The sequence below is a fragment of the Anolis sagrei genome, chromosome Y, assembly GCF_037176765.1.
Source record: "Anolis sagrei isolate rAnoSag1 chromosome Y, rAnoSag1.mat, whole genome shotgun sequence".
Lineage (NCBI taxonomy): Eukaryota > Metazoa > Chordata > Lepidosauria > Squamata > Dactyloidae > Anolis > Anolis sagrei.
In genome coordinates this window covers 31,513,614-31,657,792 of record NC_090035.1, presented here as the reverse complement: position 1 = coordinate 31,657,792, position 144,179 = coordinate 31,513,614, and the positions used below count along the sequence as shown (strand labels likewise).

The 144,179-nt window shown below is 43.0% G+C and overlaps 1 protein-coding gene across 1 annotated transcript; it reads right to left on the bottom strand.

Annotated features, from left to right (window-relative positions):
* Positions 1 to 23,673: 23,673 nt before the first annotated feature.
* On the bottom strand, positions 23,674 to 91,266 carry LOC137095078 (nuclear transcription factor Y subunit gamma-like). The gene is made up of 9 exons (XM_067461290.1): positions 91,157 to 91,266; positions 65,568 to 65,639; positions 64,151 to 64,264; positions 62,609 to 62,704; positions 55,810 to 55,977; positions 54,941 to 55,099; positions 30,412 to 30,519; positions 28,168 to 28,227; positions 23,674 to 23,891 (listed from the first exon to the last, which is right to left on the bottom strand). The coding sequence occupies exons 1-9, from the start codon at positions 91,256 to 91,258 to the stop codon at positions 23,772 to 23,774; spliced, it is 999 nt and encodes a 332-aa protein (XP_067317391.1). The 5' UTR covers positions 91,259 to 91,266; the 3' UTR covers positions 23,674 to 23,771.
* Positions 91,267 to 144,179: the final 52,913 nt, after the last annotated feature.

Here is a 144,179-nt window from a genome sequence, read left to right as displayed (position 1 = left end):
ATAATACACATTGCACCTTGGTCAACAATGCATGCCAACATGGAGACGCTTACAATAATGTTTTAAGGCTTTGTACAGTTTTTATATTCTTATATTGTATGTTAATGTTTTTAACAGTATTTCATTATTGTTTTATTTGGTATAATTGTCAAGGTATCGAATTGTTGCCAATTGTGAACTGCTCTGAGTCACCTCTGGGCTGAGAGGGGCAGTATATAAATAAATAAATAAATAATAAACATATGATGCACTGCATATCAATATAGGTCACACCAATGTGCATTGTACAATAGGGTTCACTGTATATCAATGTATATTGATCCCAATTCACAATGTGTAATCTTGTCAGTACCCCTTTCTGTCACTTCACCATTCAATAAAGGGGTTTCTTAGGGTGCATCTACACTGTAGAATTAATCTGGTTTGACACCACTTTAACTGCCATAGTCCAATGCTATGGAGTTGTAGCTTCACCAGCGTTCTCTGCCCAAGAATGCTAATAACTCTCCAAACTACAACTCCCAGGACCCCATAGCATTGTGGTTGACAGGAAAAGAGATTTAAAGATGGGCTCAAAGCCAACCTTAAAAACTCTGGCATAGACACTGAGAACTGGGAAGCCCTGGCCCTTAAGAGCTCCAGCTGGAGGACTTCCGGGTGGATGGCATGGCGGCAGGACGGGCACTCTGAGAGCTCTCGAGTGCCATCACCTTTGCGACCGGGTAGAGCCTCTCTGAGGCTCCCTCTGCCAGGTGGAAAAGACCTGGCAGACTGCTAAACCCACAGGGCACCATCCGATGGTCTAGGAGACCCCCTCCCCTCAAGGGCGAGGGTCCACGGACCCGGGAACTCTGGTGCCCACAGGGCAAGCGGGCCGCTAAAGAGATAGCGCCGGTAGTATAACCGGCTCACTGCTGGCCGCCTCCACTTTCAAGAAAAGAAAGGATAAGCAGCACAAAGTGAGTATTTAAAAGAAAGAATCTCTTATTTGAAGATCAAATAGCTTCCTGGGAAGGATAAGAACTAATTACCCCTACGGAGGGGACAGAAATTAAAAGAAATAATCTAATTGGAAAAGACCCTGAATTGATTAATGCAGCTTTCTCCAAAAGTAAAGGAAAGATAATTAGTAAAGGCAAGAAGCAGAAGAGAAATTTCTGTTAAAAATAAAGGCTTACAGAAGTAAACTTGGAAAGGTGGAGGGGGGAGACAGAGAAAGACAAAGAGACATCTTGGAAAAATACTGACCTTGAGAGAGGATTTGTTTTGTCTACGCTCCCTCCTTCCCAAAGCAAAGTTACAAGAAAGTGTATGTGGCTAGAGAGTCAACTCACTGACCGGCGAAAGAAAACAGGAAACAGGAAGCTGCAGCCAGAAGAAGCAAGACCATAGAGAACAGGAAACAGGAAACAAGAAGATAGAGGGACAAACCTGATTACAGAGAAGATTCCTAGACAATAAGGAAGCTGGAAATACAAATATAAGTATAAAGTAATTCCATCTAATAGAAAAGCCACACAAAATAAAATAAGTAAATAAGTAAATAAATACCTAACAAATACAAACACAGACAACATCAACCAATAATAATTAAAAAAAGTAATAGGCGGAGTGACGGAGCGACGGAGTGACGGGGACGGAGACGGAGGAGGCGACGGGGACAGAGGAGGCGACGGAGACGGAGTGAAGAGGATCGGCGCGGCAAGGGACGGCGAGGGACAGAAGTTTAAAGGAGCGAGGGGTGAAAAGTGAGGGCGAGCGACGGACGACGGACAACAGGACAACAGGACTGACGGACTGAAGGGGACGACGGAGGAGATCCAAAGCGCTGACGACAGACCGAGCAAAATTAAAGAAATTGGTGCATAGCAGGGGAGCAACGGAGAGGTGTTTTGGGTGAAGAATAGAAGAAAGAAGATAAATTAAAGACCCTAATATTAACTGAATTTTTCCTATCAATTCCAATTGACTCAGCCAACTTCAATTAATTGACATATTTAAAAGTGAATGAAACAATTAAATTAATGAAATAATTAAAATCAAGGTAATCAAGGTAATTAAGTCAATTGGAACTATAAGAATTAATTATTGTAATATAAATACTGTACCTTAGCAAAAGTCCACAAAATTGGGACTCTAAAAATTACACCAATTACTAGATAAATCAATTTGCATATTTTTGAATTTATTAATAAACTTAAAGAAATTCATACAAATTACAACTCTGTAACATACAGCTATTAAATCAAGTAATATATTAACTGAATACAATTAACTGAAAGACAAAATGACCACACCAAAGACAAAACCGGAAAAAGAAAAAGAAGAACCAAAACTACCACAAAGAAAAAATTCTCTTCCAGACAATCCGAATCTAAAAGATATCTTGAAAGAAATACTAAGAATATCTGAAAGTCAAAAAGTAGCCCAAGAAAATCAGACAAAGTTTCAGGAAAAAATGCTGGAGATGAAAAATGAGATCTCAAATGAATTAAGTGAAATGAAAAAAAATTATAATTCAGTACAACTTGATATCAATGTAATTAAACAGGATAAACAAGAACTAAAACAACAACAAGACATACTGCAAGAAAAAGTGAAGACCTTAGAGGCTACTTGTAGCAAACTTGAAGCAAGGCAAGAGAAATTAGAACAAAAAGAGACTGAATTTCAATTACGATTCAGAAATATAGAGGAAGAACCGAAAGAAAACATAAGAAGCAAGATCTGTAAAATAATAGCTGATCTCTTAGAAGCTACAGAAGAAGACATTTCAGACGATATTGAGAAATCATACAGAATAATGACAAGTTATGCCAAAAAACATAAAGTGGCCCGTGACGTTATAGTGCACTTCTCCAGAAGAAGCTTGAGGGAAGAAATACTGAGGGAAAATAACAAGAACCCCCAGTCCTATAAAGGGAAGAAAATCCTTATTCTGAAAGAATACCCAATAAGCACGCTGATGAAGAGAAAGAAATACCAGTTCCTAGCGGATGAATTAAAGAAGAATCAGATCCGATTTAGATGGGAAAGATCAGAAGGAATGATGGTAACATATAAAGAGGAAAGCCCAAGAATGCTAATAACTCTCCAAACTACAACTCCCAGGACCCCATAGCATTGTGGTTGACAGGAAAAGAGATTTAAAGATGGGCTCAAAGCCAACCTTAAAAACTCTGGCATAGACACTGAGAACTGGGAAGCCCTGGCCCTTAAGAGCTCCAGCTGGAGGACAGCTGTGACCAGCAGTGCTGCACAATTTGAGGAGGCACGAGTGGAGGGTGAAAGAGAGAAACGTGCCAGGAGGAAGGCGTGTCAAGCCAACCCCGACCGGGACCGCCTTCCACCTGGAAACCAATGCCCTCACTGTGGAAGAAGATGCAGAGCAAGAATAGGGCTCCACAGCCACATATGGACCCACAGAGAAATTCATAACGGAAGACCATCGTCCAACGAGGGATCGCCTAAGTAAGTAAGTTAGTGCCAAGTCAGTTGAAGCGGTGTCAAATTGGGCTAAGTCTACAGTGTGAATGTACCCTTAATGCCTCCTATGGTTTTGTTGGTGACCGCTATGACTGATGAGGACCTAGTTAAGGAAAGCTGAAGCACGCTTCTGGAATGCCACAAAATGGAAATGGAAAAAAGACAGGAAACAGAAAAGATGCTGGTTAGAACAAAATGACAGGAAATAAATCATGATGAAAAGCATTGGCCTGGCAAACCAGAGTTCCTGGATAATGATGGCATCATTCTGCATGAGATTCACATAATTTCATGCTCCTGTTTTGCTTTTGTCCAGCGAGCTGAACAAACACGAAAAACAATAATTTTGCATTGTGTCTGGGCTCCAAACCATCTCTTCCCCCAACAAGCCAGGATTGCAAACCATCAAGAAGCCAACATGTGTTGCTGGTTTTCAAACTATTATATAAGAAAAATAAATAAGAATGTTGGGGTTAGAAGTCATGCCAAAGTTCAGATTTTGGATCTCTACGATTCAATGATTCCCCATGAGTCCTGGCTTGTTGTTACATATGGATACGGCCACTGCATCACAGCCACCAAATTGCCATGCTCTGTGTTCCTTTCCACATAAGATATTCAAAACAGCCTCCTCTAATAAAAGGCATATGATACAGAAGGCATTGCTGGATATAAAAATATCACAGGACCAATTCTATCTATGCCGAAAACCAATAACACACCATCCATTTGACCCAGTTCTTTGCCGAATCCTAGACATCTCCGGCAACAAGGGAATTCCCGAGGTCTCCAAGTCTGCCGTAAACCAGCTTAGCATTAACCAAATACTTTAATCTCTATTTATATTACTTGCCACATATAAAAGCTGCTCTCTAATGAAATGGAAGCATAAGACAATAAAACCAAGTAATTTTTAAAATGCAATCAAACTATAAACGCCTTAGGAATATGGGAATAAGCTAAATTCACAGGAGCACACACATTATTTTAAAATTATTTTTAAAGTTTTCGCCATTGCATGATCATTGCTGGGCCAACATACAACTTTGCAAAGACCCAAAGAGAAGCCGAGAGTATCATTTTTTTCCATCCAAGAAATGATTGTATTATCCTGCCTTTCAGTTACATTTCTTCCCTGACAAAAAGCAAAGGAGATAACTAGAATGTCTTGGTATGTTATTTTCTCTCCACTTAAGTGGGGTTTTGGGGGGATTTTGTCACTTGGGAGTTGTAGTTTCTGGGATTTATAGTTCACCTACAATCAAAGAGCATTCTGAACTTCACCAATGATGGAATTGAACCAAACTTGGCACACCAAACTTCCATGACCAAGAGAAAATACTAGAAGGGTTTGGTGGGCAGTGAGTTTTGGAGTTGTAGTTCACCTTCACCCAGGGAGCACTGTGGACTCAAACAATGATGGATATGGACCAAACTTGAAACAAATACTCAATATGTCCAGATGTGAACACTGGTGGAGTTTGAGATAAATAAACCTTGACATAAGGGAGTTGTACGTGCTGTGATTTATAGTTCACCTACAATCAAAGAGCATTCTGAATCCCACCAATGATAGAATTAGGCCAGACTTCCCACCCAGAGCCCCCATGACAGAAAATACTGATGGTCTTTGGCGACTCCTTTGATACCTTCTCGCAACCCCCCCCCCCCCCCCCATGGGTCCCAACCCCTGGTTGAGAAACGCTGTCTCAAAGGGATTCCTCATTTCCTCATCTCTGGACCCCTTCCATCTTATCTATCTCCCTCTTGAATTGTGGTGCCAGAATATGAAACAGGGTTATTCCAGGAGAGAGAATAGATGCTACTATAACTTCCCTGGAACTATACACCTATTGATGCTGCCTAGAATGCTGCTGGCTTTCTTGGCTGTTGACCCTGTGTTTATCTTTGCTTTGCCAAGACTTGTACATCCCTTTTGCATGGACTATTTTCAAGCCAGGTGTCATTCCTCCTATTTGTGGGCATTTTTTCCCCCTAAGTGTACACTTTTGTGTGTGTTAATTTTGGGCCCAGCACTCTAATGTGTTAAAGCTGACCCCCGTGAAGAGAACCTAATGGCCTTCCATCTCAGTTTTGGGGAGGGGATTGAGAGACCGGGACAGAAGGCAATGGATTTAAATTACAGGAAAAAAGATTTCACCTATTATTATTATTATTATTATTATTATTATTAAACTTTATTTGTACCCTGCTAGCATCTCCTGAAGGACTCGATGCGGATTACAAAGGCCAAGGCCTCAACAACAACAACAAACAATAACAATACAATGATAGAAAATTAAAAACATAAGCAATAACAACAACAAAACATAACACTATTATGCAATAAAACCAGGGCCGGGCCAATGAAGGGTACAGGTTAAAAAGTGCTGGGTGTAAGAGGTGATATGTTAGGATTCTGGGCAAGTGCAATGTGCAGAGAGTCTTAAGCTCTAATAAAGTGCTTCTGGGACGTAGTGCTGGAGGTTATACTATTCAGAAAAGGCACATCGGAATAGCCAGGTCTTCAAGTTCTTCCTAAAGACTGCCAAAGTAGGTGCTAGTCTAATGTCTTTGGGGAGGGTGTTCCAAAGTCGGGGGGCAACCACAGAGAAGGCCCTGTCCCTCGTCCCCACCAAACGTGCCTGTGATGCAGGTGGAATCGTGAGCAGGGCCCCTCAGGATGAACGGAGGGTAAGCGTGGGTTCATATATGGAGATGCGGTCACACAGGTAGGCAGGTCCCAAACCGTTTAGGGCTTTGTAGGTAAGCACCTGCACCTTGAATTGGGCTTGGTAGGTAAAGAGCAGCCAATAGAGTTCCTTAAATAGGAGGGTTGACTTCTCTCTGTTAATAGTGTTAAGGAAGCGGTCTGCAAACACTTAGAAACAAATGCAGTCATCACTAATAGTCAACATGGATTTATCAAAAACAAGTCATGCCAGACTAATCTGATCTCTTTCTTCGATAGAGCTACAAGCTGGGTAGATGTGGGGAATGCCGTGGATGTAGCGTACCTGGATTTCAGTAAGGCCTTCGACAAGGTCCCCCATGACCTTCTGGCAAGGAAACTAGTCCAATGTGGGCTAGGCAAAACTACGGTGAGGTGGATCTGTAATTGGTTAAGTGGACGAACACAGAGAGTGCTCACTAATGCTTCCTCTTCATCTTGGAAAGAAGTGACGAACGGAGTGCCGCAGGGTTCCGTCCTGGGCCCGGTCCTGTTCAACATCTTTATTAATGACTTAGATGAAGGGCTAGAAGGCATGATCATCAAGTTTGCAGACGACACCAAATTGGGAGGAATAGCCAATAGTCCAGAGGACAGGAGCAGAATTCAAAACGATCTTGACAGATTAGAGAGATGGGCCAAAACTAACAAAATGAAGTTCAACAGTGCCAAATGCAAGATACTCCACTTTGGCAGAAAAAATGAAATGCAAAGATACAGAATGGGGGATGCCTGGCTCGAGAGCAGTACGTGTGAAAAAGATCTTGGAGTCCTCGTGGACAACAAGTTAAACATGAGCCAACAATGTGATGTGGCGGCAAAAAAAAAGCCAATGGGATTTTGGCCTGCATCAATAGGAGCATAGTGTCTAGATCTAAGGAAGTAATGCTACCCCTCTATTCTGCTTTGGTTAGACCACATCTGGAATATTGTGTCCAATTCTGGGCACCACAATTCAAGAGAGATATTGACAAGCTGGAATGTGTCCAGAGGAGGGCGACTAAAATGATCAAGGGTCTGGAGAACAAGCCCTATGAGGAGCGGCTTAGGGAACTGGGCATGTTTAGCCTGAAGAAGAGAAGGCTGAGAGGAGATATGATAGCCATGTATAAATATGTGAGAGGAAGCCACAGGGAGGAGGGAGCAAACTTGTTTTCTGCTTCCTTGGAGACTAGGACGCGGAACAATGGCTTCAAACTACAAGAGAGGAGATTCCATCTGAACATTAGGAAGAACTTCCTGACTGTGAGAGCCGTTCAGCAGTGGAACTCTCTGCCCTGGAGTGTGGTGGAGGCTCCTTCTTTGGAGGCTTTTAAGCAGAGGCTGGATGGCCATCTGTCAGGGGTGATTTGAATGCAATATTCCTGCTTCTTGGCAGGGGGTTGGACTGGATGGCCCATGAGGTCTCTTCCAACTCTTTGATTCAATGATTCTATTCTATGATTCTGTAAGGGGTGCCAGTTAACATCCTGGCCGTCGCCCGTTAAACCAGTTGGAATTTCCGACTGCCATTTTCAAGGGCAGCCCCACGTAGAGCACATTACAGTAATCCAACCTAGAGGTGACTAAGGCATGGACCAACCTGGCCAGATCAGACTTTGTGAGGTATGGTCACAGCTGGCGCACAAGTCTTAGTTGTGCAAAAGCCTGAGCCTCAAGTGATGAATCCCAGAGGACTCCCAAGCTGCGGACCTGTGACTTCAGGGGGAGTGTAACCCTGTCCAGCACAGGTTGCCACCCTATACCCTGATCCGGTTTAAGATTGACCACGAGGACCTCTGTCTTGTCAGAATTGATCTTCAGCTTGTTCTCCCTCATCCAGATAGCCACAGTGGCCAGGCACTCATCCAGCACTCGAGGGGCCTCCTTGGAATTAGGTGGAAATGAGTAGTAGAGTTGTGTGTCATCTGCGTAGAGATGGCACCTAACTCCAAAACTCCAGATGACCTCTCCCAGCGGTTTCATGTAGATGTTAAAAAGCATGGGAGACAGAATAGAGCCTTGCGGGACCCCACAGGTTAAAGGCCAGGGGTCCGAGCAGGCATCTCCCAGCTTCACCATCTGGGATCGACCCTCCAGGAAGGACCGAAGCCACGACAGAACTGTGCCCCCGAGACCCATCCCAGAGAGTCGTCCCAGAAGGATACCATGATCGTGAAAGATTCCCTGGCCACCTGTATAGCCACGGAATACGCCTTAAGAGAGGCTTTAGCCCGTGCTTGATCAGACGCGTCTTGAGATTTCCTCTGGAAAGACACGCCCCCCCCTTCGCCCCACCCCTTTCCTTCCAGGAGTGAATCACAGAGGGAAGGGGTGGGACGAAGGGAGGGGGCGTGTCTTTCCAGAGGGGGAGGGAGGAGGGAAGTAGTGAGTCAGGGAGGGAAGGGGTGGGGGCGAAGGGAGGGGGCGACTTTGAAGACACGGCCCCTCCCTTCGCCCCACCCCTTTCCTCCCTGACTTACTCCTCCCCTCCTCCCTCCCTCTCCAGTTAGACACGCCCCCTCCCTTCGCCCCACCCCTTCCCTCCGTGATTCACTCCTGGAAGGAAAGGGGTGGGGCGAAAGGAGGGGGCTTGTCTAACCGGAGAGGGAAGGATGAGGGAAGGAATGAGTCACGGAGGGAAGGGGTGGGGCAAAGGGAGAGGGCGTGTCTTCAAAGTCGCCCCCTCCCTTCTCCCCCACCCCTTCCCTCCCTGACTCACTCCTTCCCTCCTCCCTCCCCCTCCGGAAAGACACGCCCCCTCCCTTCGCCCCACCCCTTCCCTCCGTGATTCACTCCTGGAAGGAAAGGGGTGGCGTGAAGGGAGGGGGCATGTCTTTCCGGAGAGCGAGGGAGGAGGGAAGGAGTGAGTCAGGGAGGGAAGGGGTGGGGGCCCTACCCCTTCCCTCCGTGACCTTGAGTATGGGAGTTGTAGTTCACTGACATCCAGACAGCACTGTGGACTCAAACAATGATGGATCCAGACCAAACTTGGCATAAGCATTCAATACGCCCAAATATGAACACAGATGGAGTTTGAGGGAAATAGACCTTGACATTTGGGAGTTGTAGTCACTGGGATTCAGAGTTCACCAACACTCAAAGAGCATCCTGAACCCCACCAACGACAGAATTGGGGCAAACATGCCACACTGAACCCCCATGACCAACAGAAAATACTCAAGTTTACACACAAGCATAAAGAAGGGGGAGGAAGGAGACATGCCAGAGAGAGAAAGAGAGAGAGAGAGAGAGAGAGAGAGAGAGGGGAAAGGAAGGAGTGTGAGAGAGAGAAAGAGTGAAAGAGAGCGAGGGAAGGAAGGAAGAGAGGCCAGGCAGAGACTTCAAAACTCTTACTAAAGGCCACAGCAACACGTGGCAGGGCACAGCTAGTGTTCTATATCAGAAGCTAGAGCTGATGTGCTCTATCCAATGCAATTTTCTGAATTAGCACCCCAAAATAACCAAACTAAATCTAAAGTTGACCAAAAACTGATTCGTAACCCTTTTGGTACTAGTTGGAGAGTGGTCCCTGGTCAACTTTTTTTGGTCCCTGGTCAAAAAAAATGTTGGGAACCACTGAAATATAGGCTGAATGGCCATCTGTTGGGTGGATTTTGATTGTGCCTGTCTAGAAGAAGGGAGTTAGACTGGGTGGCCTTTGGGGGTCCCTCCAACCTTAGGGTTCAATGGCCATTCTCTGGAGATTTTAAAGCAAAGGCTGGATAGCTCTCTGTCAGGAGGGGTCTGATTGTGCCTCCCTGTCTGGCAGAAGGGGGTTAGATGGGGTGGCCCTTGGGGGATTCCTTCCAAAACTAAGGTTCTATGTTGCTTCTCTAGAGATTGCGAAGCAAAGGCTAGATGGCCATCTGTCGGGAGTGGTTTGACTGTTTTGCTGCAGGGTAGTCGTTGGGACTGGATGGCCCTTGGGATCTTTTCCACCTCAAGGGCTCAATTATCCTCCTCTGGGGGGTTTTTAAGCAAAGGCTGGATGGCAATCTGTCGGGAGGGGTCTAATTGTGCCTCCTTGCCTGGCAGAAGGAGGTTAGATGCAGTGGCCCTTTGGGGATGGGGTCTCTTTTGAGGCTAGATCCTGTAGCCCCATTTGGGTGCCCTGCACACGATCAGACCCCCAACTATGACCCTTTGGACTCTATGGATTGTTTATATCATTCACTTATAGATTGTGATGTTGTTATGATTTTTGCTTTCTTTGAGTTTCTGTAGTTATATAGACATGTGATTCTAAATGCTTTCAGACAAGTTGGAGTAGTCCCAAACTGAACTCAATTAGCCCAAAAGTCATATATTGTTTCTTGGTATTGATATTAAGTGACTGCAGATATACTAAAAAAGATTAGAGACAAGAATTAATAATCTGAAAAAAAGGCTTCACATACAACACTGTTGTTTTAATGTATGTCCTGAAAAGTGCTGGACTCATTGTTTTTTCCTAATCCTGGTCATGACACCCAGAGGTTGTTCTGAAAGGGGTATTAGATACTGTTAGAGGCCTTCCTGATATGTTCTCCAAGTCCCTGATGGCTCAGATGCCGCCAGGATCAGATGCTTGAGAGACAGGGCATTGAGGGCTGTGTGGAGCTTTATGTGAAACACCTCTGGCCCCAGCCGCAATGATGGCTGTGTGGAACTTTGGTGTACAACATCACCTCTGGCCCCAGCCGCGCCTTGTGGGCTGATGTATCACCCCATGTTCACTATGTTCCAGCATTTGTTTCGGAGAAGAGGTTGAAGTTCTAGACATGAATTCGTTCCATGGCACAAATGGACTACAACATCCAGAAATTATAGCAATAACAGTGTTGCTTGTTAAGTCTGAAAAAAACTATCCAGTTGGTGGATGTAGTTCTACAACCACCACTTTTTCCACCACACAAATCAGTTAAAAATGGATTGGCTAAACCTCATAGTTACCTAATTGGACATGGCTTAAGAGTCTGTTTATATTGATACTAAGAATAAGAGTAATATTCCTTGTTTCTCACTCATTGCTTGACTGGGTAGGGGGTCAATAGAGGCCTTGCCTACAGCACAGAGATACAGCACATGACACACACAAAAAGGAAAACAGAAAAAGAAAAAGAAAAAAATGAGGAAATGAAGGAGGCCTCAAGGGTCTCTGAGTAAGGGGCTTTTGGGAGAGATACCCTTTCTCTGACTTAAAAAGAGCAATATGGAAGAAAGTGGTTTTTTTAAAGAAACAAGATGTGATATTTAGAAGGTACTTCTTACACAGGATGTTTGTGGTTAACTTCAAATGTTGTTTTTGAAGCGTAGAGGCCACGTGTACAAGGAAGGTACTTTCCATCAAAAAGGTCAGAATTATTATTCATAAAAGGTGTTTTCCCTGAGCTTTCTGTTTGTAATGGGCTATAAAAGTTTGCAGATTTCAAGGAAGGAACATGGCAGCCACTTGAAGGGTAGCATCTGCGTAATGCTATCAGGCTGTTCGTCTTCTTCATGAAGAAACTAAAATAAAACCTTGGTTTTTTTTAAATCTTTCATTGGGATTGTCTCCATCCTTCCGTGCTCCCGCGACATGGACCTAAAAAGACCCAATCTAGGGTCTCTAACAAATAAATGGTAAGTATGTAGGATTACATTTTGTTAGAGATAGTGGCTGGTTTGGCCTGAGTAGAGTTGCCATAGCAACAGGAGCCAAATGTCACTTCACGGCGCAGCTTTTTGAAAGTGGCAGTCTGTGACCAAAGAATTACAGGAGAAGGTAGTTGATCCTGTGGTGTGTGGAAAACCATCAGGAATACTATAGTTAGAGAACTATAGGGAAGACTGGTTCTTTAATATTAAGAATCATAGAATCAAAGAGTTGGAAGAGACCTCATGGGCCATCCAGTCCAACCCCCTGCCAAGAAGCAGGAATATTGCATTCAAATCACCCCTGACAAATGGCCATCCAGCCTCTGCTTAAAAGCTTCCAAAGAAGGAGCCTCCACCACACTCCGGGGCAGAGAGTTCCACTGCTGAACGGCTCTCACAGTCAGGAAGTTCTTCCTAATGTTCAGATGGAATCTCCTCTCTTGTAGTTTGAAGCCATTGTTCCGCGTCCTAGTCTCCAAGGAAGCAGAAAACAAGCTTGCTCCCTCCTCCCTGTGGCTTCCTCTCACATATTTATACATGGCTATCATATCTCCTCTCAGCCTTCTCTTCTTCAGGCTAAACATGCCCAGTTCCCTAAGCCGCTCCTCATAGGGCTTGTTCTCCAGACCCTTGATCATTTTAGTCGCCTAAAATCAGGGTTTGGCTGGGAGCCAATTCTGTTAAATAAGCCTTTTAGCTTATTTGTTTTATTAGGACAGTTGTCCAGGAAAGATACATCTGCTTACAGAAACCTCTTAAAAGTCTGTATCTAAAGTTACTCATGAAATCTTACTAATGTAACTTATCAAGATTTGTGCCTCTAGAGATGAAACATCAAATCTGTTATACCTTGCTTGTTCCAATAAACTTGTTACTATTTTCCTCAAGCCTTGCCTGATACAGTTTCTCCTAAGTCAAACAGCCTGCATAAGAAGTAAAAGCAAACCAGGGACAGTAAACGCTACGCTATCAAATGAATAAATACTTCTGAAAATAATATTCCCTTTATAAACCAGCTCCTAAGCTGATATTGATCATTGCCTGGCTTTCCTCACAAATTTGGTGGCAGTAATTTTACCCTCCTGAATTAAAGAGCGAATATGAGAAGTTGACTATGGCAATACAAAAGTTGGACTAAGGCCATGTCCTTGAATCATGTATGATTTTAAGGAGTACAGAAGGGCTGAGGCGTGACTCAGACTTAGTTTTGACAATGGCGGCATGTTTGAGGTGCTGAGGAGATTTAGACAGTGCCATAGAAGTCATGGCACAGGCTGTTGAGTGGCACCAGGAGTTTCAGCCAGGGACTCCAGGTCATTTGTCTCTCATCAGGAGAGCCACAATGCTCGGGGAAGTAGCCAGGAAGGTGGCTCAAGTGGATGAGAAAGACAAAGATGCCTCATTGTGTCGGTGGATGAGACCATCAAGAACCCCCGCTCCACAGTCGATGCCGCCCCTGTGGGCCGAGGCAGAGGCCGGCCCCATCACTACTGAGGGAGGGCCACACATTGCCACTAGTGTGGGATACAGGAACCCTGTCTTTGCTACTAAGCTCCCTTTAATTTGGCTTCCCCATTTGGGCCATTAAACACGATATTCTGTAGCCCATTCTGGGGCTGTTTTTGTCCAACTTAACACCAATTTCTTAATACATGGAAACTGGGAATGTCCTTCAAAATTCAAGGCTCTGCCTACTCTTTTGAATAGTTAAAGCCCTGGTATGCTTGGGAGTCCCAGGTGTTCCTTTCTCCCCTCTCAGGTTGCTCTTTTGAGTATTACCCTGGAAGACGCAGCATCCCCAGGGGTCTGCTATGTTGGCATAGATTTTGAATGTTCAGTGGGTTGGTTACTGGTGGGACAAAGATGGTGGAGCTGACTCAAAGCTGGATGATGTGACCAAAAAGGTGGTACAGAAAGTTACCAAGGGGCCTGTCATGGTTGCCAGAGAAGCTAGAGCCAGTGATGAGAATATAGAAACGATGAGTCCTGCAAAACAAGTAATAAACTCTGAGGAGAAAAAAGAGCTGAAAGAATCGTTGACATTAAAAGGTGTATTACCTTCAGCTCCAAGTAAAGAAATTACCTCTGCTGGGCTCATTGACAAAGACAATAAAATACAATCAGAAGAGAAAGCTGAAGAAAAGCTAACCCTTAAGGAACTTATTTATTTGGCAGTAGACATGGTTGGGAATACAAACCAAGCTGATGGACTGTTAAGAAAAGTGATATAAACTGACTGTGTTAGTCTTGATAAAAGGACAAATCTCCAGTTCCAAGGTATAAAGGTTCATCCAGACAGCAGTGATGAGATTGCAATAGAGAAAGACAATATTCTTGTTTGTTCTTCCAACGATGGTGAATTCTCTTTAATACCAAGAAAAGGTGTTCAAGGAACTACAAGTTCTTCACTAAGACCTGATGCTACATTGAAGCAAGCCTTTATTCAAGCCTTAAAACTCAATAAAAGCAGAACTGTTCCTGATAATTGGAAGGCCAGGTTGAAAGAAGAAACTCCAGCAGCAAAGAAGAGAAAAGAGAAAACTTCCTACAGCAGCGTTGTAACTTCATGGAAGACCGAGAGACTCTTAGTAATGAACAACCTGTGATTAACTATAGAGACTTAAATCTCTTCAAATTATTCAGACTTGCTCATAAGTTTAAAGGACTTAATGATATTAAAAGACTGATATATGTAAAAATATTGAGATTATATGTCAGTAGAGTCACAGGGAAACTAACCAAGTATATTAAAAACAAAGATAAGAAAAATGTTAGAAATGTGAGATTTTGGTATTGCATACATGGATGATACTGGATAACTGATCAATATATGGTTTCATATAGGTATATGATGTTGATATCACCCAAATTATTTTTGACCATTCTAGTTGGTAGAAAAGTCAAAAATAATCCCTATGGGTTGGGAGGTGTGATGATGTGTAACTTTCATTCTTATGGTTATGTGTTGTTTAAACAGCAGTTAATAAATGGTAAGTATGTAGGATTATATCTTGTTAGAGATGGTGGCTGGTTTGGCTTGAGCTGAGTTGCCATAGCAACGGGGGCGGAGCCAAATGTCACTTCATGGCACAGCTGTTTGAAAGTGGCAGTCTGTGACCAAAGAGTTACAGGAGAAGGAAGTTGATCCTGTGTTGTGTGGAAAACCGTCAGGAAGACTATAGTTAGAGAACTATAGGAAAGACTGGTTCTTTAATATTAAGAACCAGGGTTTGGCTGGGAGCCAATTCTGTTAAATAAGCCTTTTAGCTTATTTGTTTTATTAAGACAGTTGTCCAGGAAAGATACATCTGCTTACAGAAACCTCTTAAAAGTCTGTATCTAAAGTTACTCATGAAATGTAACCAATCAAGCTTTGTGCCTCTAGAGAAGAAACATCAAATCTTTTATACCTTGCTTATTCCAATGCCCCACCCGCAGCCAAGCAAAGCTTAGGCTGCTCTGTTCCTCTCTTTCAGTTTCCTTTGGACGGCGTGAGAAGAGGTTGTGCCTGAGAGAGTCAGCTTCTGATCTGGACTGGGTCTCTTCTCTTCTTCCAGGCTGGTTTGTATAGGGCTGGGAGGGGGTGAGTTAGGAAAGCAGCAATCTTGGCTGCTCCTTGCGCAGTTGGCTCCAGTGGCACTGGCAGCACCTTGTTCTTCTCCCTTTAGGAGCCTTTTCAGGACTGCCCACCTCCTTCCTTGCCCCTCAGAGGTCTGCAGCCCTTGCTGCCTCCAGGCTTCTTCCTTCCTTGGAGGGTCCCCTTTGGGCCTGCCTTCTCTTGCAGCAGTGCCAGAGAGCCCACTCTTCCCTTTGCGTGCCTCTGGGAAGAAGTGTGTGTGTCCTTTTCAACCCCACTCCCTGTGGAGAGGCCTTTCTGGTAGGACTTTCTTTTGAGGGGCCCCTTGGTGCTTCTCTTGCCCCTTTAGAGGCTCACCCTCCTTAGCAGTTGCCAGCAGCTCCCTGGGCTTCCTCCTGGGAGGAAGGCCTGTTTGTTGGGGGGGGGGGGGGACCGACCAATCTGCCTGTGGAGTGCCCCTGCTTGCTACTCTAATTATACCCTTGCTATTTTGCCCCCTCCCCCCTCAAAAAGGTATTATAGTTCTTCCACACTTTCTGCCTCACTAACATTGATAGGACAGCCATTATTGATTTTGGGCCTAACCACATGGCCAGAAGAAAGACTGCCTGGTAGTGTGGTGGCCATTTTGTTTCTAATACCTTTGCTTGGCAAGGCGGCCATTTTGTTTTGGGCCTAATCTCTGAACATCAGGGACCCTGTTTGGTAGTAGGGTAGCCATTTTGTAGTATCTTTATGGAAGCCTGACCTTCTGGCAGCAATTTTGTTTCATCAAACTTACAATTTTTCATTGCATTAGGCAGACAGTGCCATTAGGGCATAGGCCATCAATTAGGGATTGACTTCTTTATTTCCTGGGCCCCTGTGCTTCAGCAGATAAACACAGTTGTGGGGAAAACACATTCCGAGGGGCAGGGGGGCCCTGCCGCCTATCAGGTGGCCACTACTGCCCTGAAGCAGTTGCTGGGCCGCAGGGGACTACGCCAGTTCAACAGGTCGCTGCTAGGGGGGGCTGCACCATTGCCCCAGCTGCCTGCACAGATGTTGCAACAGGGCACTCACCAGAGTGCAGGTGCAGCCACACTCCAGCTTCAGTCCTTTGCATGGCCAGCAATATTGGCCCTGCAATATTGGTCCTCTCAATATTTGACAACCCCAGGAGCAGCAGTGGTGGGCTTGCCTTGGGGAAGTGTGCGGGCCCTGTGGCTCCTGTGATGCTCTCACAGGTGCCTCAGACTCCTGCTTACCCTACAATACTACCATCACTGCCTCAGGCTCCCTATTTTCAGGTGCCACCAATGGTGCCCCAGGCTTCTGGTCATTTCTAGCACCAGGGCTTCTGCATTACTATCTCCAGTGCCTCAGACTGTTACCCATTCTCAGGTGGCACCAACAGTGCCTCAGTTGCCTGCCTTTTCTGGAGCAGTGGCCCCTGCCAGAGTACCTGCAATGCTTCAGTTTGCACCAGTGGTGTCTCATGTGCCTGCCTTTTTGGTTCCAATGGCCTCTACAGCAGCATTATCAGCACCCCAGGCCCTGACATATTCTTAGATGGCACCAACTGTGCTTCAGGCGCCACCTTATGTAGGTGTTACCCCCTTGGTTCCTATGGCAATAGGCACACAACCGAGCTTGGTGGCAGGCCATGAGTCACTTTCTGTCGGAAATGTGCTGGCAGGCCCGTCATCAACAGTAACATCAGGTGGTGCCATTGCACACACCAAGCCACCAGTGGAGCTTAGGCTGGACTGTTGGTTTATAGGCAGGGCTGGGTGGGGCAACAGCCCACCTTGCAAGCCTACTCAGCCATCCCACGAGGTAACCTGACTACGGAGCTAGGAGATCATTTTATTCAAAGAACAATTGATAAAATTTTGAAGGGTATGTTGATGAGTATGTATGTCAATATATTCTCATTATTATATAGGAAGGTAATAAAAAATACTGGGAGCAACTGGATGACAAATAATGAGAAGAGGTAAAGAAACAGAAGGTAGATAGAACCTGGCATAACTGGTTAGCAGGTTAGGTTATTTACATGGGAGTCATTGTCAGGGTACACCTTGACCTAATACTTAGACATTATACAGAAAGCTTATACAGACTATCAAGGACCCGCATGGCTCTCCCACGATGAGTCTTTTCATTGAAGGCAGCCTCCTTTCCTACTTTGCCATGGGATAGGCCATTTCCTGAGATGTGGATGAGGATCATGAACCCTGCCCACCTCATGCTAGGTGCCCACAGTGGCCATTTGTTGGAAAGGACTAGTTTTTCCCCTAGCAATTTTAGTTTCAAACAAGGGGACCAAAATAAATGTTTCTGGGAATTTGGGATTCAAGATAGTTGCAATAGAAAGACGGGTGTACCCAAACCCAACCAAGAGTTTTGGGGTTCATAAAAGATACTCGGGTGCCACTGGGGCCAGCCACCTTGAAGAGTTTGGCAAATGTTTGGCCTGGGAATTGTCATTTTCACTTTGAGGCCTTGCTTTTCCATGCTGCAGCTCTGACTGGTTTCTCTGGGGCCCTGCAGGTAAGCGAATTAGTGATAAGATCATAGAGATGGCTCAGATAGAGTGCTGTCAATGCAGGACCTGGAGTTAGGGCCAGAATAGGCAATCTTGCATATTCACTATTCCAAAACGGATCAAACGGGTAAGGGAACTAAAGTGCAGTTACTTACCTGTGCAGATGAGCCCTTGAGCCCTGTGAGAGCTCTTTATCGATACATAGAGGTAAGGGAAAGAGACTCGTGTGTCCTTTTTAGGCATGTGGGCTCCCTCCCACTTACAAAATATCAATTCTGGAAAGTTACCTCACAGGCCCTACAAGTTTTGGGCTTGGGTGGGGTAAATTTTGGAACTCATTCCTTTGGATTGGGGCAGCGCTATGGCGTGGGATTTAAAGACCAAGATGTTCAGCGCATGGGGAAATGGTGCTCAAACGCATTTCAGCGTTGTAACGACCATTCCAGACAATGATTCAGTGATTATTGAACCCCTTCTTTTGTTTAGTTCACAGATGCAGATTGCTTCACAGGCGTGTCCTCATCTGTGGCCATAGTTTGGTTTTCTGGGTGGAGAGACATGCCCATTGAAATCACTTTGGGACCCAGGTGGGTCTGAGCGACCAGGTTATAGTTGACTGGTGAGGTAGAAGGGGACTCTGATGGAGGGTGCTATTATCAATGTTATTCAAGGAGAGGTGGGGACCTCCTCATGATATGTTAACTGTACAGTTGGGGACAATGATTTGGGTCTATTAAAGGGAAAGGCCCCAATTTTTCAAGCCCAAAAAGATTTCAATCTCATCAGGCAACGGTGGCTTGGAGTTCTGATTGCATGGTCAACACTGTTGCCACGATTGCAGTGGCCAAGGGATTGTGATCCCAAGAAACTTGATTTGGCCAGGGGGAAGGTCAATTGGGAAATGAAAACTGCCATGGGGTGGATTGGGGGCTGTTTAGTCCTGCACCAAGAAATTGTGTCCATCAAGCCCAGAAAGATTGCAATCTCATCAGGAAACGGTGGCTTGGAGTTCTGATTGCAGGGTTGGCACTGTTGCCACGATTGCAGTGGCCAAGGGATTGTGATCCCAAGAAACTCGATTTGGCCAGGGGGAAAGTCAATTGGGAAATGAAAAGTGGCATGGGGTGGATTTGGGGCTGTTTAGTCCTGCACCGAGAAATTATGTTCATCAAGCCCAGAAAGATTTCAATCTCCTCAGGTAACGGTGGCCTGGAGTTCTGATTGCATGGTTGACACCGTTGCCATGATTGCGGTAACCAAGGGATTGTGATCCCAAGAAACTCTATTTGGTCAGAAGGAAGGTCAATTGGGAAATGGAAACTGCCATGGGGCAGATTGGGGGCTGTTTAGTCCTGCACTGTGAAATTGTGTTCAAACGGCCGGAGATGTTCAGGCCCGATGGAGTGCACCTCTCAGATGAGGGGAATGTTTTGTTTGTGAGTGATTTGAATGAGGGAATAAAAGAGATGTTGGCCAGCCTAGTGGGAAAAAGCGACTAGCGAAACGCCTGTCCCTTTTTGTAGCATGTTAAAGGTGAAATGGTTATGGTCGGCACCGTGGCACCCCCGCCTTAGGGGGTGAAGAGTGGACTCCCACAAAAGTCCCCATAAGTTTTCATAAAATGGGAGCTACCCTTGGGGCTGGATTGGGGGTTCTCACTCTTGAAAAACTCTGAGGTTTGGGAGGGAGCGCCCTCATGATGGCCTTCCAACTATGATCGGCTGAGAGGTGCAGATAAAGAATTTTGCTTGGCCCTCGGGATCCTTGGTGTCCTTGGAGGTGGTCAGAGGAAGTGACACCTGGCCCAGGGACTAGGCTCACTAGGTGGCCATTAAGCCATGAGTTATATGTTGCATTTTTACAGATTTTCCCTTTACAGCTTACTGCAAATTCTTTCAATAAATAGGTCAGAAAATGGCCCTTTAGATCAATTTTCTTGTGTCTGACTCTTTATTTCATGGTGGGAGTTCAAAAACTTGTTACTGTTTTCCTCAAGCCTTGCCTGATACAGTTTCTCCTAAGTCAAACAGCCTGCATAAGAAGTAAAAGCAAACCAGGAACAGTAAACGCTATGCTATCAAATGAATAAATACTTCTGCAAATACTTTATAAACCAGCTCCTAAGCTGATAATGATCATTGCCCGGCCTTCCTCACAAATTTGCTGGCAGTAATTTTACCCCTCCTCCAGCTGGAGCGCTTAAGGGCCAGGGCTTCCCAATTCTCAGTGTCTATTCCACAGTTTGTAATGTTGAACCCATCTTTAAATTTCTTTTCCTGCCCACAAACATTCCATTTTCCATTCTTGAGTTCGGAATAGAGCAACTGCTTTGGGAGACGGTGGTCGGGCATCTGGACAACATGACCGGTCCAGCGGAATTGATTGTGGAAGACCATCGCTTCAATGCTGGTGGTCTTTGCTTCTTCCAGCACACTGACATTTGTCCACTTGTTTTCCCAAGAGATCTGCAGGATTTTTCGGAGGCAGTGCCGATGGAATTGTTCCAGGAGTTGCATGTGATGTCTGTAGATAGTCCACATCTCGCAGGTGTATAGCAGGGTTGGGAGTACAATAGCTTTATAAACAAGCACCTTGGTATCCCTATGGATGTCCCAGTCCTCAAATACTCTCTGCTTCATTCGGGGAAAAAGCTGCACTCGCAGACCTCAGGCAGTGTCGTATTTCAGTGTCAATGTTGACTTTTGCGAGTTCGCACACCATTTTGCAGGCAAAGTTGCTCAGATATGCCTTGAGCTCGTCTCCAATTTCATCACAGTGCCAGATGAGGCATCTGCTTGTCCAATTTTGTGGGATTTTTAGGCTTGTTCTTCCTGAGACGGTGGAAGAGGTCCTTGGTGCTGTGAGGGCGACCACGTCGGCTCTAGACCCTTGCCCATCTTGGCTAATTAAATTGGCTAGGGAGGGGTTGGTTGATTGGTTTGTGTTGATCATTAATGCATCGTTGGAGCAGGGGATTTTTCCATCTCATTTGATACAGGATGTGGTTCGTCCATTCCTCAAAAAGGCTTCCCTTGACTCCACGGTACCGAACAGTTACAAACCAATCTCCAACCTCCCTTTTTTGAGTAAGGTGCTGGAGCGGGTGGTCGCCTCCCAGCTCTAGGGCTTTTTAGATGACATCAACTACCCAGATCAGTCACAATCTCGTTTCAGGCCTGGTCACGGCACCGAGACAGCCTTGGTCGCCTTGGTGGATGACCTCCGTAGAGAGCTGGACAGGGGGAGTGTGACTCCGTTGGTTCTCTTGGACATCTCAGCGGCTTTCGATACCATCAATCATGGTATCCTTCTGGGTCAAGTCTCTGGGATGGGTCTCGGGGGCATGGTTTTGTCGTGGCTTCGGTCCTTCCTGGAGGGACAAACCCAGATGGTGAAGCTGGGAGATGCCTGCTCGGACCTCTGGCCTTTGACCTGTGGGGTCCCACAAGGCTCCATTCTGTCTCCCATGCTTTTTAACATCTACATGAAACCGCTGGGAGAGGTCATCCGGAGTTTTGGAGTTAGGTGCCATCTTTACGCAGATGACACACAACTCTACAACTCTTTCCCACCTAATTCCAAGGAGGCCTCTCAGGTGCTGGACGAGTGCCTGGCCCCTGTGTCTATCTAAATGAGGAAGAACAAGCTGAAGATCAATCCCGACAAGACAGAGGTCCTTCTGGTCGATCACAAACCGGATCGGGGTATAGGGTGGCAACCTGTGTTGGATGGGGTTACACTCCCCCTGAAGCCACAGGTCCGCAGTTTGGGAGTCCTCCTGGATTCATAGTTTACGCTTGAGGCTCAGGCGTCCGGGAGGGCTTTTGCACAATTGAGACTCGTGCGCCAACTGCGACTGTACCTTGCGAAGGCTGATCTGGCCGGGGTGGTCCATGCCTTGGTCACCTCTAGATTGGACTACTGTAATGCGCTCTACGTGGGGCTGCCCTTGAAAACGGCTCGGAAATTCCAACTGGTCAAACGGGCAGCAGCCAGGATGTTAACTGGGGCTCTTTACAGAGAGAGGTCAACCCTCCTGTTCAAGGAGCTCCACTGGCTGCCGTTTATTTTCCAAGCCCAATTTAAGGTGCAGGTGCTTACCTACAAAGCCCTAAACGGTTTGGGACCATCCTACCTGCATGACCATGTCTCTTAGAACTATGATTGCTGCACACTGCACACTGCACTTACCCTATAATACTTACATATCACCTGTCACATCAGCACTTTTAATCCTGTACTCATTACTCTGGCCCGGCCCAGTTTTATAATGTCGATGTATTGTTTATTGCTTGTTGTTGTTTAATATTGCTTTAATTGTTTTTAATTTGCTTTAGGTGTTGTATTGTTATGTTGTGTTTTGAGGCCTTGGCCTTTGTAAGCTGCATTGAGTTCTTCGGGAGATGCTAGCAGGATACAAATAAAGATAATAATAATAATAATAATAATAATAATAATAATTTTGTGGAGAGGTGGCTTCAATACTGTAAAAGAATTGGATTCTGTCTAACTTTAGAAGCTAAACAGGGGCAGCCCTGGTTAGGATTTGGATAGGAAAATGCTGATGAATCTTAAATGGTGGCGGCTCTATGTCAAAGGAAAGGATTGGAAAAACACCTCTGTGTCTTCCTTGAAATCCATCGGTCAATAAGGTATTTGAAGATACATCAGCCCACACAAGTTCCAATAAATACGTAAGCATGCATAGGCTCAGAACATGAAAAATATTATAGCTGCATGGCTAGTATGTAGGACAGAGATAGAAAGGCCTATTGTTGGTTCAGTTGACAACACGTTCCCTGCTTCCCCACCCATAATAAGAATTACAGTTGACAGAATGGAGGGATATGAGTGTGTAGGTTTATCCAAGCCCTTTTAATAGGTCAGGGCCAAATCTGCCAGGTGTGAACAGCCTCAGGTGGTAGATTCTGGGGTCATTAGGTGGAACAAATTGTGGATTTTATCCCTGGAGGGAAATGCCATTTATATCTCTGACTTCGGGGACCCAAATATCTTGGGTAACTTCTAATCAAACGGAAACTCTTTGGGGCCACTTTCAATTCACTTGACAAGCTGGAAGAGACACTGGGCAAACTATCATAGGAAAACACAGTTTATTGCATTTCATGCTGTTTTTAAATACATGCATAGACCAAATTTTATACAGGCTTTAACAAAAAACATTTTGCACCATTAACTAAAAACATGACATTTGCATGTCTAGAGCTCTTTTAAGTAATTCCAAAATTGATTAAGGACAAATGTAAGCCTTCGGAAAATAAGTTTAATGCACAAACATCTGGTTTCTCTGCCTTCTGATATTTTCCTTGGACACTGCAAATAGCAATATTTCAATCTTTGATGCTATTCCTCACACATCTCTCGCCCCCCCCCTCTCTTACACATACAAACAAACACACCCAGATAAACATTCTCACACACTTTCCGCTTGAATGGAAACAAAGGGACATGTCCACTCTTCACTTAAAGCGAGAATGGCACAAAATCCTGGCAGTTGCAACTCAGACAACAGGGAAAGTGGACGGAGTGACAGAAAAGATCTTGGACCATTGGAGAAACCATGGCTCAAAAAGAGCCCTACATCCGTTTGTATAGACTGAACAATTTAGGATTTACAAGTTCTAAAAAAATCACACATAATAATAATTATAATAAAAAGGATGTGTATTATATTGCCATCAGTTCATTGGGGATATCTTTTTCACCCAAGAGATTGAAACAGTCCATATAATACAAAGTGGCGTACAGCCCTTGACAGCTGCATATCAAATGAAGGTGGGGACAATGGAGGAAGCCTTACTATCTGACAATCCACTGGCTGGACAGCTTCAGTCTCCTGTAACCTGTGGGGACTGCCCGTCTGTTGCCTGACTGGCCGACTGGATGAACATGGGCTGTGTGATGTCCTGCCCGGCAGGCATGGTCACTTGCTGGATCTGATACAGTTGCTGCAAAAGGACGGGTAAAAAGAGACACATTAGTGTGGAATTGAAGTACCGTATATACTCAAGTATAAGCTGAAATTTTCAGCCCCTTTTTAAGGCTGAAAAAGCCTCCCTTGGCTTATACTCAAGTCAAGGTTATTTATTATTTTACTCTATTATTATTATTATTATTAATAATAATAATAATAATAATAATAGAAACACAACAAGATGAGTCTAGAGCAAACAAGATCACTCTGCTGTTGTATTGGATCACACGCAGACACTTCCCAAGTGTCTAGGACTATGTAATGTATTTGCGAATAATATGTGCAGATCCCAGTAGGGTGGCCTTTTGCATCTGGCAGATGGTAATCTTGTCAGCGCTGATTGTATTTAAGTGCTCTTTAGGCACTGCACCCAGTGTGCCGATCACCACTGGGACCACCTTGACTGGCCTGTGCCAGTCTTTGCAATTTGATTTTTAAATCCTCGTATTGTGTCAGCTTTTCCAGTTGTTTCTCTTCAATCCTGCTCTCGCCTGGGATCGCAACATTGACGATCCATACAGTCTACCGTATACCATGCAGCTGTGGACAAGTCTACATAGGGACCACCAAATGCAGTGCCCAAACACAAATCAAGGAACATGAAAGGTACTTCAACCAGAGAAGACAGCCATAATAGAGCACCTGATGAACCATCCTGGACACAGCATATTATCTGAGAACACAGAAATGCTGGACCACTCTCACAACCACCATGTTGGTGAGAAGTCATTGAAATCCACAGAGAAGTCATTGAAATCCACAAGCATGTGGACAATTTCAATAGAAAGGAGGAAACCATGTAAATAATAATATAATAATAATAACACTTTATTTGTACCCCGCTACCATCTCCCCAAGGGACTCTGTGTGGCTTACACGAGGCCAAGCCCGCAATACATCAATAAACAGAACATCAATGAACAAAATCTGGCTACCAGTATTAAAAAAACTCTAAAATTACAACAGCAAAACAACAGAGAGGAAATAATCTGGGATATCTAATCACCTCTCAACAAAAGACTGCTCCAGGCACTAACAAGCCACACCAAACAACAGCCAGGCCATCAAATGCTAATCAAGGTGGTTAGTTGAAACGTTCACACCTAGCTCCAGCAGACAAGAGCCCTTTGTCCCACCCTGGTCATTCCATCAGAAAACCCTTTTTCCTAGTTCCAACAGTCTTCACTACCTCTGAGGATGCTTGCCATAGATGCAGGCGAAACGTCAGGAGATAATGCCTCTAGAACATGGCCATGTAGCCTGAAAAAACCTACAACAACCCAGTGAAAATACATAAATCTATACTTGGTTTTTTAATACAATCGTGAGGTCAGGAGTATTGTGCTCCAAAACTCTGTATTATTTACATTTATTATTTTACTCTATTATTATTATTATTATTATTATTATTATTATTATTACATTTACATTATTTTACTATTATTTTTATAACATTTATTATTTTACTCTATTATTTTTATTATATTTATTATTTTACTCTCTTTTTTATTATTAGAAGGATGTGTAAGCACATTTACATTGAAGGTTAGAATAATGAGTCTTATCTTAAATTACAGTTTTATGTAAATATTCAAAAACATTTAACCTACTGATGCCTCATTTAATGTAATTTTATTGCTAACTATTTTTATTTTGAAATTTACCAGTAGCCATTGCATTTCCCACCCTCGGCTTATACTAGAGTCAATATGTTTTCCCAGTTTTCTGTGGTAAAATTAGGTGCCTTGACTTATATTCAGGTCAGCTTATTCTCAAGTATATACGGTACCTTTTGAAAAAACATATATAGGCAAAAGTAGGACTCATATAACACAGCTCTAAAACCTTTCAGTTTTTCTCAGTTGCGGAAACGAAATGTGCCGTTTCTTAATAAATTTAACATGCTAAATTCAAATATAATAATTAAATGTGTTAATTGGCTCTGGTTTTTATGCAACAGCTATTTCAATTTTCTCTACAATAGGTAATTCATTAATATTATGATAATGCGCCTAACCTTACTGCATGTATATAAACCATGAATATTTACTAAATTTTAGTCAAATTATATTGCCAATAGTTTATACATGAGAAATATTTATTTAATTAGTCTATTGTTTGTGTTTGTGCAGCAAGAAACTATATTAGTAGGCCTAATGCAGTTGAAAAGTCTGAAAGTTTAAATGTCGCTTTAGTCGTGACTTTAGTTTATATTCTGTTTGCTTCTCTTGACTTTTATTTTGTATTCAAGGAAAGGATTATCTCTTACAATGCTCCAGCAGTAGTCTGACAGCATTGACGGAGTCCATTTGCTTTGATATCTTTTTTCCATAGTGGCAACTTGTTGATGGAAACGCTCACCATGCTCGTCGCTCACTGCCCCACAATTTGAGGGAAAGAAATCCAGGTGTGAGTCAAGGAAATTAATTTTTAATGACATGTTACATCCAAGACGATGGTAGGCTTGGAGTAGTTCTTCAACCACTTCCTTGTAGTTTGATGATTTGATGTTTCCAAGAAACTTTGATGTTACTGACATGAATGATATCCACGCAGCCTTTTCTTTTCCTTTCAATAGAGAAAGAAACTCGTTGTCACCCATAAGTTGAGGGATCTGTGGGCCAACAAAAATTCCTTCATTTATTTTTGCAGCAAGTAAGATAACAACAGCTTTTAGGTCACAAAAGACTGACCATTGATGTTGATCGTAGTTGATGCATCTTAGAAGCTCTTTCAGGTTTTCATATGTTTCTTTCATTGCAACTGCATAAGCAACTGGAATAGATGGTAACTGATTCCCATTATGCAGTAATACAGCTTTAAGACTTGTTTTGGAAGCGTCAACGAATAACCTCCACTCTTTGGGATTATAATTTATGTTGAGGGCCGACATTAAATCGCAGATATTCTTACAAACAGCAATATCACCTTCCTGGTCAAAGAGTGGAAGAAGGTCTTTCTGACGGTCACGGTATAGTGATGTACGAACATCATCTGCCAAGAGATTCCATTGCTTCAGTCTTGAACCTAAAACCTCGGCCTTGTTCTTAGGAAGATCCAGATCTCTTATTAGGTTGTTGAGTTCCATCTGTGTTATGAGATGCGGTTCATTGGATGTGGATGACAGAAAATCGGGGTCAAATAAGGCTATTGGATCACCACTACAAGCTTCGTCTGGTTCTTCCTCACTGGAGTCAATTACGAAAGAGTCAGGTGCTTCTGGAATTGGTAGTCCTTCTCCATGAGGTACTGGATGCAGGCGAAACGTCAGGAGAAATGCCTCTAGAACATGGCCATATAGCCCGAAAAACCCCACAAGAACTGAGATTTCTTTCTCTTTGTAACACCTTTCTGAATTGGAGGCACCATACAAAAGTAACAATTACTGACATGATCGGTTGGTTCCCGCCAAATCATTGGCACTGCAAAAGGCATGGAATACTTTTTCCCCTTCAGCCACTGGACACGTCTCGATCCACATGAATTACAGCAGATGTGGGGTGCCCAACTTTTGTCTTGGTCTCCTATTTCGCACTCAAAATACAACTTGTAGGCTTTCCTAATCACTGCTGTTATTCGTCTCTTTTGTGATTCAAAAGTAACTTCACCGCAAACATAAGGGGAAATTATCTGCTTTATATACACACCTGCGAGGCATAACTACAGTAGAAAAGAACAATGTAAAATGATGTTTAACGATAGTCTTCAACTGACTGACCCTCACCGTTCAAAAGTCTGGCCTTATATAGGGCTTTCTGGCTTTTGCACACGGTACTAATACTGCGTCATCAAACTTTCTAGAATATTCTAGAATCTTCCATAGTGTAAGTCGCAACATGCATTTTTTCAACCATACGTGATGACGTGATTGCTTATATCATAAAAACTAGAGCCAATATACATTTTTAAATGTCATTTTCGTTTTCAGTACCCCAAAATCATAAAAGAACAGCTATTTTCAGGTCGGCAACTTTTTCTCTGTTGAACAGTGTAATTAAAACTCTTAAGGCGCACTGTTATTACCACATAACGTTTGTTACTCAACTTGGAATCTGTTACTAATCTTTAGCGAAGGACCCAACTAAAACAGCAGTGTTTACCATTTTGGTTTCGAAGGAGTAGGCGGATCCATTGGAGGCATGGCAAGGCGGTGGGGACCCTCCAGCCCCCTCCCAATTTGGGCACCAACCCTAAGGAGGTCCTCTTCCTTCCAGAAGAGTCTTCAGCCCCATGCATCTCCAATCACTTACCTGCCCGTCTGTAAACTGGCTGAATTGCTGTTGTCCCTGTTGAACCTCTGTCTGCGCAATCTACAAAAGTCATGGGGTTATTGACATCTGCAATCCCACCCTTCAAAAAGTGGGAAAGTCAGACCATGCATAGCTTAACTGTACATTAAAAGATACACACACACACACACAGAAGGCCACTTGGAATCATAGAATTCTGGGGCCTTAAGTCCTGCTTGACATCAATAGCAAGGCTCGGTTCCTGAACTGGTGCCCGAGTTCCTTTCAGGTGTTCACAATACCTTTACCTCATCTGAATAACTTCCTGATGGAAGGAATAGATCAAATGTTGTACAAAAAGTATAGCCTGCATGGGAAGCGATGCATGCACAACAACTATTCACCAAAGATCACATGGAACAACATTGCTTATATCTGAAGGTGGAGATATGGCAACAGGGCAATGGAGGCATAAGAGACTTCCCCTTGCACTTTGTCAGAGTTTTTTTTTTTTTCTGGTTGTGAAAGTATGTCATAGAACCACTATGGAGAAGGAAGTGTTAGAGAGGAAGTTTTGGACGGGAGAGGGAGAAGCATAACTTGTTCCAAAGGGAAGTCTCCAGACAAAACTTCTTAATTTATATGTTTATATGTTTTTATGCTTTAATTATTGTGTGATTTAAGTTTGATTTGGTTGTATGTTTATTATTACTATATGGGGTTTTTGTTGTTGTTGTAAGCCACTCTGAGTCCTTTCGGGGAAAGGGGGAGGAATGGATATAAATAAAGCTGCTGCTGCTGCTGCTGCTCCTCCTCCTCCTCTTCTTCTTCTTCGAAACACAAGATATCCACAGCAGACAAGGCTGCGCTGCTGGCTGTTATATCGGATCACACGTCGGACACTTTCCAAGTGTCTAGGACTGTGTGATGTATCGGCGAATCATGTGTGGCCTTCTGCAGCTGGCAGATTTTGTCAGTGCCGACTATAAGTGCAGGCCAAGGTCTTTAAATTATTATTTAAATTATTATTATTAAATAAAATAATAATAATCTTTAAATTATTATTATTATTATTATTAGATACCCAACAAGATTAGTACACAGCAAACAAGATAACTATGCTGGCTTTTGTATTCAATCTCACATCGGACACTTCCCAAGTGTCTAGGATTGTGTGATGTATCGGTGAATAATGCATACAGATCCAAGTAACTGACAGATGGTAATTTTGTCAGCACCGATTGTGTTTAAGTGCAGGCCAAGGTCTTTAGGCACTGCACCCAGTGTGCCAATCACCACTGAGGCCACCTTGACTGGCTTGTGCCAGAGTCTTTGCAGTTTGATCTTTAAAGCATATTATTATTATTATTATTACTATTAAAGCTTTTCAAAGGCTTCACGTGTTTATTGAATAACAGACAGGCTTTCTGAGGCAGCCCTCTCTTAGTTGGAATGGGACAGAACTGGGATTGCAACCGAAAGTTCAGGAGCTTGCTTCTCAATTTAATAAAGGAGGCCCTAGCTTTTAAAAGGAAGATGAAGCTGTGTTATGTATGAGCAAAGAAGAAAATAAAAAAACATTTTTTTATAAAATAATAAAATGCACCCTCCCCACCAAGTCGTAAATGCACACCTAGTTCAGAAAAGAATTGACAACAACTACTATTCATGATATAAATGTAAGAGGAAGGATGTTTGTAATGAATGTATGAAGCAGTGATAAAAATAGTCCTTGCAAAGCCCTTGAAATTAGATACAGCGCCCACACACAAAAGGCTGACAATGTAAAGTCTGGCAGGGGGCCAAAACCGAAAAAGCTGACCTATACAAAAGGAGAAAAGGGAATGGGGAGGGGGTCAGGTTAGCTCTATTGGCAGAATCCTGGACAAAGTTGGTGGCAAACCAATGGCAAGGTATCATATTCCAGAGTCAATATGGCAGGTTGTTTCTCCTTTTTCCCCCTGAGATACACAACCTGAGAGCAGCCAATTCACTGTAAACACCCACACCCCTTTTCAGTTTTGGGAGTTGCTTTGATACTGGTAGTTTGAGTATTTAAATCTGATATGTATGAATGGGTAGGCTCAATGAAAATATCCCCTAAGTAGACAGAAAATAATTATCTTAATTTTAAATGGCAAGCACCAACAATGCCAGCACCAGGAAGGCAACCTTCTTCCCTGTTTTGGAGGCTCCACCTTGGGAAAAACAATGGCCTTCCAATCATTCAGGGGTATTTCAGCACATCTTGAGCTCAGTCTGTACCTGCTGCGTATTGGCGGCAAGTGTCTGGATCTGGCCCTGGATGACCTGGGTGCCGGACACGGGCTGGGCCAGGCGGATGTACTGCAGCTGGCCGGCATTGAGCTGGACCTAGAAAGAGCAGGAGGGAGGAAAGGGAAAGAGAGTTGGTGAATGGAAGCACCCATTCCTGCTCCCTTGTTTCTAAGGGGTACAGGAGGAAAAAGTGGCCCATTTCCCAATGACTACTATTCGGAGTAATAAAACACAGAAGAAATTTGCACTAATTGAAGAATGGCAATTGGGAGCCCTGCGGAGGGTGGGGGTCAGGGGAGGGTCAGAGGGATCACCAAATAACATCAGAAAACACAGTATTTTCTGTTGGTCATGGGGGTTCTGTGTGGGAAGTTTGGGCCAATTCTATCGGTGGTGGGGGTTCAGAATGCTAGCTGATTGTAGGTGAACTATAAATCCCAGCAACTACAACTCCCAAATGTCAAGTTCTATTTGTATAGGTCACATTTGGGCATACTGAGGATTCATGCCAAGTTTGCTCCAGATCTATCATTGCTTCGGTCCACAGTGCTCTCTAGGTAAACTACAACTCCAAAATTCAAGGTCAATGCCCACCAAACCCTTCCAGTATTTTCTGTTGCTCGTGGGAGTACTGTGTGCCAAGACTGGGTCAATTCTATCATTGTTGGAGTTCAGAATGCTATTTGATGAATAATAAATCCCAGTAACTACAACTCCCAAGTGACAAAATCAAACCCCTCCCCCACAACCCCACTAGTATTCACATTTGAGCGTATTGGGTATTTGTGTCAAATTTGGTCCAGTGAATGAAAATATATCCTGCATATCAGATATTTACATTACAATTTGTAACAGTAGTAGCATTACAGTTGTGAAGTAGCACAACAGGACTCATATGGTTGAGGGTCACCACAACATTAGGAACTGTATTAAGGGGTCATGACATTAGGAAGGCTGAGAAACATTATTCTAGACTGAGCCCTGCATGGCAGAGAGGTTCTTAAATGCAACACCAAATGTCTCCCATTACACATCTTGTGTCTAAGTAGCATTTAGCTACTTCTTCTTGTTGCTGTTATTATTGCTATTATTCCTATTATTATTATCCACAGCTTCCCTGTTTCCAACATTTGTCACCCATAGAAAGTTAAGCTTTTCTTCCAAAATCATTATTAAGTGACTAAAGTAAAACAATTTCCCCAAAGGAGCAGAAAACTGTGAGGAGGCAACAATAGATTTGTGCATGGAAGATTTAAATTGATGCAGCATGCTAAACTGCTGAACTTGCTGACTGAAAGGTTGTCGGTCTGAATCTAGAGAGTAGGGTGAGCTCCAGCTTCTGCCAGCCTAGTAATTCGAAACCATGTAAATATGAGTTGATCACTCCGGTGGGAAGGTAACGGCGCTCCATACAGTCATACTGGCCATATGACCTAGGAGGCATCTACGGATTATGCCAGCTCTTCGGCTTAGAAATGGAGATGAGCACCACCCTCTGGAGCCAGACAACTAGACTTAATGTCAAGGGGAAACCTTTACTTTATGGGAAAAAAGAGAAAGAATTTTTTTTTTAATGGGACCTTCAGATGAAGGTGGAAATGGTAGGTTACACACCTGTGACCATCTTTCTTCGAGTGGTGCTCTGTGAACTCACACTTGTGGAGAGACTGCGCCTGCGCGGGCTCCAACAGAAACGTCTCTAGTTTAAACTTTTCAAGTTTTGGTGGTAACTCCGCCCAGCCCCGGCAGGGCATAAAAGGGCGCCCCGCACACACCCTTGCAATTCCTACGTGGCAAAGGCAACAAGAAATTTGGAGGTTTGTAGCAGGGAGGCCGGGTGGGATTGTGTGAATTCACAGAGCACCACTCGGAGAAAGATGGTCACAGGTATGTAACCTACCATTTTTCTTTGTGGTCTCTGTGAATGCACACTTGTGGAGACTAGCAAGCTGAGGTCCCGGAGGCGGGAACAAACCGACACTCAATCAAAAGGACCAAACAATTTTATTGTAGTGCAAAAGTCAGTAAACAGTACCTCCCAGAAGGGAGGGTACAACATGTAAACCACAGGAGTACGTGATCCTCCTAGGCCAAAAATGGATGGTCAATTCACAGTGTAAACACGCTCATCGAAATGAGGGCACTTTAATCACAGTTACACAAACATAACACAGTATAAGGCACGGCAGCGATTTCAAGAAAATCTCGCAGTTAAGGCCGAAACACCCAGATCCTCCCACGAGGAGGGTACACAGTAACTTTGGCATGTAAAACCTGTGTCTGCATAGTAAACATACAACATCACATTTTAAGAACAGGGATATCAGGACCTGAGAAGGCACCTCTGTGAGGAAGGAGACACTGATGAAAAAACATGGTATCGAGACTCAATAAACAGCATGGTATCGACACAACAACACGGTATCGATGAGATCAAAGAGGACAAGATGCCAGGATCGTCCTCCCAAAGGCCATGTCAGGTCTATGCCTGGTGTCCAGTCTATAGTGGGAAACAAACGTTTGTGGGTTTGCCCAGATAGCTGCCTTGCAAATAGAGTCCAAGGGAATACTCTTTAAAAAGGCAGTTGAGGCTGCTATCACCCTGGTTGATCGAGCCCGAACAACTGAAGGGGGCTGGTGGCGAGTCAGTTGTTAACATAGCTCGATGGTCGATGCGATCCAATGGGACAGGCGTTGCGAGGATATCAGCAGGCCCAGTATATCCTGAGTGTATGACACAAAGAGTTTCTGAGTCCTACGGGACTGAGAAGTCCTGTCCTTGTAGAACAATAAGGCTCTCCTCACATCAAGAAGGTGTAGCCTCCTCTCCACTGGGGTGGAGGGGGAATGGAAGAAGGAAGGCAAAACAATGTCCTCATCAACATGGACTGGGGAAACAACTTTGGGGAGAAAGGACACATCCATGCGGAGAACCGCTTTATCCGCATGGAAAATCAAGTAAGGTTCATCAATTCACAACACTGCCAGTTCAGATGGCCTACGGGCCGAGGTGACCGTCACAAGAAAAGTCACCTTCCAGGAAAGGAGATGAAGTTCTGTTGTAGCTAAGGGTTCAAAGGAGGGTTGCACCAGCTGTGCAAGGCCGAGGTCAAGGTTCCAAGCAGGGGTAGGAGGACGGATCGGGGGGTGAAGATTGTTAAACCCCCTTAAAAAGGATTCACCAAAGCGTCCCTGAAACTGGATCCTCCGAGAGGTGTAGGGATGGGAGGTTGGGATGAAGGAGCGGGTCGTCTTCCCTGGACGAAGTGGGAGACGTTGAACACGGTCTCCGGAAAGTTGAAGGAGCACTGGAAACCACGGTTGTTGTGGCCATGCTGGTGCTATAAGGATACAGTTTGCTTGCACCGCCTGGATTCTCTCAATCACTCTCGAGATGAGTGGGAATGGAGGGAAGAGGTAGAGTAGACTCCCTGACCAATCGAGGAGGAGTGCATCCCGGAGGCATCCCGGTACCGCACCTGGAGCAAGGCGGGCTCTGAACTAAAGCAGTTGAGCATTCAGAAACGCGAAGAGGTCGATCTCCCCAGTGGTTGAAGATTTTGGCAAGTTCTTGCGGGTTCAGCTTCCACTCGTGCGAGGTGGACTTTGTTCGGCTGAACGAGTCCACCTCTGTGTTGTCTGTGCCCCGGAGGTGTATGGCTATTAGAGACACCGACTTGGTTACGCACCAGTCCCACAGTTGTAGGGACAATTTTAGCAGCTTTCTCAATCCCGTGCCGCCCTGTTTGTTTATGTAAAACATGGCCACCATATTGTCCGTAAGGATCTGAACAGTCCTTCCTGTGACCAACAGAGCAAAAGCTCGAAGGATCTTGAAAATCGCCAAGCGTTTGAGATAGTAGATGTGATACTGTTTTTCCTCTGCTGACCAGAGGTCTTGGACAGAGAGTTCTCCTGTATGGCATCCCCATGCGAACATCGACGCATCCGTGGTGAGGGTAATGGATGGGGGTTCGGGATGGAAGGGGAGGCCTTGGCAGACATGGTGTTGATCCGTCCACCATCTTAGGGACTTCTTTACTGACGGTGGGACCAACAACCGTTTTGATGCTCTATCTCTTATTGGGTTGAAGTGGTCGAGGAACCACCTTTGAAGAGGCCAGAATCAGAGTCTTGCCAGTGGAGTCACCATCACTATGGAGGCCATGTGTCCGAGCAGGATTTGTATCTGCTTTGCCGATACCGTACGAGACCGAAGGACTCTGAGGGTCTCGATATGCAGGGCTCTGAACCTTTCTTCTGGGAGGTACACAGATTGGGTTAGCGAATCGAACATGGCGCCGATGAATTTTATGCATGTCATTGATTTCAAGTGTGACTTTTTTCTGTTCGGTTCAGGTTTTCGAGGAGGGAGACTGTAATCAGAATCTGGGATTTTAGTAGCGTTGGGGAGCATGCTGCCAGAGGCCAGTCGTCTAGGTATGGAAAAAATCGATAAAATTTTTTTCCTCCTAAGGGCCGCGGCTACAACCGACATGCATTTTGTAAAAGTACTTGGGGCCGTTACGGGCCAGAATGGAAGCACGTTGAAGGCATACATTTGTTCTGCCACTCTGAAGGCCAGGAAATGTCTGTGGTGTTCTCTGATTGAGAGGTGAAAATAAGCGTCTCAGAGGTCGATGGACGCGAAGAAGTCCCCGTATCTGAGAAGGGGAAATATGGACGACACCATCACAATTCTGAACTTTTGGGGCTTGATAAACAAGTTTAAGTCCCGTAGATCTAGGATTGGTCGAAGGGAGCCATCCGGCTTGGGGACAGTAAAATATCTAGAGAAGAAAACCTGTCTGTTGTAACAATCTGGCAGGGGAGAGATGGCTCCTTTCAGGAGTAGGGTGTTGACTTCTGATAGGATTGCCAATGAGGGCTCGGTATTGACGATCTATCCTGTTGGGGGGAGTTCTTTGAACTCCAATGCATAGCCTTCTTTGACAATTTTTAGCACCCATGCATCTGAGGTGATATCTTGCCATTCAGTTATGAATCTTGACAGGTGATCACCGAACGGTGGAAGGTCGAGTTGAAATGTGAGGTTGGGGTTTGGTGGGAGGGACATGGGAACGGCATCGGTACCTGATTGCAAGATGGTATCATCCATTAAAGTGTCAAACATGGCGCCTGGGTTGGTTTCCCCCAATGGTTGACGGGACCTCAAGCGCTGTTGTGGTTGTGCTCTTCGCTGTTGTTGGGACTGCTGCGGATGGGTTTGCTGGTGGGATGATTGGAGGGGTCGAAAAGACTGGTGAAACTGACCATGTCGGTATGGGACTCCGTTTCGACGTTTGTACTGGAACCATCTTGTTCTCTGTGCCTGAGACTGGTTCTCGATCCCACATTTGGCTGCCAGGATTCTGAAGTCCTGGTTTGCCTTTAGCTTATCATCAGTCCCTGCATTGAAGAGGCCAAGGGCATCAAAGGGTAGGTCCTCGATAACTTGTCTTGACGATGTCGAGAGACCAGAGGAACAGAGCCAAGCGTGTCTTCTGATGGCAATCGCATGGGCGATCATCTTCCCCACTGTGTCACCTGTATGTTTAGCCATTTGCACCTGGTGATGCACCAAAGAGTTAGCTTCTTGGGCCAGCGTAGAGAGGACAGTACGGTCTTCCTCTGACATTCTCTGGAAGAACGGCATCACCTTTTCACAGAGGATTTGCTGGTAGGCCCCCATGCACATGCCATAGTTAGCCATTCTGGTCAGCAAGAGGGCACCGGAGTAGAGATTTCTGCCTACTGCGTCGAATCTCTTTCCTTCTCGGTCTGAAGGAATCGAGGATTGTCTCCCAAATGCCTGGGCAGCTTTCACAACCACCAAGTTAGGGTCGGGTGGTGTATTAGCCATTCCAGACCTTCATCGTCAGTTCGATACAAGGTATCAATCTTCTTAGAAGTCAGAGGGATGGAAGAAGGGGTTTTCCAGGAAGCTTGGATGACTTCGAGGAGATAAGGCAGGAACGGCAGGAGAGGGGCCGGTGGGGATTCAGACTGCACTCGTTAAAAAACTGGATCGGTCACCGCCTTGGAGGTGTGTTTTACCTTCAAGCCCAAAGTCTCTGCCATGCAGGCCATTTGATCAGCGAAGGCCCTCACATTGTCTGTTGGCGATGGAGGGTCGACCTCATAGGCATCGTGGGTAGGTGATCTCTCAATCCCAAGGGACAGTACTGAGCCCGAATGAATCAATGCCAGAATCTCGCCATCTTCCTCTTCTTCCCCAACTACCGAAGGAGGGGGAGAGGATGAAGAACGGTCTCATGAGGGTTAGGGTGGCGGCATCAACGATGCGCCCGGGGGTTGTGTGGCTGGGGGTTGTTTGGATGCCGAGGATTCGGCAGCGCGCGCCAATCTCGTTGTTTGCCTCCCTCTCTCCGGTGTTCCCGCAAGCGGGAAAAGCTCCTGTCCAGCAGTCACAGAATGAACGGGTGCCTCTATCACCGTCTCCACCGAGGCCCCTGGGGACTCCGGCCACTCTACGGGCACCTCTGTCGGCATCTGATCCTCCTGAGTTGGCTGCAGGAGTGGCTCTAGTTGGGCTGACTGTATCGGCGAAGACCTTGATGACGACGTGGCCAAGGAGGCTGTGGTCACTCTTCATGAGGACAAAGATGAGGAAGGCGGCGGCATTGTCTTTTTCTTCTTTGCCGGGGGTTGGGTCGATGCTGACTTCGAAATCGACTTGCCCAGTGTAGGAGGGATGGAGAAGGAGGAAGTAGCAGCATGTCGAGACTCTTTTTGAGCTTGGCAGAAAACAATACGAACCTCCGTGGATGATGGCGGAGTTGCCGATGTCGACCTTGTAGATCGAACCGACCTCGCCAAAGCCACCGAGCTGGTCGAGGAATGGCGCACTTGTACAGTTTCAGTAGTCACTGTGCACGGTCTTGCGGCCTGTTTGGTCAGCCTCGTGGTTTTTGAGGTCGTCGACATGGTCGCACTGGGCCTCTTCTGGGTCGCTTTCTTCGCCCTCGTCAGGCGAGTTGTGGGCTGAGCTAGCAGGTCAGCCGGTTGAGAGGTCAATGCCACTGCTGATGTCGAAGATCGTGAGATCGACGCTGATGTCGATGGCCGAGCCGTTGACGTCGAAGGTACGGGAGCCAAAGATTGTTGGTAGAGTAGGTACCTAAGGCGATGAACCCGGTTTTTCCAGGATTGAGCCATCAGCGCTTGGCAGTGACGGCAAGAATCGGCGATATGTGCCTCGCCAAGGAATGTTTGTCAGAATCAGGGATTTTCTTCGATCACTGTGTGCAGTGTTTAAATCTGGTTGTTGCCATCTCAGAAGTACCGAAGTGAGCTGTGCAGCGGAAAAAAAGGAATTGAGAGGGTGCGTGTGGGGCGTGCTTTTATGCCCTGCTGGGGCTGGGCGGGGTTACTGCCAAAACTTGAAAAGTTTAAACTAGAGAAGTTTCCGTTGGAGCCCACGCAGGCGCAGTCTCTCCACAAGTGTGCATTCACAGAGACCACAAAGAAAAATTTACATTTATTTGTGAGGTGAAAATTTACATTTTTTAAACTTTTTTGACTTCTACAGCTACCTGCAATATTTAACTTATCCGCTTTCCACACCAACACAAAAACCCACAGTTTAAATTTCCCACCGGAGCAGTACCTATTGATCTACTCATATATGCATGTTTTTAATTACTAGGTTGGCAGAAGCTAGGGCTAACAGCAGAGCTCACCTCACTTCCCAGATTCAGACCAACAACCTTTTGGTCAGCAAGTTCAGCAGTTTAGCAATCTAGCACACTGCATCAATTTAAATCTTCCATGCACAAATCCATTGTTGCCTCCTCACGGTTTTCTGCTCCTTTGGGCAATTTGTTTTACTTGAGCCACTAAAGATTTTGGAAGAAAAGCTTAACAGTTAGTAGATTGGCATCTTTTATCTCCATATTTTCCCTATGAAGGAGCAGGTGGGGAAAATATGGAAAGGTACCTGAATATCTGCTAACCTCCTGAAGGAGAAATTATGGGGCTTGGAGTTTTCCCCTCCACTGACTCCTCCAAAATGCAACATTTGTCACTCACGCAAAAAGTCCCTACCCACACGCCATACTGGTAAGCCAGATGCTTTATGCAAGCACAGATCACTAATCTTTCTGAAATATGCTGTGGGAATTGTTTGTCACAAGAGACCCCTAGTTATGCTTTAACTAGAATGGCTCCTCCAAAAGAACAAGGTTGATTTTCAGAAGTTGTTGCTCTGCTGTGCATAACCAATGCATTGCAGTCTCAGAAGCAATAAGTTAAAATTAAATGCCCCCCCCCCCCCTGCACCCTTCCTTCAAGCAGCAGCTTTAAGGGTTGAGTTTTAAAAACGGTGAAAAAAACCATTTTCCTGAATACAGGAGAGAAACACCTATTCAGACTCACAGCTAGGTCATTTTTTACATGCTTCTTTCCCATTTGTTTTAAAGACTACAAAATACGCTGTTTTTACAAAGGTGGTGGGTAACAAGCTTGAGAGCCAAATGTCAGCTTTGGCAGCCAAAGTTGCAAAGCCACAGCCAATTCTGATTTGTCTTTCAGAGTGCACAATGTTGTTCACTGCCAAAATGTTCTGCACAACCAGAACTGAGTAGGTGGATGTGGAGGACAGGTGTGAAGGCAAGCAGGTAGTTTGATGGAGGGTTGCAGGAAAGCACAGACATGTTAAATAATGTTTGAACTCAGTTCACTCTCTAACACTTGCTTGTCTGCTGTTCCCTGACTTAGGATCTATGGACAGTGACTTGAACCCACGACTCACATTCAAGGCACAGAACATCCACTTAGCCAAGAAAGGAGAACCTCCATAGCTGGAAGCTCTATTTCTTTGTGTTCCCTGTCTCTTCACAGTTTTCATAGACAGCTAACAGATTCGGCAAAGATCACGCTCAGCTGCTGATGTATGGTGCTTTGTGTCTGTGACTAAATCCTCTCTCCCCCAGAACACTAACCCCGTGAAACTCAGAAGTTGTGTATAATCCCCACCACCCACCACCATGGAATGCATCCAACTCCACCAAGTGAGCAATGGCAAAAGTCACCAAGTGAGCAATGGCAAAAGAGAAATGGCAGAAGGTCAGTGTGGGAGCAGGAAGGGGAAGAAGGAAGCGCAAGTGGACAGACAGCCCTGGGGCAAAGAAGGGGTTGAAAATCAGGGTGGATTTTAGAGACACAGAGTTGATTCAAATGTTCAGATGTGCCAGAGATTTGCAGAAGGTGAAACCATTTTCATTTTCAAAGGCCCCTGCATGCCAAAAGATGCCTCTCATTGTGAATGCTCCAGGACTTTAAGCTCGTCTGGAGAGGCCCTGCTCTCGATCCCACCTTTGTCACAAGTATGTTTGGCAGGGATAAAAGACAGGGCCTTCTCAGTGGTGTCCCCCTGGCTATGGAACACCCTCCCCAGGGATATTAGATCACCCCCTTCCCTTTTAACATTTCGAAAGAAGGTCAAGACTTGGCTCTTTGATCAAGCGTTTGCAGACACAATATAACAGACATGGAGAAAAAAATAGAATGACTCGACGACACTATTGGATAATGCTTTTAACTAGGAGACACAAATTGATATATGTTTTTATTAATATTGATTGTTTTACTTGGTTTTATACTGAAATTGACTGTTTTTAATTGTATTTTATGTCTTTAATACTCACTGTAAACAGGGGGCTGACAGGGGCAGTATATAAATATAGTAAATAAATAAATAGTGAATATATGTTTCTAAGACAAGTGAATGGCTCTACTCCTTCCTAATGCTGCAACCACTTAATACAGTTCCTCAAAGCGGATAAGTTAAATATTGCAGGTAGCTGTAGAAGTCAAAAAACAGGATCACTTTTCTGGAGACCTACACACTACATTGCACAAAAGGGGCCCTGTCATTCCTGAAAGTAAACAGGTCTTGGTAGTAGGCGACTCCCTCCTTAGAGGAACGGAAGCTGTCATTTCCAGACCGGATGGGATGGCTCGAGAAATATGCTGCCTACCGGGGGCAAAAATACACCATATCACTCAGAGGCTCACCAGGCTCCTCAAGCCCTATCACCGTCCTCCCCTCATGTTGATTCATGTAGGAACCAATGATACTGCAAGGCATACGTTTCAAAAGATCACAAATGATTTTCGAGCTCTAGGAGCAATGCTAAAAGAATGTAATGTACAGGTGGTCTTTTCATCCCTCCTCCCTGTTGTAAGACACGGACCCACAAGAGCCAGAAAAATAGTACAGGTCAATGACTGGCTTAGAAAATGGTGTCAGGAGGAACGCTTTGGCTTCCTCGACCATGGCCTGCTATTCCAGGAGGATGGCCTACTGGCAAGGGATGGGGTGCATCTCACACAAGTAGGAAAACACCTTTTTGCTCACAGACTCGCAAACCTCATTAGACGCACTTTAAACTAGGTCCACCGGGGGAGGGGGACAACAGCCTTGCGAACACTACTTTACCCATAATGTCTGGGAATCGCCAGAAGGCTAAACGGAGGGCTGCACAAACACAAGGACCAAGTACCAAAAGCACAATAATCCCAATTAAACAGCTCAAGGGAAGATCCCAGGGGCTCACATGTCTTTACACTAATGCACAGAGCATGGGAAATAAACAAGACGAACTCCAATTTCTAGCACAACACTACAAATATGATATCATAGCCATCACTGAAACCTGGTGGGATGACTCCTATCGCTGGAATGTAGATATCGAGGGGTATAACCTCTTTCACAGAAACCGAACAAAGGGGAGAGGAGGCGGAGTAGCCTTATATGTCAAAAACTCTTATGCTGCAGAAGAAATTCAAGACAGCAATCTGGGAAACCAGCTTGAAATCATCTGGATAAGAATCAAGGGAACTGGGACTCAAAAAGATGTCGTTGTAGGCGTCTACTACAGACCCCCAAGCCAGGAGGAAGATCTTGATGAAGTCTTCTGCCAACAGTTGACCAAACAGGCACAGAAAAGAGATATAGTAGTCATGGGCGATTTCAACTATCCCGATATTTGCTGGAAAACAAACTCGGCCAAGAGTACAAGGTCCAACAAATTCCTCGCTTGCCTTGCAGACAATTTCATGGTCCAGAAGGTAGAAGAGGCAACAAGGGGATTGGCTACTCTTGATCTCATCCTAACAAATGCGGAGGACCTGATCGATGCGGTCGAAGTGGTAGGATCCTTAGGGGCAAGTGACCATGTGCTCCTGCAATTTGAGGTACAAAGGAAGGCCGAAACTAAGACAAGTCAAACCCGCATTTTGGACTTTAGGAGAGCTGATTTCCAAAAAATGAAGGAAACGCTGAGCAGCATTCCGTGGACACAGATACTAAAAGACAAGGGAGCTACGGATGGATGGGAATTTCTCAAGAGTGAAATACTCAAGGCGCAATTGCAAACCGTGCCAAAAAAGAGAAAAAATAGGACAAGTGCAAAGAAGCCAGAATGGATGTCCAAAGAACTTCTAACTGTGCTAAGACACAAAAGAGACATGCACAAGAAGTGGAAAAAGGGAGAAATCACCAAAGAAGAATTCAAACAAATAGCCAACACCTGTAGGGAAAAGGTCCGCAAAGCTAAAGCAAAAAACGAGCTCAGACTTGCCAGGGACATTAAAAACAATAAAAAGGGCTTCTATTCTTATGTCAGTAGAAAAAGGAAAAACAAGGAGGCGATAGGACCTCTTCGAGGAGAAGATGGGGCAATGCTGACAGGGGATAGGGAAAAGGCAGAACTACTGCCTTCTTTGCCTCGGTCTTCTCACAAAAAGAGAGTCTTCAACCTCAGCAAGATGGAGTGGATGAGGGATTGGAGGACATCCAACCCCAAATTGGGAAAGAAGTCGTCCAGGAATACCTGGCCGCTCTTAATGAGTTCAAGTCCCCAGGGCCAGATCAACTACACCCAAGAGTATTGAAGGAACTAGCGGAAGTCATTTCGGAACCATTGGCAACCATCTTTGAGAGTTCTTGGAGAATGGGAGAAGTTCCAGCAGATTGGAGGAGGGCCAATGTGGTCCCAATCTTCAAGAAGGGAAAAAAGGACGACCCAAACAACTACCGTCCGGTCAGCCTCACGTCAATACCGGGCAAGATTCTGGAAAAGATTGTTAAGGAAGCGGTCTGCAAACACTTAGAAACAAATGCAGTCATCGCTAATAGTCAACATGGATTTATCAAAAACAAGTCATGCCAGACTAATCTTATCTCTTTCTTCGATAGAGCTACAAGCTGGGTAGATGCGGGGAATGCCGTGGATGTAGCCTACCTGGATTTCAGTAAGGCCTTCGACAAGGTCCCCCATGACCTTCTGGCAAGGAAACTAGTCCAATGTGGGCTAGGCAAAACTACGGTGAGGTGGATCTGTAATTGGTTAAGTGGACGAACACAGAGAGTGCTCACTAATGCTTCCTCTTCATCTTGGAAAGAAGTGACGAGCGGAGTGCCGCAGGGTTCCGTCCTGGGCCCGGTCCTGTTCAACATCTTTATTAATGACTTAGATGAAGGGCTAGAAGGCATGATCATCAAGTTTGCAGACGACACCAAATTGGGAGGGATAGCCAATAGTCCAGAGGACAGGAGCAGAATTCAAAACGATCTTGACAGATTAGAGAGATGGGCCAAAACTAACAAAATGAAGTTCAACAGTGACAAATGCAAGATACTCCACTTTGGCAGAAAAAATGAAATGCAAAGATACAGAATGGGGGACGCCTGGCTCGAGAGCAGTACGTGTGAAAAAGATCTTGGAGTCCTCGTGGACAACAAGTTAAACATGAGCCAACAATGTGATGTGGCGGCAAAAAAAGCCAATGGGATTTTGGCCTGCATCAATAGGAGCATAGTGTCTAGATCTAAGGAAGTAATGCTACCCCTCTATTCTGCTTTGGTTAGACCACATCTGGAATATTGTGTCCAATTCTGGGCACCACAATTCAAGAGAGATATTGACAAGCTGGAATGTGTCCAGAGGAGGGCGACTAAAATGATCAAGGGTCTGGAGAACAAGCCCTATGAGGAGCGGCTTAGGGAACTGGGCATGTTTAGCCTGAAGAAGAGAAGGCTGAGAGGAGATATGATAGCCATGTATAAATATGTGAGAGGAAGCCACAGGGAGGAGGGAGCAAACTTGTTTCTGCTTCCTTGGAGACTAGGACGCGGAACAATGGCTTCAAACTACAAGAGAGGAGATTCCATCTGAACATTAGGAAGAACTTCCTGACTGTGAGAGCCGTTCAGCAGTGGAACTCTCTGCCCTGGAGTGTGGTGGAGGCTCCTTCTTTGGAGGCTTTTAAGCAGAGGCTGGATGGCCATCTGTCAGGGGTGATTTGAATGCAATATTCCTGCTTCTTGGCAGGGGGTTGGACTGGATGGCCCATGAGGTCTCTTCCAACTCTTTGATTCAATGATTCTATTCTATGATTCTGTAAGGGGTGCCAGTTAACATCCTGGCCGTCGCCCGTTAAACCAGTTGGAATTTCCGACTGCCATTTTCAAGGGCAGCCCCACGTAGAGCACATTACAGTAATCCAACCTAGAGGTGACTAAGGCATGGACCAACCTGGCCAGATCAGACTTTGTGAGGTATGGTCACAGCTGGCGCACAAGTCTTAGTTGTGCAAAAGCCTGAGCCTCAAGTGATGAATCCCAGAGGACTCCCAAGCTGCGGACCTGTGACTTCAGGGGGAGTGTAACCCTGTCCAGCACAGGTTGCCACCCTATACCCTGATCCGGTTTAAGATTGACCACGAGGACCTCTGTCTTGTCAGAATTGATCTTCAGCTTGTTCTCCCTCATCCAGATAGCCACAGTGGCCAGGCACTCATCCAGCACTCGAGGGGCCTCCTTGGAATTAGGTGGAAATGAGTAGTAGAGTTGTGTGTCATCTGCGTAGAGATGGCACCTAACTCCAAAACTCCAGATGACCTCTCCCAGCGGTTTCATGTAGATGTTAAAAAGCATGGGAGACAGAATAGAGCCTTGCGGGACCCCACAGGTTAAAGGCCAGGGGTCCGAGCAGGCATCTCCCAGCTTCACCATCTGGGATCGACCCTCCAGGAAGGACCGAAGCCACGACAGAACTGTGCCCCCGAGACCCATCCCAGAGAGTCGTCCCAGAAGGATACCATGATCGTGAAAGATTCCCTGGCCACCTGTATAGCCACGGAATACGCCTTAAGAGAGGCTTTAGCCCGTGCTTGATCAGACGCGTCTTGAGATTTCCTCTGGAAAGACACGCCCCCCCCTTCGCCCCACCCCTTTCCTTCCAGGAGTGAATCACAGAGGGAAGGGGTGGGACGAAGGGAGGGGGCGTGTCTTTCCAGAGGGGGAGGGAGGAGGGAAGTAGTGAGTCAGGGAGGGAAGGGGTGGGGGCGAAGGGAGGGGGCGACTTTGAAGACACGGCCCCTCCCTTCGCCCCACCCCTTTCCTCCCTGACTTACTCCTCCCCTCCTCCCTCCCTCTCCAGTTAGACACGCCCCCTCCCTTCGCCCCACCCCTTCCCTCCGTGATTCACTCCTGGAAGGAAAGGGGTGGGGCGAAGGGAGGGGGCTTGTCTAACCGGAGAGGGAAGGATGAGGGAAGGAATGAGTCACGGAGGGAAGGGGTGGGGCAAAGGGAGAGGGCGTGTCTTCAAAGTCGCCCCCTCCCTTCTCCCCCACCCCTTCCCTCCCTGACTCACTCCTTCCCTCCTCCCTCCCCCTCCGGAAAGACACGCCCCCTCCCTTCGCCCCACCCCTTCCCTCCGTGATTCACTCCTGGAAGGAAAGGGGTGGCGTGAAGGGAGGGGGCATGTCTTTCCGGAGAGCGAGGGAGGAGGGAAGGAGTGAGTCAGGGAGGGAAGGGGTGGGGGCCCTACCCCTTCCCTCCGTGACCTTGAGTATGGGAGTTGTAGTTCACTGACATCCAGACAGCACTGTGGACTCAAACAATGATGGATCCAGACCAAACTTGGCATAAGCATTCAATACGCCCAAATATGAACACAGATGGAGTTTGAGGGAAATAGACCTTGACATTTGGGAGTTGTAGTCACTGGGATTCAGAGTTCACCAACACTCAAAGAGCATCCTGAACCCCACCAACGACAGAATTGGGGCAAACATGCCACACTGAACCCCCATGACCAACAGAAAATACTCAAGTTTACACACAAGCATAAAGAAGGGGGAGGAAGGAGACATGCCAGAGAGAGAGAGAGAGAGAGAGAGAGAGAGAAAGAGGGGAAAGGAAGGAGTGTGAGAGAGAGAGTGAAAGAGAGCGAGGGAAGGAAGGAAGAGAGGCCAGGCAGAGACTTCAAAACTCTTACTAAAGGCCACAGCAACACGTGGCAGGGCACAGCTAGTGTTCTATATCAGAAGCTAGAGCTGATGTGCTCTATCCAATGCAATTTTCTGAATTAGCACCCCAAAATAACCAAACTAAATCTAAAGTTGACCAAAAACTGATTCGTAACCCTTTTGGTACTAGTTGGAGAGTGGTCCCTGGTCAACTTTTTTTGGTCCCTGGTCAAAAAAAATGTTGGGAACCACTGAAATATAGGCTGAATGGCCATCTGTTGGGTGGATTTTGATTGTGCCTGTCTAGAAGAAGGGAGTTAGACTGGGTGGCCTTTGGGGGTCCCTCCAACCTTAGGGTTCAATGGCCATTCTCTGGAGATTTTTTGCCCTGGAGTGTGGTGGAGGCTCCTTCTTTGGAGGCTTTTAAGCAGAGAATCCAACTCTTTGATTCTATGATTCTATGTTGTGGTGACCCCTAAACATAAAATTATTTTCCTTGTTACTTCATAACTGTAATTTTGCTACTGTTATGAATCATAATGTAAATATCTGATACGCAAGATGTATTTTCATTCACTGGATCAAATTTGGCACAAATACCCAATACGCTCAAATTTGAATACTGGTGGGGTTGGGGCAGGATTGATTTGGCATTTGGGAGTTGTAATTGCTGGGATTTATACAATCAAAGAGCATTCTGAACTCCACCAACAATGGAATTGACCCAATTTGGCACACAGAACTCCTATGACCAACAGAAAATACTAGGTTTGGTGGGCATTGACCTTGAGTTTAGGAGTTGTAGTTCACCTACAGCCAGAGAGTACTGTGGACTCAAACAATGATGGATCTGGACCAAACTTGGAATGAATACTCAATATGCCCAATGTGAATACTGATGGAGTTTGGGGGGAGGGGGAGACTTTGACATTTGAAAGTTGTAGTTGCTTAGATTTATAGTCCACCTACAATCAAAGAGCATTCTGAACCCCACCAACGATAGAATTACAGAACCCCCATGCCTTGAAGGCAATCGCTGGCATGAGCCTCCCTCCAGAGTCACACGCTCTCCTTCACTTGCACATGCGTTCCACACCACATTGCGCCAAGCACGCCCGTTCTCCTTTCCCCACTTGGAGTCTCAGAAACAGAGATTCCATGCAGGGCAGGACTCCAAGAGAGGCAGGATAATCAAAGCGGAGGAGAGCTTTTGGTGAGAAGATTCGCTGTTTCAAAAAAGGAAGACAAGGACAACCAGAGAGATCTTCAGCCTTCTCCGCCAAGGAGTTCCAAGGACAATCAGAAATATTTGTTTTCTAATGGTCTTTGGCAAACACTTTGAAATCTTCTTGCAACCCCCCCCCCCCCCCCCGGGGTCCCGACCCCCAGGTTGAGAAATGTTGCTCTACCCTAACCATATACACAATAACACATATGAAGTAGACAGCAAAGATCATATATTATTTCAGGGTAACTGTGTGTGGTAGGAGTACTGCAGCATCCAGCATTTGGTTATGGAACCTTAGGAGTCCTGGGCACATCATGACTGCTTTTTCTGAACTTTTGAATCAAAACAGAAGAACAAAGAAATAGTAGAATTATAAGTTGCTTACCTGTAACTGTAGTTTCCTGAGTAGTCACCTGTGAATTCGTACACTTGGTATCTCTGCGCATGCGCAGACAGCTTTCAGAACCTTCTAGAAGTAAAAGAAACACTTTAGACCCTGCTAAGCCCGCCCACCTCCCTTGAGTATAAGTACCCCGTGGGCGGGGTTAGCTAGCAGTTCTCTTCCGCCACAAAGCAGCCAGAAGGCGTGGCATGACTCGAGGGGAGGATGGGTGGGTGTGTACAAATTCACAGGTGACTACTCAGGAAACTAGTTACAGGTAAGCAACTTATAATTTCCTGTCGTAGTCACTGTGAATCGTACACTTGGTAGATTAGCGAGCTAATGGAGTAGAATGGTGCGTCTCATGCCACTGCTGAAAATAAAACAGCTCTACCAAACTGAGCATCCCTCTTAGAAACAACATCCAACTTATAGTGAGATACAAGAGAAAGCAGTGAAGTCCAAATGGCCGCTCGACAAATGGCATCCAACGGGACACCCCTCCAGAAAGCGACCGACGTAGAAACCGATCTAATCGAGTGACCCCTGATGGGAAGAGGAAGCTCTTTGCCAGCCATACAGTATCGTCAGGAAAGCTGTATCGTCGACACGATCCAGGAAGCTAGTCTCTGTGAGGAAACAGGCAAACCTAACACAACAGAACAGTATTTAACAAACAACTTGGGGGACTTTCTGAGAGAGGATGTCCTATCTGTATAGAAGGCAAGGGCTCTACGGACATCAAGTAAATGTAAGTTCTTTTCCAAAGGTGTGGTAGGGTTCTGAAAGAAGGAAGGCAGAACCACCTCCTGCGAGACATGAAACCGTGTAGAGACCTTAGGCAAGAAGGCTTTGTCAGTTCTCAGGACAACCTTATCTGAGTGAAATCTGAGATACGGAGGATCTACCCTAAAAGCGCACAGTTTGCTGACCTGTCTGGCCGAAGTGATGGCCACCAAAAAGGCGGTCTTCCATGAGAGGTAAGTAAGACTAAAAGTTGCTAACGGTTCGAACGGGGATCTCATCAAGGAACTCAGCACGACCTCCAGGCTCCAGGAAGGGGCGATGGGAGCTATGGAAGGTCTAATGTTCATGATCCCTCTCAAAAAGGTCTTAACCAGGGGATTGGTAAAACAAAAGGGTAAACCCAACTTCCTCCTGAACCAGGAGATGGCAGCTAGGTAACATTTCAGGGAGGCCAAACCTGCATCCGATAGGGACACCAGGAAGTCTAGGATAATGGGGATAGGGGCAACACCAGGGTCCACCCCTCGTGACTTGAAAAGGAAGAAAAGCGGTTCCATTTATGGAGGTAGGATCGTCTGGTGGAAGACCTGTGGGCTGCCTCAATGATCTTCAGCACTGCAGGGGACAGACCCGAGATGAGAGCTAGAGGGTGGGGAGGATTTGCCATGCAGTCAACCTCAGTTTGTGTACCTCTGGGTACAGTACTAGGCCTTGTTGGGATGTTAGCAGGTCTATCCTGGATGGAAATTGAAAGAAAATGCCCCGTGACAGTTGATTGAGGAGGGGGAACCACGGTTGCCTGGGCCACCATGGAGTCACCAAGATACAGTGTGCATTGTCCCTGAGGATTTTTGCCGCTACCCTCAGCAGGAGGGGAAATGGAGGAAAGGCATAGGTCGGTCGACCCGTCCATGTGTGTAGGAAGGCGTCCCCCAGACACCCCTCCTCCGGAGAGGGATGAGTTCTGGAGCAGAACAGAGGGCACTTGGCATTGAGCCATGTCGCGAAGAGGTCTATCTCGGGGGAACCCCAGGCCAGAAAGAGTCTCTGGGTTTCCACATCATTGAGGGACCACTCGTGGTGGGCCAGTGGATTGCGGCTGAGCCCGTCTACTAACATATTCTGTTCCCCCGGCACATGAGTTGTCATCAGATGGATTCCCCTGTCTATACACCACTCCGAGATCTGTGTAGATAAGGCTAGGAGCGTCCGTGAGTGGGTGCCCCCCTGCTTGTTGAGGTAATACATCACCGTGGTGTTGTCGGTGAGAATGTGTATTACCTGACCTGTGACCACCCTTTCAAAGGATTTTAGAGCTTTTTTGGCTGCCATGAGCTCTAGAATGTTTATGTGAAGCATGGCGCCTTGTTCTGACCACATCCCGTGGGCGACCAGGCCTTGGGAGTGTGCGCCCCAAACCATCAGTGAAGTGTCTGTAGTGACAGTTCTTGTGGCAGAAGGGGAGTGGAACGATAGTCCCGAGCATGCCCATGTTGGGTCCAGCCACCACTGAAGTGAAGAGCGGACCCAGTGGGGGGGACGGGATGACAATTTGGTGGATGGGTTGTCCAATAAGGGATTGAAATTGGACAGGAACCAAAAGTGGAGTGGCCGCATCTGTAACCTGGCATGGCGGATGGCTGACGTGGTCGAAGCTATGTGTCCCAACAAAACCTGTAGTTGTTTGGCCAACACCTGGGGCACTGTCGTGACCTGCTCCATCAATTCTTGAAGCTTGACAAAGCGATCCTCCGGAAGGAAGGCTCTCTCGCAGGTAGAATCCAGGAGGGCCCCTGTGCATAAGTCATTGATACTATGTATATGTTTAACTGTTAGAGTATATGTTTGTGTTAGTAACAGTAGCTAAGACTAGAGTTAACTGGTTTGAACCAACAGGGAGCGTTGCCAAGGAAACCAGGCAGGCTAGCTCAGAGAGTGAGAAGTGGGCGGAGCCAAGGAGAAGTTATCTGCGTCTTTAGAAAAGGAGCAGTTGGAGTCCGAGAGTGAGAGAGTATAGAGGCTTGGAAAAGCCTGGGAGAGGTGTGAATAGCTGGAGGTTTTTCAGTCTAGGAAGGCTGAAAGGAGAAACCTGACCAGTTTCTTTAGTTAAAGTAGACTAAAGGAAGCTTGTTAAGATCTCTAGTCAGGGAAGGACTAGAGATCCAGGATTTGATCAAGGAAAGATGTGGACTGTGTAACAAACTAAGTTATATTCAAAGTTCTATAAGTCATTTAACAACCATATGCTTTGTACTCAATAAACTTGTTAACTTTTGTTGAAGACCATCTCATCTCCATTAATCTGTGTCTGTAGAGCCAGATCTCATCGGTGGTACCTCCAATACCTCACGTTGGTGGCAGTTACCTTAAATTACCAATAACAATTGGCCTCCTCTATAACATATTCTTATCAACAACAGAGGCTTGACAATAATTCCCTCCATAATCATCCACACCTGTACATTTGGTGCGTGCATCCTTTACAATTGGCTTGCAACCTCTGCAATTGGCTAGCATCTGCACAATTGGTTTGCTCATCTTCACAGCCCCAATGAACAGGATACGCCGAGTCGGCACCAGTACGGACTTCTCCTGGTTGAGGACGAGGCCCAAAGACTGGAGTAGAGACAAAACCGTGGAGATATGTGTTTGAAGTTGTCGTCGGGATCTAGCTACTAGACGCCAATCGTCAATATAAGGGAAAACCGTGATACCTCTTGTTCTAAGGTGTGCCACAACCACACACTTAGTAAAGACCAACGGGGCAGTGGAAAGCCCAAAGAGTAATACATTGAAGAAGTATGTCTGCCCCTGAACTCTAAATGAGAGAAACCTGCGGTGATGCAAGGCGATGGAAATGTGGAAATATGCATCCTTAAGATCTATAGTAGCAAACCAGACGCCTCCAGACAGGAGCAGGGGTTATGGAGGTGAGAGACACCATACGAAATTTCTTGGGCTTGATGTGTGTACAGGAGTTGATTATAAATTGTATGATTTTAACTGTATTTGTGTTTAGATTGGCTGCAGTAATGCTGGAGCGGCCTAAGTCAGAGGAGTCTTGTGCGTTGCCATGGAGACCGATGCTGGAGAGAGGGAAGTGAGAGGAGCTTAGAGGTGAGAGTTTGATAAAACGACAGTTAAAAATCATTGGGTTCTTGTGGTTTTTTTGGGCTATATGGCCATGTTCTAGAGGCATTTAAAATCAGTTAGGGTTTAGGTTTAGAGAAGTGAGTAGTCAGGAGTTCGGTTCACAGGAGTGAGGAGTTAAGAGAGAAGGAAAGGAAAGGTGGCGGAGTGACTTGTGAAGCAAAACTTTGAGGCTTTGAAAAGCTGGGTTTGGCTATTGGAAGTTTCTCAGGCTAGTGCAGCCGAATGGTGAAACATAGCTGGAATTCTTTTAGTCTAAGGAGAGGGTAAAGAATAGTTTACTTAGTTTTTGATCTAGGGAGGATCAACTAAGGGAAACATCTCTGTATGGAAACTTTGTCTGAAACAAGTGCTCTACGTCAGAAAGATACTGTGTTACTTGAAAGAATGAACTGTTAAAGTTACAAGTATTATTCCAAGTGCAACAAGGAAAAGTTACGTCTTGCAACCACACGCTGTGTATTTAATAAAATTGTTAACTTTTATTTGAAGATTGCCTCAGCTCCATCTATTCTGTGTACAAAGTACCATTTCTCACAATATTACAACTTACCTCACGTGGTGGCAGAAACGTAGGGAAAAGTAACCAAATAAATCTACATTCTTCTCTCCAGTCACGCTACAGTATATATAGTGTAATTTGTTGTTGTTCATTCGTTCAGTCGTCTCCGACTCTTCGTGACATCATGGACCAGTCCATGCCAGAGCTCCCTGTCGGCCGTCACCACCCCCAGCTCCTTCAAGGTCAGTCCAGTCACTTCAAGGATGCCGTCCATCCATCTTGCCCTTGGCCAGCCCCTCTTCCTTTTGCCTTCCACTTTCCCCAGCATAATTGTCTTCTCTAGGCTTTGCTGTCTCCTCATGATGTGGCCAAAGTACTTCAACTTGGTCTTTAGTATCCTTCCCTCCAGTGAGCAGTCGGGCTTTATTTCCTGGAGGATGGACTGGTTGGATCTTCTCGCAGTCCAAGGCACTACTAAGTTATTACTTTCTTAATAAAGGAGGAGGTGCAATTGAACAGCCTCCCTCCTAACTTGATGGTAAATTTGGTTCCTAATCGGCAACCGCCATTGCAAATTGGCTAAGTCTTTTTAAAATTGGGAACTGGGGTAAAATCTCCTGAATACTGGTTCCTTTCAAATTGGTGGCAACAATAAATCATCCCTCAGCTCCCCTGCTTCTTTTCAATGTGTTTATTTAGTGCTCTTAAATTCAGGATGGGACGCAGCCCACCGCCCTTTTTAGAAACAAGGAAATAGTGGGAGAAGAAGCAGAATGGAACAACAACAGGGTCAACAACAGAGACAGCCCCTTTCTTTAACAACATGTCAATCTCTTGCATCAACTGTGGTGGAGGTTGGGTATCCCAAAAAAGGCCAAGTCTAGGGTGGTCTTCGAACTCAATGACGTATCCCCTCAAAATGATGAACAACACCCAGGTGTCCGAGGTAATTTCTGCCCATGCAGGATAGAAAGCGGAGAGCCTGTCCCTAAAGCTGGGCACTGGCCCTGCTGAATGCCCCGAGTCGGGGTTAACCAGGCAGTGTGGGAAGTGGGTATTGTAGGGTAGATCAACTTGGGGAGAACAGTGAACTTGAGGGGGTTCTGCCTCCGTGTTTGGGTACTGGGCATCAGAGGCGCTTCTTGGAGGCACCTACAGGCTTAGTTTTCCCCTGGAGGGGTTGGGACCTTGGTTTTTGGAAGTATGGAGTTTGCCTTCCTCCCTGAAATCTGGATTGACACCCTGACCTATTCCTATAGGAACCCGAGAAGGAACTGCCAAAAGGCTTCCGGTAACGAGAGGGGGAGGGCTGCCACCTGCCCTTTTGTTGTTGGTACGGTTGCCACATGTAACCGAATTTAAAGGCAGATTGCCTAACATCTTGTTTTTGGTTGAGGTTGTCATCGGTATTGGGGTTGAACAATCCCTCTTCGTGGAAGGGAAGGTCCTCAACAAGAGCCTTCCTTTCCTTGGAAAGGTTAGAAGCCCTTAGCCATGCGTGCCTTCTTATGGATGTGGCGGTAGCAAACAAGTACCAGATGTTTCCACCATATGCTTCACAAAGTCCTTTTGTAGTTTGGACAACGCTAAAGCTTCGGTTTGCAATGTCCTGGGGAGGCGTTGATCATCCACAGGCAGGGCGTCAATGTAGGGTTCGGTTCCAGAGGAAGGTCTGGTACCCACTCATGTATGTCGTATAGTGGGCCATGCAAGTGAAGAGGCTAGCTGAGAGGTAAGCCTTTTTTCCCAGTGTGTCTAGCTTCCTGCCCTCCCTGTCGGGTGGAGCTGTGAGGGAGTTTCTAGGGCATTTAGATTTTGTGACTTCCGCCACCACAGTGTTTGCTTTGGGGGATGCTGAGACCCATTTTGCAGTGGACATATCAATTTTATACAGAGAATCTAAGCGCCTCGGAACAGCAGGTACCAGGGATGGAGACACATCAACTAACTTACCTAGTTTCAACAGGTACGGTAGTATAGGAAGGGCTGAGTAGGAAACAATATTTTGTTCCTCTGAAGGGAACATGGGATCCTCCACATGCTCTGGGGGTTTCAGAGCAGGGATGTAGAGAGCTTTAATCATCCTTTCCACTAGTGCGGCGAACTTGTTGAAATCCGCAGGCAAGCTAGTGGAGGCATCCTCAAGCCTGGCTTCCTGATGGGATCGGTGCCGGGGTAAGTGCTGGTGGGGAACCATTGAGCACCAGTGGGCTCCCTCCCATGTCTGCCTCGGGGATAGTATGGCTCTCTTGAGTCAGAGGAGTTGGTGTTGCGGGAGCCGATGGGACTCCATCCACAGGCCTTTCAGGCCCACGCTGACATGGGCTGATTGCGGCGTTGCCGGCAGCCTGCGCAACGCCATCTGCCATCGCTAGAGGTCGCGCGGAGCCTCCCAAGGAGGAATCTCTGCGGGGAGGAGCCGAGATGACAGGCATAGGGTTTCCCGCCCTTTTAGGAGCCGTTTTCTTTGTCGGAGCAGTCCGGCAGCCATGTTGGAGGCCCTTGTCTTTGGGCTTCTTAGCCTTTTTCTTGGCTAAAGGCTCAGCACGGCTCAAAGTAAGTAAAGTTGGTTAACAGCTTGCCCCTGGGGGGTGGGGGTGGCAAAAGGGCCTTCTCGTACAGGGCCGCTTTAAGGCGCGATTCCCTGTTTTTTTGCGTCTGGGCAGTAAAGGTCAGACAGACTGGGCAAGATTGGGTAAGGTGCCCCTCGCCCAAACATGCCAGAGAGTGGCCATCTGTGTTGGGGAAGGTATTAGGGCAGCTGGCATTAGCGCACCTCTTAAAGGAGGAGGTGGACATAGCGGCAGGCAGGGACGACGTGGTCAACAGGCCGGATTGGAGCAGGAGAGTGACAAGAGAGAGGACAGACAGTCCGGGTCGATAATCACAATGAGGTGAAACAAGTCCAAATCGCTAAAGACGTACCTTAGTCCAAATAACAGTCCATTCAAAGCCAAAAAATTCAAAAGAGAGCTCGCAAAGAGAGAGAGAGAGGTTCTCAAGCTGCTGCAAAAGAAGCACGGAAAAGAGAACTGCTGGCTAACCCTGCCCACGGGGTACTTATACTCGAGGGAGGTGGGCGGGCTTAGCTGGGTCTAAAGTGTTTCTTTTACTTCTAGAAGGTTCCGAAAGCTGTCTGCGCATGTGCAGAGATACCAAGTGTACGATTCACAGTGACTACGACAGGAAACTGACTTGATAGTACGTGAGTGTGATGCTGGCTTCTCACCGGTATTTGCTGAATTTCGCCTGTGTTGGTGATGATCTGTTGCATGACCTGCATGGTCTGCCCGCTCCCACTCTGTGCTGGCTGAGCCTGCCCTTGTGGCTGGGCCTGGACAATCTGGACCTGCTGCCCTTCACTCACCTGCATGGTCACAGGAGTGGTCTGAGGAAAGCAAGGAGAAAAGAAGACCATCTAGATTTATAAAAGTACACCTGAACTTTCCCAAACACCTACTGTGTGGTGACACAGGTGAGAACCCCAGGGGCTGCATTAGTGCCACAGGTTTAGTGCCACGGGTTATTCAAAAAGTGGAATTGTTAGGATTCAGCGGGAGGTCGAGGGAGGGAGGCTGGGTACAGTTGGGGAAAGTAGTGTAAATAAGACATCTGTTTTGTGAGGGAAATTGAAACTGCAGTTAAAAGACTGGGCACAGTGTTTGGCCACTAAGAGGCATATGGGAGTTGGGGCTGATATATACAAGAGGTTTGAGCGGGAAAACTATAGAACTGTCTTTTTAGGATTGTAGAAAGAAGAAATAAATCATTTGTCTCTAGCGTTTTATTGTTGTGAGCTTGATTTTACTTCCAACATCTTCCAGAGTCTGACAGGAATGAAGCAACTCCCCATGTGACCTTTGTTTCAATTTTAGGATAATAGTCAAAGCCATCCCCTCTCCTCACTCACTTTCCCCCCTTTCCCTTTATAAGCCAAATGAGCTGATGAAGAGCTGAAGGCCTGCTGCTTTCACTTCAAGAACTGGGCACTTCCAGTCCTTAAAGACCTGCAAGGCAAAGCCAAAATAGTCCTTGGCATCAGAACACACAACTGTCTCTGTACTTTACCCCCCCCCCCCCACGAGTACCACCACCTACCTGCCCTTGTTGAGGCTGGGCTATGATGATCTGCCCCGGCTGGATGGTCGCCGTGGAGGTGGTAGTCTGCTGCCCGGTCTGCTGCCCCTGGACGGCCGCTGGCTGCTGTGCCAAAGTGAAGTAATACTGGACAGGCTCTGCCGGGGTCACCGCCTGGCGCACCTCCTCCTGAGGAAGGAAAGAAAAAGTAGTGGTGGCAGAGCTAGAATCAGCAAAAAAGTTAAATGCTAAGGATTGCTAAAATGACAGTTAGCCCAAATAGCCAAATGAAAATGGATTCTAAAAGATAAGCCAAGTGAACATTTTTCAGACTAGAAATCGTTTATGGATTATAATTTTTAACAATAGAAGCCCTAATATGTGAATTTGGTTGCTAACAACTTTAGTTGGATCTGAATTTTTTTTCCTTTTCATTACATTCAAAATGGGAAAGGGAGTTCATAGCCTACTGTGTGTTTGTTGTATGCCTTTTTTCTTGTTTTATTTGTATTGTATAATGATTCGATGCCAAATAGAGCTTCTGTCCTCTGTGAGGACAAGAACTGGGTAAGGAATAGCTCTGTTTAGGCAGGGAAGTTCTAGGTCCCTACCCCAGAAAGGTTGTTTCTTATTCAGGACTACCAAAGTGACAAGTCAAAGAAACCATTCTCTAACAAGACCTGATCCTTTTCTCAAAGCACTTTTTCAAATCTCTCTTTTGCATTAGACTTGTAGGGAAGACCGCACAAGCAATACAGACCTATACACACAACCTCGTCTTCAGCTGCACAAGATAGAAAAGTTAGCAGTTTGTTGTTGTTTTGGGGTAATAGTCCATGGCAGAAGATGTAAACAACCTTCTCCCAGCCACCACAAATTCACAGCTGAGAGTGTAGGATGTTTACATGCGCTGCTACATGGGAACTGTTGAATTGGTGGAGCACAGGAAGTGAGGGCTAACTGGCTGCTGTTGCTTCCCCATTTATCCAATAAGTAAGAGGTAAAATCTTTCACAGGAGCCAGAGGCTAAAATGAACTGGTAAGTAGAGAAACTCATTACCCCCAGGCAGCTCACTAAACCAACATCCATTTCCCAATGGGCATGCAGATATCAAAGCAACACACATATCAACAGTTAAAAGATACCCAAGTATTTAAATCCCTTTTGGGACTCTCCATTACATCCAACTAAAGTCTACTACAAGTGTGGGCAATATGCAGACCTCAAAGACTATTTTCGGAGCTTCGGTCCCTCCAGGGGACTTTTATGGCCCTCCATAAGAGTGAACTGTTGATGTTTGCATGTGTGTGGATTCATCATTCAAACAGTCCCTAAAAGGTAAAGGTTTTGCTTGATATTTAGTCTAGTCGTGTCTGACTCTGGGGGTGATGCTCATCTCCATTTCTAAGCCAAAGAGCATTGATGCCTCCAAGGTCATGTGGCCAGCATGACTGCATGGAGCACAGTTACCTTCCCACCAAAGTGGCACCTATTGATCTATTCACATTTGCAGGTTTTTGAACTGCTAGGTTGGCAGAAGCTGGGGCGAACAGTGGGAGCTTACCCCACTCCTCAGATTTGAACCACCAACTTTTTGGTCAGTTACTTCAGCAGCTCAGTTTAACCCACTGCACCACCGGGGGCTCCCAAATAGTCCCTACTCTTCATATATTTAACATCAAAAATACCTGCTTTTCAAAACCAGAACCAGATCTCTAACCACTTCTGTTTCTGATATTTTTTCCCCTTCAGGAGGCATTTCTGGCAGTTCATGCAGCCCTGAAAGGGTTTCACATACAGAAAACTGGCCCCTGACCCAACATGGCTTCCCATGCCAGTCTACTTCCATGTCCCCCTGCCATCAAATAAATGACCAAGTCACTTCCCTATCACATGCTAACACACGAGGAAGAACAACTCTTTAATTACTTCTTGGGAGCTTTGCGGATGAATGGCCTCCAGATCTGAATGAATTGCTGCTTCGGAATAGCGATCAAGTGGTCACTCAATGCATTTGCCGAAAGCCCTGCAGGTCAGCAGAGGCCAAGAGGCAACACTGCCAAGAATCAGCAGAATGGGTTCCATCAGCATCACAGAAAGATTGCTTGTGCAAAGTCAGTGGTGTGTGTCATGGCAGCTGACCTTGGATTTACAGGGTGAGATTGAAATCTTTATGGGAGGGGGGGAAAAGTCCCTTTTATGACTATGAGAGCTGCTCCCCGAGCTTTTCAACCCAATGTCTGAGTGCTATCATCGCATTGTGATAAAGATGAGTGCCACATTCCTGGGCACTCAAGTAAGCCAGGAAAAAGAGAAAAAGGTGCAAGTTTATGCTGCCATAACATTTCCCAAAGCACCTCTCTCACTAAAGATGGGCAGGAAAAGAATGGCCCAGCAGCACTACCAAACATAGCCACTTCTGAGGGATGACAGAAGTTGTGGCCTAATGTTATCTGAAAATGCACATATGGCTCATGCCAGCCTTGAGAGGACTGCTGCTATTGGGGTGCCAGCCAACTTGGGAAAAGGGTTTTGTAGTTCTGGTAGGCTGAGAGAAAGAGGGTTATGGGAGAGACAAACTCTTTCTGCTGGTGTTCAACAGTGTTAAGATCAAGGTTGGTAAATATCTTCCATGCTGAGGCTGAATTTAATTTCAGAGAAGGAGAGGCAAAGATAAGAAACAGAGAAAAAAAGAGGAAGGAAAGAAGGGAGAAAGAAAAAAAAATGAGAGGATGGATGATGACCTGCAAACAAGCAAAGGGGAAAAGGAGGCACTCTAAAGCCTAAAACAAAACAAAAAAAATATTGGGAACTAAAATACATCTGTTTTCTAACACCTGGAGCCCCCCACTTTTTTACTCCAAAGCTATCCTAGTTTTCGGTCTGAAAATAAAGAACAGCAGATGGTGGCAGGATATGACCCTGCTCCAATGGTTGAGGCCTTTCTTGTCAAGAGTGCTGCAAAACATTAACCAGCAATGTGAGCTATTCAGGAGTCCGAGAGCAATTTCATCTGGTCCAGAGCTTTCGCATGTTGCAACCCTTGGAACTGTTGTAGGGATGAGGAATTGGATCCCTCAGACATGGCTCCCCTGAAGTAGGGAGAGAACAGGTCTAAAAAGACACTAAAGTTGCTTGGAGTGAAAGGCCCCATTGAAACCAGCTTGTTTCAGAATTCAGTCATAGAAGAGGGATGGTTGAGCTGGCTTTCAAACAGTGGCTGCTAGTAATGCAGCTCTGTTTTTTTCATCCCTGGGATGAAGCAAGACTGTTCTCATGCCGCACACACATTCTTTAGGGATGGGGCACCAGGGGCACTCCTGCAACTTGTTAGACTGAACACAGAGAAGGCCTCTGATTTGAGCCACTTGCTTTGCTTTTGAGGCTGTTATCTCCCTTTGCAGGCTGAGATAGCGGAGAAGAATTTGGCAGGCAGGCCCAGGCTCATTCCCGCCATTCCTGAAGTCCAGGAGTGAACGCTGGTTCTTCTGCAGGCAAAAAAGCAGTTACCATCCAGTCACACGGGGATGCTTGCTTACAAGTGTTGGGGGAAGCAGCAAGGCATGACAATACTGTGTGTTGCTGCCTGCCAAAGTGGGGTTGGATTGGATGGCCTTGGGGTCTCTTCCAACTCAAGGATCTGTTGGAAACCGCCTTGAGTCGCCAATTGGCTGAGAAAGGCGGTATACAAATACAGTAAGTAAATAAGTAAGTAATTAAATAAATAATAATAATAATAATAATAATAATAAAAAATAAAAAAAATAATGGAAGCAGAGGGGCAAGGGGGATGGTGCCAAAATGGTACAATGAAGATTGGAGGTGCTCAGCTGCCACAGTTTGAAGTGGAAAAAACACAACACAGGAAAATGGGAAGGAGGAAGAATAGAACAAGCAGAAACAAGGAACGATGTCAGCCCATACTGCAATTATTTCTGCCCCGTCAAACTTGCAGGCCACCAAGTTTTAGTTGTACCCCTAAATGCCTTTTAAGCAAGAAAGGATGCAAAATCCACTGCAGAGTCTTGCTTCCAACAAGGTCTGCAATTTGCGAGCATGTTCAGATGTTCCTGCCAAGATGCAAACAGTATATTCAGAGAGAATACTTGAGTCTGCAAAGGCAAAAAAAAGGAGGCGCTTGCTCTTTACGCTTGTACGCTGCTTTTATGAAAGCTGCTTTCAAACACCCTAGACTTGCATATGTCGCCCTGGCTGGAATGGAATTTGGAAAAGGCCCTCCTCTGGTGGCCACCAGAGGATAGAAGGAGAGGTCTCTGCATTGATGTGGTATTGAATTTCAAAAACGAGAGACCGCCCTCTGAAGCAATCATGGGAGCGTCAGCTACCTCAGAGCGAAGGAATCAGGACTCTCTTAGGAGCTTTGAGATAAACCCACTCCTGCAGAAGACCTGACCCAATGAGAAGAATCAGTAACTGCTCCCAGAGACACCTATACTTCCCAAGTCTAGAGGATTCAGTAAGAAATTTCAATCTCAAAGAGCCTCAGAATAAATTCAACCCACAGTTCTATAATATTATTGCAGGAAGCAGTCTCCTACCATTATCTACCCATCTACTGATTCCTCCTGGATTGGTTGAAATTGTCTTCCCACTCTAGCGAAGAGCTTACAGAAGGTCACAAGAGGTGCTTACCATGTTACTATAAACAAACATCAAGTTGCGTGCTAATAATTTGTTGGGGATTTCATATAACAAAACCTAATTGCAGGGAACTGCATTTTCTCATGCGCATCCCTCATTATTTCCTCATCTGTTACCTCCCACATGGCCAAAGTTTAGAGCGCAAACTCTTCAAGGGCAGGTTCTGCTTTGAAATGCTGTAAAGTGAAGGTGGGGAACAACCTTCAGAAAGCTGTGGAATTGCACTGTTTTGACCACAAGGCAGGAACATCATAGGTAGGTGAAAGGTGTGTCTACATGTGGAAAGATACTATCTCGACTTTTCCTGAAGCAAACAGTAAGATGTGGCAACATCTAAGATGTGTCTCCCCTTGTAACATTTTTGTAAGCTGACATTTTTTTTGGTAAAGCTGATTTAATCAAAAGCCATAGTCCTGGGAGTGGTGGAACTCTAGAGCTGTCTCTGTCCCAGACTGATTCTTCAATACAAACCACACGTGGTTTCAGGAGGAACGCAGCAGCCTGCCGCTGTAAACATCTGACTGAAAGCCCCTTTGAGCCTCACACAGCTTCCAGTCAAGGATGTTTACAGCAGCAATAACTGCCTACACAGATCCAGGACGTGACGTCCTCAGGATGTTTCATTCCTTTCTGGATGGACAACGTACACAAGGCTTCAGTGTAATCCAAGATGGTCGATTGGAAGATCTGGACTCTTCAACAGCTGATGGCGGCATTATCACAATTCTCCGTTTGTTGTTGTCATTCTAATAAGCTAGTGTTATCCATACTGGTCCTGCTGAAATTTGCTGATCACACAAACACCAGGGCACCCAACAAAGTTCCAGAAAGCTTTGAGAACAGTGTTATAAGCCTTCCTATGGCCCAAATCTAATCACCTGGCATAAACCTATGGCATTGTGTGCAGGTAGGTTACTGCTTATGTAAAGGGAACCTGCTGTGCAGGAAATCAAGGGCACCATTGTGCCCCTGGGAAAAGGAGGAAGAGCACACTTCCAATCAATACTCATGCTGCTTTTCACAATTTCTAAATCATTCAATTACCCATCTCAAAGAAACCAGCAACACAGTTGTCACTATGGCCTGACAGAACACCTGAATGATTTCAGAGAATAAGCTGCGTCAGGTGCATCCAGGTCATTTTTCCTGCCATTGATGGGATAACAGTCGAGGATTGTTGATGGTTGGTGAATAGCAAGCTCACAACAGCAGAGGACACAAACGATGGCATATATTAAGGTCATTCACACTTCCATCTGTATCCCAACAATATAAGGCCCAGATCTTGTCCTTATCTGGGACTTGTAACAACTGGGCCATGGGCCTTCTCCCGCAGCAGATTCATACTGCTATTCCTATTTTCCTTCAGTCTCCCCTGCATCTCCCCCATAAATCCCAACCTGCTCTAGCGAGGGGCAGAATGCATTACGAATTGCCCCGACTATTCTATGCTGCATAGGCCTTTGGAAATGCAGCACAAGGTAGAAGCATCTGTATTGACCATCCATTATTCCATCTCAAGATTCCAACAGAACCTGGCTTACTTGTCTGAGCCCACAAGGCCATTTGAACAGGGAAAGGAAGCAGAGTGCCAGTTGTTGGAAGTTGCCCAACCGTCCTAGCAACAATAAAGTGAGAAGGGGATCCTGGCAGAGTACTTTGAGGGTGTAAATGTGTGTGGCCAGAGGCACATAGAATGCCACATACATGGGACGTCAGAAAAATGTATACATTTACAATCCCCTGTTCTAAGAGTGTGCTTAGCTTGCACTATCATTTAACCTTAAAACCATCTATTATTTACAGGGGCAGTTATTCTACGTGGTGTACAATAAGATGGAACACAAGTTAATTGTGTGGCAGCATTTTAGCTATTGCTATTTTGAACACTGAGGGATGGGACAGAGAGGAAGATGCTTTCCAGCAAAAGAAAATCCTTTCCTGCTGGCACTGTTTGGAAAATTGGTTTTTGATCACTTTTATAAACTGATTGAAGTTAATCTAGCATCACCTAACATATCTCTGAAGGATAAGGAGGAGAAAAGGAGCAAAATTGAGAGGCATATTTCAACACAGACAGAAACTTTGCAAAAATCCCACACCTCCACAGTCCAAATGTTGAGAGACATGTGAACAAAGACAGACTCTCAGCCTCACCTGTCGCTTGGGAGGTTTGAGTTCATCCCTTGGAACAATGTCAATGAGAAAATCAAACTGGTCAAACTTTGTGATCGCCATAGCAATGTCATTTCTCTGGAACAAAAGAGAAGAAAGTGGCAACATTTCAGATTGGAGGGAGCTTTCCAAGTAGATTGATGTTCCCCAACCTGAATCTCTTTGCAACAACATGGAGGTCCAGCCACTGCAATTAGGGGTTTCTGTTTAAAGCCTGGGCATACACATCATAGAATTCTCATTTTTGGGTCTACATCAGTCTCACAATAACAACAACAACAACTTTATTGATATTTCGCCCCAAAGGGACTCAGGGCGGATTCCAACAATGGCAAACATTCAACACCTACATAAAGCACATAGTAAAGGTAAAGGTTGTCCCCTGACATTAAGTCCAGTCGTGTCCGACTCTGGGGTGTGGTGCTCATCTCCATTTCTAAGCTGAAGAGCTAGCGTTGTCCGTAGACATCTCCAAGGTCATGTGGCCAGCATGACTACATGGAACGCCATTAACACATGATACTAACATAAAATCCCAGAAAACTGCCACATATAAAAGTAACATTAAAGCCTAACATCAAACTGAGACCTAACATCAGTAAATTAAGCCTGACATCAATAAATTGAAATACACGTAATCAGACCAAATTCTGTAATAACATAAATCTAAACAAAACATCCACATTGGTGTACAATAGCCAGAAAGGGTTCACAAAATGGTGTGGGTTGGTTATGTAGTCAAATGACATCATTGGGCTGGTGTGGACCAGGAAAACCTAAATATGCATAGTTCTCAACCAGCGGCCTGGCAGTGATCTCTCGAGCATCTAATCCCCCTTCTCTCCATATGCTAGTGAACGAAAGTAGGTCTTCAGGGTTTTTTAAAGGAGAGAAAGGAGGGGCAGCTTTATTTCCTTAGGAAGGGATTTGCCGAGATGGGGGGCAACAATGGAGAAGGCCCTCTATCTCGTTCCCACCAGCCATGCTTGGGATGGGGGTGGGACCAAGAGCAGGGCCTCCTCCGATGACCGCAGTGCCTGGGCTGGTTTGTAAGAAGAGATGCGATCAGTGAAATAGTCTGGTTAAACACCTTGAAGCTTACTAAACTGAAATCCAGCCCCATGCATTTGCTCAGGAAACAATGGAGATAGTAGGATGCTAATTCACAGCCAATTCATCAGTTGTTGGAAAGAGCAGGAAGTGCGGTTCAGAAAAGACTGCTTCCACTTCCCAATGCTGACTACTTTTACCTTCGAACTGCTGCCAAATATCAAACCAATTTGGAAATCTAAAAAAAACCACAACAACATAGCTATGGTCCTGGAGGTGGTGATATTAAGTGAAATTGCAGCAGAGATTCGCAAAACAATCCTGCACCAGGGAAAATGCAGAGGGCACTTTGCCATGCACCCAAATTGGCCTTTCAAGGAATCACTGCAGCCTCACCCTGCTTTTCCTGGTCACCGCTGTGGAAATAAGCCATTACTTTTTTCACAATAGCATGTATACCAGCATTCCCATTACCTGCAGGGTCCTGCGCTTGTTGTCCTCTGTGTGAATCCAGGCCCGTAATGTCAATTCCGTGATGAATATCTGAGCAGCCTTGGCAAATAGAACAGGTGCTTCGGCACTGATCATCTGCAAACGAAGATACCACAGTTTAGCCCAACTGATATGGATAGAAACAACTCTCAGTTACCAGCCCAATTAAAATCCTGTTGCCCCAGTTTCAATCTTCAGTCCAGGGAGAGGAATGTAAATATGCTGTTCTTGGAAGGAGCATATAAAGAAACATTTCTCAACCTGTGGGTCCCCAGATGTTTTGGCCTTCAACTCCCAGAAATCCTAACAGCTGGTAAAACTGGCTGGGATTTCTGGGAGTTGTAGGCCAAAGCATCTGGAGACCCTAAGGTTGAGAACCCACTGCTATAAAGAAAACTCATAAAAACCCCACAACAACTCTATGAGGCAGGATAGAGAGACAACAGCTAGTTCAAGATCCAAGGAAAACAAATCTGGGTTCACCACAGAACTCCTTAAACATCAAGGCATTCCTTAAACTCCTCTAAAGTTTGTGTTCAGGATTAACAGTGTGACTGGTCAATCCCCAAATGGCAATAGGACAGTTGGAAAATGACTTGTGTATCGGGATTTAATAATTTAAAACTGGTCTGCTGCTATTAAAAAAAACCCTTTTATCACAAGGTCAGCATTAACTACTAAATGCACAGAAGAATGGAGAAAGTATTTTACTCAAAAAAAAAAAAAAAAAGCAAAACAATTCTAGATAACTAAAGATGGTAAGCGAGATCAGTGACCAATATTAAAAAGGTACTACTATTCAGATACATTTGTCCAGCTGCATGAACCTGGGGCACTTAAGTCATCATCTGATTGAAAGGAAAAATGCTGGTCAGATCCTGCTTTACATCTATGGAAGATTTTGCATTTTTTCAAAGCTTCGGTTTTCTCCAGAAATACAGTTTTCATCAACTTTTTTCCAAGTCGATTGCTTTGAAGGTCAGTTTGGAAGAAGACAAGGGTAAGCCGTTTTCGTATCTTGACAGAAGCAACATATCAATAAAATATAAATAAAATCAAAAAGAAAAAGAAAGCAGTGAGCTGCTTCATGCCACCAATCTACAAATTTGAGAAACTGACTAACGCTCCTAAAACAGTATCCAAACAAAGTTCCCATTTCAAGCCTGCTTCCATGTTAGTTATGAACATCTGGCCAGGCAAACCCATCTTGAAAGAATGCATTGTTCCCACCTGCACTATGGCCTTTCATGCCAGATTCAGCCTATGGGTTTCTGCTGCATTTTAACACTCAGACCAGGCTAGAGCAAAGGAGAAATCCTCTCCGAGGACCTTTCCAATAACAAATCAATGGAGCTGAGAATTCATTTATTGCCTTTACATACTTTTTTGTCAGTTTTACCTTCACATCCTCATCTAGTTTCATGATCTTCTTAATGCGTGCCAACGGAAGTTCTTGAACTCTGAAGTCTTTCTGCAGAAATCAACAGAAAAGAAGACTTATGACCAAGATATTCCACATTCAGACATTCTGTTGTAGCTACAAAAACCTATAACCAGTTTAATTTGAAATGAATTACATGGGAGAATGCCCAGACTCCCTTTGGCAGATTCATAACTGGTGTTCCTCTTATCTTTCATTCCAGTTTCATACCGATACATATATGTAAGTCAACATTTATTTGTTTTTTGGTCAGTTTGGTTTGCTGACCAAATCCAATATAATCCAATCACATTCTGCACAGACACTCAAGTGGAAAAGAATATGAAAATATATACCAGTAGTTTCAATGCACAGCTGAAGTCTGCTAGAATGCATGCTTGCCACCAGCCAACTAAACCAATTTGGAACGACAACTCTTTGGGTCTCTTTTCCCAAATTAGGTAAACAACATTATCTCTGAGCCTCTGAACTAACTTGGGAACAGTGACGTGCCAGGGACGGAGTTGTGTGACTGCGAAAGACAGCATCCTTCCAAACACACATACACACAAAACTAGGCTTAGGAAGACTACATTCAAAGACAGAGGCCCTAAAATTCATTTTGCGAGAACAAATAAAGTTTGCACATTTTAAAAAAGGTCAGGAAAGAGCATGGTTTTCTAAGTTCAAGGGGAAATGGCTTCAGGGTCATTACAAAAGAGGCACAGATCTGTCTTCCAGCTGTCAGTTTTGTTCTCATTATGAGAAAATGGAGAGTTCGGGGGGGGGGGGGGTAAATGGGTTGTCATATACCTAATGCTTGCTTAACTGGCATATAGATTGATATCATTAGCCCATTCCCTCTGACTAACCACCTTGGGTCCCAGTCTGAGAGAAAGATGGCATACATGTATAATAAATAATAAATCTAAATGGTCTCAACAGTGAAGCCAACTGTCCAACACAGTTCAGTATCCTCTTGGAACCACTTCGGGAACACCATCACCATTGTCCAGTATCTACTAGTCCCATTTCATCTTGGGTCCAGTCCTGTTCTTCTCAATCTCAAGATTTTGGCAAGTGTGCATTCCAACTCTATATGGAAATTTGAACTTTATTTTTAAATAAATTTTTATTAATTATATTTTCTCATTAATTGTACATAAAAACATTCAATAAGAATATAGTACACTTGAAAGGGGCTTTAGAAAGGAAGGAAGGAAGGAAGGAAGGAAGGGGAGGGGGAAGGGGGAAGAGAGGAAGGCAAGAAGGGGGTGGGAGAGAGGGGTGAAAAGCGTGAAAGTAGTGTAAGGTACGGGGAGCGGGGGAGAGGTCGTAAAACAAAACTCTTCAACTTCCAAACTTCTTCTCCAGGTGCGACATTGTAAGTTTTTAACTTATGTAGCATCTTCCCTTTTGAAATTTGAAGTTTAAACAGGAAGCACCTTGGCAAATAAGACAACCTGTGAGGTGTGTGTTGAAATTAGGAAAATTTGAAATCCTTAGTTGAAGAAGTAGGAGATAAAAGGAAAGGGAGGGGGAGTCGGTATTTTGCTATATTGACCATTCAGCATTGTATATTGATAGCTCCCGTGTTCTTAATTGGATTACATAAACCTCAGCATTTGAATGGAGGTAACTTCAAACAGCTAGAAATCAAAACATTTCATAACCCTAATGAATGCAAGAATATACTTCCACCTATGAAAGCATATATTCACACACATACACACACACACACACATCATATTTCTTTTTGAACCTGAGACACCATGTTTGTAAGACACACACTAATTTCAGTACCACCAACAGAAAAAAAGTTCTATTTAGACATTTTCATATAGGGACAGAAGCATGTCTTGGAGTGGAAGAGATACAGTATATGTGTATACAGACACACATATACACAAACTTCAGGGACTGTCCCTACACACAATTCACGTGACCACAGTGCTTCGACTGAAAAATGGCCCTCATTCTTAAAAAGCTGAAGAATAAGACTTTGCACCACACAGAGCTGAAATCTCAAGCCTAGCACTTCCATGTCAGAGGGCTCAGAGCATCAAAGAACCTCCTCAATTAATTCTGGGTTTTTACATCATCATTCACGGCCGGCCTCTTGAGGGTCACCCACTAAGAGAGGAAGCTTATCTTTCGCCTGCTGGTTCTAAGCTGGACACTTTAGTTTAACAGACTGCATTTTTTTTAACCTAACCACTGTTTGTTCTTGGAGATTAAATAACAGCTTCTTTGGCTCTGAACCTAACTACTAGAACAGGGGTCCTCAAATTAAGGCCCGGGGGCCGGATGCGGCCCTCCAAGGTCATTTACCCGGCTCTCACCAGGGTCAACCTAAGTCTGAAACAACTTGAAAGCACATAACAACAACAACAACAATCCTATCTCATCAGCCAAAAGCAGGCCCACATTTCCCATTGAAATACTAATAAGTTTATATTTGTTAACATTGTTCCTCATTTTAATTATTGTATTGTTTTTAAGTGTTTATTACACTACAAATAAGATATGTGCAGCGTGCACAGGAATTCATGTTTTATTTTTCAAATTATAATCCTGCCTTCCAACACTTTGAGGGACTGTGACCTGGCCCTCTGCTTAAAACGTTTGTGGACCCCTGTACTAGAACATAGTGGAGATACAGATCTCCAGGGTCATTTTTTAAAATCAATCTGCAGAGATACAAAACTAAAGGGATTTTCTATTCCTCCTTTTTAGCCTGACATAATAACTACACAAAGATGAACAAAATCCTTGGTTTCAATAAGGAAAGTTGAAGATATCCTCTGTAGTTTCTCTTCCCTGCACATCTAGATTGCAACAGTGGGAAGAAAGCCACAGCAACTGTATGAGAGACTCAATTTCTTCACACATGAAAAGACCTCCTCAATACATTGGATCAGATCAGTTCTTTTTTTAAGCCAAGTCTGTTTTTTGAAAGCAGAGAAACAAGACATAGAAAGCACAAGCCTTTCCCTGCCATTTGACCTTGAGCATTAGGCATCCAGCATTAGGCACCCTCTGACACTGAGATTCCATTTAGCTATCATGGTCAACACACATCAACACTGGAAATATCCTCTGTGAAATTGATCTCTTTTAGCCATCATTTTTTCTTTTGCTGGCCCACATCAATTCTTCTAGAGTTCTTGCAGAACTACATTCAATGCTTTTCCCCAAATCTTTTACAACTACCATATATATTCGAGTATAAGCCAACCCGAATATAAGTCAAGGCACCTACTTTTATTACAAAAAAAACTGGGAAAACGTATTGACTCAAGTATAAGCCGAGGGTGGGAAATGCAGCGGTTACTGGTAAATTTCAAAATAAACATGGATACCAATAAAATTACATTAATTTAGGAATCAGTAGGTTACATGCTTTTGAATATTTATATAAAACTGTAATTTAAGATAAGACTGTCCAACTGATTAAGCTATTATTCTTACCTTCTTTGATGTAAATATGCTTATATATCCTTACAATAATAATAAAAGAGTAAAATAATAAATGTAATAAAAATACTAATAACAGAGTAAAATAATAAATAACCTTGTCTCGAGTATAAACTGAGGGGAGATTTTTCAGCTTGAAAAAGGAGCTGAAAAACTAGGCTTATACTTGAGTATATATAGATAGTATGTTTCTTCTATTGCAAAAATGAGGATTCAAAGATTTGCGCTAGAAGCTATTGATCTCCAAAAAGTGCTCCAAGATCCTTCTGATGGCACATTATCACAATGACACCTCTTCACAAGACCTGCCCTGTGTACCTTCACTCAAGAAAGGTATAATAATCTGTGAGGACACAAAGCTGGGTGATTTCCATGAAGCAACATTTAGATGGACCAAGTTCCCAATAGACTTGTTGGAATCCCTCATTGCTTGAACTTCACAAAAAAATCCCAAAAAACATTATTACTCCTTAAGGATTTCCCAGTCCAATTTTAATCCTGGCTTTTAAAGGTTGCCTTGCTACTTTTAGTCTTCAATACTGTTAACAGCGATAACATATTGGAGTCTTTTCTGTATCTTAATTGTTTTAAATTTCCAATATATGTTACCTCAAGCATTGTTATTAGAAACTGTCCCCAAATTTAAGCATGTGAGAAAACCACAGGTCACAGGCAGTGGCCATGCGAGGGTATGTGTGTCTATTACTTTTATATATATATATATATATATATATATATATATATATATATAATTTTTATTGTTTTTGTGTTACATCAGCAAAACAGTGAAGGAAAAGGAGAAAAAAAGGTGAAGGGAGGTGGGGAAGGGAGTGATCAGAGAGGAGGAGGAGGGAGAGAGAGAAGAGAAAGAAAAAAACACACAAAAACACACACAAACGTCCATATGACTTCCCAGGGTTTTCCAAGAATCTTTACCATTCGGTGTAGAGGTTGTTTCTTCCTTTTCCTGGTTGCTGACAATTTTTCTTTCCTCCTTTCATTTTACATGTAGGTCAGGTCAATTACAATTGGTATTTCTTTTGTTTTAATAAAATCCTTAAATCTGTCCAGTCAGTTCTTTTGATTGCACCATTTATTCTCTGAGATAGATTGTCCATTTGTATAATGTCAAATGCTTTCATAATCCAATCTTCCTGAGTTGGTATTTCTTTTTGCTTCCACTTCTTAGCAAGTACCATTCTGGCCACCTTGCATAGAAGGAATAAAATGTTTTCTTGATTCTTATTCATTTTGGTTTCTGTTTGGATACCTAGCAAATATGTTTCTGGTGCTTGTGGAAAATTTGTCTTCAATATTTTTTGGGTGGTCTGGTGTATTTTTTTCCAATTTTTTTTTTATTTTCTCACAGGTCCACCATTGATGATAAAATGTGCCTACCTTCTTTTCACATTTCCAGCATTTATCTGAGATATTTTTGTTAAATTTCGCTACCTTCTCTGGTGTATAATACCAGCGAAAAAACATTTTGTACCAGTTTTCTTGAAGATCGCTGGCTATGGTGTATTTAATTTTGGTGGTCCAAATTTCTTCCCATTGACTCAACAAAATATTATGGCCTATATCTTTTGCCCATTTTATTTGGCATTCTTTGACTTGTTCTTCTTCTGTGTTCCACAATAATAATTGTTTATATAATATTTTTATTAGTTTTTTATTTTTCTCCATAATAATGTCCCATGTCCCTTTCCCCTGTTCAAAACCTGATTTTTCATCCTTCCTGAAACCCTCCCATATTTGGAAATAATTTAGCCATGTGATTTTCCCGTTTATCTTTTTTAGTTCTTCATAGGGTTTTAATACCATTATTCCCTCTTCATTTTTTATGTAGTTGGTGATAGGTTAGCCAGTTTTTTTCTCCCAATTCTCTTTTATGTTTTGCTTCCACCAATGATATCCAAAGTGGGGTGTTTCTGAAAGATCTTTATATTTCTCCCATGTTTTGATTAAGGCTGCCCTTATATAGTGGTCACTGAAACTTTTCTCTATTTTTCTTCAGTCATACCACAGATAACTGTGCCAACCGGCTCTTAGATCGTGACCTTCTAAAGTTAATATGTGATTATTTTTTAATGTGGCCCACTCTTTTATTACCACTAAATTACAAGCCTCATAATATGCTCTAATATCGGGCAAGCCCAGGCCGCCTCTTCTTTTATCATCTGTTAGTATTTTGTGTCATTGTTTATGTTTCTTACTAACGTTTCCATCACTAAGATAAAAAGCAATGGGGAGAGAGGGCACCCTTGTCGTGTGCCCTGAGTGATTTTTATCAATTTCCTTGTTTGTTGTCTGTTGATTATTAATGTGGCCTCTTGATTTTTGTAGATTGCATCAATTCTGTTTCTGAAATGATATCCCATGTCTATCTCTTTCGCTAGCAATTTCAAATAATTCCAATTGACTTTGTCGAACGCCTTTTCGGCGTCGACAAAAAGTAGCACAAGTTTTTTCTCATTATGTTTTTCGTAATACTCAATTATGTTTATTAATGTTCTAGTGTTATCTTTGATTTGCCTGTTTGGAAATCCTGATTGCTCTTTAGATATCCAATCTTTTAGAAATTATTTTAGTCTTTCTGCCATAATTATTGTAAAGATTTTATAATCATTATTTAAGAGTGAAATCGGGCAGTAATTTTTAATTTCAGTTGGTTCTGTTCCTTCTTTATGTATTAAAGTTATATTTGCTTTTTCCCAGGATTTGGGGATTGCTCCCCTTTCTAATATGTTATTTGCAATCTCTTGGAACAGAGGACTTATTTCATTTTTAAAAGTTTTATAGAATGTGGCTGTGAAGCCATCTGGCCCTGGTGCCTTGTTGTTTTTTAACTTTTTGATGGCTGTGTCAATTTCATATATTGATACCGTTCCGTTTAGTATTTCTCTCTGTTTGTCTGTTAGCTTTGCAATGTTTAGATCACATAGGTACTTTGTTATTTTCTCCTCATTTACTTCTGTTTTTTTGTATAAGTCTTTATAGAACGTAGTGAATTTGTTAGCAATTCTGCTATCCTCAGTGTATATTTTGTCTCTAATTTGTATTTTAGTTATTAGTTGTTTTTGTTTTTGCTTTTTGATTTTATTTGCGAGCCACTTACCGGTTTTATTTGCGTTCTGGAAATAGTTTACCCTTGCAAACTTCATTTGTTTCTCTAAATTTTCATTTTGTAGTAATTGCAATTGTTTTCGGAGTGTATTAATGATAAGAATTATTCTTTTGTCTTTGGGGTTTTGTTTTAGTAAGTCTTCGTTTTCGTTTAATTTTTCTAAAATTTCCTTGGTTTCTTTATTCCTATTTTTCTTATTTATTGCGTCCTGTTGCATGAGATATCCCCTCATGACAACCTTCACTGCCTCCCATTGTGTATTTTTGGATGTTTGTTCTCCTTTGTTTAAATCTAAATATTCTTTTAGTAACTCCTTGTTCTTGGAAAGAAGTGACGAGCGGAGTGCCGCAGGGTTCCGTCCTGGGCCCGGTCCTGTTCAACATCTTTATTAATGACTTAGATGAAGGCCTAGAAGGCATGATCATCAAGTTTGCAGATGACACCAAATTGGGAGGGATAGCCAATAGTCCAGAGGACAGGAGCAGAATTCAAAACGATCTTGACAAATTAGAGAAATGGGCCAAAACTAACAAAATGAAGTTCAACAGTGACAAATGCAAGATACTCCAGTTTGGCAGAAAAAATGAAATGCAAAGATACAGAATGGGTGAAGCCTGGCTCGAGAGCAGTACGTGTGAAAAAGATATTGGAGTCCTCGTGGACAACAAGTTAAACATGAGCCAACAATGTGATGTGGCGGCAAAAAAAGCCAATGGGATTTTGGCCTGCATCAACATTTTTTTTTTATAATAAATTTTTATTGAAGTGTATTCATACAAATATATAAGTAAAAGGGGGAAAAGGGAGGGATAGGGGGGGGATTAGGTAGGTCTAGGAGTATTAGTGGGGTAGATTGGGTTAGGTCGAGGGGTGAGAGATTGGGTTGGAGGAAAAGGGGGCGGAAAGTATGGAGGATATCAAGGGGAGGGGGAGGAGGTAGGGGGGGTATGGGGGTAGGGGGCGTGAGGGGGTCTTTTGACTTCCATAATCTCCTTCTCTTTGGTTCCATTTTCTTATTTTCTTCCTTTTTCTGCCGAGTTCATTCTTCCTCCTTTTTTGTATCTTTCTTTTCTTGATCTTCTATTAGGTATTCCTCATATGGCTTCCAATCCGTTCTTCTCATTGGTTTTCCATATGAATCTTTTAATGCGAACGTCAATTTGTCCATATCTTTGATTTCATTCATCTTGCTTGTCCATTCCTCTTTTGTAGCTATTTCCTTCTGTTTCCATTTTTTTGCCAGAACTATTCTTGCAGCTGTAATACAATAGTTAAATAGAATGTCCTTATTTTGATCTAGTTCCAATTCCTCGTCTGTTATTCCCAGTAGGAAATATTCCGGCTTCATGTGTATCTTTGTTTTTAAGATCTTTTCACATTCTTGATTTATCATTTTCCAGTATGTGCTGATCATAGGGCATGTCCACCAGGCATGGTAGAACGTTCCGGTGTGAAGTTCACATTTCCAACACTTATTTCTTACAGTATCATACATCAAACCTAATTTTTGTGGGGTCATGTACCACCTATTAAACATCTTTAGCCTATTCTCTTGCATGTCGGTCGAGTAGGTATATTTGATCTTTTTTTTCCAAATTTCTTCCCATTCTTTGTATTGTATTCCTATATTTTTGGCCCATTTAATCATACATTCTTTTATTATTTCTTTTTCGGTAGCCCATTCTAATAATTTGTTATATATTATTGTTATGTTTTTCTTCTTTTTTCCTAAGATTTGATCCCATATATCTTCCTTTATCATAAAGCCTATTTTTCTGTCTAGATTGTAGTATTCTTTAAGTTGTAAATATTGGAACCATGATACGTTTGTAAACTTGACATTTATCTCCTCTCTCATCTTTAGTTGTAGTTCATTGTTTTCTTTCTTTAGTACATCTTTGTATGTTGGCCAATTGGTCCATCCCAGCAGTCTTCTTTGTTTCGCTTCTAATGGTGATGCCCATAGTGGAGTTTTAGAGTACATTCTTGTTTTGTATTTATTCCAAATTTTTATTAGCGCAGCTCTGATAAAATGATTATTAAAGTTTTTTTCTTTTGATGTTTGGTTATACCATAAATACGAATGCCAACCAAATCTGAGGTCGAAGCCTTCAATTGTTAAAGTTCTTTCTTTTTTCAATGAAATCCATTCTTTTACCCATGAGAGTCCGCTAGCTTCATAATATAATTTTAAATCAGGTAGGCCCATTCCTCCTCTATTCCTTTGATCAATCATGTTTGTGTATTTGATCCTAGGTTTCTTCCCATTCCATATGAATTTTGAGATCTCTTTTTTCCAATTATCCAATAATTTATTATTTCTGATTATAGGTATATTCTGGAAGAGATATAGCATTTTTGGAAGAACGTTCATTTTTATTGTTGCAATTTTCCCCAGAATTGATAAATTTAAGTGTTTCCAGTTATTCAAATCTTTCTTTATTTCAGACCATTTAGCTTCATAGTTATTTTTTAGAAGTTGGGAGTTTTTAGCCGTTATCCAAATTCCTAAGTATTTCATTTTTGTGCAGGTTTGAACTCCTGACAGATCCTCCAATATCTTTTGCTTTTCCTTAGACATATTTTTTGTTAGTATCTTTGTCTTTCCCTTATTTATTTTAAAACCTGCCACCCTTCCAAATTCTTCAATAACCTTCAGCCAATTTAGTATGTTTTCTTTTGGGTCTTCCATTATGCAGATCAAGTCGTCCGCATATGCCCTATATTTATATTTTTGTCTACCAATATTCAATCCCTGGAGTTTTTTGTTTCCTTTGATGTTTCTCAATAATATTTCCAATGACATAATAAAAATAAGGGGTGATAGGGGACACCCCTGTCTCGTGCCTCTCTTAATGTTATTTCTTTAGATGGTATTCCATTCACCCAGATTGTCGCCTTTTGCTCGTTATATATTGCATTAATTGCATTTTGAAAGTTATAACCAATATCTAATTCTTTGAATATAGTTTTAAAAAAGTTCCAATTTAGATTATCAAAAGCCTTCTCGGCGTCAATTGTCATTAGAGCTAATTCTTTTTCGTAATGCGTCTCGTAATATTCGATTACGTTCAGTATATTTCTTATGTTTTCTTTTATGTGCCGTTCTGGTAAAAAACCAACTTGATCTTCATCTATCCAATTCACCAAGAAGGTTTTGAGTCTTTCCCCTAATATGTATGAAAAAAATTTATAATCCAAATTAAGAAGCGATATGGGTCTATAATTTTTGATATTTGTTTCATCTGTATTTTCTTTATGTATGAGTGTTATATTTGCCTTCTTCCAAGTCTCCGGGATGTTCTGATCTGTCATGATCTTATTCATCAGGGTTTTCAGATAGGGAGTAATCTCCTCCATCATTGTCTTATAAAAGATAGCTGTGAAGCCATCAGGGCCCGGGGCTTTTGACGGTTTCAACTTTCTTATTGCCTTCTGTATCTCTTCTGTTGTTATTTCTTTATTTAAAATTTCTCTCTGGTGGTCATTTATTTTTCTAATTTCTGCCTGCCGATATATTCTGTTATCTCGTCTAAACCAGTCAGATCTTCTGCATATAAATCTTTATAGAACTCATGAAAATCATTCCCTATTTCTTGGTCCGTTGTGCTTAATTTATAGCTTGTGAGGATTTTAGTAATTTGATTTGCTTGTTTCTTCTTTCTCAGCTTTCTTGATAGCCATTTCCCAGGTTTGTTCGCATTTTGAAATTCTTTCTGTTTTAAAAATTTTAAGTTCTTTGCCCATTGATCTAGTTCTAAGTGGTGTTTTTGTTTTTTTATTTCTACAATCTGACTCTTAATTTGCTCATCTTTTGGGTTTCTTTTTAATCTATTCTCTATTTCTTCTAATTTCTTATCAATTCTATTCATTTCTTGTCTTCTTATTTTATTTTTGATTGCTTGTTGTTGGATGAAATTCCCCCTCATTACCGCTTTACATGTGTCCCAGAGTATCTCTGTTTTTATTTCTTGTGTGTTGTTAATTTCGAAGAATTCTTTAATTAGCTTTTTATTTTTCATGATATCATCTTCTGTTTTTAAGAGGTTGTCATCCAATCTCCATCTTTTCGGTGTTTGCCTCTTGTTTATAGTCATCATTAGAGCCCCGTGATCTGATGATTCTCTTGGTAGTAACTTTATGTCTGCAATTTTGGGTGTTAGTGTTTTTGACGTCCAGATCATGTCTATTCTAGACCAGCTTTTATGTCATAGAATCATAGAATCATAGAATCAAAGAGTTGGAAGAGACCTCATGGGCCATCCAGTCCAACCCCCTGCCAAGAAGCAGGAATATTGCATTCAAATCACCCCCGACAGATGGACATCCAGCCTCTGCTTAAAAGCTTCCAAAGAAGGAGCCTCCACCACACTCCGGGGCAGAGAGTTCCACTGCTGAACGGCTCTCACAGTCAGGAAGTTCTTCCTAATGTTCAGATGGAATCTCCTCTCTTGTAGTTTGAAGCCATTGTTCCGTGTCCTAGTCTCCAAGGAAGCAGAAAACAAGCTTGCTCCCTCCTCCCTGTGGCTTCCTCTCACATATTTATACATGGCTATCATGTCTCCTCTCAGCCTTCTCTTCTTCAGGCTAAACATGCCCAGTTCCCTAAGCCGTTCCTCATAGGGCTTGTTCTCCAGACCCTTGATCATTTTAGTCGCCCTCCTCTGGACACATTCCAGCTTGTCAATATCTCTCTTGAATTGTGGTGCCCAGAATTGGACACAATATTCCAGATGTGGTCTAACCAAAGCAGAATAGAGGGGTAGCATTACTTCCTTAGATCTAGACACTATGCTCCTATTGATGCAGGCCAAAATCCCATTGGCTTTTTTTGCCGCCACATCACATTGTTGGCTCATGTTTAACTTGTTGTCCACGAGGACTCCAAGATCTTTTTCACACGTACTGCTCTCGAGCCAGGCGTCACCCATTCTGTATCTTTGCATTTCATTTTTTCTGCCAAAGTGGAGTATCTTGCATTTGTCACTGTTGAACTTCATTTTGTTAGTTTTGGCCCATCTCTCTAATCTGTCAAGATCGTTTTGAATTCTGCTCCTGTCCTCTGGACTATTGGCTATCCCTCCCAATTTGGTGTCGTCTGCAAACTTGATGATCATGCCTTCTAGGCCTTCATCTAAGTCGTTAATAAAGATGTTGAACAGGACCGGGCCCAGGACGGAACCCTGCGGCACTCCACTTGTCACTTCTTTCCAAGATGAAGAGGAAGCATTAGTGAGCACTCTCTGTGTTCGTCCACTTAACCAATTACAGATCCACCTCACCGTAGTTTTGCCTAGCCCACATTGGACTAGTTTCCTTGCCAGAAGGTCATGGGGGACCTTGTCGAAGGCCTTACTGAAATCCAGGTAGGCTACATCCACGGCATTCCCCGCATCTACCCAGCTTGTAGCTCTATCGAAGAAAGAGATCAGATTAGTCTGGCATGACTTGTTTTTGATAAATCCATGTTGACTATTAGCGATGACTGCATTTGTTTCTAAGTGTTTGCAGACCGCTTCCTTAACAATCTTTTCCAGAATCTTGCCTGGTATCGACGTGAGGCTGACCGGACGGTAGTTGTTTGGGTCATGCTTTTTTCCCTTCTTGAAGATTGGGACCACATTGGCCCTCCTCCAATCTGCTGGAACTTCTCCCGTTCTCCAAGAACTCTCAAAGATGGTTGCCAATGGTTCCGAAATGACTTCCCCTAGTTCCTTCAATACTCTGGGGTGTAGTTGATCTGGCCCTGGGGACTTGAACTCATTAAGAGCGGCCAGGTATTCCTGGACGACTTCTTTCCCAATTTGGGGTTGGATGTCCTCCAATCCCTCATCTACTCCATCTTGCTGAGGTTGAAGACTCTCTTTTTGTGAGAAGACCGAGGCAAAGAAGGCATTAAGTAGTTCTGCCTTTTCCCTATCCCCTGTCAGCATTGCCCCATCTTCTCCGCGAAGAGGTCCTATCGCCTCCTTGTTTTTCCTTTTTCTACTGACATAAGAATAGAAGCCCTTTTTATTGTTTTTAATGTCCCTGGCAAGCCTGAGCTCGTTTTGTGCTTTAGCCTTGCGGACCTTTTCCCTACAGATGTTGGCTATTTGTTTGAATTCTTCTTTGGTGATTTCTCCCTTTTTCCACTTCTTGTGCATGTCTCTTTTGTGTCTTAGCACAGTTAGAAGTTCTTTGGACATCCATTCTGGCTTCTTTGCACTTGTCCTATTTTTTCTCTTTGTCTATGAGAATAGAAGCTAAAATCTTTTTTGTTTCCATTGTGGATTCGCCATGCATCTTCTAAATCGAATTCTCCTTTTAATTTCAAAAAATTTTGGGGTAGTGTGCTTGTACAATCTTTTCCGTGTTTTTTTGCGATTTTTGTCTTATCTAAATATTTATTTATTACACCGTTGAAATCTCCCATAATAATTAAATGATCGAATTCTGTGTCTTCAATTTTATTTTTAAGTTCCAAGACAAATTTGCATTTTGGGCCGTTTGGGGCATATATATTACAGATTAATAGATTTTGTTCTTCTTGTTTTATTAATATTCCTACAATCCTGCCTTCTGAATCTTTGAAGGCTAGCTCTGCTCCTAGATAGTCTTTAACATATATTACTACCCCTTTTTTCTTTTCCAATGTTGAGGAGTAAAAGGCTTTGCCTAATTTCTCATTGATAAGGTGGGCCACATGTCTGTGGGAAATGTGTGTTTCCTGCAATGCTGCTAAATCGTAGTTTCCTTTCTTAATTTGATTAAATATTTTTTTCCTTTTAGAAGAAGAATTCAAACCATTCACATTTAAAGAGATACATTTTATTTGTTTAGTTAATTCCTTCACTTTCAGATTCTCGTGGTTCTTCCGACTCATCTTCAGTTGTTTCGGTTCTGTCACGGTCAAGTACTTGTTGTCTTAAGGCCTTCATCATCACCTCTGGGGATGAGAAGCGTCTTTTCTTATTTTTCCTTCCTGTGGAGTTTCGTTTTGTTGGTGAGTCATCCTTTTCTTTTCTCAAGTCCTTGTAGAACTGTTGTGCTTTATCTTCAGAGGTTAGCCATAATTTTTTTCCGTTGTATGTTACCATCAGTCCTTCTACTTTCTCCCAGCGGAATCTTATTTGTCTTCTTTTCAATTCCTCGGTTAGGAAAAAATATTTCCTCCTTCTATTTAGGATCGATTGAGGGACTTCCTTCATTATTATTACTCTCTTGTCTTTGTAGAGTACTGGTGTTCTGCTTTTCTCTTTCAGAATGTCATCACGAGTCTTCCTTCTCACAAAATATACTATAGTGTCTCTTGGGGTGTTGTTTCTTTTGGAGAAATTCGTAGTTACCTTGAACACTCTGTCAATCTCTTTGTCCGCCTCTCCTTGTTCTAATCGGAGCAATGGCGCTACCAGATTTATTACTATTTGTCTAATGTCTTCCTTCGTTTCTTCCACAATATTCCTAAATCGTAGTTGGAATTCCATCTCTTTTATTTCTTGTCTTTCTTGTTCTTCTTCCATCTTTAAGCTCTTTGTTTCTATCTTTTGAACCGTCTTCTCAAGTATTTTTTGTGATTCTTCTATTTTTACTTTGTCAGTCTTTATCTCCTTTATCTCTTTATGTATTTGTTTCATCTCTTCTTTAACTGATCCTATTTCCACGTTTAATTCTTTATTCATTCTTAACATGTCCTCTCTGAATATTTTCTGTTGTTCTTCCTGTTTTGTCGTATTCTTTTCAAAGTCCTTTTGTAAACTATCTTGTTTCTCTGATATTTTTTGGATTTCCTTTAGTAATTGACTTGATATGCTTTCTTCTGCGCCTGAGGTTTTTCTTTGTTGTTGTTGTCCCTTCAGCTCCCTCGCTTCTTTCGCTTCTTTCAGCTCTTTTTCCATTTTAGTTTTCGGCGGCGTCATCTTTCTTCTTGGTTTTCTTCTTAAGCTCAAAGAAAAAATATGACTTGGTTTTTGCAAAATCTGACTCTCTAATCTTCTTGTCTCTAGTCCTTCTTTATGTCTTTATTTTTGTTATCTATATGTATATTTATTTATTTATTTTTTATTATTATTTTTATTATTTTTATTTTGTTTATATTATTATTATTATTATTATTATTATTATTATTATTATTGGACTCTTCTTTTCATCTAGTGTCTTCTCCTTTCTCAGAATTCCGCTCTTCCTCCTCTTCGTGGTATTTTAGTTTCTTTCTTTGGTTAGCCTTCGTTCTTTCCTATCCTCTTGTATTTCACCTCTTTATAAGTCTTTTGCTTGTTTCACTTCCGTAACTTTCTCTTAAACTCCTCTTGAGTTCGTCACTCTTGTCTTCCTAGCTCTATGTTTCTCTATCTCTCTCTTCTACTTCCGCCCTTCTTTGTCTGCACTTCCGCCCTTCTTTATCTGGGTCCCATTTCTTCTCGCGCACTCTCGCGCGCTTTTCATGTCTTCCCGTCTCTCCTTACTTTTTCTCGCGTGCTTTCCTCAGTCTCGCGGCTTCTTCCTCCGGACTCCTCCGCGTGGGTGCTTGTCTCCTCCCTCTCTCTGCTCTTTCGACCGAGGCTCCTTTGTTTGTGGGAAGGGCTGGAGCCGAAGACACAACAATCCCACTTCAAGGTCAGCAGGTTCTTTTTTTTCTATGCCATGCGGTGTCTCTGTCTTCTAATTTGATTATTTATTTATTTATGTATTTATATATTTATTTGTTTTATTTATCCAATCTTGTCTCTTCAAATTAATTACCCGTTACTTTTTGGGAGGCCAAGAGACGGGGGTTGATTAAGATATTAAAATATTAAGATATTTAATGTCTTGGGTATCTTCAGTTGGTATATATGCTGTCCTTTTTTCGGTCTCGTCTGGTTCAAACCAAGTTATTCGCTATGCCTGTTTAAAGTCAGTCAGTTCTGTAATTCCATTAATTCAAATCTCATACAGTGCTATTTCCATCTAGTCCTGTCTTCCGTCTGTGCACTCTCTTTTCCTTCTTTTCTTTTCCTTTCTTTCCTTTCCCCCCAATGGATAGGGAGCAATAGAGGAATTTAATTTCTCTTTGCTTAGCTTCTCTGTCTCATCCGTGAACTCTTTTTCCCGGAGGTAAGAGTTATTTTCCGTAGAGAAATTGATTATTTCTTTGGGAACTTACGTTTCCTTATGGCTGGTCTCCTTCTCCAGCATTCGTTGTCAATTCTTCTTTATATTTAAAAGTGAGCAGGGCTGGCATTAAATGCTGGCCTGTCGGCCGGCTTCCCGTCTCCCCAGTCCGCTTACCGCAGCGTTTTACCGGGCCCACTCGGCCCCTGCCCTTGAGGGGAAGGGGTCTTGAGGCCATCGGTTACCACTGCCTGGTTTAGCGACCCCCAGGACCTCGATCCATCCCGGGGGTGGGGCGTAATCGCCCACCAACTGAGGGAGCGGTTTGGTACTCTTTGGAGCTCTCAGAGCACCCGTCCTGCCGCCATCGTGGCTCACCCGGAAGTCCGGCCTGCATCAACATTGAACGGTGCTGCTAAATTTCAATCCTAGCACTTTAGCTGCCAGCACTTTAGCTCATTTGCACTGAAGTGGTCCTTTTAACCTGCCTTACCTCAGCACTTTTTCTCCCTCCATGACGCACTTTATGTAGACACGTCAGAATCAAGTGTTATGCCTATTGCACTTTAACAAGTGTTATGCCTATTGCACTTTAACAACTTTCTATATCTGTGTTATGCCTATTGCACTTTAACAACAAGTGTTATGCCTATTGCACTTTAACAACTTTTTATTATCTGTATAGTTGATATAATTTTGTGTGCACTTTAAGAACAAGGGATAAGCGGATTGACAGTGTTTTATTGTGAATTTTCTACATCCCCACCCATGCTACTATCCATTCCCTGGTATTGGTATCTGTTAACCCTTCTTGTAACCAGTGGTAGTATAGGTAAGGAATGGAGTGGACTGAGGAGTCCCGGAAGTAATATAGCATGGGATGAAGCTATGAATGTAGACTGCGTCATGGAGGAGGGAGAGTGTTCCAGTGGCCGGGGAGCCCCCATAGAAGTCGTGGTGGGGAGGGGGAGATACGGGAAAGGGAGACCTTTAATTCGGCCTAGGGAACGTGGATCAACATTAGCAATTCCAAAGCGGTCTCCTGATGTGGGAAATCGGTGTAACCAGGAAGGCGGTCCCTCCGGGTTGAAGGTGGTGCTGTTGAACGCCAGATCTGTCAATGGTAAAACAGCTTTCATCCAGGATTTGATCCTGGATGAACGGGCAGATCTGGCGTGCATCACAGAGACCTGGCTGGATGAAGCTGGAGGAGTGAATTTGACCCAGCTTTGTCCACCAGGTTTCTCTGTGCAGCACCAACCGAGATCCGGAGGGCAGGGAGGCGGGGTTGCAGTGGTCTATAGAGATTCCATTCGTCTGACCAGGGGCCCCATCCCGCAGTCAACAAAATTTGAATGCGTCCACCTGAGGGTGGGTGACCGGGACAGTTTAGGGATTCTGTTAGTGTACCGTCCACCTCGCTGCACTACAGACTCCCTGACTGAGCTAGCGGGGGTGGTCTCGGACCTGGCGTTGGAGTCCCAACGGCTACTTGTGCTGGGGGACTTCAACGTCCACGCCGAGGCCATCTTATCGGGAGTGGCTCAGGACTTCATGTCTGCCATGGCAACCATGGGGCTGTCCCAACAGGTATCTGGCCCCACCCACAGTGCTGGACATACATTGGACTTGGTTTTCTGTCAGGGATGGGAGGAAGGTGGCGGTGTTGAGGAGTTATCCATCTCTCCGTTGCCATGGACCGACCATCACCTGGTCAGCTTTAGACTCACTGCACCCCCTAACCTCCGCAGAGGTGGAGGACCCATTAAGTTGGTCCACCCCAGGAGGCTTATGGATCTGGATGGATTCCTGACGGCTCTTGGGGAATTTCCCGCCTCCTCGGTTGGTGATCCTGTTGATGCCCTGGTCGCTCTCTGGAATGGGGAGATGGCTAGGGCAATAGACACGATCGCCCCAGAACGTCCCCTCTCGAGTAGCCGAGCTAAACCAGCTCCTTGGTTCACTGAGGAGCTGGCAGCGTTGAAGCGAAAGAAGAGGGTACTAGAGAGCGTGTGGCGTTCGGATCCGAGCGAGCCAAATCAAACACGGTTTGTGTCCTTTTTAAGGGCATAGGCTGCGGCAATAAGAGCTGCAAAGAAGACCTTCTTTGCGGCCACTATTGCGTCTGCAAAGAACCGTCCGGCTGAACTGTTCCGAGTTGTCAGAGGCCTGTTAAAGTCCACCATGCAGGATGGGTGCCCTGATGACTCAGCAGCTCGCTGTGAAGCCTTTGCTCAGTTCTTTGCAGACAAAGTCGCTTTGATCCGCTCTGGTCTGGATACCATATTAACGGCAGTCTCTGAGGATGTAACACGAGCATTTGCTTGTCCGGTTTTGATGGATTCATTTCAATTGGTTCAATCCGAGGATGTGGACAAGGTGCTTGGAGGAATGAGAGCTACCACATGCATCCTAGACCCCTGCCCATCCTGGCTTCTGAATGAGGCCAGAGGGGGATTGGCCGAGTGGGTGAAAGTGGTGGTTAATGCCTCCCTTCGGGAAGGCATATTTCCAGCCAGCTTAAAGCAAGCTGTGATAAAACCGCTGTTGAAAAAACCATTACTGGACCCCACTCAATTCGTCAACTATCGGCCTGTTTCCAATCTCCCCTTCTTGGGCAAAGTCCTGGAACGTGTGGTGGCCTCACAACTCCAGGCATTCTTGGTAGACATGGATTATCTGGACCCGGCACAGTCTGGCTTTAGGCCGGGGCATGGTACCGAGACAGCTTTGGTCGCCTTAGTCGATGATCTGCGCCGGGAGCTCGACAGGGGGAGTGTGTCCCTGTTGGTGCTGCTGGACCTCTCAGCGGCCTTCGATACCGTCGACCATGGTATCCTTCTGGGACGCCTCGCGGGAATGGGTCTTGGAGGAACTGTTCTACAGTGGCTCCGCTCATTCCTCGAGGGTCTGTCTCAGAAGGTGTTACTGGGGGACTCCTGTTCAACCCCACAACCTTTGTTTTGTGGGGTTCCTCAGGGTTCAATATTGTCTCCCATGTTGTTCAACATCTACATGAAGCTGCTGGGTGAGATTATCCGGAGTTTCGGGGTGCGATGTCATTTGTACGCAGATGATGTTCAACTCTGTCACTCCACCTGTCACTAAGGAGGCTGTCGAGGTCCTGAACCGGTGCTTGGCCGCTGTGACGGTCTGGATGGGGGCGAACAAATTGAAATTGAATCCAGACAAGACAGAGGTACTCCTGGTCAGTCGCAAGGCTGAACAGGGTATAGGGTTACAGCCTGTGTTGTATGGGGTCGCACTCCCCCTGAAGACACAGGTTCGCAGTTTGGGTGTGATCCTGGACTCATCGCTGAGCCTGGAACCCCAGGTTTCGGCGGTGACCAGGGGAGCATTCGCACAGTTAAAACTCGTGCGCCAACTGCGCCCGTACCTTGGGAAGTCTGACTTGGCCACGGTAGTCCACGCTCTGGTTACATCCCTTTAGACTACTGCAACGCTCTCTACGTAGGGTTGCCTTTGAAGACGGCTCGGAAGCTTCAATTAGTCCAACGGTTGGCAGCCATGATACTAACTGGAGCGGAGCACAGGGAGCACACAACTCCTCTGCTGCACCAGCTCCACTGGCTGCCGATTTGCTCTTGGGCTCAATTCAAAGTGCTGGCGTTGGCCTTTAAAGCCCTAAACGGTTCTGGCCCAACCTACCTATCCGAACGTATCTCGGCCTATCAGCCCACCAGGACCCTAAGATCTTCTGGGGAGGCCTTGCTCTCTATCCCGCCTGCTTCACAGGTGCGGCTGGCGGGGACGAGAGACAGGGCCTTTTCTGTGGTGGCCCCTCGGCTCTGGAACGCCCTTCCCATGGAGGTAAGATCAGCCTCCTCGCTGATGGTATTCCGAAGAAGACTAAAAACTTGGATGTTCAAGCAGGCATTTGGCTAATTCGGTGCAATGAATGTGTTGATTACGGATTGGTAATATGGATGATGCAATTGGACCACAATTTTAGTTAGGAGATGTATTGGATTGTGATTTCGTGTAATATTGTGTATTATGTTTTTTATGGTTTTAATTGTATACTGTGCACTGTATATTTTGTTGTAAACCGCGTCGCCAATTAGGCTGAGAAACCAGTATACAAGGACAGTAAATAAATAAAATAAATAAATAAATAATAGGAGCATAGTGTCTAGATCTAAGGAAGTAATGCTACCCCTCTATTCTGCTTTGGTTAGACCACATCTGGAATATTGTGCCCAATTCTGGGCACCACAATTCAAGAGAGATATTGACAAGCTGGAATGTGTCCAGAGAAGGGCGACTCAAATGATCAAGGGTCTGGAGAACAAGCCCTATGAGGAGCGGCTTAGGGAACTGGGCATGTTTAGCCTGAAGAAGAGAAGGCTGAGAGGAGATATGATAGCCATGTATAAATATGTCAGAGGAAGCCACAGGGAGGAGGGAGCAAGCTTGTTTTCTGCTTCCTTGGAGACTAGGATGCAATGGAACAATGGCTTCAAACTACAAGAGAGGAGATTCCATCTGAACATTAGGAAGAACTTCCTAACTGTGAGAGCCATTCAGCAGTGGAACTCTCTGCCCCGGAGTGTGGTGGAGGCTCCTTCTTTGGAAGCTTTTAAGCAGAGGCTGGATGGCCATTTGTCAAGGGTGATTTGAATGCAATATTCCTGCTTCTTGGCAGGGCGTTGGACTGGATGGTCCATGAGGTCTCTTCCAACTCTTTGATTCTATGATTCTTTTTAATTCTCTCATAAACTTTACTTTGGCTCCAACTGGTGAATAAATATTACAAATTAGTATTTTTTGATTCTTTTTTTCAGTTAGAATTCCTACATATCTTCCCTCTGTATCCTTAAAGGCTTGTGTTGGGTTTAACCAGTCTTTCACATATATCACCACTCCCCTCTTTTTCCCGCAGCATGATGCATAGAACTCTTGTCCTAACTTCTTATTGATGAGATGTTTCGTGTGTTTGCTTGCAACGTGTGTTTCTTGCAGGGCGACTAGGTCCATGTTTTTTTGTTTTAGGAAGTTAAAAACTTTCTTTCGCTTGCTGGGCGAATTTAGCCCGTTAATATTGTTAAAGTAAATTCTTATGTCCCTACTCATGATTATTATCCGTCATTTCCCATTGTAGGATTTCTTGCGGTATCAATTGATAGTTTTCGGGTGAGAACTCCCTTAATCTTTTGTTTTCTCTTTCATCTTGTCCTTTCCATGGGTTGCAATTCTTGTTTTCCCCTTCTTCTTCATCTTCTTCTTCTTCCTCTTCTTGGTCTTCCTTATTTTCCTGATTTGTTTCTCTTCTTTCTTGTCTTTTCGACTCTTTTCCTGTCATTTTGCTATGAAATTTTCTTTGCGGGGTCTCATATGTTTTGGCTTTTATGTGTTCCGTGTGGAAAGCTCTGGCTTTTTCTTCTGTATTTAACCAGTACCTTTTGTTGTTCAGGGTGACGGTAATTCCTTCAATTTTTTCCCACTTGAATTTTCTTTTCTTTTTTTTTTTAGCTCTTCGGTTAGGAAGGCATATTTTCTTCGTTTAGTTAGGGTTTACTGGGTCACTTCCTTCATAATTGTTATTTTTTTCTCTTTGTAGAATATTGATTTTTTTGCGTTTTCTTTCAGGATTTCATCCCTGGTACTTTTCCGAGAAAAGGTTATTACCACATCTCTTGAGGTTTTGTGTTTTTTCGCGTATCCTGTGGATACTCGGTACACCCTGTCCACATCATTCCCTATAATTTCCGTGCTGACTTCCATTAAGTCTGCTAATAGCCCGATCATTATCTGCTTTACGTTTTCATCTTTGGATTCTTCTAAATTTCTGATTCTCAGTTGGTATTCCAGTTCTCTGTTCTCCATCAGCTCCGTTTGTTGCTGTAATTTTTGACTTATATTTTCCAGTTGACTTATTTTGTTTTCCATGTTCCCTTGAGCACTGGTTATTTTTTTATTTTCTTGTTTCATTTTGTCTAAGTCTTCCTGTAGTTTGTTTATGTCCTTTTTGAGGTCTGCTTTCATGCTTTTGATTTCCTCTTGTAATTCTTTGTGTTGTGTGTCCTGTTTTGTTGATATCTTGATGATTTCAGCCAGAATCTGATTAAGCGCTGTCTCTTCTGTCAGAGTCTTTTTTTGTTTGGTTCTGTGTCTTTGCCAGGGGTGTATTTTTCCCTTTTGCGGCTTGCGTTGCCATTTTCTGTCTTTGCTTTTTGTTTCCTTCCTTCTTCTCTTTCTGGCTTGTCTAAGTGTTTTAGTATTTAGTGTCTTCGTGATTTTCTCTTTATATCCTTTATTACTGGTGAATAGGGGGGTTTAGTTTCTCCTTCTTTTCCTTCTCCTCCTCTTCCTTCAAGTTTCTTTGTCCTTCAAGGTCTATATTTTTATTACCTTTTATTTGACTTTTGTCTATATATCAATAGTTCTATATATGTGGTCCTCTGTTTTCTAATTGTTTGTCTATGTTATTATATATTTTCCTGTTGTTGTTATTTTATTTTTATTATTTTTATTATTATTATTATTAATTTCTTTGGTTTCTTACCTCCAGCTCCTTTTTTTAATATTATTTTTTGATCCGTTTCCTTTCTTCTTCTTTTCTTACCCCTCTTCCCCTTCTTCTGCCTTTTCCACTTTGGCTTCACTACGTCCCTTCCCTTCCGTTCCTTACGTCTTTACGCTTTCTCGTTTTCCCTTGCGTTCTCTCGCGAGAGGCTTCTGTTCCCGTTTGCCCTCTTCTCGTCTTGCCTCACAATATTTTTTCCTCGGCCACGCGGTAGGGATTCCAGTCGTCCTCTGTCCTTATCTTCCTCTCCCCGGCTTTGCCAAGGACGTCTCCTGGCTTTCGGCCAGGTCTTAGTTCAGTATTTCCAGCTCAAGGTCAGTCATATAACTCTTTTCTTATCTTTTCCTTATCTTTTCCCTGTTTGAGTTTTGGTTGTTGGGGGGGGAGGGGGGGAGGGATTTCCTTAAGTCTGTAATCTTTTATTTAGAGTATTTTTGCAGTCTTGAGGTCTGAGCTCGCCACTCTCTTCTATAATATTTAAAATATTAAATATGATTATTATTGTTATTTTGAGTGGCTTGGAGATTGCCAATGTTACTTCAGGTCCCACTGTTCCAGCCCGCTGTACCTCTAGCCTCTAGGTTCCCTGCCGGTCGGCCCTTGAGGAGGTTGACCGTCAGTCCCTCTAAGGCTTAGGTTTTGCCGCCCCGTTGGGAGGAAGCCGTTGCTTTGGCTCTACCCGGCTGTAATTAGTGGGCTAGCTCACTGTTAAGTTCACTGTTGCGTTCTTGTGTATTCTTATGGGAGACGATCCCAGATTCTTTACTTTCTCCCCCCCCCCGCCTCCCCTCTTTTGTCCCTATAGTGTGCGTATTTTATCTCCTTTACCTTTACTTTAAGTCGCTGTCTTGCATCTGTGATTCCTTCTCCTTTTTTCCTTCCGTTCTTCCTTTTCCTTTCCTCTCTCTTTCCCTTTTTTGTTAGTTGTAATTTCTGTAGAACCGTTGCTTTGTTACCTTCAATTTCTGTAGCTTTCTTTCTTTCCTTTATTTGTGCCGGCTACCTTGGAGCATCGAGGAGACTTTTGATCCTGCGTTGGTTTGTGGCCACCCTTTCGTGCCTCTTTGCCAGGCGTCTTTGGATGCCCCCTTGAGGGGGGCACCTCTTAGATGCCGTCGGCCGATGGCATCTTAGGGTCTTGCCCCCACGACCTCAGTCCATCCAATGGGGGTTGGGTTGCATTTGTAGCTCCCAAAACCTTCAAAACCAAGCCGCTTCTTGTATAGGTCCCAGGAGCTCACAGAAGCGTGTCCTCCATTCAGCGGTAGCCAACCGGAAGTCCTCAGCGGTGTGTCTATTACTGACCTAATTTGCAATGGGATGCTGTAACAGGTAAGAGAGAAATTTCAAGATAGAGAATTTTCAGGAGCAGAATGTTCAGAAGTAGAGGTCACAGAAAGAGGTACTGGAAGCAATGGTAAATTGTGAAATTGTGCAGAAAGAAAGACAGCTTCCACCCCCTGGCCATAAAATCTTATTCTAAACTCATGGGTATACAGTCCCTGAACGATAGGTATTTCTTTTTGTCCAAGTAGGAGGCAAGGGGCTAAAATCTGCAGGACCGCAATGCTGTGTTTTTCTTTGCTCATTTCAGTGGGGATTTTACAAGGTGGATAAAAGCAAAGGAAGACTATATACATTTCTGGCAAGGCAAATACTGCGGAGTCCCTTCTACAACAAATTCAGTACACCACAGACGGTGTTCAGAAGAACGTTTTTAAGATCGTCTGATATGTTAAGTTTCTCCAAAGAAGCAATATACGAAGAAATTTGTTCTTGATGGAAAATCAAATACTAGGTTTTCTATCATCTGACTGAACACCCTAAAGACTCCTGAAGGTAAAATGTATCTATAACAAAGATCAACATCCACTTAGGTAGGGGGGAAAAGCAATCCCACCGCTGCCACCAGTGTAAAAGGGATTAACGTACAGGCTGGGCAGGGGGGACAAACAATCCCACCGCTGGACCAGTATAACGAAGATCAACGACACACTGGGCAGGGGGGACAAGCAATCCCAACCTCTGGTCACCAGTGTGAAGTATTAACGTTCAGCTGGACACTACTTTAACAATGATAAATGACTAGGACAAAGGGGGGAAGACTCTCTTATCCCACCACAGTAATATTAACAAGTGACCAACTGTATTAACGTTGTTAATGACCGATGTATTAGGTAGATTCGCCGCCACCACCTCAATTAATGTCTGAGGAAAACATAAGTGTGAATGTGAAATAGGTAAAGTTTGTTCTATCCCTTTGGTTCTTCTGTAATGGCTGCTTCCTTCGCTGACTGGACTTAAATTAAGTTGTTTTTAGACTTGCTGAGATCTATTGAGAGTGACAGACCGAGGCAGACACCAGTTTAAGATGAAATAAGCAACAGGTTTATTTTAAACTTGGTGAACAAATCAACTCTTAATAAGAATGGTACAAAAGCGTAATGTGGTTACTGAGGCTTAGCTGGTTAGACAAACAGTCTTCTCTCAAGACTTTAACTTTTGTTCCCTGTGAGTTCCTTGCTTCACACTGTTCACTAACTCTGACACAGTGTGTCCCTGAGAATGGCCCACTGACTGCCTCACAGAGCAAACAGGCTTCCCTTCACTGACTCCTATGTACAGTGATCCAGGAATCTTTGCCTTCCCTATGCTCTAATCCCAAGGCTCACTTCAAAAGTTTTTCCTTCCTGTCTAAATTCTTCACAGCTCCCTCTCCCTAAATATACTTCTACACTCTTCGATGTTTAAAGCTCTTCTCTCCAGCTTGTCAAAAGACACAGCCTTTTTCCCTCTAAAACCTAACTCCTCCCCTGACTGCTCTAGCCAATCAGGAGTCAGCTGACTCCTCCCTCTTGCCTCTTAGCCTTCCTGCCTATCTCTCAACATGTCAGCCACTGACTTTCCAGGCTTCGGCCTTCCTGGCAAAAGGTTAGATTCACCACAGCATCCAATCAGCAAAATATTTAGATCCTACTCAATTCTTCTTCAAGAAGGCAATGTCACATGTAAAAGAGAAATGTGACACTATGTAACAACACTATGTAACAAAATTTGAAAAAAAAAAACAATTCTGTTCTTGGTTTAAAAGTGTTATTCCTGTTTAATTGTGCAGTACTTACTTTGAAGTAGTTGTTATACTCCAGAAACTTTGTTTTTGTGGCTGCCACAAACTATGTTGAATTGGTTGGGACTCAAAATGATAGCAAAATGTGCTACAGTATGTCCCTCCCACACAAAAAAGAGTTTTATGATAGAACCAATTAGGAAATGACATTTATAATCCAGGGACAAAAATGGTGTTACATATGCTAACTGAACTCCCTGGAATATGGAATCTCTTACCACTGTCAGGTTCCGAATCTCCTCCATGACCCGAGGCCAGAAAGACTGGAGGCACTGCTGGGCATCGCTACTGCCTCCTGGAAAGCCCCCATCCGAGGACATGATGGTAACTGCAAAGAAAGCAAATGGCAGTGAAAAGCGGAAGGGACATCATAGTGGAAGAGCTGCAAACCTCATGTTTTGAAAAGCCCTCTAAAACGGTTTATTTAAATGAGCACACCACAGAGCCTTTGAGGTCCTCCAAGAAACTGGGCAGACTTCCTTAAACTCCCTTTCATTATTGTTAAGGTTTCATTTGTTCAGCGTTGCAATTATAAAGTTGCCCACAGTTTCTGCAGTCTCTTATATGGCATCCCAATGGATGCAATTAGACTCCCTTCAGAGACAATATACACAAGATTAGGTTGTTTCACTTTGAACTTAAGTTTTCCTGACTAGTCAATATTTGTGGCGGTAGTATATAGTGATCTGTTCTCAGTGTTATTGTTTATTTAACATTTCTGTGTTGAATAAGCCCCCGGTGGCGCAGTGGGTTAAACCGCTGAGCTGCTGAACTTGCTGACAGAAAGGTCGCCGGATCGATTCCAGGGAGCAGGGTGAGCTCCTGTTGTAGCCCAGCTTCTGCCAACCTAGTAGTTTGAAAACATGCAAAGGTGAATAAATCAACAGGTACAGCTCCAGAGGGAAGGTAACAGCACTTCATGCTGTCATGCTGGCCACATGACCTTGGAGGTGTCTATGGACAATGCTGGCTCTTTGGCTTAGAAATTGAGATGAGCACCAACCCCCACAATCAAACATAACTGGACTTAACGTCAGGGAAAAATCTTTACCTTTATTAAATAAACTGTTTTGTGTATTTTTTTAAAAAAAATACAAGCATTGCTTTGAAAAACTTAATTGTGATCTATCTAAGAAATGAGGTACATGGACTTTAAGTATGCACAAGCAAAAGTGTTGATGTTTTTTAAAAGGGTGTAACACCACCATGGATTTTGGCAAAACAGCCTTACGCTGGCACTAACTGAACCAAAAGAATACATGAGTAGGCAGCTGGGTTTTAAAATACTAAATACCAGAAATGAGATGCCATCTAGATGCCATCTTTTTTATTATTATGTGAGATATCTGACAATGGAATAAACTGCCTCAAAGGGTAGTGAACATCTTTGGAGGTCTTTAACAGAATTTAGATGAACATATTTTAAGGGTGCTTTAGCTGTGGCAACAAAAGGTTGGATTGTTTTGCCCTTATGGTTCTTTCCAACTCTATCATTCAAAGGCCAAAATACCTTTCACCATTTACAATAGAGGTTTTGCTTTCTCTGAACTCATAAAGACAGGCAACAGCAGAATGTGAAGGTTGTTGATCTCCATTTGTTTCTCAAATCTGGCTTTGGGGGTGTCCACAAGACAATATGGAAGGGAGTCCCCATGCCACTGCTTCCCATACTGCCTTGGCTTCTTGCTCCTTGCCCCAAATCCTAGGCAAGTGAAAAACAGGTGGCTCTGAAAAAGAACCGGCAGCCTCCTTCTCATTCTCCAGCCACTGCCTTCATCTCCACTATTATTCTGTCAGAAGGATCCCAGCCAATGTTGTAGCATAATATACAGATAGTTGCCAACTGAACAGATCCAGAGGGAACATGATGTGATATTACAGAGGCTGCTGTGCGTATTGTATCTGGGTTAAAACATTCCTTCCCAAGCTATGCACCATACAAAATGAAAAGAAAGACCATTAAAAGGTCAGATCGGTCAAACCCACTGAAAAAAAGTGACCATTGCATCTCTTCATAATACACACCCCTGCTCTTGCCTTTTCCTTATCGGGGTGTTATTGGAAATGTCTGATTTAATGCAAAACACTCCAAAACTACCAAATCTCAGAGATAGCCATCTACTGGATGCTGCCCCGTATTTCGCTGCATGAGTCACCAATCCAAATTTGGTGCTTGGCACGCAGAAGAGAAACTAACTCTGAACCACGAGAAAAGCTCCTTTGAGAGCAAAGCATCTCTGCCTGCACACTCTAAATGGTGGGTCTTGTCCTTTTGAGTCTGGAAAAAGTATGTCTTGGTTATCAAACAGAGATAGCAATACAGAATAACACTCGTTATCTTTCAGGATTCAGCATAGCACCTTCCAAGATGGAGATATGTCCATACAAATTAGAGATTGTATTGCGGGAGAAGCCTCTGAAGATCCCTTCTAGCAAATGCAGCATCCCATGACGTAAACCCATCAATTGTACAATACCTTCCAAATGTATTAGCATCTCTGCCATGTTCTGTAATGGTAGAAAAAGAATAATGGTACATGTAGAGAAAGAGTCTTAATGTTTTATAGGTGCATTCACTACTCTCTGCATCAACTCAAATAACACTCCAAGTCACTAGAGATAATGTCCTCAAACTCTTATTCCTCTGTAGTTATGGGAGGACATAAAATTAAACTTTCTAGGATCAGTCAACCTAAGTGGCAGAATGCAAGAGCTTTCTACTCACTCATCCAGAGTTGCCTTGCATTTGGAAAAGAAGTTAAGAGAATTAATTCATAAGGCTTACATTAGACCAGTGGTTCCCAACCTGTGGGTTGAGGCCCAGCAGTGGACCTTGAGGATGAAAATCTGGTCCGCGAACTTCCTTCCTCTTTATTTTTTTTCTGCTCCTTTCTGCAGAACTAACCAGCTCCGCCCTTTTTGGTAATAATGTTGGAGAGTGGTCCCTGGTCAAAGTGGTCCCCAGTCAAGTGGTCCCTGTTCAAGTGGTCCTTGGTCAAAAAAGGACCGGGAACCTCTGCATTAGACTAACTTCACATTGTACACAGGAAGAAGGAACAGATGAAAACCTCTTTGGGGTTAGACTGGATGGCTTTTGTGGTCTATTACAATGACATCAGATCCGGATGAAGAAAGTTCCTCTACCACAGCAATGTGATGTCCATGAGAAAGATACCTTCCTTGTGGACACTTTCTAAACAAATCATAGCCATATGCTCAAGGGAAGAAGGAGAATGCCAGTCAAGTTCCATCCAGGAAACAAACTTTGGGCACATTATATGTAATCCCTCTAAGCAGGGGTATAAAAACAACTTCTTGAGAAGAGACTGCAAAGAGATAGCATCTTTGTAATATTTAAGTACACTACCAACAACTGCTACCTGGCTTTTCCGGAGACAGAAGTAGAGTTCTTTCAAAAGCATGCCTTGTGGGAACTTGGGTATCTCTGGATGGAAAGCAGGCCCACTATCTCCCTAATCTATGAAAGATAACATGGAACTGTAGAGGAAAACAATATTGAAATCAGCACACTTTTAGAAGCAGATTCTCCCTTCCTGGTTGGGAGGCAGAGCAAAAGTAGGAGACTAGAAAGTCCTAAAGACAACTTAACCTCAAGCTGGCCATGCCCCAAGCTTGGATGGAAAGGATGTCCCAAAGGACAATAAACACTCATTTGTATCTACAGAGGATAAATTGTTCTCCCACAGACATTTGAGAATTGTTGTTCATTCATTCAGTCGTCTCCGACTCTTCGTGACATCATGGACAAGCCCACGCCAGAGCTCCCTGTCGGCTGTCACCACCCCCAGCTCCTTCAAGGTCAGTCCAGTCACTTCAAGGATGCCATCCATCCATCTTGCCCTTGGTTGGTCCCTCTTCCTTTTGCCTTCCACTTTCCCCAGCATAACTGTCTTCTCTAGGCTTTGCTGTCTCCTCATGATGTGGCCAAAGTACTTCAGCTTTGTCTCTAGTATCCTTCCCTCCAATGAGCAGTCGGGTTTTATTTCCTGGAGGATGGACTGGTTGGATCTTCTCACAGTCCAAGGCACTCTCAGAACTTTCCTCCAACACCACCGTTCAAAAGCATCGATCTTCCTTCGCTCAGCCTTCCCTAAGGTCCAGCTCTCACATCCGTAGGTTACTACAGGGAATACCATGGCTTTGACTAGGCGGATCTTTGTTGCTAGTGTGATGTCTCTACAATTTTATCGAGATTGGACATTGTTCTCCTCCCAAGAAGTAAGCGTCTTCTGATTTCCTGGCCACAGTCTGTATCTGCAGTAATCTTTGCACCTAGGAATACAAAGTCTGTCACGGCCTCCACATTTTCTCCCTCTATTTTCCAGTTGTCAATCATTCTTGTTGCAATAATCTTGGTTTTTTTTATGTTTAGCTGCAGCCCAGCTTTTGCACTTTCTTCTTTCACCTTGATTAGAAGGCTATCCACTTTCCCAAGGAACAACTGCCAGAACAGGCTAGTCAATTTTGAAGTCTTTTGAATATTCACAAGGAAAAACATTCAAAAATGGCGATATTCAAGGTCTTTCTGAGTTTGTGCAGAGCAGTTAAAAAACCTGCAGAATGCTTTATTTAACAGTCTGAATACACATAATCATTCAATGGTGCGGTGGTGTAAAGGGAAATGGCTCAAGGCCAAGAACAATTCTGACATGAAGTGAGTGACTTATGGCCCATTCTGTGCAGTGGATTTTATTTTGACCTTTTCTCAGGAAGGGAGAGGGAGGGGCAAGCATTTCTGAACTTCCTCCCCACTCTTTGCCTTCCATATACACTCCAATATGACAGTATTGTTCAGAACCTAAGTTGTTGAGGGGCGATTATTATACAAACCATGGTTCATGCTGTGTATAATAGTAACTTTTGTTAAAAGAAACAAATTACAGTGCAAGATAATTTTATGCTGGAAAATTATTAGTAGTTAAGATGTATGTAAAAACTACTATGCTGGAATATAAAAGAAAGAAAAAAAAGGAGAAGTCTGCAAGGACTGGTTAAGGTTTTGGAGAGTTTGCAAGTTTGGATGAATACTCCCTAATGGCCCAGCATCTGTTATATCTTATGAAATGAACAACTCTATATTTGCTGGAGGTTTTGGAAAGAAGAAGTTAATTTAAAAATAATCAATTCACATAAGCAGTTGATTGACAGACATAACACATTATGTGACCACAGAAAACATGCAGGCAACTTCCATTCTCCAGCTGGGATATGGAATTGGTCAGGAATTGAAAGGGCCCTCTGACACAGCACATCTAGGAGTATACTGCCCACTGAGGTGGTTTAAATTATGACAGGCCAGAAGGGAGATCAGGGACCTTGTGACAGGAAAACATGTGAAAAACAAATGGGGCCAGATAAGAAGTTCACATCATCCAGAAATTTGTGTCTAACTCCCAGAACTAATGAGACCTCCAAAGAAAGGGTCTTTGCACATAGCCATATGAGAGCACCTTCAACTCACCTGTCACCTTATGGTGAGTCCATAGATTCCTTAGGGCTTTCAAAGGCAAGAAAGACTCAGAAGTGGTTTTGCCACTTCCTTCCTATGAAAGAGAACCTTAAGTACCAGATATTCATTGGTGGTTTGCCACCCAAACAATACCAGGCCTGCCCCTGCTTAAATCCATCAGATTCTGATAATGCTAGGGTGCATGTGTCAAACCTGAGGCCTGTGGGCCGAATTTGACCCATCATGTCCTTTTACGCAGCCCTCAGATGCTGGGTTATCATCATTAGGCATCATGACTAAAGCTGATGGGAGTTGGGATACAAAAAACATCTGGAAGCCTGCAGCTCATTCAGTTTAGGAGAATGGGGTTTGTATTTAGATATAAAGCTTGTGGATACGGCGTCTGCCTTTAAAATCGCTTTTAATCTTTCCCCAACCTCAGTACCTCAAGGGCTATTGGGCTGCAGTTTCCATTATCCCCAGTCTGCATAGTGGATCATCAAAAGTAATTGTTCAATACGTTTGGGGACCCAAATTATGTGAATCAGACTGATGTGTTCCTCAATGAAAATGAGTTCGACAGCCCTGTTCTAGGGCATTTTGGCACCTTTTTGTGGCCCTAGTTGGGTGAGAAAAGCTGTCTGAGTTCAATGCATTACTTTGTGCATTAAGCCCCTCTTCCAGGAGGAACTAAAAGATACTCTAGCACAATAGTGGGCTTCAATATTAGAATAGGCTCCTATAACCCAGAACCCTCAAGTTTTTAGCAAAGGAGCCAATGGGAAGGATTTTCCTCAAAACAGGGGAGTGGGGGAAATGAAAATTCAGAATTTTAGAGAGCTTTGATTGACAGAGAATACACCTGTATGAAATCCACAAAAATGGGGCTCTTATCTGCATTGGTACACTGAAGTATGTCCTTATTTGCTTTCCTACACAAAGATGACAAGTGTGGATTTAAGGACACACCAACTAATACAACTGATCTGCTCTGTCCTGGCAGGAATCTCTTATGTAACCGATCTTTCACTATCAGCCACTAGCAGTGGATTCACACTTTCTCCTTCCTTCCAAGCAACCAGATAATTCTCTCAAAAGGCAAAATTAATGAACAATCCCTGTTCTTGAAAGCTATTTTGTATCCTAATCTACTTAACCTGTGCACTTGGCTAGAAGCAAATTACTTGACCAATGTTCACTTCCAGCTATACTTAAGATCTCCATAATTATTAGGGTGTATCTCAGAAAATTGTAAAGGTTTTTTTCTTTACTGTTTTGAAGGCTTGTCTCATGGGGAGGGGGGAATCACACTCAAAATAATGTAAGAATAGTAACAAAGGAAAAACCAAAGGCAGTGATTGAAGAGAAAATATCAGCAATAAATGTGAAAAACTGGAGACATGGGAGTTCATTTTTTTCTTTCATAATAACGCTAGGGACCCTGGGATAAAAACAGAGGGTGTAGCCAATTTATTCCAAGTAACATTCCAAGGACAACTGACAGCATGAGCTTGTTTCCCTAGGTTGCCAATGGTGCAGAACATCTAAGGAAAGCAACATTTCACACACCAGGTCAAAAGAAAGGTTTGGATAGAACAGGGCAGCCTTATGTAGAATTGCGTTTATTTCTTGTTTCAATATTCTATACCTTTATCCCAAGATGGGCCCGAAGGCCCATCTTGGAATATACAATTATACTCTTTTAACTGCTGAAGCCTCTCACCAATATGGTGCCAATATTGAGGGAAGAATATCACATTACGTTGGACATGGTACTGATATCAAAAATGATACTGGACAACATGCATTTGGCGGCCTCAAATGTTAGAACTGTTTATACTTCCAGCAGATCTCACCTCTGAGGATGCTTGCCATAGATGCAGGCGAAACGTCAGGAGAAATGCCTCTAGAACATGGCCATATTTCCTGAAAAAACCCACAAGAACTGAGTGTTTATACTTGATCTGCTGATTCCAAAAAGTCCCCCACATCAGCTCGTTTTTGAGATACAGAACCTAGGCCATCTACCAATCTGCTCTCCATAAAAAAATATTTATTTACTTATTTACTCTATTTGTATCCTGTCTTTCTCTACCCCAAAGGGAACTCAAGGCAGCTTTAAATATGGCAACTATTCAATGCCTTTGGACAACAAACAGTTAGAATACACTTAAGTTAAAATATTAAAATTAAAATTAAATGCACATTAAAACGTATTAAATGTTGCATTCACTATTAAAATCACGCCATCTTTCAATCATGATAATAACCATATCTACAAAACTAGAATGCAATGTAATTATCTGAACAAGTGCCCCAAATAACCCCAAGAACAGACTTAAAAACCAAGAAAAACTGTTCCACTTCACATGCTCTCTAAACATGCTTTCCCTTCCAAGAACCATTACGGCCAAGTGTAGGGAACATGGCCTGAAGAACCACATATTGCCCTAAGACATTTGGAAACTCAATAAGAAATTTCCCTAAGCTGAATTCCTCACCAACAAAATAAAACAGAATAAAATACATTTAGGCACACTTAATAGTGATGTGCATCCCATCAGCTGTCAATGGCTTGGAAGTACCCTATTTACTCAAATTTAATGCTCACATTTCCTGGCTAAAAACCCTTGCCAAATTTAGAGTGCGCATTAGATTCACATAATATGGTCATCTTAGTGCTGAGCTGAAACAAAAGGAGCTGCACCTGGAGATCGTCTTTGAGGGACCTCATCTCTAGTTTAATGGCCATGGCTCAATGCTATCAATCCTGGAATTTGTAGTTTGATAAGGCATCAGCATTTTTGGCAGAGAAGACTCAAGATCTTGTCAAACCACAGCCCCAGGATTCCATAGCATTGAACCAAAGCAATTAAAGTAGATTCATTCTACAGCATAGATATATCTCAATGTTTCCTTTTCCACTGCTAAAAACTTCATGTTCTAAATTATAAAGAGTGCACTTTTTGCTGCTGCACATTACATTCGAGAGCAAATACTTTTGGTTTCAGGGTTTTGAAATTGAGGTGCACATTAGATTCAATGGCACATTAGACTTGAGTCAATACACTTTGTAAAGGATAAAATGACTACACAGGTAAGTGTTCCTACGAAGATGTATGTGAACTTAACAGATCTTCAATTTTACAACTCTACTCTCCAGCGTAATGCACAAGTCTACTCTAATGCTGGCCTTTTTCATCATTCCCATACTCTGAGTAGGTTTGAAAGAGAATGGCCTAAGGCCTTCAAGAAGGAGCAAATCCACATTGTCTTGCAACAGTCACACCACAGAAAGAACAAACTGTGAAATGTGGAGATAGCCATGGCATTTCTGCCAAAGCAACCCCATTATGCCATTTCATGGTTGGTTTTGAAAAGAAACCTTTCTGCTTTGTCTCTGATATACATGGTATTTGAAAACCTGTCCATGGCTCATTTCAAATTGTACCAGGAAGAGAGCAAATGTGCCCTAGGAAGCTGCCAGCAAAATGCAAAAGTCTACTAGCCTATTTGAAGCAATTTGGTCAGAAGCACTAGATTTGAAAATTGGGCAAAAAGCTATTACAACACTGGATCTCCCTTCACAGTGATTCCTCCAGCTTTCTGATTTTGAAAAATGGCAGAAGAGCCTGCTTGAAGCTGGCAAGATATGTTCCTGAAGCCTGAAAATTCCTTTTACATTAATAGGAAAGTAGAGTTCTGATTTGTAAAGAGAGGAGATAAATACAGGCGCTGTCGTATGGCAGGGGAGACCTTTCTTTTCTATCCCATCACTGTGTAATGAATTTGCTGATCTCTGCAAGATTTTTGGTGTATAGCTCTATGTTCCCATGTGGCAGATAGGGAAGATTTAGTACAGTTAGGATAGCAACAGCGAAGACAAGATCATTTGCATATGGGAAGCCGATTGGTCCTATGCAGATTAGTGTAGGCCCAGGATTTAAGAAAAGGCTCTGAGGCCAGAATGACAGTTGAGAAGAGCTGAATGTTCTAAAGGGGCGGAGTTAAGTTTAAAAAGAGGCAGTTAGAGTTGAAGAGAAAAAGAAATGACAGGTAGTTAGGAATGGCTGCTTGTGAAGTTAGTTAGGAATCTATGTGTGAAAAAAAGTAGTTAAGAATCCCTGTCTGAGAGAGAGAGAAACAGTGGGGAATCTCTGTTTAATACAAGAACAAAAGAAGTCCAAGAAAGATTGGAAATGACCTGACAGCCTTACAGGAAACTCACATCTCGCAAAGACATGCAATACATTTAGAGGGAGCAAAGTTTATTGAATAGTCTATTGACCGCATCAACATTAAAAACAAAAACAGACACTTACACAAACAGACAACAATCACCATCCCAAGACCCCCACAACAGCGAACCAACACACATTAGGTTAAAAGATGACTAAAAATATTATCATTAAAATGTCAAGATAAAATTTCATACCACAAAAATTAAAAATGAATGTTAAAATGAAGGTTAAAATAGGCCAGCTGTTACACAATCACAAGCCACTTCAGATATCTGCGTCACCCCTACAGTTGACCCCAATCGCCTCCAGATACGCGGTTCTCAGCTGCGTTGCTTTATAAAGGAAAAGGGCTGTTTGGTGTGTTATCTTAGCATTCTGGCCAGCCATTAAGAATGTAGTTTTGATATGGGGATCCCAGTGAGTCTTCTGTATGATGAATGGTCCGAGGTATTGATTTCTCTCTTTGTTGTACAAAATACAATTAAACAGTACATGTGTAGTATCCTCTACCTCTGTCGCCCCACAGATACAGAAACACTCATTATATGGAACTTGGTTAAACCTTCCATGTTTAACCATTGCATCTGTCTGTTCGAATCGGGTTCTAGTGAATACCCTCCTTAGATGTTTGGGCATTTCTGTCTTTAGGTGTTCGGCTGTTTGAAAAGTATGTTTAAAGTGACTTAACCATTTCAGTGAGTTGGCTTTACTAAAGGTGGCAATGTCTTTCTGAGCCTCTATATCCTGTATTCGTTGTGCCACCATTTTTGGATCTAATTCCTCTAGTAGATTTTGGTATAGAATGGGAAGTCCACAAGTCCTGATGTATTTTGTCAGTTGCACTAGCCAAGAGGACTGATGTTGGTTTTTGGTCTGCTCTAACAGGCACAATTTTGGTAGCCTATCATTTGCCATGGCATTTAGTTTTATCCAACATTTATATGCCCTAATTTTGGATAAACCATCGACTGTATATACTCCTGTTTTTTGCTCTCACTGCTGCAGCTGGAGTCCTTTTATCCACTCCTAGAAAGTTATGCAGGTGCTGTGCTTGAGATTGCTTTAATAATGATACCTGGTTTAGGCCCCAGACTTCCGCTCCATACAGGAGCATGGGGGTAACCTTGGCCTTATATACTTTAAGGGTCTAAGGAACCTGGTTGGCTATGGTTTGTTAATTTTAGCAGTTGGTTTGCCCGTGCTCTCGCTCTGGCTGAGCTCCTTTGATGATGTGGTAGCCAAGAACCAGTCTTGGAGAAAACGACACCTAGGTATGTAAAAGTGCAAACTTGCTCTATTGGTTCACCATCCAGAAGCCATCTATGTCTATTGGGTTGTTTGCCAAATACCATTATTTTTTACTTCGATTTGTTAATAATTAGGGAGTTCTCATCACAATAGGAATTAAATCTTCTCAGCAACCTACGTAGCCCGACTTGTGAATATGACAGTAATATCATGTCATCAGCATATAACAGGATGTCAATAGGGGTTTTGAACACCTGAGGCATATGTACCTCTGGGTCCTTCAACTGTTCAGGTAGGTCATTTACATATAAGCTAAATAACAATGCTGCTAATATACAGCCTTGTCTGACCCCCTTATGTTTCTAAACGCTGTTTGTCATGGCTCCTTGCATCCCAAATCGCACTTTCAGGTGGGTGTTTGTGTAAAGTTCCTTGATCAGTGCCAGCAGTCTGGATTCCATATTGAGATCAGTTAATTTCATCCATAACATCTCTCTATTTACAGTATCGAATGCTGCACTAAGATCTATAAAGGTATACAGTTGTTTCCCTTTGTTAGCATAGTTTTCAATTATGTGTTTTAACACAAAACAATTGTCAATAGTTGATCTACTCTGTCTGAAACCGGCCTGTTCTTCAACAAGTATGCGTTTTTCTTTTTCCCAACCCTCAACTCTGCTCAGGAGGTATTTGGCATATATTTTGGCCACGATGTCAATTAAACTAATTGGTCGATAAGAACTGGGATCTTTTTTGTTTCCTTTTTTGTATATGGGAACAACTATTGCCATCTTCCAACCAACATTTAATAAATAAAAAACTGGGAAGAGAATTCTATTCACTGGCGATTGAGAAAAAACGGGGAGTAATAATATATGCAAGAGAGAGATTAGTACCGGAATTGGCCTTTAAAGATACATAGGGAAGAATAGTAGGTATAAAAATAAAACAAGGAAACCAAAGTATTCTAATTTGTAACATTTACGCGCCAAATGGCCCAAAAGCAAAATTCATAGCAAATTTAAATGATAAAATTCATGAAACACAGTCAGATAGCATAATACTGATGGGGGACTTTAATGGGGTAATAAATAGTAACTGTGATAAAAAATGAGGTAGAGAGGAAAATTAAAGGGGACAACTTGAACACCCTACCCATTAAATTCCTGAAGCTGAAAGAAGATTGGGACCTAGAAGACACCTGGTGAATCTATAATGAAGAAGGGAGAGGCTACACTTACTAATTCGGCAGGCATAACAGACGGTCCAGGATTGATATGATTTGGTCTTCAAAAATCATCAACTCGCAAGTATAAAAAATCAGAATTCTGCCAAGAGATCTTTCGGATCACTGTGCATTAGAAATGACCCTAAACCATAAAGCCAATACATACAGATGGAGATTAGACAGAAATCTCCCCAAAGACGAAGAGGATATAAAGGACAACACGAGGTTACTAAGAAAATATTTTGAACTAAATGACACCCAAGACATCAAAATTGAAGCCTTGTGGGACGCCTGCAAAGCGGTCATAAGGGCAATTTCATTAAACAGAAGGCAAGTAAAAACAAAATAAGAAGACAAAATTGGAGGAAATAAATAAAGCAATAAAGAAAGAAGAACAAAAATGTAAGTCAAATGTGGATGATAAAGTAGCAAAGAAAGCACTAGAATACCCAAAGAGACAAAAAAACCTGATAGAAATAGTTGAGAGGGAGAAACAACTGAGATTTATGAAGCAAAAGGAGTTCCAGAACGTCAACAATCCAGGAAGGTGGTTGGCATGGAATATCAGGAAAAACTGAAAGAAAACCACATAGTAAAAATAAGAACAAACAAGGATGATGCAACAACGGACCAAGGAATCATTCAAGAATTCCATAATTATTATGAAAAGCTCTACGCGGAAGACCAAAGTAAGACAGAGAAGATAATGTCCTATTTGGGAAATCAGAAGCTAGAGAAGATATTAGACTCACAGAGAGAACTATTAAACAAAGAAATCGCAAAGGAGGAAATTAAGGTAACGATCAGAAGATTGAAACCTTCAAAAGCTCTAGGCCCAGACAGCTTTACAGCAACGTTCTATAAAATAATGATTGACGAAATTACTCCATATCTGAAGAAACTTATGAATAAGGCTATGACGGATAAAGCGATCCTGGAATCTTGGAAAACAGCAAATATCACAGTGATACACAAGGAAAATACAGATGTAACGGAGTGAAGAACTACAGGCCTATATCCTTTCTTAATCAAGATTACAAGATTTTTACAAGAATACTAAGCGAAAGACTGAAGTCTTTCTTGGCCAATTGAATAGGAGAAGAACAAATGGGCTTCCTCCCCGGAAGACACATGAAAGAGAATACGAGGAACATCACAGATTTAATAGAATTCTACGAACTACACCATCAAACAGAAGTGGCCTTTGCATTGGACGCCAAAAAGGCGTTTGACAACCTAAGATGGGAATTTTTTCAATCAATCCTGAGAGAAATGGACTTCGGTTGTGGCTTTATTAATGTAATGGAGGCAATTTATAGTGAACAAAAAGCCACTCTCTGGATAAATGGCTGCCCCTCAAACCAAATAGCAATAAGAAAAGGAACAAGACAAGGCTGTCCGCTCTCCCCGCTTATATTTATAATGTCACTAGAAATACTGTTGAGGAACCTAAGAGAAGATAAAAAATTACCACCATTAAGTGTAGGCAAGCGAGTACACTGATTTAGAGCCTTTGCCGATGATTTGATTTGTGTCATAGAAGATACAAGAGAAAACATCCAGAACTGGATAACAAAAATAGAAGTATACGGGAACTTAGCGGGCTTTAAGATAAACAAAGAAAAGATGAAAATACTGACAAAGAAAATAGCAAAAGAAAACCAGTCCACAGGAATGCAAATAGCACCAAAAATCAAATACTTGGGTATACAAATATCGGCAAAAAATTCACAACTCTTCAAAAATAACTACGATCCAGTATGGAACAAGATTAAAAAAGATCTGAAGAACTGGATTAACCTTAATCTATCTCTTCTGGGAAGGATAGCCGCTATAAAGATGAACATCCTACCTAGATTTCTCTTTCTCTTTCAAAATCTTCCAATAATACAAAGCACAAAAATATTTAATGAGTGGAATAAGGAGATAAGGAGACTTATCTGGAAAGGTAGGAAGCCAAGGATCAAACATATACACATGACAGACACGACCAAAAGAGGCGGCTTGGGACTCCCTGAACTAAGACTGTACCATGATGCATGTGGACTAACCTGGATCAAGGACTGGATACTCCTGGAAAAAGACAGAGTGCTAGCCCTCAAGGGATTCAATCTAAGAGTTGGCTGGCACACTTACTTGTGGTAGAATCAAGTTAAGAAAGAAAATTTTTTAATAACCATCCCATAAGAAGACCACTATTGAAAATCTGGGGAAAATATAGGAAAAATCTCTACCCTAAAACCCCAACGTGGTTATCACCTCTGGAGGGAGAACAAAGAAAACTATTAGGCTGGAGAAAATGGCCGACATACAAAGCTTCAACAATCAAAAAAAGAAGGCGTACTCCAACTAAAGACAAAAGAGGAAATCTCCAGCGAATTCAAATCATTCTCCTGGCTTCACTATTTTCAATTAAGAGATCACTTTAATAAAGACCAAAAATCTGGCTTCATAGAAAAAGATAAATTTTGGGGAAAAGTACTACGAAAAGATAAAAAAAATATATAACGTACATTTACAACAAACTGTTAGAATAGGCAATGGAGACAGAATCAGTCAAAGAGTGTATGACAAAATGGGCGAAGAGCATTGGTAGACCAATTATGTTCCAAGAGTGGGAACAAATGTGGTCTAAGAAGATCAAATACACCTACTCTATAGTACTAAAAGAGAACTGGTACAAGATGCTCCACAGATAATACATGACCCCCCAGAAATTGGGATGAATGTATAAAAAAAAACCAGCAACAAATGCTGGAAATACGAAGACCAAATTGGAACATTCTTCCACCAATGGTGGACCTGCCCCAAAGTCCAAAATTTCTGGAAAAAGGTGAATGAAACCTGTGAAAAGATCCTCAAAACAAAGATCCAGAAGAAAGCAGAATGCTATCTTCTGGGAATATTTAAGGAAGAATGGGAACATGATACAAACAAGGACATTCTACTTACCTATCTAACGACAGCAGCAAGAATAGTGTTTGCTAGGAACTGGAAATTAAAGGAAGCACCAACAGAAGAAGAGTGGCTAGATAAAGTACAAGAAATAAGAGAAATGGACACTCTGACCTATGCATTAAAAGACTCACAAGGACATCCTGTCAAGAGAACCGATTGGAAACCATTTGACAAATTTATGGGAAGGAACTAGAAACAGAGAGAGATGAGAGAGAAATAAGAAGAAAATTAAACTAGGATAGAAGGGAGAAGCCATGAAAAGTGATCTGTAAGGAATCTTAAAGCCAAGAATGCGGTGAAAGCTGAATTGGAAGTCAAAACTCCCCTACATGAACTAAGAGAAATGGACACACACACCCCCACACACCCCAAAAAACCCCTCCCCCCTCCCCAACTCCAACCCCGCATGCACCCCCAGCCTTAGTCACTCCCCAAGATAGGGCATTCCTTCCCCCTCCAAACTCTCCCAAGTCCTTCCCTCCCCACCCACACTGCACCCAACACATACCTCTGTTTTGAAATTTCATATGTTTAAACCTCATTTGTTTTTATACTTACTGTAACTACTGAAATATACCTAATAAAATTATTTTAAAAAAGAAAGAATAGAAAGTAAGCCTTAGGAACTTGACAACCCAATGTTGAGCATTATACTAGAAGTATGGAACAAATATAGGAGGAAGTTAATAAGGGAGGGATCAATTATAACCCTAATAGTGATGGAAAAGAAGTTTCCAAAAAACTTTTAAAAAGTAATGGACAAAAGGTAAGGGAAATAAATTTAGATAGGATAGGGGACTGGATGAAGGTGGGAATGAAGAAGGAAATGATGTTGGAAGAGTTTAAAGAAATAAAATTGTCATGGTTCCATTCAATACAATTAGAACAATATTTTAAAAATTGGGAAAAAAATAATAGAAATGGAAGCCAACTTAATCAATTTGAACAAATAATACAGAAGGGAAGGACTGTAGAAGAACATGAAAACTTGAGAGGTATAATTAGCAAAATTTATAAGATATTAATTGAAATGAATGGGGGGAAAATAAAAAAGAATACCCTTAAGGAGATTTGGGAAGAAGATTTAGGGATAAAAATAAGTGAAACAGAGTGGCAACAATTATGGGGACAAAGACATTTTAAAAAATCTATCAATACGGGTTAAAGAAAATTATTACAAGTTAATATGGAAGTGGTATTTGACACCAGTAAGAATAGCATATATGAATAAAAATAACTCAATAAATTGTTGGAGAGGGTGTCAAGAACCAGGAACATATATACACATGTGGTGGCAATGTAAATATGTAAATAACTTTTGGGAGAAGGTATTTAGAGAGATAGAAGATATAATGATATTAAAATTGATAAAAGTCATAGTATAGCTTTATTATCATTATATAATAAGAAGCAATTAAAAAGGAGGATAAAGAAGCGATAACAAATTTATTAACAATACCAAGATTGCTTATAGCAAGGAATTGGAAAAAAGAAATGAATATACAAATAGAGGAGTGGTATAAGGAAGCATGGAAATTAGCAATAAATGATAAGCTGACATATATATTAAAGGTTAAAAAAGGTATATGGAAACAAAGCGACTTTGATGCTATATGGGGAAAATTCGTGGTAAATGGTTTAAAAAATAAGGAAGGAAAGTTACCGTCACAAGAAGAAATGAGATTTTGGACAGATGATATGTAAAAATTGTGGCTTGAGACGGGTGGAGGGGAGCACTGTGGTGAAAATAAAAAGGGGGGAAATATTTAAGCAGAACAATGAATAACATGTTAAAGAGAGTGTGTTGTATAAAATGTAACAGTAATAACAAATGTATAACAAATGTAGCAATTGTGATTAATCAATAAAAAAAATATTATAAGAACGTGACAAGATACTAATGTATCCCCAAGTGTTGGAACTTAAAGTTATAAATAAACATTACTAACTTATTACATATGAGAGTCTCAAGCCTATGATTCAAAGCCAAAGGTTTTTATAACTCACAGAGAGTCTTGTTCAGTTTGAGGGAGGAACCTGAATCAGTGTAAAGCAGCAAGACGTTTTGAAGAGGAAGTGGTCTTCTTTCACACGCTCTACATGATATAAAATGGTGGCACTGGGGCTAAATTGAAGGCATATTTCAGCAGGGTGGAAACAGAGTACATCCTAGGTGTTAAAGTGGTGGCTTCGTCGACGTGTCTTCTTTACAAAATGGTGGCAGCAGTGGAATAGAAAAGAAAGGTCTCCCCTGCCACACGACAGCACCTGTAATTATCTCCTCTCTTTACAAAATGGTGGCAGCGGTGGGATAGAAAAGAAAGGTCTCCCCTACCACATGACAGTGCCTTTAATCACGTGTCTCCTTTACAAAATGATGGCAGCTGCGGGATACGTATAAGAAGACTGTTCTAGTGCCTAAAGAAAATGGTGGGATACGTAGAATAAGACTAATCTAGTGCCTAGAAGAAACTGTGGACTGTGGCTGAGGTGATCCAGTGCTTAAAGAAGTGTTGTGATAAAGGTTAACCAGTAAAAGCTGTGATTTAAAACACCAGGGCTGGTATAACCATAAGATTCAGAGACTTCAAAGGAAAAATTTACCTCAGAAGCAGCCAATATGGAGGTTACCAAGGCTGTAGTGGTACCAAGAGACAGCTGTAGTGACAGTTAGAGAGTCACAGCCAAAAGTAGAAAGGCAAGACGTTATGGAAACAGTTGAGGCAGATCAAAAAGGAAAAGATAAAGAACAAGAAGATGCAGAGAGCGAATATGATAAGTGGAATAAAGCACTACAAGAATTGGAACAAGGCCATGTCACTGAAACATACATGATTGTAAAGAAGACAGAAGGGATGAGGCGTGACCCAGACCTAGTTTTGACAATGGCAGCATGGTTTAGGCACATAGGAGACATTGACAGTGCCATGGAGGTTGTGGCACAGGCTGTTGAGTGGTACCAGGAGTTTCAGCCAGAGACTCCAGGTCATTTGTCTCTCATCAGGAGAGCCACACTGCTCACGGAAGTAGCCAGGAAGGTGGCTCAGGTGGATGAGAAAGACAAAGATGGCGGAGCTGACTATAGGCTGGATGGCGTGGCCAAAGGAGTGGTACAGAAAGTTACCAAGGGGCCCGTCATGGTTGCCAGAGAAGCCAAAGAGCCGGTGACCAAAAAGATGTTCAAGAAAGTGTCCAGAAAGCCGGTCGTGCGTTCCAGAGGAGCCAGAAGAGCAACAGTCCGAAGCCCAAAGAGGTCTAAAATCATCTCACTGTTCGAGAAAAAGAAAATACAAAAGAAGAAAAGGGGAAGGAGAGGAGAAAAGATTTACAGACGTCGTGTGAGGAAGAAAACTGTCTCTCCAGGTCATCAACAAGACATCAAGGGACAAAAGAGGAAGCCTGAAAAGAAGAAATGAAGAAGTGGAAGAAAGAAGCCAAAAGATCATCATCAAGAGACATTGCTGTGGACAGTTGGTCCAGTACAACCAAGGTTGTGTTTGAACCATGGGACATTGGACACTAAGGCACCTGTGTCAGTAATCAAATGTGGGAGTTTAACTATTGTGTGGGCTATTAACAAATTGGGACCATATGTATGGGGAAAAGTTGTGATATGGTATATAGATAAATATCTTGTAAATTGACCAAACCAGGTAGAAGGTCAATTGTAAATTTTAATGGGATAGAAACACATTTGGACAAGGATATTTGATGTTGATATGGAGAATTGAATAAATAGAGGATAATCCCAGATAGGTCTAAGTTATATAGATTTGATAGGAAAATACAAACGTCAATTTGAATGTTTATTGACACAATACCAGGGTACTTTTAAAAGAAATATGCCTAGTAGAACAAATTTAAGAAGTTATACAATAAATGCAAGAGGAGAAAAAAATTACGGCATCGTATAAAAGATAAAGTTAATGAAAGGTAAAGTTGTGTGTCTTAGGTAAAGACAGTAATCCATTTTGAGAAAGTGTTTTAAAGTTAGAACAAATCTTCAGGAGGAAGAGTTAGGTCTAAGGTAGCAGCCTCTGAAATAAAGAGTGCTGGGTTTTGGGCTTCTATAGGTGATGAGAGTCCAGAGGACAGGCAAACTGTCAAGTTTGGAATTGGGAGTTAGAGGCTACACAATTTCACTTCAATATATAATATATTGAAGGATGTGACTATGTCAGGGTGGATATTTTGTCATGGGCCTGGAGGAGGACTCTAGGATAGTTTTATTCAGGTAAGCTGTATAGATATAGGTATAGTGTTAACATGTTAGTTCCATTGGAACGTATTTCATCATGGAAAAGGATTTAGCTTTTAAAATCTAATGTAACCAGCTAAACTCACACAGGCATTGATAAGACCTAGTGAAAAATTCTTTTTGAGGTCATTAGTATAAAATGCAAGAAGATGACCATTGGTAATGTATGTTGATAAAGTATATAATATATGTGTTTATGTAAAATTGTATTAATGGAATAATTGTATAATTATCATTGTTAAAGAATGTTTTCATGCAATATATAATAGAAATGTATATGTTTGAAAATATGGTTTAAATGGGAATTGAATGTGGAATTGCTAGATGAGATATAAATTAACCATATTGCTTCTGATGAGATTAAAGAACTCATCTCCAGCAATATTTTAAAGGGAAGGGCGTATGGAATGAATTTGCTGATCTCTGCAAGATTTTTGGTGTATAGCTCTATGTTCCCATGTTGCAGATAGGGAAGATTTAGTAGTTAGGATAGCAACAGCGAAGACAAGATCATTTGCATATGGGAAGCCATTTGGTCCTATGCAGATTAGTGTAGGCCCAGGATTTTAAAAAAGGCTCTGAGGCCAGAATGATAGTTGAGAAGAGCTGAATGTTCTAAAGGGGCGGAGTTAAGTTTAAAAAGAGGCAGTTAGAGTAGAGAATTTAAGAAATAAGAGCAGTTAGGAATCTGTGTGTGAAAAGAAGAATCCCTGTCTGAGAGAGAGAGAGAGAGAGAGAGAGACAGTGGGGAATCTCTGTTTGATAGAAGAGTTATTGAATGCAGCTCAAGTTGTATAGGAGAATAAGTTAAAGCCAGTGTGGCTTAAGTTACAGTATAATTCTGTCAAGAGTTTAAAAGGAAAAGTAACCAAGTTAATGATATTGAAAGTAATCCTTAAGAATGTGACAAGATACGAATGTATCCCCAAATGTTGGAACTTAAAGTTATAAATAAACGTTGTTAACTTGTTGCATACGAGAGCCTCAAGCCTATGATTCAAAGCCAAAAGGTTTTTATAACTCACAGAGAGTCCTATTCAGTTTGGGGAAAAAACCTGAATCAGTACAAAGCAGCAAAATGTTTTAAAAAGGAAATAGTCTTCTCTCACACGCTCTACATAATATTAAATGGTGGCACTAAGGCTAAATTAAAGGCATATTTCAACAGGGTGGAAACAGAGTACATCCTAAGTGTTAAAGTGGTGGCTTCGTTGACGTGTCTTCTTTACACCAATGTAGTAGAGAAACGTCTAAGAACATACAAGTATATTTAGCACAGGCTGTTGTGGCGGGGAACCAAAAAGCATTTTCTCTTAAGGTCCTTAGGAGCTAAATCAACCACAACTTCAACATTTTCCCCTTTCTCCAAGATGAAGGGCATAGCAAGACTCCCAATATCGACTCAAGGAAGGAATCATGTGACAGCAAAACATGCAAAACAACTTGATTTGCATAGTTTAAAATATTTAATAGAACACCGCTCTGGAACAAAATGAAATTCTAGTCTAGGGCTATAGCACACTGAGATACCTTCAAAACATCTATCATTTTTCCATGCTCAATGGTGTTGTTCTATATTTATCCTCCCAAACAAGGTTGAAGTGTAATGCTGTATATTCTCAGCACTGGGAATTTCAGACAGGGACATTCTTTGTTTGCTTTTCCTAATCTAGTTTCCCAGCATCAATAAACTGGGAGGCGGGGGGAAAGGGTTGAGTAAACTCACATGCACCACAGTCCTAACAAGCCCTCAAAGTTTACACAACTTTGCAATATTCACAAGCCATCTTTCACTTTTTAGCAAGCCCTAACCCAGTGATGGGCAACCTTTTGAGTGTGGTGTGTCAAAATTTGCCAAAAAACCGAGCATAATCTTGTCACTTCAAGAAAAAAACCATAATTTCGCAATATTTAGTTTGAATAACAAAAAAATATATAATTGTAATTCTCACTTTCTCTCTTATCATGTTGTTCTACCCCTCTTTATGTAAATAATATCCTTTTGGAGTATTTATTAAAATAATTTTAAAAACCCAACAAAATATTATTTATTTTTAATTTAATTTAAATGTATTTCTAGCATTTAATATGCTGTTTAATGTATTTCTAATAATAATAATGCAATGATAATAAAGTAACATTGCAAAATAATATTTTGATATTTAATTTACCATTTAATTTAAGGCATATATATATATATATATATATATATATATATACACATACATTATTATTTTTTATTGTAAATTTTCACATTATATACACACTCCACATGACTACACGCATATACAGTTACAGATACAAATACCAACACAAATGCGATACAGGTACATTAGGAGTTCCCTATACCCCAGTACCCTTATGAGTACAACGATATCATCAACTCTTGGAGTAGATGGGGGGAGGGGTGGGTGCAGGGAGGGGAGGTGGGTGTGGGAAATACTAAGAAAAAAGTGTGGGGGGAATTACATACAGACAAACACGTGGGCTTCCCCAACAGACCACGAGGTAATATAAACTAAAAGCATGTACTCAATATTCTTTTTATAATTAACATCATCATCTTTTCTATATTTATCTTGTAATGTTCATAATGTAATATTTTTCTTAGCTCTTAAGTACTGTCTTAGGGGTTGCCAATCAATCCTTCTTTTTTTACTAACATCATAAACCATGCTTGCCAAGGAATCTAGTTCCATATAGTCTCTAATTTTTAATATCCACACCTCCACTGTCGGGAGTTCTTTTGATTTCCATTTACTAGCGAACACTGTTTGCGACGCCGCAGAGAGGTGATACAGTAGCATCTCCTTATTTTGCTCCACTTTGAAGTCTAATAGATGTAGTAGGTATTATTCCGCTCTCAACTCAAACTTGACTTGCAGTATTCCCTGCACCTGGAGGTGGATTTCCCTCCAATAGGCCTTGACTCTCTTACACTCCCAGCACACATGCAGGTACGAGCCTAAATGAGTCCCGCATTTCCAACAAAGGTTGCATGTACCTTTATGAAATTTTGCCAGCCTCTGGGGGGTAAAATGCCAACGTACAAACATCTTATACCAACTTTCCATGATGTTCACTGATTTAGCAAATTTTATTTTTCCCCTCCAAATATCTTCCCACTCCTTGAGCAGAATGGTGTGTCCTAGGTCTATGGCCCAGGAGATCATGTTCTCTTTTATGAGCTCTGTTTCAGTGAACCACTCAAGCAGTTTTTGATATAGCACTTTTATTAGTTTCCTATCTTTCTTCATAATTGTCTCCCAAAAAGTCTCCTGTGGGGCAAAACCGTTTTTATTATCCTCTTTATAACATTCTGAGACTTGTAGGAAATGGAACCATGAGAAGTTTCCATCTAGGGCCCTTAATGCCTCTAGCGATTTTAGTTTCCACTGATTTTCTTTTTTTTCCAGCAGTAACCTGTATGTGTGCCAGTTGCTGCTGGGGAACTCTCTTTTATGAAAGGCCTCTACTGGGGACAGTCAGAGGGGCGTTTTGCTATAGAATCTGGTTTTATATTTTTCCCATACCTTAAGTAGGGCCACTCTGATATAATGATTTCAGAAGTTCTTTTCAATCTTGGCTTTCCCGTGCCATAAATATGAATGCCAGCCCCTCCTGATATCCGCTCCCTCCAGGTTTAATAATTTCTTCTTCTTTAGCAGGGCCCACTCCTTTATCCAAGTCAGAGCACTGGCCTCAAAGTATAATTGTAAATCAGGTAATTCCAGTCCCCCTCTCTCCCTTGAGTCCACCAAAGTTTTATACTTGACCCTTGCTTTTTACAACACCAAATAAATTTCAGGATGTCTCTTTTCCACTGGGTAAAACAATAACTAGTTCTGAGTACCGGTATCATTTGAAATAAAAAGGTCATTTTCGGGAGTACGTTCATCTTAATCATGGCCACTCTACCCATTAGGCTCAAATTCAGCTGTTTCCAACTTTCTAATTTTTTGCTTATATCTCTCCATACTTGTTCATAATTATTCTTCACGAGTTGTGAGTTATTGGCAGTTAGATTTATCCCCAGGTACTTAATCTTATTAGAGACAGTATAATGTGAGATCTTCTCTAATTCTGCTTTCTTATCTTTACCGATATTCTTAGTTAAGAATTTAGTCTTTGTCTCATTAATTCTCAGGCCAGCTACTTTCCCATATTCTTTAATTTTGCTCATCCATTCTGAACTGTTTCAACCGGATTTTCCATTATGCAAACTAAATCGTCTGCATACGCTTTTAGTTTGAATTCCTCTTTTCTAATTTTTGTCCCTCTTAAGTTACCATCTCTCCTTATTTCTTCTAGCAGTATTTCCAGTGACATAATATAGAGCAACGGGGACAGGGGGCATCCCTGTCTAGTTCCCTTTTCCACATTGATAGCTTCAGAAAGCTGGCCATTTACTCTAATCTTTGCCTTTTGGTTCGCATATATGGGTTTTAACACATTGGTGAACTGAAATCCCATATCCTTTTCTTTAGCAAGCTGAAACATAAACTCCCAATTTACACAGTCAAAAGCTTTCTCAGCATCAAGAAACAAAAGACCTATTTCTCTTTGGGGATTTGCTTCATAGAACTCAATTATGTTCAATATTAGAATCATAGAATAGAACCATAGAATCAAAGAGTTGGAAGAGACCTCATGGGCCATCCAGTCAAACCCCCTGCCAAGAAGCAGGAATATTGCATTCAAATCACCCCTGACAGATGGCCATCCAGCCTCTGTTTAAAAGCTTACAAAGAAGGAGCCTCCACCACACTCCGGGGCAGAGAGTTAACCTGCTGAACGGCTCTCACAGTCAGGAAGTTCTTCCTCATGTTCAGATGGAATCATAGAATCAAAGAGTTGGAAGAGACCTCATGGGCCATCCAGTCCAACCCCCTGCCAAGAAGCAGGAATATTGCATTCAAATCACCCCTGACAAATGGCCATCCAGCCTCTGCTTAAAAGCTTCCAAAGAAGGAGCCTCCACCACACTCCGGGGCAGAGAGTTCCACTGCTGAACGGCTCTCACAGTCAGGAAGTTCTTCCTAATGTTCAGATGGAATCTCCTAGTTTGAAGCCATTGTTCCGCGTCCTAGTCTCCAAGGAAGCAGAAAACAAGCTTGCTCCCTCCTCCCTGTGGCTTCCTCTCACATGATACATGGCTATCATACATGGTACATGGCTATCATATCTCCTCTCAGCCTTCTCTTCTTCAGGCTAAACATGCCCAGTTCCCTGAGCCACTCCTCATAGGGCTTGTTCTCCAGACCCTTGATCATTTTAGTCGCCCTCCTCAGGACACATTCCAGCTTGTCAATATCTCTCTTGAATTGTGGTGCCCAGAATTGGACACAATATTCCAGATGTGGTCTAACCAAAGCAGAATAGAGGGGTAGCATTACTTCCTTAGATCTAGACACTATGCTCCTATTGATGCAGGCCAAAATCCCACTGGCTTTTTTTGCCGCCACATCACTTTGTTGGCTCATGTTTAACTTGTTGTCCACGAGGACTCCAAGATCTTTTTCACACGTACTGCTCTCGAGCCAGGCGTCACCCATTCTGTATCTTTGCATTTCATTTTTTTCTGCCAAAGTGGAGTATCTTACATTTGTCACTGTTGAACTTCATTTTGTTAGTTTTGGCCCATCTCTCTAATCTGCCCAGATTGTTTTGAATTCTGCTCCTGTCCTCTGGACTATTGGCTATCCCTCCCAATTTGGTGTCGTCTGCAAACTTGATGATCATGCCTTCTAGCCCTTCATCTAAGTCATTAATAAAGATGTTGAACAGGACCGGGCCCAGGACGGAGCCCTGCGGCACTCCGCTCGTCACTTCTTTCCAAGATGAAGAGGAAGCATTAGTGAGCACTCTCTGTGTTCGTCCACTTAACCAATTACAGATCCACCTCACCGTAGTTTTGCCTAGCCCACATTGGACTAGTTTCCTTGCCAGAAGGTCATGGGGGACCTTGTCGAAGGCCTTACTGAAATCCAGGTACGCTACATCCACGGCATTCCCCGCATCTACCCAGCTTATAGCTCTATCGAAGAAAGAGATCAGATTAGTCTGGCATGACTTCTTTTTGATAAATCCATGTTGACCATTTGTTTCTAAGTGTTTGCAGACCGCTTCCTTAACAATCTTTTCCAGAATCTTGCCCGGTATCGACGTGAGGCTGACCGGACGGAATCTCCTCTCTTGTAGTTTGAAGCCATTGTTCCGCGTCCTAGTCTCCAGGGAAGCAGAAAACAAGCTTGCTCCCTCCTCCCTGTGGCTTCCTCTCACAGGAAGCCATATTGTTCTAAGATTTTCACTCTTTTGTCTGTTAGATAAGAAGCCTGTTTGGTCTTCATTGATAATTTCATTCAGAAAGATTTTCAGTCTGTTGGCAATCACATTTGCAAAGATTTTGTAGTTGGTATTTAAAAGTGATATCGGCCTGTAATTTTTCACACAATCTTCTTCAGAGCCTTCCTTATGTATTAGAGTCACCGTCGCCTCCTGCCAAGAATCCGGGATTCTTGCCTCTAAGAGGATATTATTAAATACTTCTTTTAAGTGTGGTGTTAGTTCTGCTTGATATTTCTTATAATATATGGCGGTTATCCTGTCTGGGCCTGGTGCTTTCTCATTAGAGAGATTTTTTATCACTATACTTATCTCCTTCTCTTCTATCTTCTTGTTGAGGGTTTCTCTTTGTGTCTCCGTTAGTTTTTCCGGTTTGTGTTTTGTCAGATACTCTACAATTTCCTCCACCTATATCTTATCCTTTTTATATAAATCTTTGTAGAAGTCAGTGAACTGTTTCTTTATCCCATCATCCTATACAAAACTAATCCCATCTTTTGTTATTTTGGTTATGAACTGTGATTGCCTTTTTTCCAAGCGTTTTTTCGCTAGAAGTTTACCTGGTTTATTGGCCTGGGTATAATATTTTACCTTCAAGAATTTAAGATTTTTTGCTACCTGTTCTAGTTGAGTTGTATTCCATTGCTTCTTCAATATCTCTAGTTTTAATTTTATCTTCTTGTTTCCTGGCTTCTTCTTTAGTGTTTTTTCTTTATCCTCTTATTTTCTTTAACAGGGCTGTTTGTGCAGCAATTCTTAACTTGTTACAGATCGCCCCTTGTTTGATAAAGTATCCTCTGATTACCGCCTTGCTTGCGTTCCACACCACCTTGGGCTTAGTTCCCTTGTTTTTGTTAAGTTCAAAATACTCTTTAATTTTGTTTTTATAGAATTCTACATCCTCTTCTTTTTTTTAACAAAAATTCGTTTAATTTCCAACTTCTCTACTGCCTTTCCCCGTGGAGCTCTATTAGTAAGGGGCAGTGGTCCGAATTCACTCTTGGCATTATCTTGATTTTACTTATTTTAGTTATAATTGAGTTCGATGCTCAAGCCATATCTATTCTGGACCATATAGCATGACAGTCTGAGTAGAAGGTAAAGTCCCTTCATTTAGGGTTTCTTACCCTCCAAACATCTTGTAAAAAGTAATATTTTTTCAATTTTAGAAAACTCTCTGGTAGTCTCCCCCCGTTTATGTCTTCTATTTTTCATGGATTTATCGCTCGCACAATCTATTACCCCGTTAAAACCCCCCACCAAAATTAACTTTTCAAATGATTGTTCTATCTTTTTTCTTAGTGTCTTTATAAAGTTTGTTTTTGGACCATTAGGCGCATATAGGTTACAAATAAGTGTCTCTTGATTATTTATGTTTGTTTTAATGCTGATGATTCATCCTTAAAAGCCATTGTGGCTTTACACGTATTCCTCACATATATCACTACCCCCTTTTTTTTGTGAGGCCAATGAATAGAATTCTTTGCCCAATTGTGGTTGGTTTAGATAGCCACTGTGTTTTGGGATCATATGTGTCTCCTGTAAGGCAATGATATCATAATTTCCCTTTTTCAGAGTGTTGAAAATAAGTTTTCTTTTATTGGGGGAGTTCAACCCGTTTACATTGTTAGAATATATTATTAGTTTCCTCATTGTGTATTAATTGGTTTTCCTGGTCTAAGGGTCCCATTCCTTTCTCTCTATCCTCATCTTCTGTCGAGTCGGGTCTTGGTCGTTTCTTTTCTTTTTTGCTCCATCCTGTGTTTTTTGCTGAGAATTTCCTTGGTTCACCTCCTTTATTTGGTTCCTCATTTTTGCCTAGTTTCAGTCCTGATTCCATGTCTTCCTTAAGTTTTTGGTAGAACTTCTTTGCCTTGTCTTCGGAAGTGAACCAGAATTTGTTTTCCTTAAAGATCACTTGAATTCCTTCCAGTCGGAATTTGATTTTATGCTTTTTGAGTTCGTCAGGAAATAATATTTCTTTCTACTGTTCATTGAGGTGTAAGAGAATTCCTTGAGGATTATCACTTTTTTCCCTTTGTAGTTTATCAGTTCTTTCGCCTTCGCTCTTAGAATCTTTTCCCTTACGCTTCTCCTGCAGAAAGTTACCACAATATCTCTTGGTACTTTATTTCTTCTGGCATAATTGGAATTAACTCTCCGTAGCGAGTCGATCTCTCTATTCATATCTTCTATAGAGATTCCTAATATTTCCGATGTAATTTCAGCCACTATACTCCGTAGATTTTCCTCTTCCTTCTCCTCAATATTTCTGAATCTCAATTGGAATTCCACTTATTTACTTGCTATTATTTCCTGTTGTTTTTCCATTTTCTCATTCGCTTCTTCCAGTCTCTTTATCCTAGCTTCTGACTTCTCTTGATTTTTCTTTAGGTATGCATTTTCTCTTTTCAACTCTTTTATCTCCGTTTGCGCCCCATCTACCTATCTTTTTATCTGCACTAAGTCTTCTTTTAGTTCCTGTCTCATTTTCCCCATTTCCTTCTGGAAGAGTTTTTCCATATTGTCCTGAATTTTGATTTGATTATCTTAAAAAAAAATCTATATTCTCTTGTATCTTAAACATTTCTGCCATCAAGTCCTTTAAGGAAATCTCCCCTTGTGTTGAGTGTCTTCTCGCTGGGATTGGAGTTGCTCCTTGGGAGATTGCCGGGTTTGTTATGGCGGGTGTTACATTAATTGTTTTATTTTGTTTGGATGAAGTCAAAAAAAAATTCCATCTTGCCATCCGCCATTTCCCCTATTGTATGAAGAGTCAGCTTCAGATCTCCCTAATAGCTCTGCCTCTGCAGTTCGCTTGTCCACTCCTTGACTCCCTTTTAGTGTAATTCAGAAGGGAGGGTATGATGATAAGAGATAAGAAGGAGGAGAGGAGGGCTTGAGCAGTGTTGTTTATTATTATCTGGGATAACTGGGGTAGCTGATGTAGTGTTAGCTGGTTAGGAGCTTTGGAAAGCTTTGGAGAATCTTAAGTCAGCGAGTTTGTGGGACGCTTCTTCCCTGTGTCTTCCTGCTTGCTGGTTTCCTCTTGTTTCAGGCTTTTCTTCCTGTCTTTCCTCTGATTCTCTTACCTTCACTTTCCTCTTATTTTCTCTTTTCCCAGTCCCAGCCTCCTCTTCCTTCCCAGTTCCCCAATCTCTTACCTGGGGGGCCTTTGTCCCTTTGGAATGCGTTCGTTCCCTCCGCGTCACCTCCTCTCCTCTCCTTTTTTCTTCCTCCTTCAATTCTTTCTCAGTTCACTGGTATCGTGATTTCTTTGGGCCCTTTTAACTCCCTCTCAGCAGTTTCCTGCTTTCTCCCCCTTCTACCCCTTTATCTTCGGTTTTTACTTCCGGCTTGTAATTCTTATGTCTTTTGCGTCTCTGCGTCACTGCGTCTCCTCCACGCGTGCCCTGCGTACGCATCATGCCGCCCCGCCTCCTGTGTCCCGCGCCGCTCTCCTCCTCTCCTCCATGCCAAACAAACTCGCGGGGGACTCTTAAAGGTACTACGGCCTTGAAAGGGGCTGAGTCCTGGGGTTAAGGGGTGCTTATGAGTGCTAGTGGGTTGGAGGTTAGGGGCTCTGTGTCCGCTCTGGATTGGCTAGAACGCTAAGGGTTTGAGGTGTGGATTAAGCCTACCTTGGCTTCTCGGCGCTTGAGTTTGCAGGGTTCCCCCCTTTCTCCTTCCTTTTCTTTTCCTTCTTAAGGCTGGGTTGTCCCCTTTCTTTCTTTCTTTCTTTCTTTCTTCCCTATTTGCCTTACTTTCTCATTCTTTCTTTTACTTCTCTTTGTGTTATTTTATACGATGTTTTCCAGTAGATCTCGCTTCTTGTTTCCTGCTTTATTCATACTCTGTTAAGAAAAGTTCTTCTGTTTCTTCTATCTAAGTAGAGGCCAGCAGCTTTTGCGGCTCTTTCGAGCCGTGTTTCCCCTCTGGGCGCTAGCTCATAGACTTGCCAAGCAGGAGATATATATATAGGCATATATTAAAAATATTTAAAATGCATTAAATTAAAATGCATTAAATTAAATGTCAAATTAAAATTCAATTTACCATTTCATTTAAGGCATTCTGAAATATTTGAGTAATATAGCAAAGTAATATTATTTATCATTTAATTTAATTTAAATATGTAACTCATTATTTAGGAAACAATGCAAAATAATATTCGTTTACTTAATAATTAAATAAGCCAATATTATTTTACAATGTTACCTAAAAATTAATAATAATTAAATATTTTTGCAATGTTCCCTAAATATTAAGGAGTTACACATTTAAATGAAATGGTAAATTGAATTTTAATTTGACATTTAATTTAATGCATTTTTAATATTTCAATAATATAGCAAAGTAATATTATTTATCATTCAGTTTAAATATGAAACTCCTTAATATTTAGGTAACATTGCAAAATAATATTTGTTTATTTAATAATTAAATAAACTAATATTATTTTGCAATGTTTCCTAAATATTAAGGAGTTACATATTTATATTAAACTAGCTGCCCCTGCCATGCGTTGCTGTGGCCCAGTCTGTATATATGTGTATTGTGTGTGTATATGTGTGTATATATGTGTATATGTGTGTATATATTTGTGTATATGTGTATATATGTGGTTTTGTGCATGCGTTGTAATTGATTTTTTTTAATTTTTGGCTTTTTAAGTCCCTTCTGCTGTGTTTTTTAGTGTTTTTATAAGTGATGGTCACTTGTTGGCCTGAGAGGTGGCACAGTTTGGTGATACGGAAAATTAAATAATGATAAAGTCTGCTTTAATAATAATAACAACAGCAATAATAGTATTAGTAATAGAATCCTAGGGTAGGAAGGGACCTCCAATCCTGCCCCATAATCAAAGCATTCCTTAGAGATGGACATTCACTCTCTGCTTAATAATAACAACAACAACAACAACAACAATAGAATTCTAGGGTAGGAAGACACCTCTAAGGTCCATCCAATCCTGCCCCATAATCAAAGCACTCTTGAGAGATGGACATTCACTCTCTGCTTAATAATAATAATAACAATAATAGCAATAATAGTAATAATAATAGTAATAGAATTCTAGGGTAGGAAAACACCTCCAAGGTCCATCCAATCCTGCCCCACAATCAAAGCACTCCTGGGAGATGGACACTCACTCTCTGCTTAATCTATATAAATAAAAATGTAATGTTAGTTCGTGCTACCATCAGAACTCAAAAACCACTGGGGGAATTCACACCAAATTTGCACACAAGACACCTAACAGTCCAATTTATGTCCTCCATTCAAAAAAATTGATTTTGTCATGTGGAAATTGTTGTTGCTGGGATGTATAGTTTACCTACAATCAAAGAGCATTCTGAACTCCACCAATGATGGAATTGGGCCAAACCTAGCACACTGGAATGGTTTGGTGGACATTGAGTTTGGGAATTACAGTTCACCCACATCCAGAGAGCACTGTGGATTCGACCAATGATGGATCTGGACCAAACTTGACACAAATATTCCATATGCCCAAATATGAACATAGATGGAGTTTGGAGGAAATAGACCTTGACATTTGGGATTTGTACTTACTGGGATTTATAGTTCACTACAATTAAAGAGCATTCTGAAACCCACAAACGACAGAAATGGGGCAAACTTCCCACACAGAACCCTCATGACCAACAGAAAATACTTAAGGCCATCCAGTCCAACTCTCTTCACCAGGGCAAGAAAATATAATCAGAGCCCTCCTGACAAAGAGCCATCCAGCCATAGGGATAGATAGACACAGATATAGTATCATAGATTTGAAAGAGACCCTTAAAGAAGGACAATGATATGTTGCATATTCCAGAGTAGACAACACTGACAAAGAAACAAGAAATACTGTTTACTCACAAGCATAAAGGGATTACATAATTTTAGAAACCAACACTTTCTCATTACTTTATTTTCCAGATCACCAGACTGGGCCACAGCAATGCGTGGCAGGAGACAGCTAATAACAACAACAACAACAACAACAACAACAACGTGTCATAGGTTCGCCATCATGGCCCTAACCAGCATTTCTGGATGAAGGGGAATACAGCAGTTATTTCCAGTCCACCCACAGAAACTCTCTAGATATTTATTTTGGTGAAAATTGTGATGTAATACCCTTTACAGATTGAAGATCACTGTGATGGTTTAGTACCATAAAAGGCACCAAAATATAACTTTGTGTGTCATAAAATATGAGTGGTATATTAAAAGTGCAGTTTAATTAGAAGTCAATTAAAAATCGAGCTTAGGTTTTTTTAAAAAAATGTTATGAACTTAGCTGTATGAAAGCTCTCTGGTTATGTCAATTTGAGAAACAGGTGAAAAAAGAAAGAAAACCAACAAAAAGAAGAGAATCAATGAGAAAAACTATTTGGTTTCCACTACTTCTCAATACTGTCAAGCAAATGCAACACAATTACATAAAAAATAATCATGAAAAGGAAACACAAACCAGAAATTGTAATAAGCTGATACTTTAAATAGCCTTTTTCTTATATATACCTTTTAGGGATTATTTTGATATGGTAAACATGTGAACACCTTTTCTTCAACATCTTATTTCCCAATTTTTCTGGAAAGAAAGGTTTTGGAAAGTAGCAGGGTGAAATGTAGGGTTCCCCCACCACTGCCCCTCGATTCTTCTGTAGTTTCATCCAGGTCTTCATATTTGTAGAACTAGTAACACAATATGTATACTTGTTTATTTAAGATAAAATGATTGCATATTGAACAGTTATGCAACAGAATAATCCAAAATGAAAAGTAAAACTTAACTTTAAAAAACATAAATGAGTTGCAGAAACAAAGCCAGGAAGAAAAAAAAATCTGCTCAGAGTTCCTTTGCAAACAGTGGGAGACATTGAACATTTCTTAATTGACTGTCCAGCATATACTGAACTGTGAGACAGATATTTACATCCAGTATTATCCAACTGCAGGTCCCCCAACAGAAATGATATTCTGACATCCCTCTTGCAAGGGCAGGAAAGATCCAGCATAATCAGAGTAAGCCTTTTTATTCTGACAGCTATTAAGAAAAGAGCAGATTTCCTGAAAGAAGAACCAGGAAAATAAGATTCTGACTATAAATAGGTCAGCTGCTGTCCTCACCTTTTTGCCTTGTTTTTTACTCGTGTTCTATTTTGAAATGGTCATATGACTGATCAAATAAATAAATATTATTATTATTATTATTATTATTATTGAATGGTTGTCACAGTCAAAAAGTTTTTCCTGCTCAGAGTTCCTCTTCCTTATCAAGCAACTGTGCTGAAGGGCAGGAGTTCCTCATCCAGCGGAGTTACTCAACTGCCGTCCTGCTCATACAATGCCAGAAATGTATCATTACGTAATGTGTTTGCGCACCCTACAAGTCTGGCCACATCCCTGCCTACTTCTAAAAGTAACCAACACTATATAACACCATGGTATCATGGCACAACAAGCACAGGAGTGACAGAAAAGCAGCCAGAATCTGAAGTGAACGAAAAGGGTTTCTTGCCTCCAGCCCGACGATGAAGGTCTCCTTCACCATTAGAGGAGGCAGTCAGGTGCTTTTCTAAGACATATGCGTCATTAAAGTAACTTGATGGCACTTCCAAAACAATCCACTTAATAAAAAAAAGAGTTAAGACACAATGTATATCTTTAGTACTCAAACATCCAAATCACAAACACAACAGACACTCGTTTCTTTTGCCAAGATCTGAGACTTATTTGTTGTTTGTTTTAATTTTTTCCAACCGTTGAGCTATTTTGATATCACACATCTCTCAGAAAGGCATCTGATTGACTCTGAATGGTGAAAGATGCCTTCATAGTCCTGTGGACTTAATGGGAAGATTCAGGGAATGCCCCATGTTTTTGGAACCATTTCAAATAGAATTACACATTAAGCTTGGCCTCCAACTTATGCCAGTCTACATTAAGGCCTTGAAAACTCCCAATGAAAATGTATCTGGTGACAATGTTTCTGCACACTCCAACACCTAGAAATTAAACAATTTCCCTAGCTCCACCTGCAGATGTGCAGCTAATAAAGCCAAAAACCTATTCACAAAACTACTGGGTAGAAATAATGTACATGGAAAGGAGAGCAATGGGGAGAAAAGGATTCTATGGATCAGTCCCATGTCATTAAGTACTGGAGGAAGCATATCCAGTACCAGCGTCCTTCTGTGAACATAATATAGGAAAGGATACAGGCAGATGTGTTTGGAAACTAGAAATTAGACAAATCATAAGGACAGCTCTATCAATCCTTATTGGCCACAAAAGGCAAATTAAACATCTGTGTGTCTCTGAACATCAATGGTAATGCAAATAAAGACAGGGCTGCTGCTCTCATGAATGCTTCCCAGATATACAGGATGGTCCATTGTCAGAAATAGAACACTGGAAAAGATAGCTCATTGATCAGATCTCAGCAGGACTCTTTTCCTACAGCTAGAAAGCAAAAGGGGAAGAGCTTTCGCTCATGATAAAATAAATGCACTCATGCATCAATGGGTAATGCAGGCTTGGGCAAGCCCAAGACCTGCTGAGACTCTATATCATAGTCTTATGTTTTATAACTTGGAAAATCAGTAGTTATGTCACAGAAAACAACAAAGCCTGTTTATGGCTTTTGAAGATGGCATTTGGGGAACAACAAGCGCTACAATGCTCACTGGACACCCTTCATGCACACTGGACACTACTGCTGTGCACTAGCAATTCCTCAGTGGTATCTGAATGTGAACTGGGGAGCACTCCAAGGCGCATTAGGTCATTGCATCAGTTCTCCACCACTGTACAATTGATGTCCATATATCACAATGAAAAGGCAGCCCCTGGCCAAAGACAGAGAGCACAAAACATACGTAAGGCCACTTACGAAACTGTAAGTCCCGAGCAAAATGCCAGCCACCGTTCTTACCAAAACTTCTAGTTCTTATGCCGGCACAGGAAAGTTGGGAGGCATCCCTGAGAAGTGATTACATGAACAACCATAGACAGCATGAACTATGCTTTTAACCAGAGGTAGAATCCAGTCCAAGGAGGTGAACACATAACAGAGGCATTGAAAAGGGATCTTGCTACCAGCATATTAATTTTGAATAAGAGACCTGATAATGATTGAGCTGAGCACAAATGATATCTATTGTTACCCCAGGCCACAATCCTATGTGAGTTATAGAAAACACATGGCAAATATATCCACCACTGTACTGTAGACGACAAATTGGGAAAAGTAACCCATTTTGGGGCACGTGTACCTTCAGGATTGGCATCGGAATCACTTTGTTGGTTGAATAAGCACACTCTCTGAAGCTGTAAGCTTAAGCTGTAAGCTTTCCAGCATCTTGAGATGAAAGCAAGTGTATATGTAGTTCTGAACTTTTAAGAAAGTCCCATTTCCATAACATATTTTGCTAGGTGTTTACACAGTTAACTGAGCACAACAGATCTGTGTCCCAGAAAACTAAGCTTATTTAATTCACTGCAACTCAGGTGATGGCAGCAGAAACACAGACCAGAGTAAAATCAGTTATGCAGCCAAGGTTCAGAGGAGAGGCATAGAGCAGAATGCCAGCCACAAATGAAATGACCTTTTGCTAGTGACCCACCACAATCACGGTCTATCTGGAAAATGCTAATTCTTTTAAAAAGTAATGTATTGAGAAGTAAAGCTCACTATGCATTACTATTTCCATCAATAATTGCTGCTGCCTTTAAACCACACAATTCAAGGGCACATTTAAAAATTTTACTTTAAAAGTTAAACATTTACTCGGGCTCACTTTTTGTTGAAGGGTTCATTATATTACAATTTCCCTCCTGGGTTCGTAAGGTATATTCTAAGGGCACAATATCCTCAGAAAAGATGGTGGTAGCTCACCATTGCTTTCAGATCTATTATTAAACAAAGGTCAAGAGAGAATTTAAATTCGGGTGAAAAATGATGGGGCATATACTTAGCAATAACACCGATTGTGTAATGCAAACTCTAAATTATGTACTGTGAAATCTCTGTGGCATGTTATCTTTCAAACTGATGTAATTCTGAATCTTGGATTCAGGATACTCTGATCTCACACCCCCCAATGCCAACCCATCTTTCCAAAGAATCCTTCCTATTCAGTAACTTCTAATTATGAAATCTGTACATGTAAAGAGAGGGAATAAAGATGAATCCGTCACCTCCATTCCTGTTCTTATTTTTGTCTTTCCTTCTACAAATAAAAGGCATCTGTTTCAAAGGTTTTAAATAACATGGGAAGCCTCCACAGATAAAGAAGCACCTCCACTGTAGTGTTTTTGATCCCACCCTCACACCTTACAGCTGAACAGGTGATACAAATGTGAGTATGTTCCCATTTAGTATACATTTATCTTTGGGAGAACTATGATTTACATTTTGGAAAAGAAAAGTGATCAAACATTCAGAACTTACTTGTGTGATATATAGACATGGGCTTTGGCAGAAAACATGCATTGCATCCCAAAACTGTAAAGTTCAAACTATGTCATCTCCAGGAGAAGATCGAAACTCAGAGAGTTGTTGTCACTCATTGTGGATAGTCATGGACTAGTCATCTGTTTTCAAATAACACAGCTTGCTTGCTCCGCATCTCAGTGGGTCTAATGCCCCTTTACATGCCCCTGTTATCATATCATTTGGGGAATCACAAAAGCTAGAATTTCTTCTGGAGAATCTGAAACCTAATTAGATTGTTGTGGGATCTAAGGGAAGGTAGATTACATAAAAGGTAATCTATTGATTCCAAAGAGCATTTAGAGATTCGTGTCTTCTGTGCCCCATCAGCACTGTGAGACTTCCATAAACCCATATGCTAGGAGAAGAACCCAGCTCAACAGAACACAGGATGGAAAGGAGATTGTCTCACATGGCACTAAATGCGAGTTTGGCAAAATGAATAAAATCCCAAAACCAAAAAGGTTTTGTAAAACCAAAACAGGTTTGCAAAACCTCTCTTCTCTTTTCCAGGTTTTCTGATTATTTGGATACAGAGGCAACCATGAAATTGAGCCTCCTGCTATCACAGTGTCTCCCTCAACATAGCTTTCATTTGGCAGCTGGGGAATTATTATGCATTACTTAAAGGCCAGATCTGTCCTCACAACCTAAAGTTGATAATTTTGCAGCTATTTCCTGATTCAGATCTAGCCTAAGGTGTCATCACACCTGAAGCCTCATATTACTCAAATTCATATTTGTTGACCTTCTATGAATCTGTCTGAGTAGAAAATATTCTAAATATTTTACTTGCCTGTGTTAAGGGCATAGGAAAGTGAATGGATAAGCCAATTATATGTATCTCAGTCATATCCCTCTAAGGATGGGCCACACATATGCAATCTGGAAATGTGGTATGTGAGGCCGGCTGGCAAATCCACAGACCTTGAGCCAAAACAACTTGTGCTTCTCACACCATAATAAATCAAAGATCCGCAGGAACACTAGTTTGTCATAAGCAAGCACTGCATAATCACTCCAGCTTGTAGAAGAACAGCAAAACAAATTAGAACTTCACTTCAGAGTTCATTATGTTCATTATGAAGTAGATTTCAGCCTTCACAGCCTTCACTAGTTTTTCTCGCCCAATTAACTAGGTTCATGACAACCAGATCATACCTTGCCATGTCATGTGAATGCACCCAATGGTACTGTTAATTCCAAACACAATATATTCATTAAATCAATGTGGATTACCTAACAGCTAACATATTGGTACTAATTCAGCAACTGATTCAGTTGATATAATCTAATAAGGATAAATCAATAAGATTCAAACTAATGCACATAACACCCAAATTCTATAACTAGTTTCCACACTGGTCAAATGAGAGAAGTATAAAAATCCAGGATATTCACTGTGCAATAAAGGTTCATACCCATTATAATTTATGTATACTGCATGTGACAATACAGTATACACAAAAAAGCCTAAATCCAACTGCTAGCTTCAATTAGAATAGACCCACTGAATTAAAAAGAACACAGGAAGAAACTTTTTCTAACACCAATTCCACTCTAGTTGAGGTTTGCAGTTGAATTTGGCCTAGTATTTTCTGGCTATAAATGTATGGGTTGGCTGTTTAGTTATCTCTCTTCTGGTTATAAAGTCATGGCATTCCTGGTTTGGGAGATATTCAAACCATGGTTTGGGTCGTAAACTTTGGTTAGAGTTAACTGTTGTTGTGGGTAACAGAGGACAATGTGGTTCAAGCATAGAGCAATGTGTCTTGCTAAGAACTTTATCTGCCATTGTCAGGTATCACATTGTGGGGTATTAAAAAGATACTATGGTACCAGGGGCTCCTATGAGACATTTCACAAACCACAAAGAAGCTAAGCCTTCCCAATATTTCATAAAGGTTTCTATTTAGCTCTTTTCTAAACTTATTTTTCCCAACTAAAAAAAAAGACAAATCTCCCTATACCTTCAAAGTTTCATAAAATTGCAACTTTATGACCTTGTTTTTTCTTCCCTGATTTTTGTGTGATAATATGCTGAGAATCAAACCATAGTGGATAAAAATCAATGCAAGACTTTGAAATGAGGCCCTGAGCAGAAGAGTTCATCAAAACAGAAAACATTATTTTTGTGCTGTCAATACAATCTTTTGAATGGTGGCCTACAACAACCCACAATTTACCAGTATCTCCAATGACTTCAACCAAGATGTAAAATAAATCTTTGCCATGTTAGATGTGACACAAAACTAGGAAGCAATGTGAGCTTTAAAGGGGAGAGAAGCATCTCCATCACATATATCTAGAGGCTGGCACTGCCTCTAGATATTTGACACTCCACCCGTCTGCTTGCAGAGAGTACCTTTCGGCAGGGAAAAGAGAAGAAAATATTATGTTGTATGCATAAATGTCTTGATTTCTTCAAGCAATAATTAGTACTGTCAGAAAAGACAGACTTGCTGAAATAATACAAATAAATATAATCACTATCTAGAAAACAAAGAAAGTTCTGCTACAAAAGAAAGTTCTGTTACAAAAGCCCCAAGAGGAATGGTGTTCTTCCTATTCATTTAAGATAGCATTTGCAGGAAATCTTCTCTATTCAGTGTGCTCTTTGTTCATGTTGCAAAAGATAGGTGTCAACTGCAAAGGAGAAAGATAGGAGACTTGTGTGTGCCACAGAAATGAACAATCTTGCTTTTCCAGCACTTGAAGTGCCATCAGGTCACCACTGCATATGTTCCAAAGATCTGATTCCCACAAAGGACTGCTAGTTGCGGTCAAGAACAAAACTTACTGAGAAGATGTAGAAGAAATAGCAGTTAGACCCTACCTAACACAAAACAGACCAAGGAAGAAGAACTATCTTTTTCCTTCACCCTCCAGCAGTTCAAGAATGCCGTAGGAAAAATCTGGAGCCACCAGGATCAACATTGTCGAGATGTTTGATAAAACCTGGTAATGTGCCACCGGTACCTGGAGGTCACTGTACTTTCATGCATGGAAATAATTTGCTTGATAAAGGTTGTTCCCAGCAGGCATTCCTTCATCATCATTATGCTTATTAATTGCAGAACAGATAACATACGATTCAGTCTTGTCCTTGCTCACTATCTCACTGCAGCATTCAAGGAATTAAAATGATAACCTATTTTCAACTTTCAAGCAATCTTTTGGATGGAAGTTAGGATTCAAATAGGGACATAGATGTCTGATAAGCTGACATATCAGCTTTGTGGACTCTTAGAGCCTAGGGTGGAAACAGAAGATGAGCAAAAAGGTTGACTTCTGGGAACTGTGTTAAAATGGCCTCAAGTTTTACTTCCCCAGCCAATTCCCACCAACTACAGGTTCTTCGGGTTTTGCAAATACCTCCTTTCCCCCTCCTAGATCAGGTTCCTCTTGCCAGGTAGCATAAACATACTTTGTCCTTCAGTGACTAAAACTCAGGAGAAGCCATGCTTCAAAGTCACTCCTACCTTTCTGGAAGGCCTTGCTCCAGCAACTTTTACTGCAACATTACTCCAACTATGTGAGGAAGGGAGGGAGGGGGAGCACTGAAAACTCAGGTATGTTTCATTACTCGAGACAAACAGAACAGGTAAAAGCCCTTTTGCTATTAAAAGCATTTCAGGGAGCACTTACTCCCTTTCTACCATAGCAGAGTGAAAGATCACAGGAAGAGGAAAAATCCAGTGACCTTCACCAACTATGTGCAATTAAAAAGCAAAAGATTTCTTAAACCTGTTCATAGGACAGCAGACATCTGGAGAAGAGATGCAGGTTTTCTGGTACACACCATAAATTCTTTCTTGAGCAGCCAGTGACTGAAGGAAAGGCTCTTCTCCCTTGACCTAAATCTGGGGCACAAACTACAAGGAAAAGAGGCTGAAATCCCTCTTCTTACATTTAAGGCTCCAAATAATGAGGTTGATGCAAAGATTTTAAGATCACAGCATATGAAAAGACTTCATGTAAGATGTCATACAATTATGATGGCTGCTTTTCAGAAAATATGATTTATAAAGGCAATGCATCACTTCTTTACTAAACTACACTTATAGGGAGGGGGAGAAAGGAAGATGCTGACAAATTAAAAAAGTACTGTCAGTTATATACTGGATAAAACATGGCACTTCCAGCTGCTCTTAGCACATACCTAACAATGCATCACCCCAAGGCCCTGGTTAGTCTGACTGAAAGGTATTCCACGAGAACAAGTTTGTTCAAATCATCTGACCCACACACCAAAACATATTGCCAACGCTTCTGCGGTTCCCAAATTCTAAAGGGCACTATAAGAACAACCTCCTTCTCCTTATGAAAGTTTCAGTGCATTTGAACAAAGACAAATTATAAGGAAGGAGGGGAGTAAGTGGGGAAATAAGACTTCCAGTTTTTCAATCCAATCTTACACCAAGGATTATACCTCCCTCCTCAAATTAATCCCTTTCTTCAGTATCCCAGAAATGACAGCAAGTCTACAGTTTGAGGGTGGGAGGAGTCAGTGAGAGGGCATGCACAAGAGCAAGGTAAAGAAGGTGCTCAGTGAGGCATGCCAGGAATGCAAAGGGGCCATTTTCTGAGACAGTTTCAAGTTATCTGCACTCCTGGATTCTTGGCAGCCAGCAGAAACACTAAACAAAACAACAACAATTGTAAAAACTTACCAGAGATTGAGTTAATTTTAAATGCACTTAATTCTTCCTTCTGTGACAGAACTAATTAAGTCCTCCCTAGCCTTTCTCCACAGCAAAAACAAAGGTGGAGGAAGGGAAAACAAAGGCATCAGGAGATGCAGGAAGAGGTCGCTGAAGTGTCCACTCTGGCGCAAAACCGAACAGCTGCCCTCCCAAGAAACTATTCACCATTTTTCTTTGTCTTTAAACTGACCCCTGCCTCAGTGAAAAACTCCCAGAGACTCCAACGAAACACTGTGCAGCCTCCTTCCACTTTAACAGTCAAAGACATTCGATCTAGCATGCTATTAGACACCAAGCCTAGCCTCTGCCAGCCTCTCATTGGCTAAGCTCGTTTATCTAGAGAGATCCGAGGGCCTGGATTGGCTGCTGCAGTCATCATTAACCTTCTTTGTACACTTCCTGTTTTAAAGTTACCTTGAGATGCAGAACAGGGGTCAGACACAGAGATTTCAAGCGAGGAACAACTTATATAAAAGAAATACCTGGCAAAGGTACGCATTTAGAAACAGCCGTAGCACATCAAAAAAGGGAAGTATGCAGCTTTCTGTCTGGACGTAACACAGCAAACCCCTCCCCCTAAAAAAACCCCTCCTTCACATTTGAATAGGAAACAATAGCACTGCTAATCCAGTGTTCAATCAACAAATATAAATATATTGATACAGATTTGCTTTTTATTACTAACTAGCTTGGGGACCCGGCGCTGCCCGGGTTATTAGAGAAAGGAATTGTATATCAAGGTAGGTGTTTATCAGTTATTTATATGGCTCGCAAAGGTCTCAGGAAGTTAGTGAAGGTACTGTGAGTCCCATCATCGGTGGTCCATCGTCCTCCAAACTGCACCAGGATGGAGAGAGGGTCATGGGGGCTCTGTGTGCTAAGTTTGGTCTTGATCAGTCATTGGATGAGGGTCACAGCAGTCTCAGAAAGTGAGTAAAGTTACTGCAAGTCCCATCATCCATAGTCTCCCTCAAACATCACCAGAATGTTGAGTTGGCCATGGGGGCTCTCTGTGCCAAGTTTGGTCTTTATTGGTATTTAGATGAATGGCACTGTAGTTTCAGGAAGTGAGTGAAGGTACTGCAAGTCCCATCATCCATTGTCCGTTCTCCTCCAAAGAGCACCAGGATGTAGAGTCTCTCATGGGGGTCCGTGTGCCAAGTTTGGTCTTGATTGGTCATTAGATGAGGGTTGCAGCAGTCTTGGGAAGTGAGTGGAGGTACTTGAAATCCCATCATCCATAGTCTGTTCACCCCCAAACCTCGCCGGAATGTTGAGTTGGCCATGGGGGTTCTATGTGCCAAGTTTGGTCTTCATCAGTCATTGGATGAGGGTCTCAGTAGTTTCACTAAGTGAGTGAAGGAACTGCAAGTCCCATCGTCCATGGTGCATCATCCTCCAAACCGCACCAGGATGTAGAGTGCATCATGGAGACCCGGTGTGCCAAGTTTGCTCCTTATCAGAAATTGGATGATGGTTGCAGTGGTCTCGGGAATTGAGCGAAGAGACTGCAAGTCCCATAATCCATGCTTGATCCACAGTCAAACCACACCATGGCGTAAAGTGGGCCATGAGAGGTCTATGTGCCAAGTTTGGTGTTGTTCAGTCATTGTTGAGGGTCGCAGCAGTCTCGGAAAGAGAGTAGAGGTACTTCAAGCCCCATCATCCATGATATGCCCTACTCCAAACTGCAGTAGGATGTAGAGTGGGTCATGGGGGGCCTGTGTGCCAAGTTTGGTTTTGTTCGGACATTAGATGAAGGTTGCAGCAGTCTTGGGAAGAGAGTGAAGGTACTTGAAGTCCCATCATCCATCGGCTGTCCTCCTCCAAACTGCACCAAGATGTAGATTGGGTCATGGGGGCTCTGTGTGCTAAGTTTGGTCTGTCTGTCTGTATGCCAAGTTTGATCCTTATAGGTCATTGGATAATGGCTGCATTGTTTTCAGGAAGTGAGTGAAGGTACTTGAAGTGCCATCATCCATGGTGCACCATCCTCCAAACAGCAGCAGGATGTAGAGTGGGTCATGGGGGCTCTGTGTGCCAAGTTTGGTCTAGATTGGTCATTAGATGAGGGTTGAGCAATCTTGGGAAGGGAGTGGAGGTACCTGAAGTCCCATTATCCATCGTCTGTCCTCCTCCAAACTGCACCAAGATGTAGATTGGGTCATGGGGGCTCTGTGTGCCAAGTTTGGTCTAGATTGGTCATTGGATGAGGGTCGCAGTGGTTTCAGTAAGTGAGTAAAGATGGCAGTTGTAATGGTCTTAGGAAGGGAGTGCAGGTATTGCAAGTCCCATCATCCATGGTGCATCCTCCTCCAAACCGCACCAGGATGTAGAGTGGGTCATGGAGACTCAGTGTGCCAAGTTTGGTCTTTATCGGTAATTGGATGAGGGTTGCAGTGGTCTCAAGAATTGAGCCAAACCACACCAGGACGTAAAGTGGGTCATGAGAGGTCTATGTGTGAAGTTTGGTCCCGATCAGTCATTGGATGAGGTTAACAGCGGTCTCAGAATGTGAGTGATGGTACTGCAAGTCCCATCATCCATGGTTCATCCTCCTCCAAACTGCAGTAGGATGTCGAGTGGGTCTTGCAGGCTCTGTGTGCCAAGTCTGGTCTGTATTGGTAATTGTCTGACTCAGCCCCCTCTGGCCTTTTCCTTTCATCTCTTTTGTCATCTCGGAATCTTGGAATTGAGGCTGGCCAATCAGAGACCATATGCAAATTTCCCTTTCTCATCTCTCCATTTCTGTCATGAACCCTCTTCTCCACCAGGGGCTCCTATTGAAGCTGGCCAATCAGAGACCATATGCAAATAGCACCATTGCAGCAGCCAATCCGAATGTTGGAACTTTCAGGTTGGCCAATCAAAACGCTGGCACATACTCCTCCCGTCGCACCGCCACACTTTTGTCCGTCACATACAAACTTTCACCTTTATTATATACTAGCTTGGGGACCCGGCGTTGCCCGGGTTATTAGAGAAAGTGGGTAATGGCGGTTCTGTATACCAAGTTTGGTCTTTATTCGTCTTTGGATAATGGCAGCATTATTTTCAGGAAGTGAGTGAAGGTACTTGAAGTCCCATCATCCATGGGCCATCCTCCTACAAACAGCAGCAGGATATAGAGTGGGTCATGGGGGCTCTGTGTGCCAAGTTTGGTCTTTATCAGTCATTAGATGAGGGTGGCAGTGGTGTCAGTAAGTGAGTGAAGATACTGCAAGACCCATCATCCAAAGTCCATCCCCTTTCAAACTGCAGCAGGATGTAGAGTGGATCATGGGGGCTCTGTGTGCCAAGTGGGGTCCTGATTGGTCATTAGAAGAGGGTTGCAGCAATCTTTGGAAGGGAGTGGAGGTACTTGAAGTCCCATCATCCATGGTCTGTCCTCCTCCAAACTGCAGCAGGATGTAGAGTGGGTCATTGGAGCCCCATGTGGCAAGTTTAGTCTTGATTAGTCATTGGCCAGGGTCTCAGTGGTGTCAGGAAGAGAGCAAAGGTACTGCAAGTCCCATCATCCATCTCCAAAGTTTTCCAAATAACACCAGGACGTAAAGTGGGTCATGAGAGGTCTATGTGCCAAGTTTGGTCTTGATCCGTCATTGGATGAGGTTTGCAGAGGTCTCAGAATGTGATTGAAGGTACTGGAAGTTCCATCATCCATGGTCCACCCTTCTCCAAAACTGCAGCAGGATGTAGAGTGGGTCATGGGGGCTCTGTGTGCCAACTTTGGTCTTGATTGGTCATTAGATGAGTTTTGCAGCAGTCTTGGGGAGTGGAGGTACTTGAAGTCCCATCATCCATGGTCTGTCGTCCTCCAAACTGCTCCAGGATGTAGAGTGGGTCATTGAAGCTCCATGTGCCAAGTTTAGTCTTGATGAGTCACTGGCGAGGGTCTCAGTGGTCTCAGGAAGTGAGTGAAGTGACTGCAAGTCCCATCATGCATTGTCAAATTATTCCAAACCGCACCAGGATGTAGAGTGAGTTATGCGGGCTCTCTGTGTAAATTGTGGTCCTGATCCATCATTGTTGGCAGTTATGGTCTTAGGAAGGGAGTGCAGGTATTGCAAGTCCCATCGTCCATGGTGCATCCTCCCTCAAACTGCACCTGGATGTAGAGTGCGTCATGGAGACTCAGTGTGCCAAGTTTGGTATTTATTGGTAATTGGATGAGGGTTGCAGTGGTCTGAAGAATTGAGCAATTGTACTGCAAGTCCCATAATCCACGGTCCATCCCCGGCCAAACCACACCAGGACGTAAAGTGGGTCATGAGAGGTCTATGTGCGAAGTTTGGTCCTGATCAGTCATTGGATAAGGTTAACAGCGGTCTCAGAATGTGAGTGGTGGTACTGCAAGTCCCATCATCCATGGTTCATGCTCCTCCAAACTGCAGTAGGATGTAGAGTGGGTGATGGGGGCTCTGTGTGCCTATTTCGGTCTGTATTGGGAGTGTTCTGACCCAGCCCCCTTTGGCCTTTCCTTTCCTCTCTTTGTCATCTCGGAATGTTGGAAATGAGGCTGGCCAATCAGAGACCATATGCAGATTTCCTTCTGTCATGCCCCGTTTCTGCCATGAACCCTCTTCTCCACCAGGGGCTCCTATTGAAGCTGCCCAATCAGAGACCATATGCAAATAGCAGCATAGTGGCAGCCAATCAGAAAGCTGCCACAAACTTTTCCGCCCTACGTCCTCCCTCCGTCCTCCCTCACATACAAACACTCTTCTTTATTATATACTAGCTTGGGGACCCGGCGCTGCCCGGGTTATTAGAGAAAGTGGGTAATGGCGGTTCTGTATGCCAAGTTTGGTCTTTATTGGTCATTGGATAATGGCTGCATTGTTTTCAGGAAGTGAGTGAAGGTACTTGAACTGCCATCATCCATGGTCCTCCCTCCTCCAAACAGCATCAGGATATAGAATGGATCATGGGGGCTCTGTGTGCCAAGTTTGTTCTTTCTCAGCCATTGGATTAGGGTCGTAGTGGTTTCAGTAAGTGAGTGAAGGTAATGCAAGTCCCATTATCCATGCTCAACCCTCCTCCAAAACTGCAGCAGGATGTAGAATGGGTCATGGGGGCTCTGTGTGCCAAGTTTGGTCAAGATTGATCATTAGATGAGGGTTGCAGCAATCTTGGGAAGGGAGTGGAGGTACTTGAAGTCCCATCATCCATGGTCTGTCCTCCTCCAAACTGCACCAAGATGTAGAGTGGGTCATGGGGGCTCTGTGTGTTAAGTTTGGTCTTGATCAGTCATTGGATTAGGGTCGCAGTGGTTTCAGTAAGTGAGTAAACGTACTGCAAGTCCCATAATCCATGGTCAACCCTCCTCCAAAACTGCAGCAGGATGTAGAGTGGGTCATGGGGGCTCTGTGTGCCAAGTTTGGTCTAGATTGGTCATTAGATGAGGGTTGCAGCAATCTTGGGAAGGGAGTGGTGGTACTTGAAGTCCCATCATACATGGTCTGTCCTCCTCGAAAGTGCACCAGGATGTAGAGTGGGTCAGGGGGACTCTGTGTGTTAAGTTTGGTCTTGATCAGTCATTGGCGAGGGTCTCAGTGGTCTCAGGAAATGAGTGAAGTGACTGCAAGTCCCATCATCTATTGACAAATTCTTCCAAACCACACCAGGATGTAAAGTGGGTCATGAGAGGTCTATGTGCGAAGTTTGGTCCTGATCAGTCATTGGATAAGGTTAACAGCGGTCTCAGAATGTGAGTGGTGGTACTGCAAGTCCCATCATCCATGGTTCATCGTCCTCCAAACTGCAGTAGGATGTAGAGTGGGTGATGGGGGCTCTGTGTGCCTATTTCGGTCTGTATTGGGAGTGTTCTGACCCAGCCCCCGGCCTTTCCTTTCCTCTCTTTCTCATCTCGGAATCTTGCATTTGAGGCTGGCCAATCAGAGACCATATGCAAATTTCCTTCTGTCATGCCCCGTTTCTGCCATGAACCCTCTTCTCCACCAGGGGCTCCTATTGAAGCTGGCCAATCAGAGACCATATGCAAATAGCACCACAGCGGCAGCCAATCAGAATGTTGGAACTTTCAGGCTGGCCAATCAGAAAGCTGTCAAACACGTCCGCCCTACATCCTACCTACCTCTGCCCTACGTCGCATACAAACACTCTTCTTTATTATATATATAGATATAGATATAGACTAGCTTGGGGACCCGGCGCTGCCCGGGTTATTAGAGAAAGTGGGTAATGGCGGTTCTGTATGCCAAGTTTGGTCTTAATTGGTCATTGGATAACGGCTGCAGTGTTTTCAGGAAGTGAGTGAAGGAACTTGAAGTCCCATCATCCATTGTCCATCCTCCTCCAAACAGCATCGGGATGTAGAGTGGGTCAAGGTGGCTCTGTGTGCCAAGTTTGGTCTTGATCGGACATTAGTAAGGGTTGCAGCAGTCTTGGGAAGGGAGTGGAGGTACTTGAAGTCCCATCATCCATGGTCTGTCCTCCTCGAATGTGCACCAGGATGTAGAGTGGGTCATGGGGACTCTGTGTGCCAGGTTTGGTCTTGATCAGTCATTGGCGAGGGTCTCAGTGGTCTCAGGAAGTGAGTGGAGTGACTGCAAGTCCCATCATCCATTGTCAAATTCTTCCAATCCGCACCAGGATGTAGAGTGGGTCATGTGGGCTCCCTCTGTAAATTGTGGTCCTGATCCATCATTGTTGGCAGTTGTAATGGTCTTAGGAAGGGAGTGCAGGTATTGCAAGTTCCATCGTCCATGGTGCATCCTCCTCCAAACTGCACCAGGATGTAGAGTGTGTCATGGAGACTCAGTATGCCAAGTTTGGTCTTTATCGGTAATTGGATGAGGGTTGCAGTGGTCTCAAGAATTGAGCAAAGGTACTGCAAGTCCCATAATCCATGGTCCATCCCCGGCCAAACCACACCAGACGTAAAATGGGTCATGAGAGGTCTATGTTCCAAGTTTGGTCCTGATCAGTCATTGGATGAGGTTAACAGCGGTCTCAGAATGTGAGTGATGGTACTGCAAGTCCCATCATCCATGGTTACAGTAGGATGTCGAGTCGGTCTTGCAGGCTCTGTGTGCCAAGTGTGGTCTGTATTGGTAATTGTCTGACTCAGCCCCCTCTGGCCTTTTCCTTTCCTCTCTTTGTCATCTCGGAATCTTGGAATTGAGGCTGGCCAATCAGAGACCATATGCAAATTTCCTTCTCATGTCCCCGTTTCTGCCATGAACTCTTTTCTCCACCAGGGGCTCCTATTGAAGCTGGCCAATCAGAGACCATATGCAAATAGCACCACTGCGGCAGCCAATCCGAATGTTGGAACTTTCAGGCTGGCCAATCAAAACGCTGGCACATACTCCTCCCGTCGCACCGCCACACTTTTGCCCTCCGCATACAAACTTTCACCTTTATTATATGTATAGACTAGCTTGGGGACCCGGCGCTGCCCGGGTTATTTGAGAAAGGAATTGTATATCAAGGTTGGTCTTGATCAGTTATTTATATGTCTCGCAGTGGTCTCAGGAAGTTAGTGAAGGTACTGTGAGTCCCATCGTCTGTGGTCCATCGTCCTCCAAACTGCACCAGGATGGAGAGAGGGTCATGGGGGCTCTGTGTGCTAAGTTTGGTCTTCCTCTCTCATTGGATGAGGGTCACAGCAGTCTCAGAAAGTGAGTTATGGTACTGCAAGTCCCATCATCCATAGTCTCCCTCAAACATCACCAGAATGTTGAGTTGGCCATGGGGGCTCTCAGTGCCAAGTTTGGTCTTTATTGGTATTTGGATGAATGTCACGGTGGTTTCAGGATATGAGTGAAGGTACTGCAAGTCCCATCAGGCTGGCCAATCAGAATGCTGGCAGAATGCGGGCACATACACCGCCGCACCGCCACACTTTTGTCCTCCACATACTTGGATAAGGGGTGCAGTGGTCTCAAGAATTGAGCAAAGGTACTGCAAGTCCCATAATCCATGGTCCATCCCCGGCCAAACCACACCAGGACGTACAGTGGGTCATGAGAGGTCTATGTGCGAAGTTTGGTCCTGATCAGTCATTGGATGAGGTTAACAGCGGTCTCAGAATGTGAGTGATGGTACTGCAAGTCCCATCATCCATGGTTCATCCTCCTCCAAACTGCAGTAGGATGTCGAGTGGGTCATGGGGGCTTTGTGTGCCAAGTGTGGTCTGTATTGGTAATGTTCTGACTCCGCCCCCTCTGGCCTTTTCCTTTCCTCTCTTTGTCATCTCAGAATCTTGGAATTGAGGCTGGCCTATCAGAGAACATATGCAAATTTCCTTCTCATGTCCCCGTTTCTGCCATGAACTCTTTTCTCCACCAGGGGCTCCTATTGAAGCTGGCCAATCAGAGACCATATGCAAATAGCACTACTGGTGCAGCCAATCAGAATGTTGGAACTTTCAGGCTGGCCAATCAAAACGCTGGCACATACTCCTCCCGTCGCACCGCCACGCTTTTGTCCGCCGCATACAAACTTTCACCTTTATTATATACATAGACTAGCTTGGGGACCCGGCGCTGCCCAGGTTATTAGAGAAAGTGGGTAATGGTGGTTCTGTATGCCAAATTTGGTCTTTATTGGAGATTGGATAACGGCTGCATTACTTTCAGGAAGTGAGTGAAGGAACTTGAAGTCCCATCATCCATGGTCTGTCCTCCTCCAAACTGCACCAAGATGTAGATTGGGTCATGGGGGCTCTGTGTGCTAAGTTTGGTCTTGATCAGTCAGTGCAGTCACTTCACTCAGGGAGTGAAGTGACTGCAAGTCGCATCATCCATGGTCAACCGTCCTCCAAAACTGCAGCAATATGTAGAGTAGGTCATGGGGGCTCTGTGTGCCAAGTTTGGTCTTGATTGGTCATTAGATGAGGGTTGCAGCCGTTTTGGGGCGTGGAGGTACTTGAAGTCCCATCATCCATGGTCCGTCCTCGAAAGTACACCAGGATGTAGAGTGGGTTATGGGGGCTTTGTGTACCAATTTGGCCTTGATTGGTCATTGGATGAGGGTCGCAGTGGTTTCAGTAAGTGAGTAAAGATACTGCAAATCCCATCATCCATGGTCCTTCCCCCTTAGAAATGCATCAGGCTGTAGAGTGGGCCACGAGTACTCTGTGTGCTAAGTTTGGGCCTGGTCTGTGATTTGTAGGGGCTACAATGTTCGGTGGGAGGTGAACTGGGTGAAGGTACTGCAAATCCCATCAATAGTGGCCCATCCTGCCCTGAACTGCACTGGAAGTCCCATCATCCATTGTCTGTCCTTCTCCAAACAGCATCGGGATGTAGAGTGGGTCAAAGTGGCTCTGTGTGCCAAGTTTGGTCTTGATCAGACATTAGTAAGGGTTGCAGCAGTCTTGGGAAGGGAGTGGACGTACTCCCTTCCCAGACCATCATCCATGGTCTGTCCTCCTCAAAAGTGCACCAGAATGTAGAGTGGGTCATGGGGACTCTGTGTGCCAAGTTTGGTCTTGATCAGTCATTGGCGAGGGTCTCAGTGGTCTCAGGAAGTAGGTGAAGTGACTGCAAGTCCCATCATCCATTGTCAAATTCTTCCAATCCGCACCAGGATGTAGAGTGGGTCATGCGGGCTCTCTGTGGTCCTGATCCATCATTGTTGGCAGTTGTAATGGTCTTAGGAAGGGAGTGCAAGTGTTTCAAGTCCCATCATCCATGGTGCATCCTCCTCCAAACCGCACCAGGATGTAGAGTGGGTCATGGAGACTCAGTGTGCCAAGTTTGGTCTTTATCGGTAATTGGATGAGGGTTGCAGTGGTCTCAAGAATTGAGCAAAGGTACTGCAAGTCCCATAATCCATGGTCCATCCCCGACCAAACCACACCAGGATGTAAAGTGGGTCATGAGAGGTCTATGTGCGAAGTTTGGTCCCGATCAGTCATTGGATGAGGTTAACAGCGGTCTCAGAATGTGAGTGATGGTACTGCAATGACTGGTCCCGATCAGTCATTGGATGCGGTTAACAGCGGTCTCAGAATGTGAGTGATGGTACTGCAAGTCCCATCATCCATGGTTCATCCTCCTCCAAACTGCAGTAGGATGTCGAGTGGGTCTTGCAGGCTCTGTGTGCCAAGTCTGGTCTGTATTGGTAATTGTCTGACTCAGCCCCCTCTGGCCTTTTCCTTTCATCTCTTTTGTCATCTCGGAATCTTGGAATTGAGGCTGGCCAATCAGAGACCATATGCAAATTTCCCTTTCTCATCTCTCCATTTCTGTCATGAACCCTTTTCTCCACCAGGGGCTCCTATTGAAGCTGGCCAATCAGAGACCATATGCAAATAGAACCATTGTGGCAGCCAATCCGAATGTTGGAACTTTCAGGCTGGCCAATCAAAACGCTGGCACATACTCCTCTCGTCTCACCGCCACACTTTTGTCCGCCACATACAAACTTTCACCTTTATTATATACTAGCTTGGGGACCCGGCGTTGCCCAGGTTATTAGAGAAAGTGGGTAATGGCAGTTCTCTATGCCAAGTTTGGTCTTTATTGGTCTTTGGATAATGGCAGCATTATTTTCAGGAAGTGAGTGAAAGTACTTGAAGTCCAATCATCCATGGGCCATCCTCCTAAAAACAGCAGCAGGATATAGAGTGGGTCATGAGGGCTCTGTGTGCCAAGTTTGGTTTTTATCAGTCATTAGATGAGGGTGGCAGTGGTGTCAGTAAGTGAGTGAAGGTAGTTCAAGTCCCATCATCCAAAGTCCATCCCCTTTCAAACTGCAGCAGGATGTAGAGTGGATCATGGGTGCTCTGTGTGCCAGGTTTGGTCTTGATTGGTCATTAGAAGAGGGTTGCAGTAATGTTTTTAAGGGAGTGGAGGTACTTGAAGTCCCATCATCCATGGTCTGTCCTCCTCCAAACTGTAGCAGGATGTAGAGTGGGTCATTGGAGCTCCATGTGCCAAGTTTAGTCTTCATTAGTCATTGGCGAGGTCTCAGTGGTCTCAGGAAGTGAGCAAAGATACTGAAGGTCCCATCATCCATCTCCAAAGTTTTCCAAACAACACCAGGACGTAACGTGGGTCATGAGAGGTCTATGTGCCAAGTTTGGTCTTGATCCGTCATTGGATGAGGTTTGCAGAGGTCTAAGAATGTGAGTGAAGGTACTGGAAGTTCCATCATCCATGGTCCACCCTTCTCCAAAACTGCAGCAGGATGTAGAGTGGGTCATGGGGGCTCTGTGTGCCAACTTTGGATTAGATGAGTTTTGCAGCAGTCTTGGGTAGTGGAGGTACTTGAAGTCCCATCATCCATGGTGTGTCGTCCTCCAAACTGCTCCAGGATGTAGAGTGGGTCATTGAAGCTCCATGTGCCACGTTTGGTCTTGATCAGTCATTGGCGAGGGTCTCAGTGGTCTCAGGAAGTGAGTGGAGTGACTGCAAGTCCCATCATCCATTGACAAATTCTTCCAAACCGCACCAGGATGTAGAGTGGGTCATGCGGGCTCTCTGTGTAAATTGTGGTCCTGATCCATCATTGTTTGCAGTTGTAATGGTCTTAGGAAGGGAGTGCAGGTATTGCAAGTCCCATCGTCCATGGTGCAGCCTCCTCCAAACTGCACCAGGATGTAGAGTGCGTCATGGATACTCAGTGTGCCAAGGTTGGTATTTATTGGTAATTGGATGAGGGTTGCAGTGGTCTGAAGAATTGAGTAAAGGTACTGCAAGTCCCATAATCCATGGTCCATCCCCGGTCAAACCACACCAGTACGTAAAGTGGGTCATGAGAGGTCTATGTGCCAAGTTTGGTCCTAATCAGTCATTGGATGAGGTTAATAGCAGTCTCAGAATGTGAGTGATGGTACTGCAAGTCCCATCATCCATGGTTCATCCTCCTCCAAACTACAGTAGGATGTCGAGTTGGACATGGGGGCTTTGTGTGCCAAATTTGGTCTGTATTGGTAATTTTCTGACCCAGCCCCCTCTGGCCTTTTCCTTTCCTCTCGGAATCTTTGAACTGAGGCTCGCCAATCAGAGACCATATGCAAATTTCCTTCTCTCATGTCTCTGTTTCTGTCATGAACCCTTTTCTCCACCAGGGACTCCTGTAAAGCTGGCCAATCAGAGACCATATGCAAATAGCACCACTGCGGCAGCCAATCAGAATGTTGGAACTTTCAGGCTGGCCAATCAGAATGCTGGCACATACACCTCCACACCGCCACACTTTTGTCCTCCGCGTACAAGTTTTGACTTTTATTATATGTACTAGCTTGGGGACCCGGCGCTTTCCGGGTTATTAGAGAAAGTGGGTAATGGCGGTTCTGTAT

Excerpts from the sequence above, each read along its gene's own strand:
- LOC137095078 (XM_067461290.1), bottom strand. The coding sequence starts at position 91,258 with ATGTCCTCGGATGGGGGCTTTCCAGGAGGCAGTAGCGATGCCCAGCAG. Across the intron at positions 65,640-91,156 it reads AGATTCGGAACCTGACAGTG|AAAGACTTCAGAGTTCAAGA; the intron begins GTAAGAGATTCC and ends TGATTTCTGCAG. Across the intron at positions 64,265-65,567 it reads AACTAGATGAGGATGTGAAG|ATGATCAGTGCCGAAGCACC; the intron begins GTAAAACTGACA and ends CTTCGTTTGCAG.